The sequence below is a fragment of the Gadus morhua genome, chromosome 20 (genome assembly GCF_902167405.1).
Source record: "Gadus morhua chromosome 20, gadMor3.0, whole genome shotgun sequence".
Lineage (NCBI taxonomy): Eukaryota > Metazoa > Chordata > Actinopteri > Gadiformes > Gadidae > Gadus > Gadus morhua.
The window spans coordinates 10,517,125-10,661,303 of NC_044067.1; the positions used below are offsets into that span (position 1 = coordinate 10,517,125).

Consider the following 144,179-nt stretch of genomic DNA (forward strand, 5'->3'; position numbering starts at 1 on the left):
GGGAGCCACCAGCCCCATCAACCCTTTTAAGGACCACGTATCAGTGCTCAAGGCCTACTTTGCTATGAACACTGAGCCCAACTCAGAGGAACTTTTGAAGATTTCCATCGCTGTGGGCCTCCCTCAAGAATTTGTCAAAGAGTGGTTTGCCCAGTGGAAGAACCAAAACAACCACAATCAGAGGAAAAGGTCCCCTCCACCTGACCGCAGTGGCACCGAGGCCAACCACTACCTGAACAGGTCACCCATGTCCTTGGTACAACAGGCGATGGCACACTCTGCAGATTTACATGGGGGCTCCAACAATGGCGATGCCTTGCACAGACTTTCAAAGGCTAACCAGTTTACAGCTAACAGACATGCAGGGGAAAAACCACTAGACCCCATGGATCACTTGAGGAGCAGCACTCCATCCCCGCTCAATCTCTCCTCAACTTCTTCCAAAAACTCTCAGAGCAGCTCTTACACTCCAAACAGCCTAGCTTCTGAGGACAACCACGGTGACGCTCCCTTGGATCTGTCCCTGCCAAAACACATGACCAACTACAACAAGAGGATCTCCACGGGAGAAAAGCGTCCCAGGCCCAATGGTTACATGATTGAGCGCAACGGCGATGCTCATGTCAAAGAACAAGGGACCGGGCCTATGGATTTGGCCCACATCAAGAAGGAGTTTCTTGGCTCTGACCACAACACTGGAGGGAACGCTGGCCATCAGCTCGAGAAGAGCACCAGTCCCATTTTTGGTATAAATCCATTTACTGGAGGCCACATCTATACATCCCTGCCACCTCATGGCGCCTTCCCTCCACCATCCTTCATGTCCCAGGCCCAGGCCAGCATCCCAGGCCTCAGGCACTACCCTGGGCTGGACCATATGAGCTTCCTGCCCCACATGGCCTACACTTATGCTACTGGGGCAGCTTCATTTGCAGAAATGCAACAGAGGAGAAAGTACCAACGGAAACCAGGTCTCCAGGTAAGCAAATATCATTGTCTTTGAACATTTCCTTACATGTCATACATTAATTAGTTAACAGGATTGAGGTAAACATTGCTTAATCAATTGATCCAATCCTCAGGCACCTTGGCATTTAGACTGCCCCCCATATGTCTCCTATTTTAAGTGTATTTTGGCTGAAAGGGTCTTACCCAGGTTGGGTTTGATAAGCCCCTGTCCAGACTTGGGATCATAGAAACAGAGCAGAAGGTGTCTCTTTATGTCGAGGTAGCAGGTGCAGATTAACTAAAGCATGGAAAACAATAACAGGAAAACAAACCACCAAAACCAAATCTGCTTATCGCTCACAGGGGGAGCTAATGGACAGCACCGCCGACTATCTGTCAGGCCTAGAGGACCTGACAGACGAATCGCTCCTGTCCAGGAAGAAGATGAAGAAGACTGAAAGTGGTATGTACGCGTGTGACTTGTGCGACAAAACATTCCAGAAGACAAGTTCCCTCCTAAGACACAAATATGAGCACACAGGTATATAACATTTGGACACTTCTTTTTTTTACCCCTACCCCCTCGCCTATGCTTTGTACCCTCACGCAGCATATTTTCTGTCTCTGCACCAAAAAAATGTTATGTTTCCTGATTTCCTTTTTTTCCTTTGATTTGTAACGTAGCTCCCCTTTCTCTCCCTTCTTCTAGCTTTGATACTTGATTATGTTTTCCTTATTTACTACTTTTATGTTCTGTGTTTTCCTACCCCTGATCTTTAACATGTTCGTTCCTTTTCAACAGGGGGTAGGGTTGTGCTAATACGCTCAGGGTTACATAAACATACAATGCCCCAGAAATAAACTGCTCCGGAGGCACTCCAGTCATACTGACGGAGGGACTTATAGGAGAGGAATAGCGAGGGATGGAGATATATGCAGATGAGAAGGATAGAGAGAAAGGTGGAAGAAGGAAAGCGTGTGCCTGCTTGTCTGGCTGTGTGCTTTTTGGTTGTACTGTGAATAGATAAGAGGTTAAAAATACCTCTTTATAAAGTCAAAGCCGTCCATGATGCAAACGCTGTGGCAAAAACACTGCAAACCTTATGCTCAGGATTTTGGAAGAGAAAGCATGATATTGCCATGCCATATCTGAATTTGAAATATAAATATAAAAATATATAACCTCTTCTAGCTCTCTTTCACTGAGTTTCATCACCCCCCGCTCATATCCATCCTGTCAGTCAGTGTAGGGAAGCTTGACAAGGAATCTTGCGTCTCGTCTATTTTGGTCTTACGGTGTTAGTGTGTGTGTGTGTGTGTGTGTGTGTGTGTGTGTGTGTGTGTGTGTGTGTGTGTGTGTGTGTGTGTGTGTGTGTGTGTGTGTGTGTGTGTGTGTGTGTGTGTGTGAGTGTGTGTGTATCGGGAAGGGGGGAGGGGGAACTTTAGGTATGCCAACTATGGAAGATGTTACATGCATTTCGAAAGCTATTTGTAGCTAAGATTTGCGTGTGTGTGTGTGTGTTTGTGTGCCTGTATGGCGATGCATGCTTGTGTGTATGCACATCCTGGTGCTTGGTTGTCTGAATGTGTGTATGACTACTGCCGTTCACAGGTTCAGAAGGCGTTTGTGCATGTGTGCGTGGGAAGTGCGCTTTGGAAGAGTGTCAGTGTATGGGCCTATTAGCTTGGCAAAAGAAAAGCCCCAACCTGTTAGATACAAGTCAGATGGGACAAATATCCGGTGATAGAGATTCGTAGTAAATCCAGAAGGCTCTCTCTATGTGTGACAGTGCACGTGAAGGTGCGTGTGTCTGTGTGTGTGTGTGTGTGTGTGTGTGTCTGTTCCTCCATGGTTTGGTGTGAGCGCACACAAGGAAGACGGGGGAGGTTTACGGGTGTGAAGTTCCTTCCACAAATATACCCGTCATACTATCATGCGCAAGATGTTCTAATCCTGGTCAGTTTTAATCTGGGCCATGATGTCATGAAAACACTCCATCAGGGAGAGCCAGACTGCTTGGGTTTCACCTTGCCTCGATGCTCTAGGCATTTGATCTCTCTGGCTTAACCCGCCACGGTCGCAGACGACCAGCGCATAAAGTAATGAGTCCTCTTATAGCCCAGCACCTTCCACCTAAGCAGGAGCTGAAATTAGCCGCAGCGTTTTCATGAGACAGCAAACCGAGGCCTTAGGAGGGACTTTTCTTTGCATGCTATGTTCACCTATAATTGTGTGAAAAATGTGTGCTTCACTGTGTTGATGCTTTCTTTTCTAAAGCCACACATCTTTCTATTTATGAAATCTTTTCGCTATTGTTTGATGATGGTGGACATCTGTAGTGTGTTATATTAACGCACTATTTACATAGGTTGATAATTGAATGAATAATTTCAACAGTTGCACGTTTTGGAATAACTCACAGCAAGCTGTCTGTATTTTGTCTCTGTTCAAGATAACTCTAAGTCACCATAGTAACACCTCCTCTCCCTCCCACCTGTTTCCCGTGTCTCTGCAGGCAAGCGTCCACACCAGTGCCAGATCTGCAAGAAGGCCTTTAAACACAAGCACCATCTCATTGAGCACTCGCGACTGCACTCGGGCGAGAAGCCCTACCAGTGCGACAAGTGTGGCAAGCGCTTCTCCCACTCGGGCTCCTACTCGCAGCACATGAACCACCGCTACTCCTACTGCAAGCGGGAGGCAGAGGAGCGGGAGGCGGCCGAGAGGGAGGCCCGTGACAAGGGCAGCCTTGAGCCCACTGAGCTGCTGATGAGGAGGGCCTACCTGCAGGGCCTGGGGCCCCTGGGATACTCAGACCCAGAGGACCCACAGGAGGAGGCGGCCGGCACCATCCTAAGGGACGGAACTGAGGGAGGCATGAGAGGCCGGGAGAGGGATGTGGCCGAAGCGTACAAGGAGGTGACAGACAGACGGGAGGCAAGTTTCAGAGGGATGGAGGTGGGGGAGGAGGATGAAGGAGACAGCAGGAGCCTGGGTACGCAGATGGACTCGACGCGGGATGACGGCGAGGGCAAGGATACGACACATTTGATGGATGAGAGTTCGAGAGAAGGGAAAACAGACGGAAAGTCGGACCAGGAGGAAGCGGACTGATTCAGAGTGGAGTTACTTACAGTCGAGGAGGCAACACAAAGCAAGAGGAAAACATTTGTTTCAGCAAATATTTGTCATGTTGGTTTGTTTAATTTCCTTTTTCTCATCCTTCCAACAAACATGAAACCTGTTCCATGTCAGAAACGTAAGGCACAGGCTTGATCTTAGCAGAGCGCTTGCTTTTTTCTTCTTTTCTGTTGTGGAAGATTGTAAAGATGGACTTGAGATGCAATGTGGTGACTGCCAACATCAGAGTCGTGATAACAAGCTGGGTGGGATTGTTTAAAAATCCACGATATGCAAAAAAAAAGGGAAGTAATAATGATTATCATTATAATTAAATGAGATGAAGCTGTTTTTAATGTACAGTATTATAAAGGCCTAAAAGCTGTGTGGTGCTAAAATGTTCTTAACCTTTTCGTGTTTCATTGTGTTCATACCCCAAACCAGGAAATTGCACTCTGCCCCCCTTAATCACTACATAAACACTTTTTTGGAAAAAAAAATAAAGAAAAAAGCCTATGGATATTTATACCATGCTTGAAGACTCAGTAGCAGTCCGTCGATGTTGTATTTTGTCTGCCACTTACTGTGATGTCCTTGGGATTTACCCTCTTTTTGCAAGGCAAACTAACCACACAATTTTGGGCCTCACTATTTCTTTATGTGAAGGAACATTAAACCTGTGTGATTTTTAATATGTTGATGTGAGTCTTAAAAAAAATGGACCGGAGAGGAAAATAGTGATGGGGAGAAATAACAAAATAATATAGGCTCTGTGGAAGTGTGACAGAGTTTTTGTGTGTTTTATTTTCTCAAGAGAAAGCCTTATATGCAAACCTTTTCACCTGTGCGTTTCTGCAAGTGCCATCCTTGTACAGTGTAAATCAGAGTTGACCTGTGTTATCTTTGCTCTGGCTTCAGTATTAAATGGATATTTCACCTTGTTTTTTGAAGTACCTATGACAGTATTAGCATAGATAGACAAGCAGTTTGTTAGTTTACATATGTTTGTGCAATTTTTTCTGTATTTTTTCCATGACCTTTTGTCAGTATTACTTTTTTTGTTTTTGTTGATTTTTCCAACATAAATTTCGTTTTGTTTTTATTTTAAGATTACCATTTTATTTATGTGACTCATTTTATATTTCCTAATTTTATTTATTTCATACTGTAGTGTACAGTATTATAGTTCCTCAACAAATAGATATATTTTAGTAAAAAGATTCTGTCATTGACTATTGGAGCAAAATATGAATAGAGAGCGTCTATGGTATTTGGATTTTTTTCAATTTTTTTCTTTTTATGTTTTATTTCCTTTCAACTACTGGAAATTCAAAATTTGGGGAACTTTTGATACAATATTGTGAAAACACTGTATTTTTGAGAGTAAAAAAAATTATAAATCCACTTTATTCATCCCACTGAAGAGGTGAAGAGGGACTGTTGATGATGAAATTCCTGAAATGTCTGAAGTATTACTGAATTTTTAATTTCTCTTGGAAATGACCATGCTCAAATAAATGTAGCCAAATTAAATTTTAATAAAGCTGTGTTATTCTTCTTGTACCACTTCTACTTCTATTTTATTCACAAGCTCCCAGATATAGACGGATAGTAAGCTAATGTTACAGGCTATCCATGTTGCAGCCAATGGCTACCAGGTTACCAGGTTGTTGTTTTTTTACAAATACAATTCATATTCAAATCCAATAAAAAAAAATTCACGTTAAATCTAAGTCAATGTAACACAAATCATTGACTAGTTAACTAATTAAATGCTGGTTATTTTGTTGTGTTATTATACAGAATTCATCATGACATAATTGAATATGAAACGACTAAATCGATCATATTCCTTATCAGTATTTCCAAAACATATATCATGGTGAGAACCAATATGCATATTTTTTATTAATTCTGATTGGCAAAACGTAACAATATAATTCAACTGTAGACCTACAAAAACCTTTTACAGGCAACGCATTTTAACAGGCTTGTAAGGCTCTTGTTTAATTAGGAAAAGTTTAATTAAAGCAATGCCTCTGTAACTAGGTCTACCGTAGGCCTATTATCTCAAGTCTCACTCGAGATGTCATTTATGACAAGTCTTTGCTCTTATATAACAGTTTGCATTCAACTTTTACCTTCTGATGTGGATTCTAATTTTATGTGGGATATTTCTTGGAGCCAGTATATGATAGATTTTATAGAATTAGTTAAGACTCTTTGAAGTATAAAAAGCACCAGCTTGAGATAAAATTACCACAAGACAGCCGCCAATCTGGCCATGAATTGTTACCACAGCATCTAATAAGAATTGCCCATGACCTTGTTGATTTAACTCACTGAATTAATGCAAATAGAAGCAGGTGAAAAGTTTACACTGTGAACCACTCACACCAACTCTCAGTGTATATTTTGTATAACACACACACAGACACACACAACCACACACACAAACAAACACACACACACACACACACACACGCACGCACACACACACACACACACACACACACACACACACACACACACACACACACACACACACACACACACACGAACACGCACGCACAGGCACGCGCGGGCAAACATGAACACACGGAGGCATGAGCACGCGCACACACGCACGCACGCACGCACGCACGCACTACACACACAAACAGTCATGCAAGTCATGTCAATCGAAAACAAGATATTAAGACAAAGCATCCAATTAAAACATTGTCTCAACCATCAGGGTACAGTAACAAACATTAATGTATGCAATTTGAAACCTAATTCCTGGAGAGAAACCGACATTCATGATCACAGTTGTAGAATCCTGGAAGATAATAAATATTTGACAACGTGGTGGGCGGGGCTCGAATTCAACGTGATGACGCATGTGAGTCGGGAGCGGGACGTCGCCTTCCCTCTCGTGCCAATGCAGGAAAAGGTAAGCCCAGGCGGTTATTCCGCTGTTCATTGTCATGTGGCCGAGGAGGGTACGTTGTTAGAAGAGCCATTTGAAAGCTACACCGGTGTTGCAGAATATTGTGTTTCATAGGTTGCGAGAGCGGTCGTCAGTGATAAAGCTAAGCAGTGCGGCTAACAAATGCACCTAACTATGTATGAGAACTGCGTTTGCCTACAATGTATGCGGTCCCAATTGAGACACGTGCTTCTACTACTCTGTATATGTATACAACACACCACTCAAACACGGACTTCATTTGGGAAACGTCCTAACAATGTTATCGGTAGGTTGCTCTAAACACAGAATATTAATCGAGGACAAGTCTCCGAGTTTCCCCTCAGGCGCTGGCTTTTACAAAACACGTAGAGCGTTTTATGTCATTAATTGAAAAATAAATACTTGCATAGCCTAGTACACACCACGCTCAAATGGTCTATTTCCTAGTAGTCGTTTCTAACGACACACTACGAATAAAGTGGAATAACCTCCCGCCCCCCATATGACTTGATTAACAATTGATGATGCGCATATGACAGCGTTGTAAATCAACTACAAACGACTATTTATTTAGGCTAGATATTCATCTTGCACCGTGTAAAGGAATAATGTAGTTGTTTTGTTGTAAATATTGTACTATATTATGTTTTCATATTAATGAATGTTGTAAAACACTATTATAATAATTATAACACACAGCTGAAATCGTCCTATTAGCATGGTATTCAATCTGTACTATTTAGTGAATTACTTTATCCAGAGGAACTTTATAAGGCTTCTTGATTTAGGGGCCTGTAATGGTCAAGCCTTTTGCTCAAGAATGCTGAGGGAGTCAGGGATAGGCCCCAAGACCCTTCTGTTGACCCTTCTGAGTCAAACAACACAATCGATCAATATGACCCTTCGGGTTTCATGTAACTTTACAGTTGCTCTGTCCTTTACTAAAAATGAACACAAACGTTTGCCGAATCATTGCCAAAAATTAAGATTGCCTTAACTTGAAACAGAGATGGTTTCAATGTGTTCAATGTATCACAGGTTGGGTTTGAGTTTTTTAACGTTAGTGACCACATAGTCAAGGTTAAGGCGAGGGGGCTCAACTAATCCAAAAAGCCGTCGGAAGGTAAAGGTGTTGTGATTCATATAGTTTACACGGTGGGTCTCACAACGGCACATGGAAGTGAACGCCAAAACCTTTTTTCCTGTTAGAATTCCATCAGCGTTGATGGACCTGTTTAATTTTTTTCAGGCTATTGTACACATCCTGCCCCCCCCCACCCCCACCCACCCTCCCCTCCCTTCCAAGGAAAAAAGATTAGCACATGTCCGTGTGTCTGTAATTATAGCTGGTGTCTCTTTCAGTGGATCCTTAAACGATTAGCTTTCACATAAAGCCCCGCGCTTGTGAAGTACAAGGGCACGACTCCCTCAATTAAAAGAAGGAAAGTCACTTCTCACTCATTTCACCGCTTTGAAACCTTAATCCGTGGCAAATGTGAGCTTCCTCCCCATTTCTAATACCAGATCAAAGGAGTTATGAATAGCATTACACGTTCCTTGCCTGATGTGCGAAGCTGCTTAAATTTGCATTGTCAAAGTGAAAGGGCTGCGATGAACGATGAATTAAAAGGTTTTTAGGTCATAATATCAGACAAATGTTTCTCTCTCTGTCTCTCCTTCTCTGTCTCTCTTCATTTTTGCTCCTTGATTCTCATGTGTTTTTTTTTGGCAGTTTGGATTTTTAGGAATATCTTTATTCACCTTCATAATTCAGACTAATACAATGTGTGTGACACATGCATTCTCAATGAGTGTGTCTGCCTATTTGTGTTTTTGGGCAGGATCTCTTGATGTCCAGAGGTATTTTTAGATCGGTCCTTCTGCTCCCAAGATGTTTCAATCATAAATAATTGAGGCCTTTCAAGTAGCTTAGCACTCATCTAATGTGATAATGATGCATTTTAACTTTTTTCCTCTCAAAGTAGGCCTTAATGTGCCATCATTACCTTTATTTTTATATTGTGTCGTTTGGACTTTCATTGAAAAAAAAAAAAAGCAGCGTGCAATCATTTACCCATTTTAAAACGCATATGCCTATTTAACGATTGTTGTAATGAAACTGGGCTCATGTTCTGTAGCATGGTTTTGGTTTTAAAGCCAAGGTATGTTATTTTGGGGCAGGCTTTCCGACCGCTTGGCTAATTATAAGAAAGCAATCGAAGCACTGAACTCTGATTGGCCTTACACTCTTATCCTCCACAGATCTGGGATTGGAGTAAATATTCCATCTGATCTCATGATAAACATAAATAAGCCCTCAGTGAGAATACATCTCAGAGTTCTGTCAGGAACCGTCTAAGACGATGAAGACACCACACACACACACACACACACACACACACACACACACACACACACACACACACACACACACACACACACACACACACACACACACACACACACACACACACACACACACATCAGATGCAGTTTAGAAGCATGCGTGCTTGCAAGACTTGACATGGCCCATCGGAGCAGAGAGGGAGGTGTCAGAATCCTACGCATATGCTTGAGTATACGCCGTTTGCCGGTTGCCAATGCGGTTCCGGTCCCCTCCAGCCACCCCCTATGATCAGGTGAACCCCCATGTGGATCGATTTATGTTCTCCAAGTGACTGGGTCTCCAAGTTACTGGGTTTAATGGTCACAATTGGTCCACTCCCTGATGTCTAAATATATGCTGGGGGCACCCAATCCACATGGTTATCTGGGCCTATGTTAAGGAAATGCTGTGTGTTTGTGTGCTTGCTAGTGTAAGATGGGTGTGAGGGCTAACCACATACTTAACTTGCTGCATTGCATTTTCTAGGGAATTGTATACGTCCAATATGTTATTATGAGGATACTTTGCTCACCTATTCAAAATCCCATGCCAAAGTATCCAACTGAAATCATAACTAAATGCCCGTTGTTGAGACATAATGATGTTTATGACATAATGTTCATCATGATTGATTTATATTGCAAAATGTTTGTGTAAATATACAAATTGAACCATGCTAAAATATGAACAGTTGAAATAAGGAATTTCCCCACAGTCTTTCTAATCTCACCTGAATATTAACAATCTCAGCAACAGTACACAAAAGGTTCCAATAATGCATTACATAGTTGGGTTTTCCAGATCAAAATGGAGTTCCATCAGCGGCCAAGCCTACGCCTGGCTTTTTAAATGACTCATCACATCGTTCAGCCATTTGTCTCTCATTAAGACCGGCAGTCATATAATAACCTGGGGATTCCCTGGTACACACTGACATTAACCCTTAACTGTTTCATCTCTGACGCGAGGTGGAAAGAAAGGTTGGGCGAAAAAGGTATAGATGAGACACAGCTGTGTCGTCTGCATCAGGATGCTTTGCATCTTGCAACCGTAGGGTTAGAGTGGAATGTCCCGAGTTGACAACGTCAGGTTTTCTCATTTTTTCTGAATTACTTGCAAGCGTTTTCTTATTGCATTTCTTTTTTTGTAAAACCTGTTTCATTAACTAGGCCTCATATATATTCATGTATTTGCGCTTACCTTGAGCTTTGGCCGCACAATGTAAAGGATATAATGGGACATTCCAAGAGTTACCATAGAGAGACGTTCGGTTGGTATTTTTCAAAAAACTTTTACATTTCCATTAAGCCCTTTCCTTACCTAAGCAGTGGGAAACGCTAAAATCTACCCAAGCCATATCTACCATCCGCTTACAGTCAGCTAACAGCCTGTGCTACGGCTGAAAGCAAGATTGTACAGCTCATTTCCTACTTGAGATATGACTTGACGTTTAAGGCGCTGGAGAAAACCTCGATATTGACTGATTGAAAAGTCTGCGGGCAATTGCTGAGTGCTGCAAATACATTACTCCCCATTGTGGGCAGCTAAATGGAAGAATAAGATGGAGAACAGCATGTATGGTAGTTGTAGACTGGAAATCAGAAAGAGGAGGGAATTCACTGGAAGAGAGATTGTTCTGGAAAGCCCTGCGCCCATGTGCCTTAACTGACTGTAAAGCCTGCTGTGGCTCCTCCCTCGATTTTTTTTTTTACCTCTGTCTTTTGGAAATTGTAGTCCATCACATCGGAAACAGGCTTCATAATTGCCATGGCAGGACATACAAATGTAGTTTTATTATTCTACAAATTGAATATGGCATTTCTTTGTTCAACCAAACATTTTTTTTTTTGTAGGAAGGGCAATTCACTACCGATTGCCTCCACCAGATGTGTTTTGTATCGTCAATATCTGCTATATTTTTGCATATAACATTCTTATTATACTTTTTATTTGTTTTCTATCCACAGAACTCCACATGTGTGCTGCTTGTGGAGGCCTTTTATGGCGGCTCTCACAAACAGCTCATTGACCTTTTGAAAGAGAATGTCGTCGGCTGCGTCGCCCACACTCTGCCCGCAAAGAAATGGCACTGGCGGGCCAGAACCGCTGCCCTCCATTTCATGCAGGCCATCCCACCCAGTTCCTCATACAGGTAGTCCCACCGAGAAACAAAATGTCGGACTCGTTTTGTTATTACTTTTGAACCAAGGAAAGCAGTATGCAGGCCTAACCTCTTTTGAATATAATACACCCGGTCACTAGTTGTATTTATACTCATGGTATTTATACTCATGGTTTGCATTCAGAGCCGCGTTTCCTGCAACACTGGGAGTTTGGTGGGATTAACGTGAGTTGATTAGCAGAAGACAAGATGTTCAGGACTTTTAATTGGCACTTTAACCAGGTTGAATGTAGCATAAAACAGCCCCTTTGAAACCATTCCAAACTTTAGTTTTTCCCTTCCCTTCACGCTAGGAGTGGATGGCATGGCCCTTGGATTTTCGAGGGTAAATTCCTCAATCACACACAATCTCACACACACGCTGTGAGTCATCCTCAAACTCTCTGTTTCGGCATGTAAATGTTTGCATTCACCACAATATTTCACCATATCACCGTTATTTGTCTTTTCGTGCACTTTCAGTCTTTGGTGTTGACGTAACTGAGCACACACAAACACACCGACTGGTAATATGTCAAACCAATGTCCCTCATTATTTCTCATTTACACTAAGAAGTGACAAGTATGTTTTTTTTAGTGACGCACAACTAATACATTTGCAACATTCCCTGGTTAAATTCCTTTGCAAGCACTTCATATATTTACTTTATTTTTTTGCATATTATGCATATATGCATTATTATTTCACAATATTTAATTCATTTAGAAATCTAAATATTTAGGATACTAAGTCTCTCGCACACTAACAGACAAACAGACGCACCCACACGTCATGCAGAAACAGCACATCATGCACTCAGAGAGAGAGACTCACATCTCAAGCACATTCAAGCACAGTCAAGATTTATTCAATCCATTAAAAAGGTCAAATGTCTGCTGTCACAATTGAAGCAGTTTGTTGACTCAGATCAGTACTTTGCCACCAGATGTACGTGTATCATGGCATGTCATTGTGGCCTATATCTTTGACTTTTGGAACACTGAATGTTACTATGTACAGGCATATTCATGTCACTGGCGGGGGTGGGACTTCAAATTATAATATTAAACACGTAACGGCGTAAAGCCCACGTCTGGCCCCTCCGTCTGCCGTCTGAAGCTACAACCTAAAAGTTGAAATACACGGGATGTCCCCTCTGAATATTCATGGTTTAGGGAAAGGTAAAAATAGCGAATGCTCATCTGGATTGAGTCAGGACGGACGGCATTAACCGGCAGGAGTTTAGAGGGTGAGGGCGATTTGCCGTTTTGCGTGTCGTCCTGCAGGCCTCTTTTAGGTTAGATGGTGGGGCGGGGCAGCATGAGAGGGGCCAGGAAATCGGGCTAATCCCAGGTCTGTAAGGCACACGGGGGGGGGGGGGGGGGGGGGGGGGGGGGCAGTGGGGGAGAGCGCGGTGCACTGATCCTAGCGATGGCTCGTGGAGCAACCACATCAAAGCGTGTGGCTCGCTCGTGGGTTAAAATAAAAATACGAAGCGACGAGAGAGAGAGAGAGAGAGGGAGAGAGAGAAAAGTAGGCCTAGCTGAGCGATGAAGATGTGAGCCAAGTTTTGGAGTGGAGGAGAGAGGATGGGGGGTCATTTAGGGAGATGCAGAGCTTCAAAGCATCCCCCCACTCCCTCAGTACGGCAGGATCAGGAGCATGGTGCGGAGCTGTGTTCTCCGTGTGCGTGTGCGCATGCTTGCGAGTCAGTGTGTGTGTGTGTGTGTGTGTGTGTGTGTGTGCATGTTTGCGTGTGTGTATGCATGTCCTTTAGGGGTGGAGTGTTATTTGAAGGTCTGTAGCAGGGACTACGAGGATGAGGCCTACACATGACCTACACAGATGCTTCTACTACCAACGTTGAAACCAAACTTCATGCTGTGCCGTGGAAACAATCTCACCAAGGCTACTAACACCGGAACACTGTGTTCTAGCCTCGTGAGGTCTAGATTGGCAGAGCAAGTGTTCAAGTATCTGTGAAATGATGTCCGAGCCATTGTGAACTGTGATACTTAAGTGTGCTTCTATCACTTCCGACTGCCTCCCCTCTCCCCCCCCCCCCCACACCCACACACACACACACACACACACACACACACACACACACACACACACACACACACACACACACACACACACACTCTTCCACCACCTCCATGCAGGGTGCTGTTCACCAGCTCTGTCCTCAATCTGTGTGAGCTGGTGGCTCTGCGGCCGGACCTGGCACCCCTCAAGAAGGTTCTCTACTTCCACGAGAACCAGCTGGTCTATCCCGTGCGCAAAGACCAAGAGAGGGACTTCCAGTATGGCTACAACCAGATCCTCTCCTGGTGAGGACAGCAGAAAACAAACACACGTCACGCAGGCAGGCAATTTGGATGATCCGTTACCATAATATCACGGGTATGCTTTAAGCGGCATGAAGATAATAACAATAAAACAAGCGTATGTCAAAGCAGAGCTGTCCCAAATAACAATAAGTTAAGCAATACGACAATTAAGCACACACTTAATTACCCATTTGTTTGTACATAAGGAAAAGAAACACTAGTCAACTGTAATAGTTTGTCTTAATGAGCATGTCAGGGCGCACATGATTGGTTAATTACCGTGGCCCAACATGATGCTCTCTGGGTAATTGAAGTCACTCTTGTCGAGCGACGGCATTGTCATTAATCAGGGGACTAACAGGAAAAGAGAGGCACTCTAAAAGAAAACTGATTGTTGTTGATCTGCATAGGGCAACATGTCAATAACTCAGCTCGGCGCAACCCACTCCATCTCCTTTAATGTCGTTAAGCCAGTCAAATATGGCAGCATTAAATAATATGCTACTCAAAGCGAATGGATCATTAAGAGACATTTGATTGGATTGAAGCCAGATTGCTTGGCTAATTTGAATTATATTGTGGCCTGCATTCATAATGAAAGAGAATAGGACCCATTTTCCGAGCCCCCCGACCATGAGCTCTGCGGCGGCCCTGAATAACTCTTGCGAGAGTGGGGCACCAGGGTCGGGCCCCGTCCAGCGCCACCAGCCTCTGGTCCAGCACGCTCCTCTTCTCAGACCTCTCTCCACTCCCTCTCTCTCCCCTCCCAGCCTGGTGGCAGATGCGGTGGTGTTCAACTCCCTCTTCAACATGAACTCCTTCCTCTCGTCCGTCGGGGCCTTCTTGAAGCGGATGCCCGACCACCGGCCAAAGGACTTGGCGTCGCTCCTCCGGCCCAAGTGCTCGGTGCTCCACTTCCCCCTTCGGTTCCCCAGTGTCGCCAGGTCAGTGCCATCGGCCCCTGGTGTCCCACGGTGGACGCGCCTTCCGGGGAAATACCCCGAGAGAGGGGGTTACGATTTTTACCGTTGACATGTATTATTTCTTGTTTAAAGTGGCAATCTGAAAGATCTCTGTTTCGTTATGAGTTTGCACTGATATGGTGAAAATAAATGGTGCATGCCGCCACGCACACAAGTGAGTCAGTGCGAGTCTGTTGCAGTAGCTCCGCCATACCCTCTCTGGCAGGACGGCCATTCTTGGGTTGATGGAAATGCATCACCTACTGGGCCATTTGGGATTTGATTGAGAATGTCTCAAACGATACCCAGTTCGTAACATTCATATTTCTGCAAAAGCAAGGGGTTTCATCAGTGGGCCATAGGCTCGATCAACCTCTGTCTTTCCCTATTCGGCGCTAGATAGTGGCTGAACTGGCATTCATTAAAATATAAATGTTGGGATATCTTGGAGATTGACACTTTAATATCTGATATTGTTAATTTCAGTCTCTGAGTGATATATATAGTTATATTGATGGAGACTCAAATCATCCAAATTTAATATTAACGAGAACGTTTATTAACCTGCCTATTTTGCAAGGTTCTGCCATCGAGGTCAAAATTCACTGTTGCAATATCACATTCGTATCATGGGATCCATTGCCCTGGCGTTGCCGTGAATGCACTGATCCTTTCATGTGGCGTCTTTGCTGCTGTGTAGGGATCGGGTTTTAATCACAGGGAAACTCCACTTCATCTCAAGTGTTAATTACATGGAGAAGGCACCAAGGTCTCTAGTTATTTTAAAAGTTGCGTCGTCTTTATTTATTTATTTTATCATTTGCTTCTCCATTCCGTTCGTCTAAATAATTTATACGGAGGTAGCACTTGCTACATGGGCCTCTTGGATTCAGTATAATCCTTTACTTATTATTTTTGTTTAAACACATCTAATTAGAATGAAATACTCATGGGGACAACAAAACAACTGTCACCGTGGATCAATTGGATCCAGGTTTGCCTTCATAAACTTTAGTCTCGGATCAGTGAGAAGGGGGTGGTACATTTTCATTGCTCTGTTCCAAAACAATGCACTGTGGAAGAGCCAAAAATTCTATGCTACAGAGCGAGAGAGAGAGAGGGCTCTGTTTCCTATTAAACCCCAAATTAACAGCAGCCACTTCTTCACATGAAAGCGACAACATCGTAGCCCCGTCGTCGGGAGTTTGAATGCAAGCGTTGAAACGCTGACAATGTTTACGAAGAAACGCCAGCGTTAATATCAAAACAGGTGAGCTCGGGCCTGATTTCATGTCGTCCCTGGGATCCCGGTGTTTCCATTGAGACATTTTTGCCCTCTTAAGAAATCTAATCAAATCTGGAAAATAGGGTGGGATTCGTGGCACTAATTGAATGAAAATTCATAAACACACAATGGCGTTATTCAGCGATCCAGCCTGGTTTCTTTCAAGCCTCTCCTCTCTCAGGGGTGACCCAGCACCGAAGAAAAGATGAAAGTCTTCGCGGCTCACCCAAGTGCACATATTGTTCCGAGTGTACTCTTGTGGCGCATTATAGCTAATTATTTAGGGCCCACAACCCCCCTCCCCCCTGCGGAGACGCCTGTCCGTGAAACTGTGTGTGTGTGTGTGTGTGTGTGTGTGTGTGTGTGTGTGTGTGTGTGTGTGTGTGTGTGTGTGTGTGTGTGTGTGTGTGTGTGTGTGTGTGTGTGTGTGTGTGTGTGTGTGTGTGTGTGTGTGTGTGTGTGTGTGCGCGCGCGTGTGTGTGTGTGTGTGTGTGTGTGTGTGACCCGTGCTACAGTAATTGTGTCACACGGCCTCTATATCATGGCCTACCCCCCTTCCCCCCACTCCCTCCCCAGAGAGGAGTCTGTGGGTTACACAGAGTGGAGTCAACGGCGATCTGTGCACTGGGTTAGTTTCTTTCCCCCCCCTGCCCCCACCTCTCTCACATGTGTCATGGCTGTGCTTTCGGCACTATGGCCACAAGCTAAGCTTCCTTCTATGTTACATATACATACAAAGGCTACTTTCTGATTCTTGTTTTCAGTACGGTGCACATATCATCCGTCCCTATCCCCTAACCCTGTTATAATTAAGTTGGGCATGACAACACCAGGAACCCTCTCTCTGTGTTTCTTTGAGCATTGGCTAATGTTCGTGCAAGTTGTGTCGTGTGTGTGTGTGTGTGTGTGTGTGTGTGTGTGTGTGTGTGTGTGTGTGTGTGTGTCAGTGTGTGTGTGTGTGTCAGTGTGTGTGTGTGTGTGTGTGTGTCATTTTTTTCTTGTTGTTGTTTGCATGCACCTCGGCCTATTTTCTATGTGTACTAGCCTGGGTAAGAAATGCTGAAAAGTGAGCTGCCATGGATGGCGCAGGCGTCTTGCCCAGAGTGTTTTTCAGCTCATTTTCAGATGGTAATTTGCCTGATCCAAAGCAAACTCACAGAGTGTAAGTAAGCGATTATATGCATGGCCGACAATCCCCCGACATGCCCGCGGTCCTTTTCCAAACACAGTTAGTCCAGCTCTCTGAAAATATAAAACGCTCAGAGAAACAAATGGATGTGGCGGGATGGGGGTGGGGAGGGGGTAGGGGGGAGGTGGGGGGAACACCGGATCATGTCTCTGCATAGGTATTTTGTCGCCTACCCTTTCTAACTCTTGTCTCCCCGTTCAAAATATTCCAGTGATGTTGCTGTGATCGTGGTGTAAACGCTGCCAGTTTCAGATGAATACGCTAAAATATTCATCATTTCTTCTCTGTTCTCCTTTGCTTTCAGGGGGGGGGGGGTGGGGGGCTGGGGATGGGTGTGGGGATGGGGGGCTTTTGAACCGTGTGCCTTTTTTTTTTTATTCCTCCGTGAAGCCAGAGGTCTCTTTGTGGCGAGCGTTGTTTTGTGGTCGCCCCATCTATCAATCGGCCTTTGATAGGCGGACTTTTGTAATTTAATAGCGATTGACCTGAGCCAGCAGAAACCTGCGGTGGTACACAAAGCCATCCCATTTATCATGGCAGAGCAGCAGGGCATTGACTTCTCTTTGAGAATTGTCAATCCGTGGGTATGGTATGGAGGGCGGGGTAGCCGAGTGTAATCAAATCAATGTAAGGGGCCACCACGTGATCAGCAGGTGCCACATTCTGGCCGGCAAGGGCCCCCCCGCCGGCTTTTTGAATGGCACCCCTAGTTTCTTCTATTGCCTTTGTGTCCTTGTCATGGCCTTTATTATTGTTCACCCTCAGGAGAGGTAAATAAGCAGGTGTTGATAGAAGATGTTTATTTGATTCATCGCCTTTCGTTGCTTAACTTTCCCGTGTAAATATTTGCGTGTATTTGATGGGGAGTTGGCGGATGGAAGATATACATTTTTTATTTGTTTATTGTGAAACGCCGCGGGATAAAACATCTTGCTATGTGTTACAAGTGCCACAATTGAAAGTAGCTGAATGCAGATTTCAGTTGGGAACATGAAAAGAAAAGCGCGTTTACCTCTTCTTCTTCTTTTTTTGTTTCTAGACCTCCCCATTGATGCCCGGTTTTCATTAAGCCCCTTAACTCTCTGCAGATAACTGAAGCTACTTTTAAGTTGATTAAGAAAAGGTTCTTTGGCTACTTTTAAAAGCCATTGATGTGGCTCCTAGCAGTCAGTCAGTCCAGGTCTCCATGTGATTGACTCCTGGAACAAGGCAGCCTGGAGCAGATGGCAGGATATCCTGTTTGAAACATTCCTTTGAGAAGCTCCAACTCAAATGGACTTCTTGCCAGCAAGATGAAAATGCTTGAACAAGGAAACAAATAAAAGAAATATGGATAATTTTCTTTGTCGGTGGTATGTTCGGTACAGCTCATCATAGGACTTTTCATAGGAATTTTACAATAAATATGTAGTTCCACCAACCCAATGGATAACTTTATGGAATTAGGAAACCGCATATAAATGTGAATTTAAATTCAGCATAAGGAACCTCTGTTGCAGCCTTTTGACCGGGCGATGGCCAAGCCTTCTCTAACCTTGTGGGCCCTAAGCAAACCCTTCCAACAGTTGGTCCCCTGAGCGGCTCATCCCCAGTGCACCAGACACTCCGTTTCTGCAATCTTTTCTTGTTGTGCGATTACTTTCAAGTCGCCATTGGCCAGCGCTGAAGGCTTGATGAGAATAGGGGGTGGGGTGGGGGGGGTGAAGGCCTAATCACGCCATCCATTTCTTAAGCTTGTCGGGAGACATGATGAAAACAGCTGTCGGCCACTTTTTTTTTTTTTCTGCTTTTTTTTTTGACGTCACACCTTCTAGCCATTAATCCCTCGGTTTCTATATCTGCAGTCATCTGCCGTGTCAGTCTGAGATCTTTAGGTTCTAGGAAAGTATAAAAGCAACATGCTATAGGGGCTCGGAACGGTTTGTTGCCGCTTAGCCATTGAAACCCGAGGTATAAGCCAGTGACTCGGTTCTCAGTCGTTCGTGTGCCAGGAACAACCACAATTGGGCCCATATGCGTCTTTGAAGTGCACGGAGCTGACTGTGATGAATAGGAATGAATTAAGGATCAAACCCCGCATTGGTGATTTGTCCTTAATACCGAACTAGCTAAGAGACTGGTGTCTGACCGGTGATGACATAATCAAGAAAAACGACTGTTTTCAAACACAGGGCTAAACAATTGAATTACACCGATGCCAGGAGAGCTCTGTTTAAAGAACAGAAACAACAGAAGAACCAATGGGGCTACAATTTAGCAAAAAAATACCTCCAAACCAATGTTGTTACACTCTGCTTCACTAATTACAATATTATGTATCGTCTTTTTTTCCGCTTGGAAAGAGGAAGACAAACAGAGCATATGAGAGTGGTTTGCTTTGTATGTCAGCGTTAAGCCACCTCACTTGGACTGCAGTCTGCCCGCAAGGCATTCCAACAGCCAATGATAGACCATCCTCCCATTTCTGACCTGAGGTGGCTTTTAAGTTCCCCACCTCCCATTGTTTGAGATGTTTACCCAATGCCCTCAAAATGAGATAGGTCTCGAGTTCTGACGGAGAGACGAAACGACAAGCATGCAACCGTGGCTGCTCCATAGTCAATGACATCACAGGACACATGGGGGAATTCTTTATTTTTAATTGGAACAGAATGAGTTCTGAGGCTGCTCCCTCATGAGACTTATGGCTTTTGTGTGTACAGTGAATGAGTTATATTTATACAGTGTTTAAAGCTAGCTAAGTAATGATAATCTATTGGCCAAACATGTTCACATATTCAGTGGCTCTCGTGGATTTTTTTGAGTGTGTGACAGTGGTTGGCAGGCCTGGCTACAGTTCTTGGATGCTGGTTTCGTCTTTGTCCCAGTACTTGAGTCGCTTCCAGTACCTGTTGCGATTCGAAGTGCGATTTTTGGACACTATATCTTGGTCTGTGCACAAAAGTGCTGTTGTCAAACTCACATTTGATTGATGTGGTTCAAGAACAACGCCAGAAAACACTCCATTGGCTTGAATAAATGTTTTAATGCAGAACGCTACAAGCATGTTTTTACTTACTGTGGTTTGTGGAGGTGTTTGTATATTTTCGTATTTTCGAAATCCTACCCCAATACGACATTTGAAATTTTCACGGTTCGGCTCAACCCCGAATTTAAAAAACCCAAAAGAAAAGCCCTGTTATAGTGGGTATTTCTCAGGGTACAACCTCGACACACGGCAGTTACAGCAGATCTCTTATGTCACATTTTCGGAATCCATCCGCACATTGCGTAATTTCACCCATATCCTCCAACCAACTGCAACGACAAAAAAGTATGCAATTTCTTTTCACTTTTGACCTTCTGCGGCCTCCCCACCAGACCGAGAGGCAAAAGGGCCTCCTCACAGCCTTCCCATGTTAATCCACGGTGAAGTCTGAACACTCCTCCAGTATTTCCCCCGTAGGCGTGTGTGACCGCGGCCTGTGATGGCCTGTGATCACCAACGGGGTGAAGTACACTCAACCACCCTCTCCATCCCCCAGCCCCTGCTCCCTTCCTCCCTCCCCCATCCCCCTTCTACCCACCGCTAGCAAGTGCCGTCGCTAGTTGGACGTAGGAGAGTGGACCGCGATCATTTCTGACTACGGGGTCAGCACATAATGACTGTAATGTAGATCTTAATGTGCCTTAATGGCCTTGCTCAGCTCATGCCAATCGAGGCCGTCTCGCTCTCCCCTTGGTCCCGGCTGGACGCGCTGGCTCTCTCGACAACGAGGGAAAAGCACCATCAGCGGTGTTAAGTGGCCGTGATTCAGGGGCTTTATGCTGATGAGATTGTTTTGAAGTGATGCCTGTGGGACAGCGAACCTCACTGCTTTAAAAACCTCTCAGTGGGTTCTCTCTCTCTCTCTCTCTCTCTCTCTCTCTCTCTTCCCATACTGACCCCTAACGTGGCCAGGGCTAGGGTTAAGCCCCCTGGGGAGATCCACTGCTGGACCACCTTAGCAGGGCGCTAGATGGACACTCACAAACACTACTTCCACTCCAATTGGGTTCAGCAGCCATCATGCTTGTTGTTTGACCTGCAACGCTCCTTTTTGGTCTCGGGAAGACAAGGAACATTCCCTCTTCTTAGTGTGGTTCTTGTTAAGGAAAATGCGTCTTATGTTTTAAAGACATTCAGGAATTGTATTAGATGTTCATGTCGTAAGGTAAAATAGGAAACAAGAAGCACGAATGTTGCTGCATCTTTAGAGTCTTGAATTAATTCATTTTTGGGCAGCATCAAGCTAGTGTTATCTTTGTTGTATTAAATGGGCTCTCTTGGTATAGGAGCCCTTCCAAGTGCAAGCTTCAGATCCAGCCCGTGTTTTATAACCCGGTGGGAGAGACACTTGTGATTATTGCCAATAAAGGAAATTAGATCAAATGATTTTTGACTTTGACTCTCCCCTTCATCCTTTCACATTTAATCAAATGGACAGAGGTAAAGTCATCACAGAAATTGCTGTTGATTTATAAATAAGCTAATTGCTGGCATTTTCTCTAAGTACCTCGCTCTCTCTTTCTCTCCCCTTCCTTCCCTCCACTTCCCTCTCTCCACCCCCCCCCCCCCCCCTTCAGTAGACACAACCACGGTTTTATAGCCCATAGTCAAAACCTCTTCATCCAATTTCTAAAATGGATGTATCGAATACAATTTTCCCAGGGGCCAGCGAGCCAGCATCATTGGTCATACCTAACCACTAGCGCCTCCTTGTCAGCCCTTTTAAACAGGCATCTCATGAGAGAGATGAATTCATGTCCATATCTCTTATACAACATATCCATCCCACCCTGTCTCTCCACTTTGTCATTTTTATCAATGACTTGACGAGGTAATGTCTGGCTGCCTGGCTTTTCTGAAACTCAAGCTCTAAATTGCCTTTATGGATCTTAATAATGCAAGTGCTAGCCAGAGACGGACAGCCCGGAACATGGGCTCTGGCTGCACAGTATGTTTTGGTGTGTTTTTTTTATGCTAATTTTTAGTACACCTGAGGCAATATTAACACCCCTTTACAGTAGCCAGGAAAGTCTCTTTAGCAGGGCTTTATTAGATCAAAGGAATACGTGATTTGAGTACTGGAGATGAATAAGTAAATGGGCATTAAGTCCTTTTACCTAACCTACCATTCCAGATTAACACGTGTTTCAATTGGGTACTTATTTATGTTTTAAAGCAGAAAGGTGTGCTTATTTTACACGGCAACCCTGGAGGATGAAAGGGGGGAAAGCTAGGGAAGACGATGAAATCGAAGAATAAAACAACAAATCTTCAATTGGTTGTGTGTTTACATCTTCCAAGTGATACAATAGAAACATTTGTATTTAGAGGTCTTCGACATGCTGCTGGGTATCTTAGGGGTTGCTTGCCAGCTGAAATTGGTTATGCTGTGATGTCATCTTTACAAGAGACGACCTCTGGTGACAGTGATACGTATTAAAGTACAAGGAATCCATTTTTGGCTTGCTGTGCATCATGTGTATCAAAAGTTGAATGACTTTCAATTTGTGGAATTGTCTTTGTTTCTTTGGTTTGTTTTATGAAACCTACTTCAGTGTTTTTTGTGTCTTTGCTACCGAGTTCATCGCTAAGACAACATTCAACATAGCCTGACTGATCGTTGTCTCGACAACTGTACGTGTTTCATCTGGGACCACACAGACGGACGGACAGACAGACAGTGACAGGCTGGGCTGTCCCTCTATATGCCGACCATACCGTGCTCCCCGCCCTCGTAAACTTCCCCCTCGCCATGAAGACGGCTTGCCACGGCTGCCAGCCCTCTCAATGTGTTTCCCATTCCCCTCCTCGACGCAATGACATCAGCATCTTTTATTTCCAGCGCCCGTTCCGCCGCTCGGTCCCAGGGGAGCCAGCGGGTGAGCGGGCGCTCGGAGCCAGGGCCGGGCTACTTTCTTTCAGTAGCTTTTTGATGACGATGATGATGATGATGAGGAGGAGGTTGACATCTTATTGTTTTGGATCAGCCGCTCTGACTCCGCCTCCCTTGCGATGCACCCTCCTAGGAGGCAGGGCGCCGCGTGGTCCTCCTGGGATGAAGTGGGCGTCTCCACGCTGCAGTGAATTAAGTTTTTTTTTTTCCTCTTTCTTTTTTTAAACAGTCTTCTCCCAGAACACAAGCTCCTCCGCGGGCCTGCGGCGGCGGCGGCGTCCCCCGATGATGACATCACCGTCCCTCCGGGCCAGATGCCTGAGCCCCGCTTAGAGGATCCTGAGGCGCCAAGGTAGCGGTGTGCGGCTGCCTGCCCGGAGTGACCACCCAGTGTCGAGGCAACCCAATTCCATTGACCTTTCACCTCTTTAATGCAGCATGACGCTCCATTTGCCATGTACTGGAGTTAATGACAAACACAATGAAGTAACCTGCCATTTGGACATGTGTTAATTCCCTTTGTACAATATTTTCTCAATATTTCTATATATATATATATATATATATATATATATATAAATTACACAGCATTTCCTTGATGTGTAAAACATATGTCTTATTATCTTACGGTTAGATCTGAGGAGCTGGGCTCGCAGAGCAACAACGAGGCTCGGGGAACCCCTCCAGAGACCAGAAAGCCGGCTGTCCCGTCCGGGCCCGGGCACAGCTCCTCGCTGGGACAGGGTGAGGCACCGGGGCACTGTGGCACCTCCATCCAGGACGTCCCGGCGGGGGAAGGGGAGCAGACCGCATCGATGGGAGGATGTGGACCCGGTGACCAGACCAAACCGTTGCATATTGTCTGGCCCCACAGGTGGTGAGTTAAGACGCAAAATAGACCCTGACTTCTCAATAATTTACTCTTTTATCCAACGGCACTCACAATGAATACAGATACAGGGGCATTAACGTGGCGGGAGGGGATCATGGTTCTTGCTCAAGGGTCCTTGTAGGGAGAATGTGGATATCGGGATTCAAACCTAGAACCTGTCAACTGGAAGTCAGAAGACTCTATCCAATAAACTATATCCACCCCCCCTTTTTTAAACCAACATAAAAAAAGGGAGAACACACACACATAAACACACACAAATAAACACACACAAACATCAACACCCCAACAGCACGATTGGAGCATCTTTTGATGGATTGTCTTGTCTGCCTGTTGGCCTACTGGAGCACGTGTTTAGCGTTTACACCGAAGTCTGAAAACATGTTGAGCCAGCAGGCAGTTGTTATGTCGTTCACCTCTCCTGCTATGCTGTGTGTTAGAGCAAAGTCGTCACACAGAGAAAACCCATAATCCAGCGGTCAGATCAATCACTATAGCATCTGGGTGCCATCCTCGCGGATGATTACTCGTCTTGGATGGCAGTTTATTCTCACAACAAAAGGGCATGGTGGATTACATACAGTTTAAGTCGTACAGTAAACCCCAGATACAGATGCATCATCATGCGTGAAGCTAGGGTAGGCAATTTATTTTAGCATTTTTTGTCATATTTGTTGAAATTTTGCTTAAATCCCAACAGCAATCAATGAATTAAATGCTCTGACAGAAAATTTAATAATAAGGTATCTTTGGCTGTCGCACGCCTATCCGAAGACGCATTTTGGCAAATTGAATGATTGGATGTAGTACCTGTCTACCTGCTAACTGGCTACCTGCTCACACTCTCCTCATTCACTCGTTGCACAAGACAGGTATCTTCCACAAGGCTCGGCAGACCTATTGCTAAAGCTAGAAAGCTAGTAACCTGTTTTAAAGGAGTGGCCAAAAGTTCCTCCCTTATTTTTGTCGTCTCCATTATATTTAGTAATATTTTATAATGTTTTATAATAATCGTAATAACAATACATATGATTTATGAAGCATATTCAGAGGACCCAGGGATGCATATTATTCTTATTCGTATTATTCCCTCTAGCGCCTATCCACAAAGGCTCCTGCTTCACTCATCAGGAATCAACGTAAAGGCCACTGCTGCCCCTGCCCTCCACGGTCATTGTTGGAGGTATCACTGCAGTCCGCCCTTGCTCTGCCTCGGACTCTGCCCGCTATCTGTTTCCCACCTTCTCTTGTATCAGTGACAAAAGCACCCGTCGCCTAATCTCCTCTAAACTGAGCAAAACACAGATGGATTATTGCTCTCAACATCCATGCTGCATAAATGTTGGCTTTATTCTGGGGATAAATTAGGATTTACACAGAGAGGGAGATGTAGAATGACGGTGTAGGGATGTAAGAGCGAGAGAGAGAGTGAGAGTGAGAGAGAGAGAGAGAGAGATGCCTCGTTAATCCTCCCAGATTGAAGCCTCTCTCAGTTTGTTCCATTTCACTCCACTCATATTTCCTCTTCCGCCCTTGACTTTTTTTTCTCTCTCTCTCTCTCTCTCTCTCCCCCTGTCTCTCTCTCTCTCTCTGTCTCTCTCTCTTTCTCTCCTGGTGGTTTGGTTTGCAGATTGATAATCTGCGTGTGGCCTGGATCCTCAGATTACGAGAGCGCCTTATTGCAGGCGATGCTTTCCAGGGGGGGCTAGAGGTCTGATTTGGGGGGGGATAAGGGGGGGGGGGGGGTATAGGATCAGCGAGTGGTGCCAGCAGACAGCTGTTTACAGGTGAAGATGGCTTCGTGCCACAGTGGCGATAACCCGAAGGGACCGTTAAATCTCTCTCTCTCTCTCTCCCTCACTCTCTGTCTCTCTCTCTCTCGCTCTCGCTTGCTCTCTCTCTCTCTCTCGCTCTCGCTCTCTCGCTCTCTCTCTCTCTCTCTCTCTCTCTCTCTCTCTCCCTCACTCTCTGTCTCTCTATCTCTCTTTCTCTCTCTCTCTCTCTCTCTCCCTCACTCTCTGTCTCTCTATCTCTCTCTCTTTCTCTCTCTCTCTATGCTGTGCCAGAGATTTAGCTCTCAGAGCTCAGGACCACGAAGGTTGATCAGGATCAGCGCTTTTACCTCAAGAGGATTTCCATCTCTGTCTGCCTGCTGGTGCTGTGATTGGTTTGTGGGGGTTGGAGAGGAGGAGGGGGGGGCTGCAATAGTGTCATCATACACGATGGAGTCAGAAAACACGGTGCATTGTTAAGGAGTCATTTGAGACACAGAGACTTGGCTTAGCATACTCCTTTGAACTGAAGATGATGTCGTCCCCCTCCCCCCCCCCCCCCTCCCTGTCTTGACCTTGCTTGCTGCACACCAGCAAACTCTGAAGTAGTAGAGCCGGAGCTCTCCTTGTTTGTTCCTTTAAATTGTTAAAATGCATCCGTTTGCAACCGTCCCAGCGACCCCCTTAACAGCAGGACATCATTGTTGGAGGTTGCAGAGGATGTGTCATAAAATCACTGCATTGCAAGTTGAAACAAACACTAATGGTGTTTTATCTGGTGGATGTTAAACAGCCTCATGTAGCATCCACTGTGCAGGGGTAGGGGGGAGTTTGTTTACATTAACTGACAACACACCTATGGATTTCTCTTTCAATGGGATTTTATTGAAATATTCAGTGAGCCCTTTAATTCCATCGCTTTCCCTGTGAGCGCCATTTAAGTTGAGGCTTTGGTGTGTTTCCTTTTCTGTGAGATGAAAAAAATAAACCTAGAAAAAAAAAAAGTCCAGTACTAGAACCGTAACTACTCTCCACATTAATATACCGCATAGCCTGCATGTACCCCTTTGAAAGTGGTGCTCTCATGGATCTCAGGAGTTTCATGCAGCTCCCACTGCCGTTCCCACAAGGTGCTGTTTTTTTCTGTGAGAATGTGAAGTGTACAGCACCATCTCCCCTCCCTACCCCCTCTCCGTGCCACTGAACTATCTCCGACTGTCACAATCTCTCCGCAGTAAGCTCCTCTCTTTGTCTTTCAAGTGTCCCCTTAATTAGTGCTTCAGTCGTTTGGTTTTTTTCTGGTGATAGGGCTCATTTCACATTGTGCATTGGTGTAAATAGTATTTGAATTTTAAAATGCACCTCTTGGGTGCTACATAAAGGGGAATATTTAATCACGGATCTCTAAATGAGAGGATCTTATTTTCTTTTGGGTTGGTATGTTATGCATATTAATGAGATTCTATCCACGGAAGATATTGCTGCACTCTCTCCCCCCCCCCCCCCCCCCCCCCCCCCCCCCAGCACTCCCACCTACTTTCCCTCGTCTCTCGCTTGGCTGAATCTGCATTTGTCTTTGTGGTCAACGAGGTCGAGGAAGCACCACAAAGGGTTTGATGCGGTAACGGGTCAGGGTGGGGGGGGGGGTGGGTGGGTGGGTGTACATGTACTTTCTTGGAAGCGTGGAGAGATCAAGGTACGCATGGCAGTGGTCTCCAACGGCTATGATCGGGCTCCACAGCACCTGCCCTTACTTCGGCAACAGACAAACGTTTGCCCCCCCATCAGTATCTCGCGTAGAGCGCAGTGCTTTGCCCCCGCTTATGATAGACGTTCACCTCCACGTCACCTCGTGTACTGTAGAGACGTCTTTGGAGGAATGAGCACTGAAACTCCAACCCGCCAACACAAACACACAAACACGCTCCCTTCCCGGTCCCACGCATGGCAGCTCTGCACCACCGCTACCATCGGCACCTTACATCAGAGGCAACCTCTATTTGCTGCAATAACGGGGCAGATTAGTGGGGCATCGGTGGTGGTGGTGGTGGTTGTGGAAGGGGAAGGGGGGGGGGGGGGGGGGGGGGGGGGTTCGGGGGGAGGTGATTATGGGGAGATGATGCCACGTAGCTTTTGTTTGTCACTCAAACACCAATCAGCGGGCTGACAGCTCAGACTTCAGTTGACTGTCACTGGGGGCTAACGGTCCTCATTAAAGATCTAGGTCATCAGTGGGGAGCCGGGCCGCGCACAACTGTACAGGGAGGTGTGTGTGTGTGTGTGTGTGTGTGTGTGTGTGTGTGTGTGTGTGTGTGTGTGTGTGTGTGTGTGTGTGTGTGTGTGTGTGTGTGTGTGTGTGTGTGTGTGTGCCGGGGTACACGCATGTGAAGGTCTCTGTGAGCGTATTCATGCTTGCATGCCTGCACCAGATGTGTGTTTGTGTGTGTGTGAGTGTTTGCACCCTGTCTGTGTTTGTGTACGCATGTCTGTGTTCATGCCTATGTTTCGGTTTCCCTCTTTTCTTTTTTTCGCCTTTATTAAATATTAAAGGAGGCACACGCGGCCGAGCACGTGCACTCGGTCGATTAACGTCCGCCCTTGCAGGGGGGTGCGCCTACACAGGCGTGCGCGCCTACTCACGTGCGCGTGGCCGGGCTTCACTCGGGGAGCTCCTCTTGACACACGTTAATTAACACTCATTTTCCTTCATGGGGTGGGAGGGGGGTAGAGGGCTTGGGGGGGGGGGGGGTTGATACAGGGATGGGCGCACACCGCTATCACGCTTTCATTCACTCATTGTCCTCTCCTGTATCAGTAATGGGGGAATAGGGATTCATGCCTTGTGCACCGAGTTAAAAAGGCTAGGAAATAAGGGAATTAGCGCGGTAACCACAGGGGAAGGCAGTGAGTCTGAGCGGTGGAAATGAGAATAAATAAGCCCCGCTCTAATGCCTCACCTAAGGAAATCCCAGCGAGGTAATGCCCCTTTGTCGTTCCTCAATTTAAGAGATTTTTTAGGCGACCGCGTTGACCTTCACGCGGCCCCACTGTCTTTTGCGGTAAATATAAAGATGTATTTATTATAATCTGTTGTCGTCGGTGGTTCTGTTTTTGTTTCACAAAAAGAAATTGGGAAGACGGAGAACGTTTGGAAAATTGGCTTTTAGCTAACAAGGGAAACAATGTCCGGGACCACCAACGTGACAACAACACTACCCGGGGCAAATGTTTGGCTCATGACAGCATGAAGGACAGCGCAAGGCGTCTGGTGCTATGGGAGAAGATGGTCCAGACAGGACCCGTTCGGCTATACCGCATTCATTCACGTCTGTTTTGTTGACGGATCTTTATACTTTCAGGGCCATGTCCCTTCCATAGCCCCCGGGCTTTGGGGATTAACTAAATAGGTTGCCGTCGCGACCTCCAACGTCCCTTGATAAGAGTATGTGAACAGAGAGAAAAGCCCTTCTTTTCTCTTTGCACACTGCACCGCACGAGACCGTCTTGCGTCAGCCGGCTCCTACGGTCCTTACTCTCTCTTTTGAACCGGCGTGATGACACAGTGACTCCATGCTAACAGATGCAAACTAATGGCCGTTCAAAGCGTTGACTGTACATGAACGCACCTGCTTCCCCCGGCGACGACGATAACAACAACAAAAACAACCGACAAGGATGCGGCGTCTGATGAAAAGCCGGTTGCCGGCTGCGAGCTATTGTCGTTTTTCCTCCTCCCCGCCTTCCTCGACGTCCTCACCAGACACGGACCTGGCGCCCTGATCAGCCGCTAGCGTCCTCAGATGAATGGCGGGGCTAGTGGCGCGGCGCGACATCTGCTCCACAGCTGAGCCGCGACACCTGCACGCTAACTAGGAGCTCTCCTAGCTCTCTGGGGCAGGGGGGGGGGGGGGGTGGAGATGCGAGCACGCCAAACATCAAGGATGAGCGGCTCGGTGAACGGGGGCACAACAGAGGGGACCCCCCCCCTCTTTCAGCTTGTTAAGTCCTCCCACCTGGCTTACCGCGACCACACGTATCACAGTCAACTGCCCTCTGGGGAGCGCCATGATCGCACTCGCAGTCTGCCGCCGAGGCTTTGTGTGTACTTAACCTGCGTGCGCGTGCGCGTGTGTGTGTCTGTGTGTATGTGTGTTTGTGTTTGGTTCGAGGCAACAGGAACACAGCTGCCTGTTTGTGATGCACACTTTACGTGTATGAGTGTGTGTGTACAGACATGAAACCTCTTTGTGTGTGTATGTGTGGGGGTTTGGGCGTGTGTGTATGTGTGTGTGTGCGTTCGCGTGTGGCTGGGTGTATTCAGACCAGGAGTGAAGGCCTGTGGCCACCATCTTTCCATCTCACCCTCTCACTGGCCTTTATGTGTATTCATCTAAGGTGTGTGTGTGTGTACATGTGACATCAAACCAACACGGATTCTGTTTGTGTGTTGTGGGGTGTAAGGGAGCACGACAAAGACCCCGAGCTCTTCTTCAAGACCTTGCTGAAGCTCAAAGAGAGAAACCTGGCCTTTCAACTCTCCGTCCTGGGGGAGACCTTCACTGATGTGCCAGGTACACACACACACGCACACACACACACACACTCTGAAATGCTTCTTTAACAGGTTCTAGCGGAATCCACAGGGCTGCATGCTACATGATGATGATGATGATGATGATGATGATGATGATGATGGCTGAGGTAACAGCGCAACTTGATGACTTTTCTCTCACCTTTTCCGAAGTTATGCCATCGGCGTTTTGAGGTTGATGCGTCTAAGTGTTCTGGGTTGTTGACTTAGATGTAAGGGGTACAGGTCACCCCGCGGGCCAGTGCGTCCCACCCCGCAGGTCACATTTTAATTGATAAAACACACTCCCCACTCGCAACTGATGATGCTATAATGACTTTGGGACGCTCGTGTGTATTTACTGCTCGGTGCTAAGTTAATTAATACACACCCGCCGATCCGCGGCTCCGAGCGGGGACTGTGTAAGGAGGAAACACACTCTCTTATATTGCAACGTTAACTTTTATAGAAGCATAAACAGGGAGGAGGGGGATGGTGGGGGGGGGCGACCGTAAATTTTGTCTCATATTTTGTAATTACGTTTATGATTGCTCGGAAGGCAATTACATTAGGACAATTTTAATCTACTTTGATTTTCTTAATAGGGTCACCGTATTGATTCCTTTCACCCTCCCTCCCCAGCAATACCTGCTTTTTTTTCTCTGCTGCTTATTGCGATGTCTCTAGCCACATATCTATAAAAAACTGATGATTATCTTACTGGCTTTTGCAACCCTGTTTGTAAATTAGGATGGGAAAAACATATTTTTTCCCCTTATTTGTCCACAAACTATTTCTCATCTTACTCCCTGTCTTAACCCCAGACACACACACACACAAACACAGACAACACTTTTCATTTGCGTACAGTGTGTGTCCTCCTAAGCGCAACACTTTCCAAGCGAGGGAAGCGAATATGGAACTCATTAAAAAAATCCAAAATGTCACAGCAGATGGCCTCGCCGATGACATTAGTTTGAGTTGCATTATTTCATTGATTTTATTCTCCATTAAGCAGCGTCTCCCAGAGTGGCAACCTAATTGGCCTCAGTCGACGGGACCTGAGTCATAAAAACGCCCCCGAGAACCAAACACCGGACTCGGGTGTGAGCCTCTCCTGGCTCCTCTGGCGCTTCACTCAATCGACTGCGTATCCAATCATGTGATTAAGACCGCGATCATCAAAACGCAAAGAAACGACGAAGTCCAACCGTCGGCTGAACTGTACCCACTGGTGTGTCTCACCCTTTCTTGTGGTTCTTTGTCCCCAGAGATCTTTGCTGAGGCCCGGGGCCAGCTGGGGCCCCATGTGCTGCACTGGGGCTTCCTGCCCAGGAAAGAGGACTACCTGGCCGCCCTGTGCCAGGCCGACGTGGTGGTCTCCACCGCCAAGCACGAGTTCTTCGGCGTGGCCATGTGAGTGGCCAGTAGTTTGAAGAAGCGCCACAGGACCTCAAAGAGAGAGAGAGAGATGTTTAGTCTCGGTAACTTGAAGAGGGGTTCCTCACAGTGAAGCAGCAGCAGCAGCCTAAGAACATGATGATCGGCAGAATCACAGCCAGCCCACCGCTCCCACATCTGCTCGTCAGCTGCCGCCCGCACTCAATTGGCTACCGGTCCTGTTGTCTGTTGGTCCTGGTCCAGTGTCCCATGTCCACGTGTGCATTCCCGGGATTCAGGGGGGGACCGCCGGGACCGATCCCTGTTCCCGCCCCCGAAACCCCCCCCCCCCCCCCCCACACACACACACACACACACACCCCCGTCAAACCGACTGCAATGCTCCCCAGCCCCCGGCTGTATATCAGTCATGGCCACGGACCTCCCGTGTGCCAGGTCTGTTGGCTCTCCCCCCCCCCCCCGCCTTTATACTAGATCTCCTCAGCTATGTTTTTGTGTGTGTGTGTGTGTGTGTGTGTGTGTGTGTGTGTGTGTGTGTCTGGTGAGGGGGGGGAGGGAGGGAGGGGGTATTCAGTAGGGCCTACATGGCAGGCTGAGCCGTTAGCTTAGCCTTCTAATGTGGTATTTGTCCTTAGTTTAGTGTTCTAATGTGGTATTTTGGTCAGCTGCTTCTGCTTTAGCAGCTAACCTGTAGGCAGTGGGTATTGCTTTAGTTATTTTTGAGTGCTACTCAAAAAAACAACTTTCAGGACCGGCCAATGTCTGACTTCAGGTCCTCCCAACATCTGCGTGCTACCTGATGCGTCCTCACACTTCAATGTTGGACTCATCACTCACAGGAACCGCACTATGAGTATACCCGGTGGTGGTGCAACAACAATCACTTGAAAACATTGGCATCAATGTTTTCAGTTCCCCTGCAACTCACCAATCGGTACCCGTCGTGGATGGGAATATTTACTCACTAGTAAATAAATAAACAATGTTATTTATTTTTTTCATCTCCCAGACAAAGAAAAACACGGTGAAACCCCCCCCCCCCCCCCCCCTCCCTGTATCAGAGCGATAATTACGTCGTGTGCTCATTACGGGATGGGAAAAGACTGTCCTGAGTTAGTGTAGGAGCCTTCCCAGCGGGGCGGGAGGCTCCTACAGTGATGTTCCTCCTTCTTTTGATCCCAAACCAAGGGGGAGTGAGGCACACAGCCCACCCACCACGCTCGGCTAAGTCAACACAGGGCTTCTGCCGTGTATAATATGTGTGTGTGTGTGTGTGTGTCTCGTGTGTGTTTGTATGTTTGCATCTGTGTGTGTGTGGAAGAGCGCAAAGGATGCTCACGTGCCCCGTTCATGTAGGTGCTCCCTTTTGAAGCCACAGTGACACACAAACGCATCTAAATATTGATATTAGCAGAACAAGATAGCGACACGCCGGCGCTCCAACGTCAACACACGGCATCCCGCCATCTCAGGTGGATTGCATTATTTGTCAAAAGGAATTTCCTCAACCGGCTGGCTGCTGTCTCTCTCTCCCCCCTCCCCCCCCCCCCCCGCCCCACACTCCCCTCCACTCACACGAACGTCGCCGAACAGTCCCCCCCTCCCCCCCCTTCGCCCCGGATGTAAACATCCAAACCCCCGCCGGAGAGCAGCCGTGGCTGAGGAAGACCCCCAGCCGCCGCCGCCGCCACACTCTGCCCGCCGCGGCTGGAGTGTCACCACCGTCTCCCGTCCTCATTACGGCAGAGTTTGGCGCTAATCTGATTAATTATGTGCAAGGCAATGTGAGCGGCCCACGATTCATGCCCCACAGTGATGAAGTCATTTAGCCCCGGCGAAAATGATCAGCTAATTATATTTGAGATGAAAAGCCTGATAACCATTTGCACGCTTACACATCACGCCACTGGAATGGAGTTGACCTTAATAATCGCCCCTTTTTCGTGCATTGTGCCATTGGGGGTTTCTTGCACTCGCCCTACCTCTGATTTAGCTTGATTCGCAGCACATTGTTACTCCCCCGGGGGGGAGGGCAATACGAATGTGTTAATTTGTCGTTTGGTGAGCAACTGCCTTTGTCCGGCAAACTGTTGCGTCTCGTGTTGTGTTTGACTCGGAACGTGTTGCTGTCGGTGGCGGTTATGGCGCTGAGGTCACCGCGAGGGAGCGTGTTGTGCATCGGTTACACGCTGAGAATTCGCAATGTGAAATTGTGAAATAACGGCTGTGACGTTTTTTTTTATTTATATAGAAATAGGATTGGATGAGTGTGTGTGTGTGTGTGCGTGTAGACTGCTCTGGCGGTCAATGTGATGGGGACAACTGGAGTCCGCCCTGGACCGTAGGGGCACATGCAGAAGTTTCACATTGTTGCCTACTTACTGCTTCTTTACAATGTGTTAATACGCTATTAGGACTTTGCCCGTCTCCTCTCTGCGTGACAGCAGTAGGTTGTACAATGCAGTCGCTCTCCGTAAATGAGGTGTCTTTCTCTCCATTCGACGCGAGGACAGGACGAGAGCGCTATACGTTAAACCACATCGCCGGGGGGGGTGGGAAAAATGTTCTCCGGATGGACTCCCTTTCTCCGTCTCCGGAAGCTCATTTGTCGTAGAATAGAAGGCAATGATGAACGGCGCCACAATGGCGACAAGAACGTACGTCTCCACTGCCGCTATCAGCCGGCAGCGTTACCATTTATTTAAGCTTTTTTTTTTTATTGCAGGAAGTTCAGTACATCTTGTCCCCTATACTGACACGTTTCTCCCAATGGATTTCTCCTTCTCCTGGGCCTTGTAGGTTAGAAGCAGTCCACTGTGGATGCTATCCACTATGTCCTAACGCGTTGGTGTATCCAGAAATATTTCCAGGTACAGTGAATCATTTATCAACCCTGGTATTCCAACTGTTATACCAGGGTTGCACCTTTTTTAAAGGTGATATATTCCTCATGAGAAGCCATAGGTTGACAACTATTTGGCGGGGACGGGGTTGTCTTTCTGGTTTAGGGACAGATGAGCGAAACATCATGGCCTAATTTTACCTGATTGTTGTAAAGCCATAACTGGCTCCTTCCTTCTCTTCAATAAGATTTGCATAAAGAATGTGAATCTGAAAAAAGGATGCCGGTTCAATTATGTAAAACCTGTTCCAGTTCAGTGTGATATGTATTTTTAATTGTAAAAAGTGAGCTGTATCTCGATTTGGGCTTTGAGGTTTTGTTTCAACAAAAATGTGTGTGTGTGCGTCTGCGTGTCGCACACATTTGCATATACTTTGGTGAACTTGCGTTAACATCTGTTTTTACTTTTTCATATATATATATATATATAATATATATCCTCCTTAGCCGAGTATCTGTACTCCACACCTGAGCAGCTGTGCAAGAAGCTACAGAGACTGTGCAAGAGACCAGACCTGGCCCGCCGTCACCACGTCCAGGTAGAGCACACTGACACACACGAACACACACACACACACACACACACACACACACACACACACACACACACACACACACACACACACACACACACACACACACACACACACACACACACACACACACACACACACAAACATGCTAAACTCCCTGCCTGTGTTGGTCTCCCGGTCTAGGTGGACACCACAGCCTACTCCTGGGACGTGCTACAGCAAGGTTTTGCCGACCTACTTGCGGCACCGGCGGACCCCCAACCCTGACCAAGGCTGGAGAGGGAAGAGGTGGGCTCGGGTGGGTTTGGGGGAGATGTGCAGTTTTCTAAAGAAGCAGAAGACGAATAAGAACAAGAAAGAGCCGGCAGGTTTCTCTCATTTTTTCTTTTCTTTTCCTTTTCCTCCTTTATTTTTTTTCTACCCGGGACTCCATTAGTGGCGAGGGCGAGCTGGATTTAGAGGCTTGGCGATGGGACGCGCAGTCTGCGAGGGCACTTTGTGGCGCTGGGGTTCCACGGCGTCATGGCCTGACACGCAGCCACGGGCCGCGGCCGGCCCCCGCCGCCGCAAACCTGTGGCGGAGCCGTCGCAGACACACTGTCTCAGGCACCTCTCCCTGCTCCAAATCAAAGCCAGCCCCCCTCACACACACTCGGCGGCGGCTGGAGACATTGTGTCGGGACCTGTAGACGCACCCCACCACCGCCCTACCCTCCCCATCTTCACGTGCTCTCTTTTGGGGAGAGTCTCTTTTATGTCTGTGTGGTTTTTGGGGGAGGAGGGTTGAGGGAGGGCGAGTGGGGGACAGAGGACGTGTAAAAAGCTTTCATGTCTTCCATAGGCTGTGCCACTTCATATATCCGGTTGTGTTCGTTTTTCACCCTTTGTACTGGTGGAAGACGTCAGGCTGGGGTCCGTGTGTGTGGTGTGTGTTTTGTGTGTGGTGTGTGTGTGTGTGTGTGTGTGTGTGTGTGTGTGTTTGGAGAGACTGTAAGCGTCGGCATTGTGTGTGTATATGTTGAGAGTAAATGTGTGTTTTGTGTGTGTGTGTGTGTGTGTGTGTGTTTGGAGAGACTGTAAGCGTCGGCATTGTGTGTGTATATGTGGAGAGTAAATGTGTGTTGTGTGTGTGTGTGTGTGTGTGTGTGTGTGTGTCTATGGAGAGACTGGTAGCGTCCGTATTGTGCGTGTGTGTTTGTGTGTGTATATGTGGAGAGAGTAAGTGTGTGTATAGATTGTGTGTGAGTGTGTGTGTGTCTTTTTTCCCCCCTTCTTACCACACGGACAGAGTGGCAGCCAAGTTGTGGCCTGACATGCTATTCCATGCCTCTCCACCTGGGTTGCCAGGTCTGAGCCCGGAACATTCTGGAAGGGCGCCCGTGAGCAGACCTTAAGACCGTCTAGGGATCAGCTAATGAGCGGTTGTTTGAAGTCCCGAAGTTTTGAAGAACTCATTTTTCTGAATTTTATCATTTTTATACATTTCCTCTATGTATACCATCTGGATGGTAACTGGGCTTTTTTCTCCCCCCTTCATGTGATGAAAAAATAAACATTCTAAGCAGATCTCTTTTTTTTTATACACGGAAAAGTGAATCCGATTTCCATTTTCTTTGAGGGCACTTAAGACGAAAATGCTGAAGGGAAAGTTAATGCAATACAGCTCATTGTACATCAGTGAATCAGTGCAATGCTAGCAGGAGATACAGGCTTTGATCTCCCGTTCTGATGGGAGACGGAGGAGACATTCTCTCCTGCCCACGTTTCCACAAGCTAAGAGAGTGTGTGGATGTTCTTCCAAAATGTAAATTATCGATAGGATAGAAAGAGAAAGAAGAAAGAGAAAAAAAAGGAAAAAGAATCTTGTTGGCGGTTCTGTTCAGCACGAACACACATTTCGAGAGAGAGAGAGAGGGAGAGAGAGGAAGAAAAAGGTGTATAGGTTAGCAACACGATTGTAAACCGGATCTGTTTCCCCTGACGGATGCTCCCTCGTCCTACTCCCTAACCCCCGCACCCTCCATATTTCTAAGCAGCACTCCTTCTTGGGTTTCGCTGGCGGCGATATTAGTCCACTGTTGTCTTTATCTTTTAATGCCGCGCCGTGATCTGCCGCGGCAGCGGAGATGCGGGGCCAAGAACGCATCCGTAGCAGAATGGCAGCAGCTTAAGACGAGGGAGGGAGAGGGAGAGAGAGAGGCAGGAAGGAGATTCCTGAGGAAAGCCAGAGTCGGTGTGTTTTGAATTAGAATCCTTTCCATTATGCACATGTTTTGATGCGTGTGTGTGTGTGTGTGTGTGCGTGTGTGTGTGTTTGCAGGGCAATACTGGGTACTGGAGGGGTGCCAATCCTGGTTATTAATGGACTTTGAGGTAACGTGTGTGTGTGTGTTTGTGTGTGTGTGTGTGTGTGTGTGTGTGTGTGTGTGTGTGTGTGTGTGTGTGTGTGTGTGTGGAGGGTGGAGGGTGGTGGAGGGATAGGTACCCCTCAGGGGGGTAGTGTAGCATCAAACTGTCCACCCACACGACTGAACGCGACCTACACTCACTCACACACACACACACACTCACACAGACGCGCGCGCGTCTGTAGCCCCCGGGCGTGCTTACCCGCAAAACCCCCCACCCGCTCCCCCCTTCCTCCCTCCCTCCCCCCTCCCTCCCCCCCCTCCTTCCCAATGCGTTTGACATCCACACAGCTCATATAAGGGGGAGACGGAGAGGAAAGGGGGGGGGGTACAACGCACCCCAACACCACCCTTTTCATCACCTTTTGCTTCTAGTGTTAATTCCTCACTGCTTGTAGGCGAGCAGAGGCCCCAGTGAGGCGCCCGCTGCAGATGCCATCTACATGTCGTTGCTATTGTACCCGCAGATCGCGGGGAGGGGGACTACCTTGTTCAGCATGTGACATCTCATTTCAAATCCCCAGCCGGTTCGATTGCATTAGTTGGGGGGGGGGGGGGGGGGGGGGTTGGGTGAGGGGAGAGGGGCGGAGCAGCTACACCCGGTGTTTCCCATGCCGCCTAGCGTACTGTTGGAGCCGCCGGTACGGCCGTCGCTGAGTGCGCTCGTAGGGGGACGTCTTCATTGTTTTGGGCGGAGAAAACGGGGCAAGGGAGAGCACTCCAGTTGAACTGGAGCGCAGGAAATAATGGACAGCGATAAGTCCACAGTTAACATCAGAGAAACCACTTTGTTGTGTCTGTTTTTTCACTCCACTACACCCCAAAATGGGGGGGGGGGGGAAGAGAGTGAGCTTTCCAGCATGCGTTTATCCGGTTTATTTGATACTGTTTGGCGTTATTAACATTCAAACTCGCCGTGACTCCCCGCTGTTTGGCGAGAGCGCTAAATACTCTGTGACACTTTGATTATACAGACAGGAAACCCCAACCGATCCGAAATGAAAGGGTGCGGTTGGTCGACAGAGTACACTTTGCGAGCACGCCGCGCCAGCAGAAGGGGTATGGGGGTATTCACACTTCCTTTATGCAAATGCACGGTTTGTTTTTTTGCAGACAGTTGCCAACCCTTTTCCATAAGACCATCAGGTGTATGCTCTCTCGGGGGGGTCCCAAGCGTGCTCCCCTTGTTCCCATACAGAAGAGCTTCGACCTCGTGGTCATTGCAAAACAGAGACAGGCTCACGTTCAGCAGCAGAGCCTCCCGCGACAGCCCGCACTAGATTGGCGAAAGGAAACGCAAAAGGAAAAACGAATGGAAAATCCCTGCACAGGAAAAACGGAGCTGCGCCAAAGCGGGAGCCATCAGTGCAGTTTACCTCTAACGCGGTTACCATCTCCGGCAGTGTACCAACGGGATCCCCCGCGGCTTGAGCAAAGGGGTTGAGCAATGCTGGCCCCCCGGGTCATTCCCTTCCACCTGGTGGGCACAAGACGGCGTGCCGGCGTTAATGCAATTTTCCCCGCCTTGTGCTTAGCAAAAGTGTGTCAGGGTCCGTTGTGCTCTGAGCGGACGGCTGCGTGTCGGAGAAGGGGCCTCAAAGCAGTGTGTAGCAGTGTGTCGTGTGTGTGCGGCCTCTTGCAGCTACACATCATGTGTGCGTATCGTGGCTGACACGCCGCAGCAAACTGCGAGGCATCGCGCAGAGTGTGTGAGAGTAAGATGAAGCATTGTCTGTGGTGTGTCGGAAGCGAAATGCTGTATGTGAGCAGTGTGGGGGATTATTATTTGATCCAGCACATAACAAAAGGAAGTACTCATCTGAAATAGAAGGTATCAAAGGCTTTGGAATCGTTTTTATGGGTTTGGTGGTCGACGATGTACTTTCTATATGGTCGTTTGTAAATGTGCCCACTTATTTAATTAAGGCTTTTCATTTGTCTAAGTCTGGGCTTTATTTGGCTTTATTTAGCCTTTTTATTATTATATCTGTGAGAAAGGAACCGACCAAACTAAAGACGGCAGCTTCAGAAAGTAAAAGTAGTTTTAATTATCTGGATTTGCTCATTAGCACAGCCCAGATATATGCCTAACACATGTGATCAGATGGTTCAGTGTAAGGTTAGACCAAAGAACTCCCCACCCTTTTTCTTTGTGAAAACACTGTTTCACTGCACTGTACTCTGGCCAACGTGGAGATCTCAAAGGTCTCATTGAAAATATCATTGGAGTAAAAATTGGGAAAGGAAAACTGAACACAAGTCTATTTAAACATACACCGTATATACCGGGGGAACAAAGTAAAGGCCATAATCATGATGCAAAAGAAAAATAGCACCACAGATCCAAAATGGATGACGGTATAGAAGACGGTTGACCACAGGAAGCTCATCAGAGACGCAACCGAGAGGCCAACGTCAACCTCAGGAAAAGCCCCGAGCGGTACATTATGGCCCCACCGTACATATGAAAACCATTTCATGTTGGGGTTTTTTCTGAAGTTCTGACTGCAATGGAAACGGGGGCAACCTTTTCAGAAGATTCATACCGAAAAAGTACCTTCTAGTCCTGTTTGAATAACAAACTACAAAGGTCTATAACCACCTTTGAAAATTTCTTGGAGCGTTACGGTGAAGTAAGGTCAAAGTGATTAGTCCCAATTCCAAATCGCATGTGGATAATAAGCCAGGACAACCTTATGTTTAACCAATCCAGTGAGCGTCCTTTACAACAGAGACCAGGCATTTTCTGCGGTGGGCACTGCAGATTTCTTCTGGAAAGAGAGGAAAATTAAGGGCGCCATTTATGAAGACCGAATAAATAAATAAGTACTTTATTTAATCAAGGTTAGAATGCTGGTACAACTGGGGTCACTTTGATGAATAATTACAACAAATATGTGTTGTCAAACTTGTCTGATCATAAAAAATCTTGATCTATCTTACGTATGCAGGACACACGTCCCTTTGTTATGCACAAATGAGAGAGAATTCGGTTTATTTTAAGGATAACTTCTTCAGGCGAATCCTACTGTATTCAATATGGTCCAAAGAACATCTTGCACTATCATTCTTGCATAGTACATAATATAATAATGTTAAATCATAATGAAAGGAATAGCACAGCACATTATGCCTTTATTAGTATTAAAACAGTATACAGTGTATCAACCCATATTCAATTACAGGTAATCATTTACGTTATCACAGCTTAGACGGCAATCCATTGAAGCTATCAGCCATTAGAACAGTTAAGGATAGGCAGTAGGCTGCCTGCTCCCTGGAAGCATGGCCCTAGCTTAACCAACTGACCGTTCAGTGGACACTTTAGAGTCACCGGCGTAATAAATCAAGGTCTAATAGCTCTGTTACGTCCCTGTCATGTTGCGTGACAGCTTTAATATTACACACATTAATCTTACATTGATTCCCTTGTTTGACCGTCATCATTCAGCTCTCCCCCGTCTATCTCCGTGTTAATTCACGGAGCTCGGACCAGGAGGACATAAGTTCACATTAAACTGTGAGAACGTTCCTCCGAACACATTACCGATGAGCAGGAGCACAGTAGTCGGACTGCGCTAAATATTACAAGGGGGTTAAAGAGTTCCTGTAGAACAGTTGAATTATGCGCCGTGCATCGGGAGCATCATGAATACGTTTATTTGAATCCCTTATGAGAGGGTGGGAAGGGGGGAGGGGGGAGGGGGGGTGGTGGTGGTGGTGTGGTCGGAGGTTCTGTAGGGGTTTGAAAGCTGAGTCGCAGCCAAAGGTACACAGAAGGCTTTTACCCAGAAAGAGAAATTAACACATATGGCGAAAGTGATGTGAAACAGTGCCAATACGAGAGCCCTGCAGATGCTGCTGCACCGCCCCCTTCCCCCCCACCACGCGCACACACACACACACACACACGCACACACACCCAAGCCACCACAGATGATGTACTCAACACGCTGCCGATTTGGAGAGTGGTCATTGTTTAAGTGGGTCACACTGTGACCACATTAGCCCAGCGTCGCCAGGGTCCACCCTGGGTGTGTGTGTGTGTGTGTGTGTGTGTGTGTGTGTGTGTGTGTGTGTGTGTGTGTGTGTGTGTGTGTGTGTGTGTGTGTGTGAGAGAGAGAGTGTGTCTGTGTATTTGAGTGACACGTGCTCTAGTGAATCCTTAAGACGATCTGAGCCGCCAATACCCCCCTACCCATCACCCCCCTTCCACACACACACACACACACACATATCCCCCCCCCCACACTCCCTTAAGCTCCAGCTACCTACCTAGCGAGAGTGGAGCCAGCTGTGTGAGGCGAAGAAAAACAGTCAAAACATTGAATGTGTGCTGATCCGTACCTTAATAGTCGATGTCACCACAGATAGTCCTTTGGCCCCGGGGCCCCCCGAGCCAGGTCACGGCCCAGGGACACGGTAAACCTCCCCAACAAGAGCCTCCAGGTTTGCAGGCACATATAAAAAAGAACAGCCAGCCCCGCTCATAAAGCTTTTATTGTGAAGTCCATAAAACAGTGAATGCATTAAACAGTTTCATTGGGTTGTTAATTGATGCTGCTTTAAATAGTCCGGGTGTCGTGCAGAGCTGCCGGTGTTGACTGCAGCCTACGTGCTTGTTTGTGATCTAGGTACTAAATATGTGTGTGTGGGGGGGGGGGATTGATGTATATTGCATGTGTGCGTGTGTGTGTGTGTGTGGTATGTTCATTAGCGTTTAATATTTCATACCTTAGGGCTGTAGTGTTTGTTGACTTTGAACGTGTCACTCCGAGACGCCCTCCCCCCCACCCACCCACCACCACCCAACTGTTTGTCTAGGGTTCACTCCCAGCTGAAAAATCCCCCAGTGATTTCTTTTTCTTTCTTCCATTTTTCTTTAATTTATCTTGAAAGCTGCGAGTTAAGGTTTGTTTGCCCCACCCTCCTTTCTGTTAATTCACCGTGCAGTTGTTCTCGGTGCCTCCCAGACACTGATAAGGGGGCACACGTTCGCGGCTCGCTATCTGTGTTCTAACATTCCGCCCTGTACTGTATTGCTTCCAGGGGCCTCCCTCCTCCTCCACCTCCTCCCTCCTCCTCCTCCTCCTCTTCCTCCTGAGGAAGGTTCTAGGGCACTAGTAGCGAGTACACTGAGCAGCCGTGGCAGAACCTACGAGCGACGACCCAGCGACGCACCCGTGCGTGAACGGCTTTGCCTGTTTTGGGCGTCGCGTTCGGAGCCCGTTGTCATCCCCTATTCCGCTCCTCCTTGCAACGGAGTCGAGTGAGAATCATTTTTCTCCCCCTCCCGTAATTAAAGCTTTTCTTTTTTTTTCTCTTTTTTCCTCTGCCTTTTTTTCCTTGGTTTCGGTTCGCCCAGGGTGCAATAGGAGGCAAGGCGGTTCAGGGCTTAATGTGTGAGGTTGCTAGATGGGGCGCATCGCGGTGGTAGCTGGAGGTGGTGGATGACTAGACTGCGTAGCCTTGAGCCGCGGCCTGCTCACTCATCTCAGCCTCACAGGGAAGCACACTTCCTCAACCCCTCCCCCCCCCCAAACCCCACCTCCCCACTCCACCCATCCAAGAAAGGAACGGTTAGCCCAGTCTTTTGTTTTTTTCCTCCCGTGTCCAGGGCGAATGTCATTTTCTTTCTGCGGGGGGAAAGGGTAAACAAACAAGAGAAATGAATGCGGCAAACAAAATGATCCAGCTTCTGCTGGTTCGGCGTGTTTGTCGACCATATTGTGCATACTGAAACGGGAATTGTCTTTTGTTTCCGGGTCAACAAAAACCTCAGTCGCCGGGGCAACACACGGGGCGCGACTGTACGCAGAGAGTGAGGCGTGAGCGAAACCGCAGAAACGGGGGAAGGAGTGTAGTTTCTTTTTTAAAGTGAGGCAAAAAAATGCTGGTTTGAGGCCTTTTTGGAAACCGGTGGATTATCACCAAAGAACAGCGGCGTTAATTTCACGCATCAGGGGCGAGGCCGGTTCCATCCTCTTGGCTCTGCGGCGGTCTGATTGTAGGCTGAAACAACACCTCCAGCACCGAACCACAAACTAACAGAACGACAACAACAAAAGACACCGGTCTGGGAAATGTGTTTATGCTAATGCACATGTGCGCATGTGGATAATGGATAAGGAAGTGGTGGTGTTCTGCGTTTTTTCTTCTTTTCTATCTGATGGTTTCTTCTAGTCTGCAGGAGTACCTGTTGTGCCGCGCCAGATCCTTCTGTCACCAAACACGGCTTTATTAACACGTCCTCGCAAGGTCTCAGTGGCTCGCTTCGGCGGTTGGAATGCACGCGTGGCGATACACACCCGTCCACAAACACACACACGAAGGCATGCGGGTGTTATATGCGCATACACACATTCCCAATTAGTTTGGGCTGCAGTTTTTCTTTGTTTTACCCCATGGTGACTTGAACTGCAAACAATTGTACTATTAAACATACAAGGAATTGATGTCCATGTTTCGTTCACCCCACTTTGTAGGCAGAGAGAGAGAGACACAGAGAGAGACAGAGAGAGAGAGAAACAAACTAAATATAATATACATACAATCAAAGGCAAATACTAAAAAAGCCTTTGCAGCTGTGATAAAGGAACTGCGACACATCAAAGGCATCCCGTCCCGACTGTCACCCTGTATCTCAGGGTTGTTTAAAAATGCAGGACTTGAAAGATGCATTTTTAAATACAGGCCAGCCACATTTTTTTATTATTTTCTTGCACCACGAAGCTTCAGAGGAAGACGAAGACTCCCGGGATGAGGTGGAAGCACTGAAGGTGTCGTAATTGGACCAGCCAGATGCCGATTGCACATTAGCTTTTTTCTATTTGTATTTACTTGTTTATATCTTTTGTCTTAATTATTTATTTTACCGTCGCTCCCTGTTCCCCAGTGTTCCTGATAGGGGGGGAGAGAGAGAGGAAAAAAAACCAAACCGACAAATGAAAATACAAAAAGGGAGTTGTCCTCAAGTGACACGGTCATATGCTATCAATATGCTGCCATATTCAGCTGTGTGTTTTTAATGGGCCTGGTGGTTTAGAAGCGCAGGGACGCCGTACTGCAACGCTTTTCATTTCATACCAACACACACTCACTTTCTTCCCCCTAGATACTGTACTTTTTTTTTTCTGTTCCTATTTAGACAGGCAGGCGTCCATTGCCATGAGCGGAAGAACAAAGAGAGGGCAAAATTGGGTAAAAAGAAAGGCAAAAAGTATAAATGGGAGCTGCCGTTGCTTATTATATGAAATAATACACTCAGAGCTTGGCTTTGGCGCTTCGACCCAAAACACATCGGGCCACATTCCCATACTGCTGCACTGAGTCATGTTCGAGCACGGAGTCCTCCAAGCCGACGCTGGTTGTGTCATCTTGTATGCTCTCTCTCTCTCTCTCTCTCTCTCTCTCTCTCTCTCTCTCTCTCTCTCTCTCTCTCTCTCTCTCTCTCTCTCTCTCTCTCTCTCTCTCTCTCTCTCTCTCTCTCTCTCTCTCTCTCTCGTAGGGCCCTCAAACACTACTCCATAGGGACCCCACGCACAGGGTCTGTCTCCTTGCATTGTGCACAACAAGGCCTGTCGGTATTTATAGATATAGTCTGTCATGCTCTCATCCTCTTTACACCTCAAGATCCAACCAAACGTGTTCCGTGTGTGTGTCTGTGTCTGCACATGCGTGTGTGTGTATAAGTGTGCCGGTGTGTGTGAAGCTTCAAGCCAGGCACAAAGCAATTGTAAAAACAGTAACATTGTGCAAATAAAAAAGCGTTCCAACAAGACCCTTTAGATCCACCTTCTCTTTCAACTTCAGCTCCATTTTGTTTTCCCTCCTGGCCAGGCGTTGAAAGCTTCGGTGGCCCGTCAGTTTCTTTTCTTTTTTTTTCGGTCTTCGAATGTGACTGCCGATGCCAGCAGAAAGGGGAGGTCACCCAAAGCTGGAGCTCATTGTCGCCCCCAAACTCCCCCCACCACCACCACCACCCCCTTTTTCTCTCTCCTCTCCTCTCCTCTCTTCTTCTCTCTTCTCGCTTTCGGCTGTGGAGGTTTAGCTAAACACAGGACCACAAGAGCTAGTCTTTAAGTGTTGTCAATCCCCCCCCCCGCCAACCCCAAACGCTCGTTCCCAGTCCCATTGCTGCCAGAGCATGAGACATCTGATTTAGGGAATAATAAAACACAGAAAAATGCCTTTCCCATAATTACAGACCGCCTTATCTCCCGGCACGAGAGAGAGAGGGAGAGAGAGAGGGAGGGAGAGTAAGAGAGGGAGAGTGAGAGAGGGAGAGTGAGAGAGACTGATGAAGAAAATAAAAATAATCCATACATTTAGATCAGGTTTTTTTTTTTGTTGGTGGGTATAAAGGAAAACTGCTGTGAGCGAATATGAAAGCGTTTTTTTGGGGTGGGGGGGGGATCTTTTTTTGCTGATTCAAACCCGATGTGAACATTGTTCGTAACGGCACCACACGGACGCGATTGTACTTTTCTGTCGGGATTATTTGTACATTCGATCCATATGGACCTTTAGCGAGGGCTTTTTGACAGTATTTACACAAGTCACATTCGCTTTATGGGAATGCCCTGCTTGCATATCAGATCATGAGTCCACGCTTTTTTTATTTGTGTTTTTTTCCCCACGTGTGGGTCGTGGAGGTAAGCTCCCGTGGAAACGCCAAATGACTTAACGCTCCGCTGCATCTTCCATCATAATAATAGATCCTTTGACTCTGCGTGATGCAGCCGCGGCTGAATAAAGCGCCGTTTCATCATGCTTGATCTGGATCTGGTGTTTTGGCAGCCAAACCCATGTGCCTGTCAAGTTATTTTCACTCCAGGGTGGCCCCCTGTATTTCACAAGTCTCTAAACAACGCGGGGGCTGTGGCTAAATAACGAAGATGAGATTCCGTTAAGGCCGCGATATGAGAGGCACTGCCGCTATTTGCGTGACATCTTCCCTTCGCTTGGATCAATTTTGTGTCGTAGCGAAAGGAAGGCGAAGGAAAAGTGAAAAGCCCCAGAGTTTATTTGTGTTTACATTGGCCCTTTGTAACACATGGTACCTGGCTCTCCCGCCATGGGACTCCTGCTCCTCCTCTCTCTTTCAAGACTAAAATAAACCTTTAGAGCACAAAGCCCCGGTCGCAGGGCAGGAAATTCAATGAACACATTCTCTGTGCGTTTCATGTGGTTCGAGGCGCACTGGTGGTGCCAAGGCAGAGAGAGAGAGAGAGAGAGAGAGAGAGAGAGAGAGAGAGAGAGAGAGAGAGAGAGAGAGAGAGAGAGAGAGAGAGAGAGAGAGAGAGAGAGAGAGAGAGAGAGAGAGAGAGCAGCTGTGCTGATACGAGTGATGGAGAACACCTGTGTGTGTATTTATGTGTGAGTGTGCGTGCGTGTATGTGTGTGTGTGTTTCTGTGTGTGTGTGGGGGAGGGTGGGGGGAGGCCTGTTTCTGTGAGTTTCTCTGCATATGTGTGTGCATGTCAAATGTGGGCGTGAGCCAGTGCGAGCGTGAGTAGATGACAGAATGAATGAAGAAGTCTATACCCTAACTCTCCCTCACCAGCAGAGGGAGCTGTCACTCACACAGGCAATTAAAAAGCCCCACAAAAAATACATTTACTGCCAGAGGATTTTTTTTTCCGGGTGATTGATGATTAACCATTGATTAAAACAGAACAAAGTATCCACACACTTACAACCCTGGTGTACTTGTATCATGTATCCAGTGGTCGTGGTACAAAGAGGGACTCTGGTGCACGTTGAGGCTGACTCGGTGCACTTCATCCTTCTTGAGCCTATGCGGCCCCTTGTCGAATCAGAATTAGACGTACGTCCTTCTCACTCCCCCCCCCCTCCTCTTCCCTCACAAGCGTTAGAAGAACAGCGTGCAGGATATGCCCGGTAGCATATCTGCATATCCTCCCCCCCCCCCTAACCTCATCTAGATAAGACAGACATTCCGTTTCTTTTTAATTGCGACCCGCGTTATTGGCGTAAAAAAGCGTGTGTGTGTAACAGGAGCTGACATACATGCCTGATCCTAGTCCTGTGATTACCATTAGACTACAAAGAGCTTGGCAGACCACCACCATGCCCCCCCTCCCCCCTCTCCTCCCCCCTGCAGTTTTGCACCCTGATTGACTGTTTTATTTCAGGAAGGACTACCATTAGTAAACCTTCCGCAAAGAGCAGTCTGCCATTGAAAATGATTGAAGGTAATCGTCTTGCATTGGGTGTGTGTGTGTGTGTGTGTGTGTGTGTGTCTGTGTGTGTGCACCAAGTAGGATCATGCTACAAGCAGAACGTCTGGTTAAAGATAGTTGAGGTTAGGATCGCTGTTCAAAAGAGAAAGAGTTAGTTGGATCTGAAAGTGTATTTCTTTGTTTTTACGCCAACAGAATGTTGCAGTCCAATGCATCAAAAGTGTATTTATTCAGATATTGAAATCAATGGGACATCATGTTGTGTTGAATGACTCCATATGACTGTCCAGGTTATATGAACATTGATAGTGTTTCACTGGCATATACGGTTCCAAAAAGCTATTTATAAGCTCTTGCTGGATTCAAGACAGTCTTGAATTTTAACCAATATCATATTCAACATTATTACATTAAGCTAAATCTATTCTAAACAGCCTCCCCCTCCCCCATACATAGACACAATCATTTATCCCTCTTGATGAGAGAGATACATCTCTTGATTTACATTGCATGTAAAACACATGATTTAATTATCTAGATTTAGCTGCTGTTCAACAAGAATCCAGTGCAGAAGTAAATTATATTCTTAATAACCAACACCAAGTGTCAAATAATGATTGGATTCCTTCATATAAACAATGTTTTTATTATAGAAAGATCAACATTTCCTTTGATTTCTGCCTTAATTGTTGGCACTGGAAAATATATAATGACCTATTATTAAGGCATTTTAAAGAAAATATACAAACGTTATAAAAGGGCATTATTTATGGTACTCATTATTTATTCATTAATTTCATTCATCCAAATAATTCAAATTACTTCACTATCCAAATGATATGACCTCATTATATGTATGCTTTGTTTAATTTAATTTTGGTAGAAGTATCCTGCACAACACAGGATCACTACTACATCACCGACATGTGACCGAGAGTAATGTTGACCAATAACACGGCGGCATTAATGAAAGAGCTGCGTTGAGATAACACAATTCAAACTCAATAACATGAGCTGTACACCCCTAATATGCAGCAATACACAATTAGTCGCGGAACTATAGAAGCATTTCGTAAGCACATATCATTCAAATGATAACGCGGTGACTTGGATTGAGATTTGTGGACACGACATTACTGTGTGGTGGGGCATCTCTTGAGGAAGTGCCTCACCATAATGTCTACTGGTTATAAGTTATACCTGAGTTACTTTGGGATTGAGATTTGGCAGGTGTGGAATTTGTGCAAATGCAGCTGATGGTGTAGAAATAATTCAAGCCAAATACACAAGGCATTGCAATGTCATTGCATTGCAAGATAATTAAAAAAAAGGTGCAGTTAAAATTGTACTGCCGTTTTAGAGCGCAGTCATTTCCCTCACAGACCTCGCTAACATTTATCTAAGAAAGCAGTATGTCAGTACATTCCATTTCTTTCAATTCTGCACACATTGACCAACATACAGATCTATGGAGCTTTACCCCTTCAAAGGACCAGACCTCACGGTCAGCCACAGGGTGGGGGGGGTGGGGGGTTTGGGCGGGCTACTACATGCCGAGGTCAAAGATGTCGCGGCTCTCCATGAGGATGAACTCCACTATCTGGTTCTGGTAGAGCATGTTGAAGGCCATGTTGCCACAGTCCATCTCGGGCCACATGAGGGTGGGGCCGAACACGATGCTGACTCCTTGGCTGGACATCAGGTTCTTCGTTGAGCAGGCGAGGACTCTGTCGAAATGAAGACCAAACCGAGATTAAACAAACCCATTGACGCATCTTTAGAAACCAAACGTCATACTTCGCTACAAATCAATCTGGTAATCGACCAAACCCATCCCTCCACCGCGCCACTCCAAAAAAAACGGAATCCATTGGCATACGCCGTTCAAATGGAGGTCCACATGCGAGCCCGGTTTCCTCTGGTCGAACGGCAGTACACATATACTTAACACAAGGCTCTGTGCACCTCTTGGCACGCGTCCCCCTCGTGTCTTCTTCCAGTGTAAACCAAAGTACCTTCAAGTTATGTCTTCACAGCCGTCAGTTCAGTAGGTTCTACCCCTGGAGTGGCCCCCGTGCCTGAAGGGTATCTCGTTTCTCAACTGGCAGCGGTACCATGTTATTTAGTGAAGCCGGCTTTAGGTGCTCCGAGATCCAGGTTTCAGCCACGGCTCAAACCTCACTCACTCCCTCCCTCCACGGCCACAAGTTTCGGCAACGGCGGTGCGCCTTGCAGAACATCCATCCAGCCGAAAGGGGGGGGGGGGGGAAGGAGTTCTAAAAGTAATGCGGGTCGAGGTTTAGCAGCGCCGGCGTCTGGGTAAGCGGGGAAACCAGACAAAACTTGGCTTTGGGGGGAAAGTGCAGATCCGCATTCGACTCGTGTAAGACTTGAAACTTTCTGCGGTCAGGAGGAAAAACTGGTTGTGAAGCAGAAAAAGAAAACGACACTGTGTTCACCTCGGTTGGACTTTGGTGGAAATAAAAAGAGTGGCGCTCGGGGGGCGAACCATCTTTCCCCTTACAAGCAGATTCTATGAAAAGGTGTTCCATTAAACAAGGGACACCCTGGGACTTCTACTGGGAGTATCTGAGGACTCATGGGCGTTGTGGTTCTGGGTATATGTGTGTATATTCCTTTCTATGTGTGGGTGAACTGCAAAGGGATTTGTAATGAGAAAGAGACACAAAAGGCAGAGAGAGAGAGGGAGAGCGAGAGAGAGAAGCTTGGGACTACGGCTAGTGCTTGCATTCTCCTTGGGCTGAGGCTTGGCTTGGGGACAGGAACAGGCCGAGCCATTTTTGGTGGAGGACCAGCAGCTCCACGGAGGACGCCGCCCGCAGGCCTCGGGGCCCGTTATGGAGTGAGGCCTGGAAGGGGATGGAAGGACTGTGGCGCGGGGCCCCTCTCCAAGCTGTCAGTGGGCGCTTGACGAAGCGTTCTGAGGTGGGGATCCTAGTCCCCTCCTTGCCCCTAAACGAGGGGGGGGGGGGGGGGGGGGTGCGCGCCTCGAAGCGTAATTGCATCCAAAAGGTATTGTCAGCGTGCCAGGCATGTTCATGTTTGCGATGCAGTGGCGTGTCTCAAACTGCTGTTTGGACGAGCTGAGCGCCATGTTATCTAGGCCCTTGCAAGTCGTAAAACACAAAGCGAAAACATGCGTTGTGAATTGTCCGCCCAGGATAGCACGCGCTGCCATCGCATGCATTCACTGTACGCATGCACACACACACACACACACACACACACGTTCATTAAGTGTGTGTTCACTTTGTTCTAGTTGAATGTGTTCTCAATCTCTCCGAAGGCAATACTTATATTAAGGTCAGAGTGGGGATATCTCCGTATCATAATGCATCTATCACCTCTTAAAACTTGGCCAGCGATGTTTAATTGCATGTGATGGCCAACATCTTGGCCTGCCATATGTCATTAGACTATGGACCAAGTATGTGCGTGCTCTGCATAGCCCTTAACCTCATTAATGAACTCAAGTCCCGACCATCATCTTCATTGGCATAATCATTACGAATAATTATTCTCATCTCACGCTCGGCAAAGACGTTTTCCTTGGAATATGTCTTTAATCTGCCATGCCTCAAAACATCTGCTCGGAGGTAACAACAGCAACAAAAGAACAAAAGCCAAACATGATACTGTATTGTCTGTCCGTGGGTGATGAAGACCAACGTGAGAAGACAATAATATAAAACGCTTGTTATTATATAGTTTTATACGAGCATACGGTGAGGTATGCGCACGAGACACAAGCTTGGAACTAAAACGGCCAGGCAGCAAAAGAAGCCGCGTAAAGTTAACCTAACGAAATCCAGATTTAAGGCTCAGTTTTCCAGGTGGGCGTTAAATTGCAGGAAGTAAATTCATTGCTATTCAATTACCTCTGCTACTAAAAGCACAATTACCGAGTTTTACAATATCACGGCTCCTTTACAGTTTCCACGTGAAGGAAGGACCAGAGCATCTGCCACACAGTTCTTGGCTCTGCCAGGGTCCACTCTTTTGATTTTGTTGAGTTGTAAACGTAAAAATAATAGAAAACAAAAAAACAAAGGGGGACAGATACCTTGCTACTAAGCCTGAACAAATAAAAGTGACCTTGGTTTACTTTTGAGCGACAATATATTAGAATAAGTCAGAAGTTTACCGCAGAGTACAAACAACAAAACGACCAATTGGGGTTTGAACATGGTAAATGTTGGATGACCTTTTGGTCCTTTTACGGCCTCCATGTGAGTTTCCGAGATTTGTCTGTTAACTGTTTGATGCTGATATATACGAAGGGAACGACTTTCTTTGCCAAGGCTCTGCGCCATGCGTACTGCATAGTATTTATTGTGCATTTCTGTGACTAAGTGTTTCGGGGTGTGTCCCTGAGTGCAGTGTAAGTGAAACCCGATTAGAAACATGTACACGCTATAATTTCCCATTTATGTCTGCAATTAACCTCAGCCCCGTGCGTGTACACAGTACATCACTGTTCCATGCCTGTCCTGGCATCAGCATTTTAACTTAATTAGAATCGTACAATGATCTAAGGGTCTGGATTGCCATGCCTAATGGCCCACTAATGATCTCGAATAAGGAGACTCAATTATTAAAGTAATTCTGCTGTATATTCACAGGAGGAATACATCACCTTGTACCAAGGCTCCCCTGTCCTGATTCTTCAGCTCTCTGGCAATCAGATGCTAGTGTTAATACAACAGCTGCCCCCTCCTCAGCCTCCACACCGACCCTTTGGATCCTCTCGTTGTCCCCCTGGACGGATCCATGACACGGATCCATCCCCATAGCGCGTCGGGCACCCATCGCCGTCCCCTCCGCCTACACCTCCTCGCTCTCTGGGGGTTTTGACGTCAACCACTTTAGCTGTCTTTCACTTTCTTTTGACGGATCACGGGGCGGTAGCTCCGACCGCTAATGCAGGCATACTTCCTCTATCTCCCCCCCCAACCCCAAACAGTAATTCAAGGGGTGTGGTGAGGAGGGGGTGATGGTGCCATGCACAATAGCAAGTGCCTGGCGTGCCTAGGAGGTGACCATAGGGCTCTTGATGTGAACTGACGAACCACTGATATCCCGCTCCGTGCCCCCGACATGGGCTGACGTGCACGACTCAAGATGCCAATGCTAATTAATTAGCATCTAATTTTCCTTGAACGCGTGCAGTGTGTGTCTGTGTGTGTGTGTGTGTGTGTGTGTGTGTGTGGGGGGGGGGGGGGGGGTGCGGAACAGGAAATGGTAGCTGGACCATGTTGGCGTCCCCTCTCCCCACTCGCCTGGAAGGCTCCTGCTAATTGGGTCAGCGTCATTGGCTCCTTCAGGATCACGGGGCAGATAATACATTGAGGTGGGGAGGAGGAGGATGTGGAGATGAAGGCAGGAAGGGAGGGCCCCGCCAAGCCAGAGGAAGACGAGAGAGAGAGGGAGGGGGAGGGAGAGAGAGGGAGGGAGAGGGGACGGTTGTTGATGATGATGGTGGTGGTGTTGCCGCGGGTGGGTGGTGCATCTGGGGTAATGGCCCCAGTGGCTCAGAACTATAAGTGTCAAGAGTCGTGAAGTGAACCGACAGCGCCCCCACGTCTGCTCTTAACGCAATGTTAAGACAAACGGAGGAGGAGAGAGAGAGTGTATTTCTGCTACCGTTCAGGAGGTAAATGTTTACGGTTGGATTGCACTGATTGGTAAATGCACCCCAGAGAGCCCACCTCCGGCGTACCACATCCCCCGCAACCCCACCCCTACTTTACCAAAGTCCAAAAGGACGCAATGAAAAAAAGCGACATCCCGAGACGGGTGATTTGAGCGTGCGTCGGGGCCACGCCCGTACGTGGTGGTTTCCATCACGAGGGCCTCCCTGCCACTGTTCTCTGAGGGGTCAGCAAGAAGCGAGGCACGGAAAAACTTCTGCCCCGCCGTAGATGCCTTAGAAAAATAAAACAAACTTCCACCCTCAGCGGTAAATGGCAACCCATGACCGGCGGTGACAAAAACACCCACAAAGAGAAGGAAGAAATAGAACGGCTAAGTGAAGGTATACTTCAGAGAATCTGGTTTCCTTGACCACATCATCACAATGCGAGTACACAGCTCCATATTGAAGCCAGACCCCATGAATTGGTGTGGGGGGGGGGGGGGGGGGGGGGGGGGGGGGGAGAAGCCGTGGTTCAACACAGGCAGAGGATGAAGCCACAACAAAGGATATGAAAACTTCATAGACTCCTGCGTTACTAAAGGGGGCGGCCCCAGCCAGGACCGAAATAAAACCTCTTCGCCGGAGCCCTGGATCGTAAAAAACACTCTTCGTTTTCAGAGTAAACCTCACTTTATGTGCGAGATGAGGACACACACACGGACGCACGCACCCACACACACACACACACCCACAAGGACAGACTTGCATGTGTATATTAACACACCAACACGCAACCCGTAACCACTCTCTTCAATTCCATCTTGTAATATCATCTGACATTTCTGATAAGCATTTCGGTCAGCTGATGCAGCCATGGAACTTTTCTAATTATTTTCCCCAGTGCCCCCTTTTTTCCTACCCTTTAGGAAACAGAGAGGCGGTGCTCTCGGTACACAGGGTGCCCTTTACTCTATCTCTCGTGTGCCTCAATAAGGACTCAAATAAAATAAATCACACATGATCCGCATTTAGTGTGGTGTGCCGTGCAATTAGGCTTAACGTGCAACGAAAGAGACGGAGACAAAGAAGAAGAAAGAGAGCGAACCAAGGAAGGGCTGAGAGTGAGAGTGCGAGACACATCACTAGAACAAAATGAGAGAAAAAGAGAGAGAGAGGGAAAGGGAGGGAGGGGGGGGGGATATGGACTAGCCCACATCACTAGGTGTGGGTGTGGCAGCCTAAGTTCTGGCGTGACTCCCTTGGGCCCTGTTCTCCTGCCATTCTGTCACATGAGACGATCTTGGGTTGATTATTTGCATGGCTAGAGGGCTGGGGGGATTTCTGTGGCCCGGGAACAGACACGGAGGCATTGGTCGGGATTCAACTCCTTTTCCCACATCTCCTGGTCACACTTAAATAGTGTGAGCCAGGCGACGTAGCAGCGAGGCTTGCGTGTGTGTGTGTGTGTGTGTTGTGTGTTTCTTTGAAAGAGTCTCTCTTTAGTTTGTGAGCTTTTTCAAGCTACAGGTAGGCTGAACAGACAAGGGAACGTGAAAAATCGGAGGTAGAAATAAGCGCTCGTCGCTTCGTTCCTGATTTCATTAGGGTTCTGCCGAGCCATTTGTTTCTTTGGCACAAAGTGACACAGAGTAAAAGGTAGCGAGGGAAAAAAGAGAGACAGAGGGAAGATAATCATTTCCAGAATGCGGGAGGGAGAAAGGAGGGAAGGAGTGCGCCGGCAGCCATCCTCCAAGGGCGATTGTGCAGGAATATGAATAGGGAGCCTTTGGACTAATTGAGGAACCTGGCATGCAAAACCAAACAGACAAACACATTTTCCCACCGCAGCCAAGGGGTATGTTCCAGTTAGGGAGGGGCTCATAAATCTGAGATGAGCCGCTTGGCCCCTCTCTCGCTCTCGGTCTGTCTGTCTGTCTGTGCGAGGCTGGTAAATATGGAGAGGAGATGGGGATAGAACACCTCTCAGGGGACGCGGGGCTGCGGCCATATGGCCCCCTCGGTTGGGCCAGGACAGGCAGAGTGGACAGGGGCCAGTCTTCTTGCTCATGCAGCACCGAGGTCACCTCCCCCCCCCCGACCCCCTCCAGCCCCTACACACACACACAATATCCTCATCTCTCTCCCCCCCCCCCCCCCCCGCCATCTCATGTGGGACCTGGAGAGTGCTGAGGAAGGCCAGGAGAATGTGTGACCTCCCGTGTCCCCTCAAAACTGCTAGTTTGACCCTCCTGTCAATCTGCTCTTCTCTGGTAAAGGGGATAACACGATGCACGACAGCCCTGACTCAGGGATTATACTGTGACAGTTGGTGTGTGTGTGTGTGTGTGTGTTTGTGTTTGTGTGTGTGTGTGTGTATGTCTGTCAAGCAACTGTGTTAATTCTAAATAAATGTGCAGTATTATTTACTGTTTGGCAAATTACAACTTTTTCCAGAAATTGTTTGACACTAATATTCGAAGCAATTTACAGTGTCTACATGTCATTATTCATTTGGGCAACTTGCTCAAGGATGCCTGCAGAGGCTGAATCGGGGGATCAAACCCAGAACCTTTCTGCAAGGAGTCAAGCATCCTGTCCACTACATTATCCTGTCCCCCAGTACGTAAATACGGCATTCAATAAGTATTTTTCAAAACTTAACGATGTTAATGTGGACATTTTCGGATGTGATGAAGATTACCTCTGGAGGTGACCAAACAGGAGCTTCATGGTGTCAAGGTTGGGCTTTGGAAGCTGCTGGATCAACTTCTTCACAGCCTGCACCTTCTGCCTCCGATCCTTGGTCTCTGTGCAGACAGAAGAGGAGCAGGTGCACGCATGACATTACATGTTAGTTCATCAACTGTGTGTGTTGGAAAGTGATTCATTGACACACTTTGAGTACTCTAATTGCTTTGGTAATTAAAAGTCACTCCAAAAGTACGGCATGACATAGTTATCACAAGTAATCAATCAAATCAAATAGAAAAAAAGATTCACACCCAGCGTATTACCAGGAAAAGCAGTCTTTGCCTTGTGTAGACGGATCAATATGAGAGACACGCTACTTGTGCACTTGCATGAAAGCCGCAACGATAGTGACTTTCTGTAGAAGTTGTTGATTACAGGAAGCCATTAGTTGCATATTCTTTCACAGTGTAACACGAGCCTTGATTACTGACCAATTAGAGACCATGTGGGGATGAACACTATCACACTCTTCCTCGCGGGACTGTGGATATTGGCACTAATGCAGATGTTGGGAGTGTAAAGGAAATGACCCACATCCTCCCTTTTGCTCCAGCTTTTGGAATCTTGATCTTTGACCCAAAGGGACACAGGAAGCATCGAGACAACAATCAGGTAAAGAGCCACGAAATGCCAGTGAACCGCCCGGACCCCAGGCGGCCCCTGACGAGTCTCCTGAGACGACTCTCGCCAGCAATCAAGAGGAGAAGAAAAAAAATAAACCTTGAGCACATGGGTCAGATGAGTTAGATTATCTGAGTGGAGAAAATCCTCAATTAAGTCCTCAAAGACCCAGGGACATCAATGGCACCCGCGACTCAAGCTCCTTTTTCTCCCCAAATTTCGGAACAGCTTTGCTCGCTAATCCAAACAGATGTTTGCCCTTGTGCAAAATCTATTCTATTTAGGAACAGTCGGGCCCACATGTGCATGTGCCTTTACTGTATCATTCGTCAACTTGCCCCAAATCAGGAAAAAAGTTAGAAAAACGAGGAAGGCATCCTTTTAAGTGAAAACCGGATCCCTCCGCTTAAAAGCGGAAACAAAGTCAACACGTGAGCCGCTGTTACTAAGCTCCACATGTCGCCGTATCCAAGCTACCGCTACAGCTTTGCCGCAGTTCATCTGTTGAATAAGCAACCTGTTTATTTCATTACATATTTTCACGCTTCGACTCTTTTTCAAAGTGGAACACATTCCCACCGTACATCTGTCGTACGCGGCAAACTGCTCTCACTCTAGGATGTCTCCAAGCGGTCCGAAAAACAACAAACCCCGGATAACCCACCCACGAGAGAGCTTGTTAGTCCCCCTGTCCCCGCCGTGCCCGGCGAGAGCCCTATTTAGGTTAAGCGGGTAACCTGGAGAGCCGTAATGGCGTCTGCCCCCGTGTGTTCTCATTAGGGCCAGGTTGTTAGCAGACGCATTCAGGACAATGTTTGGCCCCGCTGTCTGTTGCAACGCTGAGGCGCCCCTTGAGCACGGCGACAGCAGATGTCGGCGTGTACACCGAGCTGGCACAGGCACAGGTGGCAGATGCCCGCGTCGGGTGCCAACCCCCGCCAGTTGGGCACAGATGGACAAGCACGTTCAGGGAGAGGGAGTAGGGGCCCTGACCTTCTGCCGTACTGTAGGTGAGCTCCTCGGTGGAATGCGCAGCAGCACTTTTTATTTTATTTTATACCCCGTCCCCGTCCCCTTGAGGGATGGGAAAAAATAGAGTGTTTAAGGATCGTCCCTCCCCGGGATCGACGCTGTCGTTGTCGAGAACGGATACAGTTCAAATACGGATTCTTTAAATACGAAAGGGATGGAGCGCCAGCGCCACTGCTTTTCCGATTCCGATGGCGGAAAAAAAACGAAAATTTTCCCAGCATCTGTTGTTGTGCGCAAACTATCAGCAGTTTCCCTAGTAGGCTTTGAAATATTTAATCTAGTCTCTATTGCTGGCACAATGGACATGATTCATTAATTACTTTGCCGTTGGTGGCAGACATATTGGAGATGCCCCTCAGCCTACCATTGCGGACAGATGGTGCGGACGACGTCATTAATTTAAAGCAGGCAGAAATGCTAAGATTGAGCCATCTAAATGTGCTGAATCACCCGGGCTAACGACGCGCATCGGGAGAGGACAGGAGCGAGGGGAGACGCCCCGCCATGCAAACCTAGCCAACACGCGACAGAGTCCAGTTACAGCCACTGCATCAACCGGCTCCTCAATCTCTTTGTGGTGAAATAATATTATCGTAGATCACTCACGATCACCATCAACAAACACTAAAGGTAACGAGGGTTTGGGAACATGATTGGGGAAAATATTGTGGGCGAGTGACTTTTTAAGTCGCAGAAGTCTTAGTGGTCATTAGTCATGTCGGGTCCCTCAGAAAGGCCCCTGGCCCCGGCATTAGGCTGCTTTTTCGGGCACCTTGAGGGACTAAAGTGATTTATGGCCTGTTATGACAGGAGACCATTAAAACTCCCAGATGAGCTCTGCTTACAACAACACAAACAAATATGACACAGTGGAAATGAAATTCAATATAGTGACAAGAGGGGTGGGGAGGATGTAACGAGCTGCAACAGGCCCTTGTTCAACAGCTCGACAGACCTGGAAATTAACAAGGTACAATTTGTTTGTCCTGCTTGTATTGATTTCAAATAATCAGCAAGCGTCAAGGATCATTCCTATTTTGTATTTGTTTAAAGGACCATTCCATCTGAATTGTCCTGAAAAAATAATAGACTATTTATACCCTGAACGTGCATATATATATATATATATATATATATATATATATATATATATGTATATTCTGTTAATTAATTATCTCAGTAAAATATATGATTAACCAGACAATAGCCTCAAGTTTTTCAATGTATTTAATTATTATTTTTGTTCATCCCCTAGATAAGTGTTTCAATCGGTGACACAGTGACTGGATACACATTCGGTTCCTAAAACTGCTGTGTATCTAATCCCATTACAAATAGAGGGACCTAGTTTGTTTCAAGACTGCCTGCTGCACAAGGCTGTCTCCAGGCTCGCTGTACTGGCTTACCCCGGCCCCGTCAAGGCAAATATTAGCAGAAAGCAAATAATCCTGCAGGTTGTGATTAAGATTTTAAATGGATCCCAATTGTGTGCTTTTGGTTAATGAATAACAAAGTCTTAGAGGATGGCGCTTGTAATTTATTAAACATGAAAAGCTCCTTGATGAAATATAGAAACTAGATATATTTTTGCATTTCAAACGATTTGCGTGGCCAGCTTACTTGCATGCAAATGAGGTGGAGTTTCAAAGAGTTGTGAAAAGAATTCCTCTAATAAGTAAGATTGAATTTCTCTGTTTCACCGTAATAGGTGTCATCTCGATCAGAGGTAAATAATTGAAGGGCAGCACGACATGCACACAAGCACAATTGTGCAGCCTGGAATTTATTTATTCCGTCGTTGCATATTTATGCAAGGGCTTCGCTCCGAACCCCACAACAGAGTAACACACAAACATAATTAATACTCATTAAGAATAAGTGAATAATCAATCTGACTGATAATGGCTCTGCTGCGCTCAATAAGTCTGTCGGCATCAACGAAAAATAAATTTCTGAGGAACAGAACATAGCCTTTGTTGGCTTATGTGTGTATTGTGCAGCAGAGGTAACAAAGGCTGGGTTACATCTGAGACTTTCAGATGTTTTTCTTTCTGTTATCTTGATGATTAATTTAAACTAAGCCGCACCATAAAAATGTACAATAATTCCTATGTAAATGGGGTTTCTTTGAAGCGGTGTGCTACTGCGGATGACCTGGAACTAGAAGTGGACTTTACCCTTTTTCCAAGACAGATCCATATTAAATATGCATCTCATGGGCTGACCCAATTGTGGCCAACCTTGCGTTATATAGAATATAGCCGTGTGATGCTGTAATACAGATCCTTGGCGGGCATCAGAGTTGTGATTATGAATATGAATATGGATATCCAAAGTTAGGATATCCATCTGTCAGTTTGTGAACATGTGAGTCCCGTGTTCAAAAGCGGATTGCGCCGGTAGTGAGTAACTCACACCTACAGGTATACCAACACTTTCGCTTTGCAAAACCCAACAGATGTCATTGGCTCTCTTCAAACACGACCATATTCTGAGCTTTTTTTCCATTTTTTTACCCTTCTGTGTTAGTAGTGTGAATACATTTGAAGGAAGTAAATTCAGCTAGTTTGATGAGTGTGTTTGTGTGTCTGTGTGTGTGTGTGTGTGTGTGTGTGTGTGTGTGTGTGTGTTTGAGGGGAGGGGTGAGGGGGTGGGACGGGGGTGTAGTCCCTGGCATAGCTAAGATTGTGAAGCGGTATTCATACTATCTGTTCTCGCCTGGGTGGCCCAGTTACAAACTCACATGACTCCATTTCCATGGTTACTCAGGGCACAGACAAGGACCATACAACTAGGGAAAATATGCCTTTACCTAATTAGCATTTTCAAAACGGAATAACATTACATTTTTCTCGACTTCTCGCCAATTTTATTATTTCCGTGCGACTTAAAGGGGAAACATTTTTTTAATAGAGGTCAACTCAAAACGGTAAAAGCAAACCACCACGTATGCATAGATATGCACACATGTACACACACACAAACAAGGCAGCCGTGCATTCAGACTAACACATTGATATCAGTGTCACTGACAATACTGAACAACCCAAAGCCTTGCAGAAATCCTTACTTCTCTACCCGTTTACACATTCATTAATAGTAATACTTAAAAAACACATTTACATATCCCCCCCCCCCCCCCCCCCGCCTCTACCTCCCACCTCCAACCATTAAAAAAAACTGAAACAAGCAAACCAAAAACAGCCCCATCCCCAACAGCTTTACTCCTCAAAACGACATGTATGTCACCGCTCGACGAAGATAAAACTCAATTCAGCGGGGCTGCATTGATTTTGCCGGAGAACAAAAAGGCACGCTTGTCTGTGGGACAGGTGGCTGGAGATTCCAGATCCCCCGCTCTGATACTGGGGCCACATGAATAATAGATCTGGCTACGCCGGTGCCAGGATCGTGGCCTGCAAACACAGCTGCTCCTCTCCTCCATCCAAGAATGAACAGCTCACAGGGTGGGGGAGGGGGGGGGGGAGGGGGGTGGGGTGCATGGATAGGGGGGGCGGGGAATGGGCCCCACCTGAGCACCACGGCTCAGGGGTGTGTGTGTGTGTGCGCGTGTGTCTGTTGGTGAGGGGGGGGGGGGGGGTTGGGGGGGGGGAGAGGGGTGATAGAAATAATAGATAATGACTTGTGAATAACCACTTCTGCTAAAGAGGGAGAGAAACAGGAAAGAATGAGATGAAGATGGGAGAAGGAAAGGTAGCGAATACATTAAAGCAACAAGAAACGTTGCGTCGACCCGAAACGTACAAACCGTGACTACAATTAGTTTAAAATGTAGATGCAAGACAAAAAACATTGCGTCATCTGTTTTCTAATCTGTAAAAAACAGTTATAGAAACATTTTCAGACGACTGCAGTCTCAGACGGGCCCCATGAGGGCCCACACTCATGTTAGGATTTGAGCGCCGGATTCCAACGTGAGTCTGAGTACACAGATACGCTCGGGCTTCAGGGTCCCGTTCGGTTGAAAACTCACTAATCTGGCAGCTGGGGGATATCAATTAGGAGGGCTGGTGATGTGAGCCCACTGTAATGATCCCACCTCTCTTTTCAACACGGCCCATCCAGAACCTCAGAGGATCTCCCCCTTAGCAAGGCAACCCCATTAAGGGTTGAGCCAAGATGGCTGCCGAGGTGCTAATGATGTCGACCCGTCTTCTAAATCAGCACCAGGAGACCGCTTCCCCGCGCCCTTAAATAGAGGCTGATGGATGGCCACAGGGCCGAGAGTCACACGCATATCAATATATGTGTCTTGTGACACGGCCGCTGCGCAGAAACCGCAGAAAACGGTACTTGCCGCAGCGTCTTAGCTGCGGCAAGTACCGTTTTCTGTGTGTTTGGAGGAAACACGGATGCTTATCTGACTGAAAGATGCAAATCAAGTCATTCCCCAGTGGGCTAATATCACGTAGATCTAGGTTATTCATTTTTTTCATAATTTCCTTAGAAGACGTATAAAGGGTTAAGTGGATGGCAAGCGAACGATTCCCTCAGAAGTGAGCAGCTCAAATCACCGGCAGGATTGTTTAATCTGCGAGCGAGCGGAGAAACGCCGTCGAGGCTGTCACACTCTTTAAAAAAAAAAAAAAAAAGTACAAAGCGTTCGTTTGAAATGTAAACGAAGGTGCTCGGGCAAAACATCTGCTAACATCTCTCTCTCTCGCTCGCTCACTCTCTCTTCTCTCTCTTTTTACCGGTCCCTCGTATTACCCACATCACGTTTAGTCTCCTGAATCGCGGTGTGCGAGTCTCCTCCCATGGCCGTTTGATCTGGCGGGGGAGGCTGGAGCGTGGGGGGGGGGGGGGGGGGGGGGGGGGGGGGTGCAGGGAAACGTGTAGCAGGTTAGGATAATTACTCACCTCCTGCTATGAGGGGTTTGCTCCGCCGCTAATTAGTTGTCTAAACGCTGTCTGTGACTCATCAACAACGCACACGCTTATCTGATTAAACGGCTGGAACCACCTTGAGTGCCACTGGGTATTCTGGCCTACATATTCTTGAAGGCATGTAAATATTTATTGCCAAATTATGCCCCCACCTTGGGATTGTTGGCAATCTTGCTTTCAGGGGGTTTATATATTTTTTTCTTGTCTTTCGGGTAGAGCGAAAGAGATGAAAGATGGGCTAAAGATTCGATCAAAGCAAGACCGATTATGAATTATTTATAGGACGGACTATCTGAAATCAGTAGCCTCCACAATTTTGTCGTCAATTGAGCAGATGATATACAATATATCCATGATAGACATACGTAATACCGAGCCAAGCACTGCGCCCTTATCTCAAGGCTATGTGAGCAACTGAATATGTTAAATAAACACGCCTCAGGTTTGGAGGTATCATGTGTTCGAGTCACACACTAAACCCCCCCCTCCGTCCCAGAGTTCAACCCCCCCACCCGAGGACAGGAACACATGGCTCAGGTAGCGTTTCAGCGCCAGACACAGACCTTTAATGGCATTGTTTATACAAGGTTACCGCGACGGCGGCGACATCCTGCCGCCTGATAGGCCCGGCGTCTCGGGGCCTAATTGAGAGGTGAGACGGTGGTGGGGGTGACACATGAGTGGCTGGAGGATCTGGTGACAGCTCGCGTCTGAACCCTGGACGGAGGGGAGCGGGGCTTGGTAGTGGGGCGCTGAGGCACCAGAATTCCCATTCCGGTTCGGGGGAATTAATAGGTGGGACGATGGTGTGGATGTTTTGGAAGTGTTGTATCAAAAGGAATGGATGGAAATTAAAGTGGAATGATTAGGGATTTTGAGGAAAACATGAAACATTCAAAATTGTTTTTGTAAAGTTAGCTATAAGAAATATTAGCGAGTTATCTTGGCAGTTTCATTGAGTTTATGTATCTGGTTCTATTTGTTTATTATGTTTATATTATGGGGCTTTTTGGAAAGAAAAACCCTTTCCTCTTGAAAATAGGCTGCCAATCTTTTGTACCTTCATAGATTGCCTCATCTCATCCGCCGTGACGAGCATAATTGCGTTTCATTTTCACACTCTTAGGATTGAAATTGCGATCCCAATTCATCTGAAGTGAAACATCACGGCTAACTCCGGACTGACCAGCGTCGAGGCAGGCATGCTATTGATTGCGCCTCTGTTGCTAGGGCACGTAGCGGAAACATCCACTTTGCTTATCAGCCCAATCCCCAGTGGTCGCCCTCTCCAGCTTGCAGAGTGAGAAATAGTTTAGTCTATAACTGAGCTGCCTCAAGGGACAGGAATTCTAGAGGCAAACAGCGGCACATACTGTAAACAGGATTAAGGCTAATACGCCGCTGGGCCAAATGAATTTTTCCCTATGTAAAACCTCCGAAATGCATAAAATATAGTCTACTAAGAATGCCGAGCGCTACTCTTGACACAGTACAACCCGACGGTCGTGATCCGGGCTGAGACGGGGTGATCGGATGTCGACGGCAGGATCATGACATTTAAGGGGGCGACACTTTGACAAACAAATATAAAAAGTGAAGTATGCGCACCCGGCCCCGGCCAGGATGGCAGGGTTTGGCCTGACACATGTGGTGTTGACAGCCACACGCATCTGGCCCCTACTCACTTATTGCCTCGACGAACAGCTCGAAGAATCGGAAGGGAAACAGCGGCTCCGGCAGCTCGCGGAAAAACATCTTGAGCGCGCCGGTGACGACGTGGATGTCTTCCCACTGGCTGGCGTCCAAGTCGAGTTCCTCCTCTGGGAGGAGAACACCAGGCAGGCCGGGGACAGGAGGGAAGACAGAGGGAACAACACCGCTTTAATTGGGAGAATTAGCCGGGGCTAATTACTATGCTAATGTTTACCTGCTAACAGCAGTGCACGCTAACAGCCAGGCCCTCCCCGGCTACCCAGAGCTCTGGCGCCACATGTTTTTTTTTTCTCTCTCTCTCTCTCTCTCTCTCTCTCTCTCTCTCTCTCTCTCTCTCTCTCTCTCTCTCTCTCGTTTGAGGCAATATAAGCCTCTGCTGAAATCATTCCGTTTTTAATAGGGCTGAGACCAAAAAGTACCCCTTTGGTAGTGACACAGGCCATCAGGTAGACAAGCAATTCAGAGGAAAGCGGCTTCGCGTTGCCACGGGAGAGAGGGCTAGCTGCGCGTGAGCCACAGCCAAGATGACAGGCCTGGAGGTCTGAGAATGCTGCTTTTTTTGAATGGCATAAAAGTCACATTAGGGTTGTACACTGTGCTGGAAATGTGCCATCCTTCACCTACTGAGACAATTACCCTTTATGAGATGGTAATCATACGGCATCAGGGGACGCGCTGAACAGTCCAAACAGGGAAGGAAGACATTCTGTGGGCAGGCAGGGTTTCAGAATAAAACTGCTGTGCCCTCACTGGGATAAGCTCAAAGCCCACGTTTGTGTTTGGAGCTCATGGCACGCACCTCCACATAAAACGGTAGGCTTGTGTAATGGAATCAGGGAGGTCTTTTTTTGTGTGTGTGTGCAAACTTTGAGGCAGCCTCCTCGACAGCTGACCCACTTGACACCTCTAAGCTTCTCACTTTGAGGATCTGCATTATTATGTCTACCCCGGTATGTATCAACTTGAGCTAAGCACGGAGTAGGGGGGAAAAGGGGGGGGGGGGGGGGAATTACTGTCACTACAAAACTGCCGCTGACAGTAGAATGGGTTGAGTGTAAAGGTGGAATAGGTTGAGCAAACGCGTATTAAAAGACTTGTCGTCTTGTGACACGCGCGTCTACGGGATTCGGAGGTGGGTGGGGGGGGGGTAAAACGGACGACAGCCGTCTCAAGCTGTCTGTTCGCCGCGACCATATTGAGCTTTTGTTTTTTTTGCGAAACAGAAATATAGCCAGAGTCGGAGCAACAACAACACGATGCTAGGAACAAATGGGGGGAACAGAATGGAGGCACATGGTGTGACCATGACAGAATGCAGGGAATGCTGGAAATGTCAGTGATGTCACTCTCTCCGCCGCCGCCGCCGCCTCGCGCGGTGCGAGCAGCCCTCCGACACGAGAGCTGCTGATCTCGGAGCAGTAGAGGGTGACGCTCGCTTCCAAGACTGCTTCTTCAGGGGTGGGGGGGATCATGCCGTTTCTTTGGCGTCATTGCTGAGGTCAATGTTCAATTTGTATCTGCATGTATTTATTTATATATTTCACTCCGGACCCCACTGAACAGATGCCCGTTTGTTTCCCGGGGAGAAGTGCCCGTGGACATGCCATCTCACATGGAAACGGTGAAGCAATGGGGGATGATGCGATGGATCAATTGCTCTTTTTTGGCTCGGGAACGCATTAACATCAAGCTCTTTCCACCTATGTGTCTGCGTTTATAATAACATAACGAATATCAAATACTTCATATTATACAAAGAAATACGTTTATATCATTTAATGACATTAATACAGCAACCAGAAAACCACTCAGGATTAAACTAAAGTAAGTGAACTATGACAGAAATAACCTCAAACAGTCAAAGCAATCCATAAAATAGAGCTAATGAAGTTAAAGGGGGGGGGGGAATGAATATAGTGGACCAACCTTGATCCACCATGAAGCGCAGCTTCTGGACGGTAGAGAGATTACCACTCACTCTGTAAATGCCATCAACTGTGAGTCCTGGAAAGAGAGAGAGAGAGAGCGATAGATGGAGTTACAGCGCCAAAGAGGGAGAGGGTAATGCCATGAGTTCAAATGTTAGAGGAAATTGAAGTCGAAATCATCGTGGCGGCGGCGGTGGTGGTGGTGGTGCTGTACTCCTCCATACCCACTCCTCACAAAGTAGTGCATACTAGTAGTTACAATTTGCCTCGAATAAAGAATAGCAATAGCAAAACACTCGCAGATAAGCCAGGAAGAATTAAAATTCAAGAACAAACAAAGCAAAAAAAAAAAAAGGACAGGCATCGATTGAGTGGCGTCGTTCTCGGTCTCCAGTTTCCATTGTTGATTGGGAATGCGGCAGAATCAAGCGTTGGTGAGCCTCGTCAGGCTCCTGGCTAGCGCCATATGGCTCCATTTCACTGGGAGATTTTCAGGACTACTTTGATTACAGAGTATGCCTGCCATGCTGCGATGCATCCAAGGACGTGGCGGTGGTCTGCCAAACCAGCAGTCACAGCACTGACAGCCTGTCCTGCTTTCATTGTTCCGACTTTAAAAAACGAACAATGTTGTTTTTTTTGTTTTTTTTGTTTTTTTTCACGGCGCCCATCTAAGTAAAACAATGTTCAAATCACAAGCATTTTTGTTCAACGTGATTCTTTGGACGTTTAAGTCAACATTGCGTAGATGAGAGGTGCTGTGAGCCCAATAGCACACACAAGCAAGCACAGCCTGAAGGGATGTATAACGGGACATAACCTGCAGGTATGAATGCATGAGCGGGAAGGCGAGGAAACCAGAGAAAACAAAACATGAGTACATTCCATGAGATGGCCTATCAAGCGGCCTTGTCGCCTGAGGCATGGAATCAGGCCACCGTCATTTTGGGGACACTGTTGTCACAGCTAGCTCGCTGGGCAGAGGTAGCCCGGGTGACATTTTCCTCTGCCCTTTATATTGATTGCACTAATGACGGTCCACATTCCGAGCATTTTGACAGCGCCACTAAATGTTGTCACTGTTGGGCTAACTTGAGGATGTTGTTGGCCTGGAAAACCCAAGGAGACAGTGGGAGTCCTGTTCCAAAGGGCCCCGTTCATTGTGTCCTACTAGTGTAATGTGACCAAATGTCAAAACGGGCCCTGACAAGAGGTGAGCCTACGATTCAGCTCGCCGCTTTGATTGTGCTCATGGGTAGATAAAGGAAGGTTTTGTGTTTTAAGTTTGTGTGTGTGTGTGTGTGTGTGTGTGTGTGTGTGTGTGTGTGTGTGTGTGTGTGTGTGTGTGTGTGTGTGTGTGTGTGTGATTAATGTCTTGTTGCCTTCTCTTTCAAAGCACTCTCTCACTGACGCCTCCGCTTGAGTTTTACTTGCCTTGAAAAGTTTATTTTCTTCCTGAATCAGGTCCATCATGGATCAATAAACATAACTGAGCTTTAAATCATAATTGCCCTAGTGTAAAGAGACTTATAATCAGTATTATTTTCTCAGCAAGTTCATCAGGCCACCACAATCTTACCCCAAGATAACTAATAGTCCCGAACCAATGTTCTAGCCAAAACCACAAACAGAACCCATTACACAAACACATAATTCACTCTCAATTTTCGGGGCGTTGTAAACACTGTGAAGTAGACTTCATTTTGGATGGGAACCAAAGTGGAGCGATTTTGGGTTGCTGGGGAGCGCTTTCCCTTCAAGGGTTCAGCCCCCTTTTGCCTCAGCAAGTATGCGAGAGAGCCTGGGAAACTGGAAAATCCGACACACTGTGCTCCAGAGCGCTAAACGGCGATGACCCAGACGCTGTTCTGGTGGAGCTCGGCACTTCAGACCATGGGTTTTTCAACTGAGTCATTGAAAATGTCAACAGTATGGAAATAAAGTATAAACACGCGCATAAAGACGGCTAAATTAAGTAAAACGGTGTATAGGGTGTGTTTGTGTCTGAGGTTTGTTTATCTGTGTTGTGTGTGTGGGGGGGGGGGTGGGGGGGTGAACATGGGTCTTTCCCCGGTAAAGGATCTGGAGCTGAGAGAGAAGATGCCAGACTCCTGAATAATGGGAAGTGCATTCTTGTAAAGCCCCTTTTCCCACACAGATATCATGGCTTCAAATCTCCCTTCCCATACACAAAGCAGGAATAGCAAACTGCAAGCTGTCAACGGGCACCGAACATGAGAACGTACCTCGTCGCTCCACGGTCTCCAAACAGAGCTTAACGAAACTTGGCACAGTGGTCCCTTCGCGTTCACAAAGTGTCAACAAGTGGCACCCAAACACACGGTCTGCAGGGGGAAAGGGTTGAAACAAGAGCAACGTGTTGAACTGGGAGGACACTGCATTCGTAACGCAATACATCACAGGCCTGAAACCTATCTTTGGCTCCACCATCTTGAACTTGTATTACTTTTATTTGAACGCGAACCCCCAGTCTCCCCGTTAACTCCAGTCCCAGTCGAAAGGCAAGGCGGTGTCTCGTTTTTGCAACTCCTTGCATTATGCTGCAAACATTTCCATTGCTTCATTGACTTTGCAGTTTTTTCCAAAATGACACGACTTCAAAACACTCAACGTGTTTTGAAGTCGTGTTCCCCTGCAGACACGGCGTGGCTCCATGAGGCTCCCGCCACCACTACCGGGGCGGCCCGCCTGCCTGCCTGCCTGCCACGGCCTTTCTAGCAGATCCGGCGTCGCGGAAGAGCGCCGTGTGCCGGAACATGGGCGTGTGTTTTTGAGTGTTTTTTTTTTTAACATGCCAGCCAATGAGATCCTCCCGTCGACGCTCCGTCATGGCGCCTCTGCCGCCGACGCCGACGCCGTAGCTCCTCCAGCCCCTCGGAAACATCAAAGATCGCCCCCGCGTCCCCCCTGCTCCCCCACCCTCTCTTGTTTATACACTAGAGGGGTGGGGAGGGTGAGCCAAATACATAAATGACTCCAAGCGAAGGCACCTTTGCATACAAAATGCACTTTCCCTCAACGGTTGGCAGATAAGCTAGGCAGGGAAGAGAAGGGGAGTGGAGGAGGAGGGGGGGGAGTGGGTAGGGGTGGGAGGTGGGGTGCGGAGCGGAGAAATGGAGCGAAATTACCCCTCCTAAAGGAATTCAAATAACCCTCCCGTCGCATGGATTTAATTTGCATTCTGAAGAACGATAGGGAGGGGAAAGAGCCGAGTGGAGAGAGAGAGGCAAAGAGAGAGAGAGAAGGAGGAAGGGGGGGGGGGGGGGGGGGGGGAAGGTATGGCGGGGTGCGTGATTTGAGGAAGCGCACACACACTCTCTGAAGTGGCTTTTGCCCACCAGCTCTGCCAAAAAGGACAGTCTGGGGGCCACCTGCCCCACTCCTTAATCCACAAGTATTTCATTTATTCTGTCAATAACGTCCTCCCTCTTTGATCTGCCGTTTGTCCCGTGGACACAACATTAAAGGGTCTCCTTGAAGCTGAGGGGGGAAAGATTCCAAATACCGTTACCTTCTTCTAAGGATTGCAAATGTGCTTAAATATGCCCTTTAATGGTGTATTTTTCCTCCGACCGTGAGCTCAATAAATTAGTTCCCCCCTTTGAGGAGCGGCGGCTGTGTGTAGCCGCCTGCAATCGACGAGGTTTGCTGGAGTGAAATGCATTCGGTGCGTCTATCTGTCGCCCGTTGTTCTTTGACTCGAATGCGTGGGGAGGAGAGACGATTTAGGAATCACAGCAAGAGCTATTAGAAGTCATTCACCGGTAACGGTCAATTAGGGGAGAAAAGCAGGGTACGTTGATATGTGTCTTTGTAACGTTAAAACTCTGGGAAATTACCGGGACGTGGTGAGTGTGGTAAGACAGTGCATCAAGTGGAAAACAATGAGCCCTTAAATGCATGCTGACTTACAGCCCATCCACGTTATTAATCACAGTCCCTGTGGGATATTCAAAGGTGAGTTGAGCTGGGTCAGCCAAGCCGAGGGATTTCAGGTCGCCTCTGGTTTACCTTTAATGATGCCTTTCTCCTGCAGCGTCTTCATGGAAGGTCGCCTGATGATGAACTTCTTGAGCCGGTTCTTCACTCCGCTCTTGTCCGCGCTGTCCGAGGTGCTGTGCTTCAGCTTGGAGCTGGTGAACATGTCTGAAAGAAAATAATAAATCGTCAATGTCCAATACATGTTGGACCGTCCGCGATTAAGGTAAGATCTCATAACTTATTTTATTTATATTGCAATGCGCACAAGTGGACACGGACATGACACTGTTCAACCTTAATTAGATGGGATTGAACTGCAGAAACTGCAGCAATCCTTAAGCTGATCAATATACAAACTCTATACAAAATAACTGACTGACTGGTCGATTTTATATTAAAAGCAGAAGCATCATTATTTAGTATTATTCACCGTTGTGGTAAAGTTCTCAAATAACATTGTAATCCTTTGCATATTTGAGTTAGACAGAGCGGCAGATTTTATCCCCCCCCCGAAATATGAAACCTCAATATTAGTCAGAACCTTTGCTATTGCTAAGCATTTCTGAATTAAAAAACACATGCTCACTAAATCCCCATGTGTGGAGTGTATCGGTGATGTTACAACACAACGTCATACGCGATGGATCCATCTTAAACAATTGTCCTTAATGGCTGGTATTATTGGTCTGGGTATAGTTTTTTTTAGTCACCTGTCAAGTTATTGTTACACAAAGATAAGGTGCAGTAAAGTATAAAGGTTCAAGTGGTATGCAAATTGTTGCGCACCAATAACTAGAAATGTGGGAGATTTGATTTCACAAGCAATAACTGAATGAAATACACATCAGTTATTGGAATGCCTTGAAGCAAAACGAGTTTGAATGCTTTTAATTGCTGAATAATTCCTTATTAATTAAGCAACTGCATTGTTGATATTTCTGGAAAGTCATAAACTTCTAGTCAATGAAGCAACACACTTGCCATTAACATAAATTAAGATTACACATTCAAGTCTTTCTGTGGAGAGAGCAGATGCACATTATAGATTTGATGTTTTTATGGCGGTTATCACTACCTGATGCAGATTCATGGCATCCTTACTTATTTTTATACGTACAGTCTATATTAATCTGGAGGTCTTCTAGGCACCTCTCCCAAAGCTGACTTTTCCTATTACGCATTCCAATTGAACTTTTTCTGTTTCGTCGGGAACTCCCAACAGATTTTGTAAAGGCTGGGCCTGCTTGTCATTTTAATAAAAATGAACATCGCTCCTCCCAAATGTACAGGGATGACCTATTTTGTATATTGTAGCTTTTAATGAAATCCAAGTAATGCTGTTTTATTTCCCCCTTTTACTAGGGAATGCCAGTTTCCAGCAGAGTGAGCCATAAATAGCAAAGATCAGGTAACATTACTCCAACAGTCCAACTGCTGTCAGTTTGAAGAGCGCCACCAATAGGAACTCATTCCATTGTACTGTACGATACCCGTTTATCACTGCGTTTTGGTGTCATAATGCTAATAATGTCACGATTTTATGTGATAGGTACTCGCTGAGCAGAAATACAAAACGCTAAATAGTCTTAGTATGAATATTGCATGGGGTTTCCAGCATTCAAGTGTGGAAGATTAATCGCTGGGAATCAAAAGGCTAAAAGCTAAAGATAACAATAAGATACAGGGCTTTGTTGTGCATGTCCCTCGTCTCTAATTACGATTTTAATTTGATCATCAACCTACATCAATAATATTCTTTGCACAATGCCAAAGGTGACAAGATTGATTTGAACCATTGACAGGGATTAACATAATTGCTACTTGACATATGCTGACATAATGCTAATTAGCATGTTCTCGTGTCAAAGCGCCTGTGCATGCTATGTAATTGAAAGCAACATTTACCACATGTTTTGGCCATGCACTTGGAAAAGCACGTAAGTGATATAAAATATCAAGATAAGCCATCAAAAGGATGACTTAAATAGAAGCATCAAGCCTTCGGAGTCATTATTTTCCATACTAAACTTAAATGTGGGACACAACTTCTTAATTTGCTAAGGGCACACAGATACACTGCAGATTAGGTAGATGACTAGAGTGCCTTTTTATGTGAATCGGGCTGTGTTGGCAAGAATCAGTGATGATTGTATCTGATGACAGGCCCCACGATTCATTGCATTACATAATACTATTAATACAGGGAATTATTGCCATTTTGTTGCCAGTTTAGAAGATGGAAATTGGAATTAAAATACCTCTAACCCTAACCATGAAATGTAATATATACAATACCGTCCATGACACACTAATACAGCATTTAAAAACAGCACTGATATATGTAATTCATAACCTAGAGCACAAAAAATAAAGAGTGTTGAATTCAACTTAAGCCTTTAAAAAATCTATTGTCGTTATTATTGTTAGATAGATGCAGTAAAATTGAATACATCAAATTAAATACAAAAATCCTGTATTTTTCATAGAGTGTAGCAATATATTTCGAGTTAGGATAGGTAAACCAAGTCATCAAAACTTGATCACGTATCTCTGCCCTGACTCCATGATCAAACGCGGCAGCTCAGATGAGTTATCCGCTAGGGTACAGCGCTGGTGGAGACCAGAGCTCTACTTACTAATAGAGCGGCGGTACACCATGCTGCGCTGCTTTGTGCTGGGGGAGGCTGATCCATATGCGGGCAGGGAGCTGTGTCTGGGGATGCTCTCCGTGCTGGCTGACCTCCGCAGTCCCGTCTTGCCGGGACGTAAGCCCCCGCTCCCGTTGGACTGAGAGGGGGAAAGGCAGCATGTGAAACGTCTTCGGTCACAGAGGTTTCACTGGTTGTTAACAACTGCTGTGGATTTATACCTATATGCATTTTCACAATTACTTATGCAACTTTGAAAAAAAAAAGAATTAATACAGGGTTGCATTTTATTTAAAGATTTTTTTTCTGCCCCTTAACCAATTGCCTTCTTAACCAATCTTTTAATTTAATCATATTGCTTATTTAATAACCCCCCCCCCCCCACACACAAAGGAATCAATACTATGTAATAACAAGTAAGTGCTTACCAAGGAATTGACTGTCTTTTTAATAGCGTCATACCATTTGCAAATGGTGGTGTAACAGTCAGCCTGAAGAAGATACTCGCTTCCGGTATGTGTCGTTATCTATATTAAGAGCATAATAACAGAACTGGTAAGGTCATATACAGAACAGCACATTCCTCCACGTCATGCTTCACACACATTCTATGATCATTTGTTGACGATAGTGAACAATGGCACTGGGAACGCTGAACACGGTCATAGTGATCAACATGTTGTGTTTTTTTATATATATTCTTTTTCCGACTCTGCATCTCTTTTAAGAATTGGGGAAATCTTATCCTGCTGAATTCGGCTGCCTGTGACATGAAGCTCACGTTTTGGCAGACTCTGTGCCAAGAGGGAAGAGACAAACACAGACTGTCTGCTCACAGGGGAAAACACAATTAGCGTGATACTTGTCATCTTAATATTGGGCCCGTTCTGCATCTCTCCAATGGCGCCGTAACTGCGTTTGGCGCCGTCAAATACAATAACCGTAGTTGGAGGAAGTCTTTGAGAAAGCATGACATCAAGGTCAGCATTGTCAAGTGTGCTTGAAATTATACTGATAAAAGCCCACATTGCACCCGGGTATAAAAAAAAAAGGGAAGAAAAAAAAAAGATGCAGAAATAACATCAGAGCCGGTGAATAATATTCCATGTGGAACACAACCAGTAGCACTTCCAGCGCGCCGCTCAAACACGACCAAACGACAACCCCTCTTTCTTCCCTTCAGGAAGGTAATTTCTTTGTAGTAGTGTGGCGAGTGTTGGGATCCACATAACCTTTTCCCTTTTATACGGAGGGTAAAATCAACCTAATCCACCATGAAAACCTGGACCAGAGCGTAATTCTTTATGTCACACAAAACCTTTTAACGAATTCTGAGGAGGAAATTTCATATTTTATCAACCCTGCGTGCTAAGAGAGTCAGCCGTAGCCCTAGGGAGTGGCATCCCACAACCCACCCACCCCCTGGTCCACCACCCCCTCCAAAACCAACCCCCACTCACCCACCCCCCAAAACACATTCCTCCATGCATCCTCCAATAGTTTCCCCACTCACGCAGTCTGGTTACCCGGCGTAGACCTACAAACTTTCTTTCCCCCCTCCTTGTTTACTTTGCTGACTTCATTTCAAAGCGTCAGGAGCAGTTAGGCAGAGGCTCCTCGTGACGGCCCATCTCAGAAGAAACGGCGGCGGCGGTGGTGGTGGTGGTGGTGGGGGAATGGTTACGGGCGCAATCCTTGTCAGAGTGTGTTTGTGATCCCTCTCTTCTTGGGTTACGAGCATCTGAACAAGCATGTTTGCCGTGGAACAATGTTTCATTTTTTTCTTTTTTCCCCCTTCTTTCCTGGAGGCTGCCCCAGGACGTGTCAGTAACGGGGATCCGCACCCTGGCCCTGCATCGTCGGGGACAGGGCTTTCCGCCCCCGAGACCCCGTTGGGGTGTTCAGAGAGGAGCCCCCGTTCATCGGCTCATACGCGGTGGACCTTTAGCGGCGCCAAAACTCATTTTACCGCCAGTTTGCCAGGGAAACACGCTAATCGTGCTACTGCAGAAAAAATAAAATGGAGAACAAATGCAGCAAATTCAATAAAAGCTGGAACAGGACGTTGTAATAAAAGGTTGAAAAATATGTGTTTAATGTCTGCATGCTGAAGCTTGTATGCATTACGTCTTCCTCCGTGCTGATTAGCAGGGTGGTGACAGGCCAGGTTGTTTCGTAACCTCGCCGAGATGTCTTCACATGAATGTTGCATTAGTTACAGTCTGTTCCTTTATGAATCTTGCATGGTGGACAGTGAGCTCCTTCTCGACTCTCCCACAGGATCCCTGACTGAGCTACCTTCAAGTGGAACGGATCCATCTTCTCTGTTTCACAAACTGTCATTCTTGGGCATCTGTCCCATTCAACTGCATCACTCGAATTACTGTTCTTCGATCCATTTCATGTTGTGCATGCTGGATTAATGTGAGTGACTAACAGGTGATGGTAGGGTCAAGGAACGATACAATATTGACACAAGCTTTAGTAATGCATACGATATAGGATATATATCCTATAGACATGGGATATATATGTAGAGATTTATGTAATTTAACAACTCCTTTGTGCAAATGGAACATTTGCCAGGCTACTTGTATTAGTTATAAGTCCCAATTATCTGGCATCATATTTCTTGAACATATCTCAACACATTGATAAAATCCAGCATTCCAGGCAACATCGGGGTAAATCCTCATCTCTGTCATGAGGATAGCGGATTTTATAAGCATTCTGCAGGATAGCCACGCAGAATTTGCATCCAACGTTTGCAATGCCTTTTCTCCTCTCCTCGTCATCTCGGAAACAGAAGCCCTCCATTGCAATGGCAGGCTTATGTGGCACAGTATATCCAACTCACAGATAAGGGAAATGGTCCCTTCTGAAGTTTAATCAAAAAGAGAGAGGAGGAGAGAACGAGAGAGAGAGAGAGAGAGAGAGAGAGAGAGAGAGAGAGAGAGAGAGAGAGAGAGAGAGAGAGAGAGAGAGAGAGAGAGCAAACTACTTAAAAAATATATCAAACATTTTTCTTTAGGAGCAGTATGGTCAAAGATGCATTAAAGATTATCAGAGGAAGCCAGAAGACATGACAGCAGACGCTTCGTGTCTATTCACTCGGTTAATGAAAAATAGAGATAAGCTCTTTCAACTAAATGCAGCCACATACAGCCTAGAGTCCCGGTGTCAGCTGTCCTAATCTGGCCACGCACAAAGGTACAGTGTGCAGCACGCCGCCTCTCATGTCAAGATCATATATTGAGCTGTAGGTTTGCGTTGAAAACTCGGTAATTCGTCTTGATGCTAATCCTGACACGCGAAGGCGCCTCTTGAACCCCGGTTTGTTATTTTAATTAGCACGGTCACTGCTTTTTCTTAGGCAAATGTTGGCTGGAGAGAGATACTAATGCACTTGAAAGCAGCCATCTCCCCTGCAGGCCTCTAGATTGCCGGGTTCCCAATGGGGTGTCACTATATTGGAATGACTAGCAGTCATGGGATCGCTTAGTCTTTAACAACAACAACAACAACAACCACAAAAGACACCCCTTCTCACACACAAGGTTGTTTGCAAACTCAAGGTCTTTTCGTGAAATGTCATTGGATAGACGCCTAATAGAGAGTAATATTTAATCAATTATGAACAGCCAGGTCTTGATCAAGCAAACCAATAATGAACACATGCATATTGTTTTAATGGGCTTAGATGCCAGATATCAGTACTCCTAAATTGCCTCCACAAAATCAAGACAGAAAAAGGGACTCCCAGTGACTAAAATACCTCAATCTAGTAATGGGATGTATGGTATGGTTTTCATTCTATCCCCCCCCCCCCCACACACACACACACAATGAGAAGATTCAACTAAATTGCACTCAAAAGTTTCTTATGTATCAGTGCGAACTCAATTGAAGTTACAGTAACCAGCACAAAGTGCTGTTTTTGCATTCAGAGAATGAAAAAGAATATGAAATACATCACTTTTTTTCATCACATTTCTTAATAAAGGCAGTGTTGAATGTCTGGGCCTTATTTTGACTGGAGCCATTAATATTTAAATATGCACAGTGGTGCAGGGAGGAGAGTGCCATTTGTGGCTTTATACATTTGCATTTGGCTCTTAAATTAAACATTAATTATGGTTCTTCATAAAGGAACAATACAAAACTGAGGCATTCTACTTTGCCAAGTTAATTATTTCCAATTTGCAACAAAATATCTGTGAATGTGTCAAAACGTGGATGAAATGGTTCAGAGATGAGGGGGAAAAGTTCTACGAGTGAAAACAGAGAAAAGTAGTATCTATGGTTTCTTCCAAGAGTGCCATGTCCATTCTAATCATTTTCACGTTGGTTATCATTTAAACAATAAAGGGACCCCTTTAATTGAAAATTCCTAAACGTCCTTATTTTTATTCTCTGCCTGCGCTATCATCATTAATATATATATACATATATATATATATATTAATAATTATGTAGATAATATTTATATATTTGAATTCTCAGGGTTAGGGTTAGGGTTAGAAAAAAGGGTTCCAGATAAAGGAAGGGAGACGGTGTAATGCAGCTTTGTGCACGCTTGTCCGGAATAAAAGCCAGGGCAGTTGATCAGGAGAAGTTCATTTCTAAGTTGTAATCTCCAAGGCAATCGGCTGCGGAGGCTCTAAATCCATCCACCGTTTTAGCGATTAACACACTGTGGCTTTCACTGTTCCTCTCAAGTAACGAATCAAGGCCCTCTTCAGTGTAAGCAGCTTTGAAGAGGAGCAGGGCTCCGCACGGCAAAATACCTTTTCTCAGCTCTTTGGACTGATCATGCACATGTCATTTTCCAAGAGATAATCCTGGCTCTGGCTCTCCCGAGAGGCTTGCATCACTCCGAACATGGTGCCCAAAGGTGACTTCAGCCGTTACGCAGAAGGGAATCTCAACAGCGCTGTTGCCGCTCGTTCAACACTATGTGCTATGATGCTGTCCCCCCCCCCCCCCCATTCCACATACACACTCCCACAGCCCCTGCAGGGAGAGCTGCAATCCAGAAGCACAGGACATGATTAAACGGATAAAGCCTTTTTTACTCTAACAATCTAGACGGCTGGGGGATTGTGTGCGTGTGTGTGTGTGTCTGTGTGTGTGTGTGTGTGTGTGTGTGTGTGTGTGTGTGTGTGTGTGTGTGTGTGTGTGTGTGTGTGTGTGTGTGTGTGTGTGTGTGTGTGTGTGTGTGTGTGCGAAATGCAAGACCAATCGGATGGGACGTAACAGGCACAACCTGCCTTTTTCATTATGTGGTTTGGTGGGTGGAAGGGTGATCATGGCTCTGTTGACCTACAGCAGATCAAAAGGTATCGTTTTATGGTAATCCTGGCCTGTTGCCAGCTGTTCTGCGCCATTGTTGTCATTCAATCTCAAAGGGCGAACCCTCCGTTACTCCTCCTGGCGTGTGAAACACATTTCAACAGAACGGAAGGGAATGTGCACAGTTTGATCCATTTCAAGCGTCCAGAGTTCTCTGGATCTACTTCGGAAACAGAAGTCCTTGCAAACATTAAAACAGACCCGCCACCACCACCCCTTGCATCGTTTTCCGCCTAAACAACAAGCTGCAACATATTAGTGTGATAATCCAGCACAGATTGATGCGCTGTAATGCAGGGCTAACCCCTGCTTTCAAAATGATTTGTTCGAGCCTCCTGGGCCAATTAGCCATTACCCCTGCGTCACTGCAGAACATATCAATCTGAGGCACATGCCCAGTAGGTACAGCGTGTAAGGGCTTCGGTTACGAGAGCGCCGTGACAGGGCCTGCTTCTCTGACACCACCGAGCTTCATGTCGCCTCAATACCATGCAACGTCAACGTGATACGCTGCGTGCGCATGTGTGTGTGTTTGTGTATGTGTGTCTGCGTGTGAAAGTAAAGCAATATCAACTTCAGAAGAATAAAATCCAATCCCGAAGGGTGACCGATCGAGGAAATACAGTGTGATCAGGAGAAATTATACATGGGAACATTGAGCATGCTGCAGATAAGTGGATGGTTTCATTTTTCATTTTAACGAGTATGGTTATGCGGACACACAATGAGTTATTTTGAGGTCAGTGGACGGGGGGGCTTGTGCGTGTGTTTTGGAACGAAGCCACTCTTATTCACAACTGTAATCACGGCGAGTCATCAGGAAGCAATCATGCACCGTTAGCTTAAGACGGATAGCATTAAAGTACGCAGGTCAGCGGCTTTGGGTGATTACGTAGGATCAGGGTGGCAGGGTGGCCAGTTCACACAGGACACTTACTGCACCCACTCCCCCGCCGCAATCTAGGCCCCGCTCTCCTCCGCCACAGGCGTCAACAACCTTTCAAGTCATCCTGAATAGTGTTTGGGGATTTTCATTTCAACCCTCTGATAAGAACTGAATACCACCTTTTTGCGATTTACAGTATGGATAACTGTATATATATTTAAATAAAGAGAATATGGGTCCTCTTGGGGCTGCTGTGGGCGTTTGTGGGTGTGTGTTGCTGTTGTTGAGGAGGAACATCACAAACTAAATTTAATTGTGTTTGATCCTTCTCGTCAGCGACCTTCCCAGAAAACCTTGAGGTCCGCCTTGAGAAGGAAGTAATAAAGCGTTATATATAAATATATAAAGTGTCTGGTGCTGAAGACCTCCTCCGACAAGCTTTGTGATGCCATTAGGATAATTCACCTTTAACTCATGCAAAGAGATGTACGCCTATGAGATTGCTCATAGGTCTTTTGGAAGAATCCTATAAAAACTTTTTTTTAACTGGTGATTAGTCAACACAAAGCAATGTTTTCAGAGTGGTGGCAGGTTAAGGAGATCCTACACACAGAGTGGACTCATTATTTTCTAGCCTCGGGGCTGGATTTCATCATCTTTGCTTGTTACGGTCTTCTTGCTCCTTGTTGTTTTCGAATCTGTGTTTTTATTATTTATCTCTCTACACAGTGTGACTTGTAAGGAAGAACTGTGTTTGTCAGAGAAAAGGGCTACAAGGAGCTCACAGCGAGAGTCGCGAAGAACTCAGAGGAATCCATTAATGATGAGAGGCCCGTGTCTGTCTCGGTGGCCGGTTCACAATAACACACGCCTTTGACACGGAATCACTTCTGTCTTCCCTTTTCTACCAGGAAGGAGGTTTCATGCAATGTGGACATTTTCTCTTCCTTTTGTTATTTGCTTTAAACTCACTCACGCCAGACACACATACACACGCAGACACACACACACACACACACACACACACACACTCACTCACCCACCCGCTTACATATTCAGAAATGCATAAAAAAAACATGACCACTTATTCAAAGTTGTGCTTCTTTTGATTATCCCCGCAATGTCAAGGAACTTTCATGTTCTATTAGCCTCAAGGGAACCTTTTTGAGTCCTTAGTCTGTCTCAGGGGACATCTCCTTTAATCAATGCTGAGGACGGTTAAGAAAATGAAATGAAAATATTATCTATCGCTTTCCTGCTTATACATGCTATCGCGACTGTCTGCCATTTCGTTTGAAGTTTCCCCAAAACAAATATACTGTGTCGTATGTAGAGCATATTTTTGTGTAGCCGTCAACCAGTTCTGCTGTGTTGCTCTGACGGAGGGGGGGGCTGGGAGAAGGGGGGGAAGGATAAAAAGGAAAAAAAATTGAGTTTCAAGTAACACTGGACACACGATGCGTTGCTCTGTGTAACGACGGCCGACTCTTACCCATGGGGTGACCCCGATTGAATCGCCCAGTGTCTCAGCGGGCTGCTCTTGTTATCAGTGTTTGTTTCCGCCACGGTCGGTGTGTATGCGTGTGTTCTAGGGGTCCCCCAGGTGTCAAGGGGTAGGTTACAGGCTAGGAAAAGAGGCTCTCCTCACTTCTCTCTCTCGCTAGGTATGCATTTCACATGCGTCAGCCTCGGGCCGTTACTGATAGCTTCATAAAGGGCACCCCGCACAGGAACCACCATTGTTTTCCTGAGGAGCTCTCTGGCCGCAGCGCCACGGGGTTTTATCTTTAAAGCACAGATTAACCTTGAAGGAGGGAAAAAAACACCAGGCTCAGGCATCACGCTCCTCTGTAAGAACAACAGAGGGACCTCCGTCGTGGACCTCGGTGTTGAGTTGTCCCAGTTGAAGGGGACGCCGCAGCTGAATAAATAGTGCGTGGAAGTGACAAACCGCCGCCGCGGCACAACACAATACTCATCATCCTCGCTCTCGAACTCCCCGTCCACCCCTGCCTGTGGAAAATCTCGAGGGCCGTGAGTCACTGGCGTGTGTGTCCAATAACAGCAGGTGACTAGATTGACTTAGGTCCATAACTGTCGCATACACCGTTAATTGCTAATGGAGAAATTCCCAACAGCTTGACGAGCAGGCTGTCATACACGTCAGCCAACACCAAACCAAACTTGTTGTTTTTTTTCCCCCAGTCCCCGTTTCAAACATTTCGTTGTCACAACCCCTTGAGCGGGCTATGCTAATCGCTACTGAACGGACCCTATAAATGGATAGAAACGAACGGTTCTGATAGATATGACCCCCCCCCCCCCCCACACACACACACACACACACACACACACACACACACAACACTTACACACACAGGCATCACCGAAAGCAACACTTTGGTGGATTTGCAGAGGAAGAGCTCGCTTTCTTTCCAGGGCTCCAAGCCCTGAGGAGGTTTGGTTTCAGCAAGAGCTTCTATCCCCTTTAGCCGTAACTTCCTGTAGGAAGGGCAGACCTTCCCGCCGTTTTCTACTGCGGCTGGTACCGCTGACCCCCCCTCTCCCACCCTGCCCAAGAATAAATAACTGGAAAGAAAAAAAAAACAGTAGCAGCTGTTGGCCGAGCACTAAAATGTAAAGGGAAAAACTGATAGGGGTCAACGTTGGTTGTACCCCAGAACTTTTTTCTTTTTCTTTGGCTGACCAATGTGTCGATGACAACGTTGTTCGGGAAGCTCGCCGCCCCCATCCCATCCCTTCCTCTCATACCCATCATTTACTGGAATAGAGGAGTGGGAATAACACCATGTGAGGAGTGATGGACGGAAGAATTAAAAAAATACAATGGTTATTAGCTATCATTATTTGCCCGGATGAATAATGAAGTGAAGAGGCATTCTTCATAGCGCTGAATGGAATCAACACTCTGTGTCCCTTTGGATGTGAACGTTCTCCAATGACAACAAATTGCTATTTAATAAAAAGGAATTAAAATGTAAACTCTCCCTCTATCATCAAAAAAGTTATATGTTTTAACAATGCTGTAAAAACACTACATAAAATTATGTTTAAATTATGAAATATATATATAAAAAAATCATAATCATTGCCTAATTATTGTTATCGGTTCATGACATATAGTAATATAAGTGGGCATGAGTATAATCTTCCTTATTCAACTATCTGGACACTCTATCTGAGGTAGTTGTATGATTAAAAACCTTACTTCTGAGACAGGGCGATATATTAACAGTAACCCCTACGTACTAATTTTAACTTTAATCCCAGTGTTGATTGACAATGTTGTCAGGCCCTAGAATAGCCTCTGCGTTGACATTACAAGCACTCTTCTGTCCGTGGTACTTGGATTATTTAAAGATTATGTTGTAATTCCCGTTTTAATCTTTCCTGCATTAAGATTTCAGGGCTGGAATGCTGTGCGGAAGAGTAGCACTCTGCTGCGATGAAGTGTCTTAAGCGCTTGATGAGATTGGAAAATCTCACTCTCATCTTTTTACTTTGTCCCCTTTCTCTCGCATATCATTGCGGTTTCCCGTGAAAAACCCAGCTACGGCCGATGAATTGATCATCAGTTGGCTTTTTCCCGCCTTCAGGCCTTTATCAAAAGCTTATCTTCAAAAGAAATTCCGCCACTGTGTCATTTCCCAAGTCTTATTCCCTGATCTGCTAACTACATGAGTACATACAGTATATTCAGTATATTTCCGTCCGTGCAAAATAAGCTACATTTTTTCATATACTCAGAACAGGTGACTCACACCAATTTATGAGAGAAAAGACCCAAGCACAATACCAAGAAGAGAACCCGGTGACATGTATGCAAATATCCCGTCTTCCAATGCACTCTGTTCCTGCATCTATTAGTGCATACACAGCACTATGTGTTACAGGGCTGTAGCTAAAACATGACACAAGCTCACATTAATGGAGAGTTTTTTCTAACCTGAAGCACATTCCTTCTGCTTGACTTCTCTGTGGTCCAGTCGATCAAGGCTCCACACAGGGCCACTCCGTCCGGCTTACATCCTGGTTTCTACGGCAGAGGTCAAAAGTCAGTGAGATACGTTAACATAGCCGGTTTCAAGTCCAACCCTATCACCCTATCATCACCTTTCATGTTAAAAAAATACCGACACATAAATATTGAGCACTAGCTATGAACATACACTTGTACACAGTCCGTGCGTCTTTCTCTTTCTCTCAGACACACACAATTCAACACACACATTTCACAAAATGACATCTATGTTCTTGGCTGACTTTTTATATTTTTTTAATCATATGGTTTTTGTTCTAATTATTGTTTATCAATAAGACAGACCAATTTATTTTTGCTGTGGTCTTATAGTTTCCAATGCAGTATATATTTTATTGCCATCTTTTGGTGAACAAGAACTAGAGTTTACTGCTTTTGCAATATCACTACAATCTCATTCATGTTCTCTCGTAATTAAAACTACCGGCTGCAACCTCTGCATAAAGATAATTTTCTTTTCAGTCAGACAGAGATGTAAAAAACGAATGCTGCTTTTCAAGCTAAAACTAATCAAAGTAAAAGGCAAGGAAAGCCCATTTAGATATTATTTATTTTTTACACTGAAAATGTAAAAGGAAATGTTAGCCTTTTCGAGACCTCTAACTTGCCTCGGAAAATATAAAGTGTAACTAAAATTGAGATAATGTATGCGTGCTGATTCATTTAGGAAGATCTTTTGAAACAACATAATTGTACTGTTCAAAAGGTTTTCTTTTCAACCTAAGATGCTTTACTCATGTATCTGTCATCACCATTGCCCATAAAAAACACATGATAAAATGACTTTTGATGAGGTCTTTGTTTTGTTTGCGTTTTGTTCAGGGTCTGTTAAAGTCTCATATGAAAAGCCATACTTATTACTGTAAATAGGATGTGCATATAGTGTAAATTGTGTAACCCGCTTATACACCAGAGAAGAGAAAGATTTATTTGACTAATGCCACATAATCTCCGCTTGCCAAAAAGATATACGTGCTTTTGGCTTTACACTCTGTGGTGAAATCGTAGCCCAAAGTGCATCCAGTTCATCGTAACATTGTATATTTAGTCTGGAAAATAAACATGGTCTAAAATAACCAGCTACGGACCATATACCAGTCCAAACATGTTTCGGAAGCCAAATTCTAATTAAAAACCAATCATCGCAAAAACACAGAGGGGTGACATTTCAGAGAAGCCTGTGTATAGTGGCCGTGTGGCCATGAGTAGTCCCTCTCTTTAAAAAATAACTAGAAGTCAATGATTTTTATCAAGAGGGGGGAGGAGGGAAGAGTGAAGAGGAGGATATTTAAAATATCGGTAACCTAGCCGCAAAATGTCGTCAATGGAATAATGAACTATGCTGGACGGAGCCTCTCTGACAGAGCCTGCACTCGTGGGGCCCGGCGAGGGAGAGAGCTTTGATTAAGTCCTCGGAGCTTCATTAAAAACCATGGCAAGCTCATTTTAGAGACACCCCTCCCTTATCCAATACTCGCTCCTTCTCCCTCCCTTCCCCTCTCTCTACCAGTCACCAGTGTCTGTCTTTCCTGTGTTTGTCCGTCTCTCTCTCTCTCTCTCTCTCTCTCTCTCTCTCTCTCTCTCTCTCTCTCTCTCTCTCTCTCTCTCTCTCTCTCTCTCACTGCCTTACTTTATGCACGTCACACACATCAGGGCAGGGTGGATTAAAGTTGGATGCACACCAACTCCCACACACACACCCACACACACACACCCATACACACACACACACACACACACACACACACACACACACACACACACGTGTACGTTTAGATACAGTGTGCAAACAGATACAAAGTACGTGCACATGTCATCTACACACAGAGGAGCTTGTATACGTGTGTACGTGTCTGTGTGTGAGAGTGGGTGTGTGTGTTTGTACAAACACACACAGCAGTCTCCATGAGGGGTAAACAGTTCCTCATTGCTTTCTGATGGGGTGAGCTACAGTCCTTGGGATCAAAGCCAAAGTTAATTTGCCAGTTTGAAAAATATGAAAATGAAAAGAATACGCTTCATTTCTGGCATCAAATTAAAATGCACAGAGTGTGCGTTCACTCAACATTTGCACTCTTAATGCTAATAGGCAAGCTCTCTGAAGGTTGATATGAGGCCATAATTGAACGCTGGCTCTCTTATAGGGCTGCTGGTAATAGTGTCCAACTCAGCTCCACCATTGGTGTCACTTCTGACTTACAGTCATTTTCCATTTCACCCCAGACGCACACACACACTCACACACACACATACACACAGGAATTTATGATACTGTATGTGCATGAGTTTGTGTCAGTTCGGGATAGTGTTTTTTTGTGTGTTTAATTATGTGTGTACTGTTGTGTGTACTTTGTGTGTATGTCTAAATATACAGAGGGAGAGAGAGAGAGAGAGAGAGAGAGAGAGAGAGAGGCGTCTATGTCATGTGCACTGCTTTTGTGCTAGACAGGAAGAAGAAGTCGTGGGGGATGTGGGTTGATAGCAATGAAAACAATAAGAGGAGTTACAGAATGACATGTACATACCAAATTGGCTAAGGCCTCTTGCTTGCTTTCTTTGTAAAAAGTCAGCTGATCTGCATCCAGGACGACCCACGTGGAAGTCCAGTTTTTCCTATGCTTTTTTCCGCCGTCTGATATTTTGGCCTTATTTAAATATTCCCCTTGCAGTTCAACCTGAGACTGTAAAAAATACAAAGCAAAATACACAAAGGGTCATCATATTTAATATGAGCCGCAAATGAAGTGTCAAGGACAATAACATTGAATTACAGCGTGAGACTACATAACATTCCAACGACTAACAATAAGCATGTCAAGTCATTACCAATTACTTAATAATATGAATTAGAAGAGGCCTGCATGGTTATACATGTATAATTTATTCGTTAGTTTATTCATGTAAATGTGGAACATTTTAACCATATTCTGAAGACTTGTTGGCCCTTCAGATTTTGGATTGTGTGCGTGTGCATTTGTGTCTGTGTGCATGCCTGTGTGTGTGTTAGGCAATGTGTTTGGACGCCTGTGTGTTTGTGTGTGTGTATGTGTATGCAAGCCTGTGTGTGTGTGTGTGTGTGTGCATGTGTATGCAAGCCTGTGTGTGTGTGTGTGTGTGTGTGTGTGTGTGTGTGTGTGTGTGTGTGTGTGTGTGTGTGTGTGTGTGTGTGTGTGTGTGTGTGTGTGTATGTGTGTGTGTGTATGTGTGTGCATGTTTGTGTGTGTGTATGTGTGTGTTTGTGTGTGTCTGTGTGCGTACATGTGTGCGTGGGTTGGCGGTGGGGTTGTCACACTCACTGAGGTCCCCATTGCCCCGGCTCCAGCAATGCCGTGCTGAGACTGGTTCCTCCGGTGGCGAGAGATCTGCGGTGTTCAGACCGTCACCACTGTTACTGCTTGCCCCCTGCGTTTGTTTCTTTCATGGTTTGTCTTTGGGTATTTTGGCATAATGACGTCATTAAATGATACGCTAAAGAAGTACTCACATCAATATACATCAGTTATACTGTTTATATCATCGTTATTGTTCGGAGTAGATATGTGTGTTGATGAACCAGTTGTAATGCAATATGCACTTGTGTAGACGCATAAGACAAATGATCCTTCCACATCAGTACAGAGTATATTCGAATGATTTAATATACTTTTATTTTAGTTGTAGGCATATTAAATAACAATCTATGGTTGTCTTAATATTGTGTATAATGTATCTGTGTGTATGTGTGTCTGTGTGTGAATGAGCCCGTGTAGAAACAAAACAGTGGCTAGAAGAGTTAGACGTTGTCGAGAGTAATTGGAAGAGTCAAAAATATATATCCTATAATTATATTCTTCATGAAAACAACATTACAGCTGTTCAATACATTTGGCAATGTTTCTCATTTCTATTCTATCTTCTGTAAAAAATAAATAATAATCATTTATAAATGAATAGCTGCGACACAACTGATACTTTTGTTGTGGTCTATTTATTAGCAACGCCATTTTCAGCAAACGGACAAGTAAGAATATGAAGAAAAATAGAGATTAAATTCACTCAATTTTTCTGAGACAGCAGAGCTCTCTCAACTACTCCTCTAGCATAGTGCTGGTCTGCCCTCTCCTGGTCACCCGTTGCCTTTCAACGGCTGGGGGGTGCAAAACAATGACCAAAGAACGTTCTCTATTTCTATCTCTCGCTCTCTTTTGTTTGTCTTTCATGCCGGTTGTTTCAGTCTATTTTAATGAAACAAAATGCTTCTTCTTCATAAGAGATCTTGACTTGATCCTGAGCGGGATGTCATCATTCTCACGAGCCCTTCTCCTATAATGCAATGTGGTTGTCAACATGCAGGCCAATGACAACAGCAGCAGTTGTTTGTGAGTTAAGATAACCCTTTTGTTATTGTAGTATGCTGCATTGCAACACAATGGAACCTATGGCGATAATATTAATAAAAAAAACGTGGCACACTGATGCAACGGTAGAGCAACCCTTCTATGGTGCAGCCAATGATAACGACCACGTTTCCAGTCTGTATTGGACTACCCTGGTTAATTAAACACGGTAGCCACTGCCTTTCACTGCCCACGGGTAAAACTCCTTATTCCCGGACGGAGCATCTTCCCAACAAGCGGCGGGTATTATTGCGTAATTATGAAAATATGAACCCAAACACGAAAATAAAAACAAGAGGGGGTTTCAAAATTGACGCTCAGCACTAATTGTACCCAACCACCCCTTTTGTAACCGTGTGCACTTGCTGTGAAGTGTTGCACTGTCAAATGTGAGGCCGGGATTGTCTCTTTGCTGCAATCCTTAATTGTGCATTTGAAATAGAACAAGAATGTTTCTGCACAGGTTTATCTACGGCTTATATGATTTGCGAGAGAAGGCTTTACAGTGAACAGGTGTCATCGACCATGAGGCCGCCCCATATCAAATAGATTGGACAAGGTGCTTCGGATAATCACGGTCACAGATATACATTATACCAAATATGCCGAAGCAGATTGCTCATTTTGTAAATGCATCATCTGTTGTATCTGTGTTACCCCGTGTTATTCCCACAGGGACCATCTATGAGTCAAACTGAGATCAACACAATTAAGCTAATGATCATTACCTAATGTGCAACCATTTTTAGGCAGAAAATGATTTTATAATCACTGTTGGAATGCATTCAAAGTATTTGCTTAACAACTGTTAATAAATCTCCCCTAAAATCGAACCATACGTTATCTTACTACTTTAGCTAACCTAATTGTTCATTATGTCCCATGTTTAGTTGGCCTTTAAATTGTATTTGTTAGTTCAACTTATACAACACTTAATAACTGCACAATAATAGTAAAATATTAGCCTTTTCTTGATTAACTTAATTGACATGCAGGAACCACAGATCAATACAACCATATACTTTGTGTAGCTTACTTATTCCGGAGCTAGCTTACTTAGTAAGTTAATCATTTTCTAGGTAACTTGGGCAGTTTACGTAGTCCTATTAAGTAAAGTGTACAACTCTAAAATAACTGTCACAATGCCATAATAAACAGCATTGCAACCACATAAGACTACACAAGAGGACCATCATAATGACACAAATTGGTATAGCTGTTTGCTAATAATAAAATATTTAAGATATTTTATTAGCAAACAGCTAGCCGTATTATTGTGCATCACTTCGTTAGCGTAACAGGGTTGCACATATTCATGTTGTATTAACAGACATCCAGGGAGTTTGAGGTGCTTGCTTGCTCACTGGTTTCTGATGCAGGTCAGAGTCCTGCAGCACCATGGATTTGGACTGACTCAGCCGCTCCCCGGGGCTGGAAGAGGTCTTCGTCCGCAGCTGCACGCTGACTGGCGGTGCCACTGTCAGCTGTTGGGGCAGGGGTCTCACAGCCTTTTGGAGATTGGTGATTCTGAGGGCACTTCGGTGCATTAAAATCAAATAGTATTATTCAAAAATATATATGATTTGTTATTGAAAAATAATAACCAATACAAATGTTGTTTTAATTGTCCTTTTTTTAAATTGTTGTGTGTACTACCCACTAGCAACCACACTGTCGCTAACTTGCGATTTTTTTTATTGAATTTGAAACACTTCTGCTAGAGGAAATGTGTTTTCTTCTGTACTTATACAATGAGACACTCAAATGTTCTATTAATTTATCCATTTCATTACTTATTTGGATCATGTTTGTTTCATTCTGTTCTGCATTACTGCGCAGTTATCCTCAAAAGGCTATGATGGTCGTTGTTCTCCCCCAAAGGATATGGTGTCTTTAGGTTCCTGTTAAGTGTGATTGCTTCATCGATGCTATTATCTTGCAACATGTCTTTGTGAAACCCGTCTATGTCTACCCAAAATAAAGCCGACTTATCGATGACCAAGCAAGCACTATTGATGTGCCTCATGCATCTGCCGGCTGATTACACTGATTGAATAGCAAATGACAATTCTTTGTTCGTAGGGAATTCATTGTACAAACATATAATATAATTCATAATGGAGAAAACTAATTGACTAGGCCTAATGATTATAAGCCCACTCAAATTAACCAAACTAAACCACATTGAAAGCGCATTGGCCCAGCATCCAGTACAGAATAGCAACATTTTTAGTAACATTTCAGTAACAAAATAATGAATGTTGTTTTTTGAACAAGGAGTTACATTCTTGTGTAATATCAATCTGCCAGTTATATACCACACATCAATTTCTTTTTTTCGGTGCCATGTTTGACCAAGCTTTTTGCATACCTTAATACTATGACTGTTCATGTTCAATATAAATTCTATAACAAAACATAATATTCACAAGTCCATGCATTCCATTGCAGTTCAAACTACAAAGATATAGCTGTGAACTTTTACAAGCCATAAAACCAGACGGAAAATGTTGCACAAAAGTTAATTTCAAGGGGGGTTGTGATGCGCCATGTCGTATATTTAGATGCGTTTACAGGAAACAAATTGATCCACTTAAACAGCGGAAGCAACCAATGCCATGCATGCATGTCCCTCTCACTACAATCTGCAAAGCTCACCCATCTGTGTATGGCATTGGAGAGAGCCTGTTCAAGAGTTTGATAGTACGGTAACTTCAAGGTCTTTCTTCCCTCAGAGGATAACTTATGTATTTGTTCTTATTATTTGTTAAGCTGAAAGGTAATTCAAAGTTCTCCACAGCCGACACATTTTCTTAATACCACAAAAATAACTTATTTCAGCGTTCTAACTCTTCATGCTCATTTGTCTGTAAAAAGCCAAAAAATGCAGCCTAATCAGGGAGCAACCGACAAGAAGCTCATCATACCTCATTCAAAAACAAGCATTGGAACCCATTATGATTCATGTACCACACACACACACACACACACACACACACACACACACACACACACACACACACACACACACACACACACACACACACACACACACACACACACACACACACACAAATCCCCCCCCCCCAACAAACACACAGACACTTAAACCAGCATGTGTCTAGAAGGAAAGTGCTCCCCTACATCCATCCACCAACCTGATACCTCCAATGATTTCCAAAATAAATGTAATGTAAAACAAATTGGATGATCTGAAGGGTCATTTAGCAGCTTCTTACCTTGTCCCTGCCATCCCCTCTGCCAGTGAAAGATTACATTAGAATACGGAACGACTTGAGGGCCCATCAATTTAGAGGAAGTAGCGTTGGTCACGTGGGCCCCTTCTAACCACCAGAACAACAGTTGTGACGTGAATTTGGTGACTTCTGTGGCCATGTCAGTTTCCTGAATGTTTTGACTCATTTTATTCATGTTCATTACACAGTTTGAATATATAACAGGATGCTGTTCGCAATACACCTCCTTAAACCATGGATGACTTTTTATCAGACAGGTTTGCATTCTGATTCTTCTCAGTCCTCGTCCAAGATTAATATATATGGGCACAAAAAACCTGCACACACACACACACACACATACATTTGCATAGACAAAGAAATACACTTACTAACATACAAACATACATACAAACTATACATGCATACATACATGCATACATACATACATACATACATACATACATACATACATACATACATACATACATACATACATACACACACACACGCACGCACGCACGCACGCACGTGTATGCATACATACATACATACATGCATACATACATACATACATACATACATACATACATACATACATACATACATACATACATACATACATACATACATACATACATACATACATACATACATACATGCATGCATACATACATGCATACATACATACAATATGCATCTCCACTTGTGTGGAGATGCATATTGTTGTTTAGGTCAGGTTTAGGTTTATTCTTAATTCTCGGACCAACAACTACGTTTATTTATTTTTTATTACTGATTGTTTTCACCAGGGGGAGCCAACTCCAGTTTCAGCGTGGTAATGCGATTTTCCAAACGTAGACCTTATTTTAGATTAATTAATCATACATCCATTACAAACAGCCTCTAATTTGTAGCAATATGTTGTCATTGTAGCACGTTTCAGTTCGTTGGAACAGGTTATGAACTTTCGCGCTAACAATTTTGTTAGCGCGAAACCAAAATCTGGCCCTTCTTTGTTGCCATAACCCCTCCTTTCGAATAGATGAAGGGAATGTACCTGCAGGAAGTTATAAAAACCTGAATTACAGGATCAATTTTTGTTAGACGAGACACAAAATCAATGCTTATGACAGTGGACGGTTGCTGGTCTCTGTGATCTATCTGGTCAATATTAGCTGCGGTTTCCTACTGGGAAGAGGGTTACTTGTCTCGGCTCTCCATTGGTAAAATGTAAGTTTGAACCCGTTTGTCAAAACAACTTTCAACTTTAGACAAGTACCATCAATGTAGATTGTCGATTCGCAATTTAAGGAAAGGAATGATTGTATTCGAGGTTTGCCCGATAAAAGCATGATTGAAAAGTAGTTTGCGATGACGTTATCCATGAGATAAAGTCCACAGCCAATGACATCAATAACAATATATACAAATATAAATGAAACTATTACTTGCAACATTTATATCATAGAAATAAAATAGACATTTCCTTACAGTAAACAATATAAAACCCTTAAACAATATTCAAATACGCAATTCCCACTATTGTCGATCGGAGAAGAAAACAAGGAAGTAAGTGTGTCGTCATCCCGATTTATTTACTTTAGTCGGTTTGTAGTACCATGTATTTAGATGTAGGCCTACATCAAATATGAAGATGTACATAAAAGAAAAACATAGCAATACACTTGTATTAGTAGTAATCGTAATGTGTGGCGTTATGTAAGTAATGTATGATGGATTGAAGTGTTAAGTGTCAATATGGATACAGTGTTACAGTGAAATGAAAACTGCAGTATAATGATGACATTGTAACAAATACCCCCTGGTGCGTATAAACGGGTTTATACGCTTGTCAGTAGCGGTGACGTCACATCCCAATCCATGATAGTTTTCAATGTTTACAACATATTTAGAGTCATTGGTGTTGTCTTGTATTCTCCTGATAAATATTGGTTACTAGGCCTAGGACACAAAGTGTATTTTCAATTGGTGTCAAAGTGCAGGCTATTTGATGACCATGTTATTGGACCATTGTCCGACATAACTGGGAGTGGCTTAATCGCAACTTTAATAAAAATAGTGCATTGGATATTATCAAGTTGGTTTTTAATAATTGTGTTTTTTGTGTGTCGCACCCATTCAATATAGCCCGATGGCGACCCCCGTGGTTTCCCTGCAGGAGCGCTACGAGGCCAGCATGGTTCTGAGCGGAGCCGGCGACGCCCTGGCCTACAATCACGGACACTGGGAGTTTCAGAGAGACGGCGAGCTCATCCACCAGGAAGTGGCCAAGAGGGGGGGCTTGGCCTCACTGGACGCCAAGGACTTCCCGGTCAGCGACGACACGGTGATGCACCTGGCCACGGCGGAGGCCATGATGGAGGTGGGGAAGAAGGGCAAGCAGACGCTGGCGCGCCTGGTGAAGCACCTGGTGAAGGAGTACATCCGCTGCATGCGGGACATGGACGGGAGGGCCCCAGGTAGAAGGCGGAACTCTGGGATCCTTTGTGTGTTCTGTTTTATGTTTGTTGTCCACCCTGTAGTCCACATTGTAGTGTATAAAAATGGGTCTATAATTGTCTGTTTTTAAACTAAAAGATAGAACAAAATGTAAACAACATGGGAATTTATTTAGAGTATCAAAAGAGCCTGACTCTGGGCCAGCCCGGTGGCCATATCGGCGCTCTATAAGTCCTGATCGCATCGACCCGGGTTAGATTCCTGCCTGTGGTCCTTTGCTGCATGTCCTCCCCTCTTTCTCCCATACCTTCCTCTCTATCTCATTCTATAAAAAAGGAAAAAATGTATGGGAAAAAAAAAGCCTGACACTAATATCAAAAGTAACTGACCTACCCCGCCCACCTCGATGCTGCTGCTAAACTCCCTGGTCCCGCCCCTCCCCCAGGCCTCACGTGCATATCCAACGTGGAATTGCACGAGCGGCGCAAGGGCGGGGACCACAGGATCCCCTTCAACCGCTGGGGCGGGGGCTGCGGCGCGGCCATGCGGGCCATGTGCATCGGCCTGCGCTTCCCCAGCCCCGAGCAGGAAGGCCACCTGATCGCCGTGAGCGTGGAGAGCGGCCGGCTGACCCACCACCACCCCACGGGCTACCTGGGAAGCCTGGCGGCGGCGCTGTTCACGGCCTACGCCGTCAGAGGCTCCCCGCCCGTGGAGGCGTGGGGCCAGGGCCTGATGGAGGTCCTGCCGAAGGCCAAGCAGTACGTGGTCGAGGCGGGCCACTGCGTGGAGCAGAACGTGGAGAGCTGGTAATCAGGCCGCCGTTTTTCCCTTACTTTATTAGGAAGTGGGAATAATGAGGGGCTAGTAAACGGCGCTACGCTCGCTGTAGAATGACTGTGAGCAGAGCAGCGACAGAAATACATTTCGAAATGGTCTCATTTTGCTGAAATGTTCAGAATATTTAAATGACATAACAATATAAAACTATAATTTACAATATTAAGTGTTTCGGCACCTTATTTTTCACTGAATGACTGAAAAAATGTGTGAGGTAACTTATCATTTTAAACATTATTCTAGTATTAAGGTGATGCTTAATCTTCACTTTCACATTGAATTCTGTTCATGGTTAATTATGGACATCACACAACAACTCACACAAACTGTGAAACTTCCACTTTAACACAAACATGACAACTTATCTAAATTATGAATGGTGACGATGACTTTAACCAGAGTTTGTCTTATTAATCCCTTTTTTCGCAGGGACTACTTTGAGAACGCTTGGCGGGCTTACCTGAGCCAGCGGGGCATCTTGGAGGGGACGGGGAAGGCTCGCTTTCCGGAGAGCTACGGAGTGAAGGAGCGGGAGAAGTTCTACACCTCGTTGGCCTTCGCCAACTGGGCGGGCTCCAGCGGGCATGACGCCCCCATGATCGCCTACGACGCCCTGCTCTGCGCCGGAGACTCGTGGGAGGAGCTGGCCAATCACGGTCTCTTCCACGGCGGAGACAGCGACTCCACGGGCGTCATCGGGGCCGCCTGGTGGGGGGCGACGTACGGCTTCAAGGGGGTCCCACAGTGCAACTACAAGCACCTGGAGTACCGGAAGAGGTTGAGCAAGGCAGCGGTGCAGCTGCTGGAGCTCAGCTCCAAGCCTTTCACCCAAGAAGCGTGAGGGGAGACTCAACGCTCATATTCAAGCAATGTGGTTTTCAAACAAAGGACTACATTTGAATGTAGGGTAAATTATACAATTGATATTGACAATAGAATGGATAGGAGATTTTAGACAAACTGCAATATTTAGCACTGTAAAACTAAAGTTTAACACATTACTCTAATTCTCAAATTGCTGCACTGGCAGAGGATTTGAACTCAAAACAATACTTCTCACCTACATATCACTAAACGGTTAAGGGCCAAAGTATATCACTGAAATGCTTCTGTTACATGAACCCTCTAGACCTTTAAGATCAGCTAATGGTTCTCAGTCAAAAGCAGTAACTTTCAGCTACTTTGCAACAAATAGCTGAAATACTCTTCCAGAAGATCCGAGACTTGGTCCGACCAACCCTGACTACATTTAAATGAAGGTTAAAAACGTTCATTTTCACCTTTGCCTTCTGCTAAACTATATGCCACTTTAACTTAATCTAATGTTGTAATGAGAAATGTATGTTTTGACGTTCTGTTTCTTTAACTGCCATTTGTTGATTATGCCTTTTCGCTGACACCCTTGGGGTACTAAAGGGTCCAACTGAGAAGTCAGCACTATGAGTCCCCCACATTACAATACAAAATCAAATAATGTTTACCTGGACAAGGGTCTCCTACATTCTCATCAAGGAGAAGAATGCATAAGGGGATCTCTGCTCCCTCGTGACCGGTATATCCCAGACACAAAGGTTAACGTTGGATAAGGTTAGGAACAGTTAGAGTGATTAGACAGTGCAAGGAATAGGGGACAGCGCTAACATGATGAAGGGGAAACAACATGATAGATTTTTCCATCACACATGTGTGGAGCAGAGCTGATCTCAGCATTTCTGAGACCTGTGCCACAATATTAGAAGTCCTTGCATTAGACAATGCGTCAGACTTCAGCTTGCGCACCTCTTTGAGGGGAACAGGTTGATTTCCCATGCAGGGACTTCAGCTTGCGCAACTCTTGGAGGGACACAGGTTGATTTCCCATCCATTGGATCATTGTTTGTTGTGTTTTATTGTTTGTTGTATGATTTTTTGTATGTAAGTGTACTGTTATTACCCAAATATATTACCATAATTGTTCTAAATTCGGATTACTCTTAATTCTACCCAGTTTGGTCAGTTTATGATTGACGTGGTTCCGGAATTCCCACCACAATGTCTTCCATGTATTCTTCTAAATCCTGTTTTCATGTATATTATTGATTCTTTTTTTTATTTTATTATCAAGTTGTTAAAGGTCTTACACGCACACTCAGTCTTCCTTTTGTATTAAATGGTCTATATAAATTAAGTTGACTTGCCTTGGCTCATTTATGCCTTTTCTGCAAAAAGAATAATAATAAAATCAATTTTTTTTTTGGATTAAATGTTACTCGCTAACTGTTATTATTGAATAGGCGAACTTCACCAATGATGTAGCAATTGCATACAATTGTAGCAATGTACTTCACCAGAAGATGGCAGTATATCCCTAAAAGACAATCCAGGCAGAGCAGACTTCCCTTATGAGTTCACCTCATATGAATAACTTTGGCCTAATCAGTACCCTATGCTATTTATATCAATAGAAAACATGAATGAATGTACTTAGTATAACCTTCGATATTTTAGGAATTCACATGACACATTTACATTTTTGAGATTTTATATTTTTAACCTCATGAATATGTCACGTAACTATCTGTGTGACCCTAGAGCTAAAGTGCTAGGTTTTTTTTAGTTCAAGTGATGCAATCCTATTGATATAAAGGTTGACTTTTACCTTAGTGGAAATCCGTTAAACAAACACATTTGAAAAGTAAACAGGGGTTAGGGGCTTTTTTTTTTTTTTTGCTGTGACATCTGTGGTGGTAGGAAGCCAGGGGGCGCTAAAGATAATATGAGTCTGGCACCTTCCTTAGTAGTCGCCTTGAGATATGCTTTAGGGAAAGTGTCACGTGAAACATGAGGATGGATTCTGCTGAGTAAGGCAGACATGACGATTTGTCGACTGTGTGCAAGAGACGGAGAAAATGTCCCAAATCATTATTACTGTTGTTAACGGCAATTCAAAACCAAGAATGTCCCCAGCCTTGTCCTGAAAATATTAAGAAATAACCGTTAAATAGAAGGTCATATTGTTGAAAGGCTTATATTTTTATGTTTCATTTTGATAATATTATATTTCAGTGCCATTTTTAACATTGATTCCAGTCGAGGTCGGCCTTTGTAAACCTAAATCCAACTGTGTTATCAACACAACCGTTGCATTCAACCCCACGTTCAGAGGGCAGGCATCTGTCTCCCCAGCAGAAATGTTCACTTTGTTTACACCTGCCCTCGGTTTTTGCACACAGTTTGCTTAGTGACCTTTAGCATGAAGCAAGGCCCTCATACTTGACACAAAGTGAGGAACTGAGGACCAGGTCAAAGACGCTGTGTGTGTGTGTCTAGGGGATCAATGTCTCAAAGTATGGGTGTGGAAACAGACAGAAATTCTGAAATCTATTTAGGATGAATAAACTCAACTGAAGGTTCTGTGATCTAATAGACTTAACCATAAACATATTGTGATCAATCCCCATCCCCAAACAAACTAAGTTTTGAACAAAAGGACATATGATGTGCAGTCACGGATGCATGCCCCAACACATACACTGCGTGGCCCCACTTTAGCCAACAGGTTGGGAGCTGCCAGTACACATTCCTGTGTGTGTGTTGTATGCCTGTGTGTGTGTGTGACGTGTATGAGTGTGTTTATGTATTGTCTGTGTGTGTGTGTGTGTGTGTGTGTGTGTGTGTGTGTGTGTGTGTGTGTGTGTGTGTGTGTGTGTGTGTGTGTGTGTGTGTGTGTGTGTAAGCATGTGTAGTACGTGGTGTGTGCATGTGCGTGTTTGACTCCTGCTGCCATTGTAATTGGAAGAAGCTCAATCTGTCTTGTGCCGCTGGCTAATAGGCTGAACACACGAGAGACACACGCTCTGCGTCGCTCAAACATGTGATCACAAGCCCCCGCCAAAGAGGTGAGGAGGCTTACGAAGATGATGTTGGTTCAAACCGATTATATTGCTTACTGTGTCATTAAATAGCAGCTTTTCTATACTTGCCCATCTTGATTGGGTCACAATGTCTTTCCAGTGGCTGCTTTGACCGCCACTGCACTCTTTTTACGATTTTGCAGGTCATATAGTGAGCTGGAAATACAGCACACTGCAAATAGAAGACATTTGGCATTCCCAGAAAACCCTATCAAATAAATAAATACAACTAATTAGAAAAGCAAAACAAATTGTTAGAGCACATGGACCAAACTGACAACACATGGCTATTTGCTACATGACATTCTAAAACAGCATAAAAAAAATTAAAAAAACACAAACAGTCTGGCGACACAGTGTTTATGCAAGCTCACAATCACATTTACCCTTTCACAACTAATTGGGTCAAATTACAAACCAGAATACAATTGAACAGTTTAAACAATACAAAACAATGGAAACGTTAATGTACCATTGAAAGAGCATTATGTTTGGATACATAAAGCTAAATGTTTGTTACCACACATTTAAAAATGGACAGATGGATAGATAGATGTCAATGTATCTGGTGTAAATGTATTTTTATCTTATCTTGTATCCCCAACATAGGTGCACTGGTATGATGATATTATAATACATCGTAAGTGCACTAAGTTGTTCTCTGCAGCAGCTGCTATTTAAAGGTGTTGTGAAAGAAAGAATGCACATTAAGAAGGAAAAATAACAAGGAGAGGCAGAAGTGAGTCTTCGAATCATGCACTTGCATGATGGAAGGCTCTTCAAAATATTGTTACGGACACCAACACATGCTCATGGAGTTGGGGCACAGGGTTTCTCCGGAGGACCCAAGGGACTAGGTGAAATGTAGGCCCTATGCTTCTCAATATCGCCCTAAAGCAGTCAAGGAATGCCCAGTTGGCAACTCTGTGTGACTATGTGTAAATACTATTCACATTCGCCTCAAAGAGGGAGGGCTCATTTCCGTTAAAAAATGTCGAACAAACCACTGGAGACGCCTTCTCCTTTTAAATGTTGCCCTCCCAGTAAATCATGTGGAAACCCGCTCATTGGACTCTGGGATGTAGGTGTATGATGTGGCGACGCAGGCTAGTCAGATGTGAAGCTTAGGCAGGGGAGCCAGAAAGGCCTCTAGCAGAGAATGTCAACAGTGTAATCACATGCCGCTCCCCCTCTGCGTTATCCTGTCACCGCAGCGCAACACATGGGGCTGGCTTTGGCGCTGCTTTCCGGCAGGCTAGTATGTATCACAAATTAATGCACTCGCCATAGTCACGGCAGTACGTATTGAGCAGCTCCTTCCCCATTGTTGGAGTCATGTTGTGTCGCTTTGCAGAAAGGGTTTGTGGGTAGCTGGGGGGAGGGTTGGCGGGAATTCTTCAGGCTCAGTGGTTTACCATGCACAAAACGTAAAATGACACGGTGTGGTGATAACTGCCTGGTATTTCTCCTTCCCAAACAAAATGGTGGTTTTAAAACCACTGCAACACAAATTACAGGTCCCAGACTTTCTGCTCAGACCTTCACAGTAATGGAAGCCTGAGCAGAAGGTCTGTAATCCATGCAAAGGAAGGGTTCAGACCGGACCCAATGACAGAACTGTATCCGTATCTATCATGAGTTCATTGTTGGAAGCATGAATGGTTTGGTGTGTCATCGACCTTTAATGAACACAGTCTTAAGGGTAAACAAGCACATCTGGCAGAAGGCTTGTGCCATCTTTGTGACACTCTACATGCAGATGTTTAGTACATTTTGAGTGTTACTATCAAGCTGAACACCTTCGTCATGTAAGATTGCGACGGCATGTGTGTGTGTGCTGAATGGCACGTCTGCTGAACATATGAAGAAAACATCTTGATGAAGTCGATTTCAGGTCCTCACCCCCACACATCTTACTCATCAGCTCCCTTTAGTCATCCTGCTGTCATCCCCCAACACCCCTCGCTTCCAGTAACCGTGATGACACGGACACAACGCGTCCCGACCAGTGAACAGTGTAAGCCCAGCATTCATATTTAATTTGGGGCTTGTGAGTGAGCGAGAGAGCTTGATAAAGAGTGAGAGAGCGAGACAGCAAAGCAGGGCTTAACAGAGGGTGGGGGGGGACGGGACTGTAATGCCATTTTGACAGCTTGGCAAAGGAGCGGCGTGTTTTATTCATGCCAAGGGGTATTCTCTAGAGGAGTGGTGACTGACACACACACTCAAACACATACAGACACACAGGTACACACACACAGACACACCTAGCACACATACACACACATCTAGCACACAAACACACACACACACAGGCAAACATGTGCACACACACACACACACACACACACACACACACACACACACACACACACACACACACACACACACACACACACACACACACACACACCTAGCACACATGCACACACACACACACCCTCACACACAATAATACACACTGACATCCCTCTCGGGGAATGACACAACTGTCCATGACCTTGGATTGCTCACCGGAGGCAGGAAGTCCATTTTTTAAGCATGCAGCACGTGCAGCAGTGCTCTGGACCTTATTACTTATTAAGTCATATTTGTTGCATTCTGTCATCATCTTCAAAGACTTTGCGGCAACAGCTGGGAGATTTGCTGCCCAGCTGGAAAAGAGTGGAACAATTTGAGCTTTCTTTGTAGTTTCAACCATTACTTACCGCCCCTATTGCAAGGGAAAGGGAATCTGTGAACCCAAGTGTGAAACTTTTTTGCGTTGTTAACCCAGCCCAGCAGCCTATAAAACGGAGAGGGAGAGAGTGAGACAGAACGAGAGAAAGTGTGTGTCAGAATTCGTCAGAGGTCTTAATGGGATGAATATATTTTATGAATAATATGTATTTCCCAGCATGGATACATTTAATCAGGTCTTATATATTCTCCCTTTGTGGGCCAATTTTTATGCACTACCTGCTAACCAGGCCTATATGAGACCCAATACCAGATTTGAATCACTTTATTTTGTCTCTCTCACTCCATGCATTGAAATATTTATTGGACACTGTGGCTTTGTTAACATCACTGATAGTAACATTGTCTACTAATGCCTGCTACTAAATGTATGCCTTCATTCAAACCCAGTTTTAAGGATACCCAATGTTTAACGCTACAATAAGAAAAATAAGAGCTAGGCATGCAACTGATATTAAGCTTATTTATCACGTATAGTTTACGGATAATCCTGTGAGGAGCTGGTTTTCCTCCGGCAGCAAGTTCGATTATAGTGAGTCATGGTTGTCAAATTGATCAATGACTCAATGGTCAAAGATGTCAGGCCTTTGACCACCAGATGTAGGCCTCAAATGCCTAGCGGTAGAAGGGGATGATCATGGGGTTTGGGGTCGTTGTCACCATCTGGTTGTGCTGGTCTACTGTGGCATTAGCGTGTGATATGCAAATGTAGTGGAGGTTCCTCTTACCATGTTAAGTAAAGCTATCTGCTGATGTCACTATTTTAACCCTGGAGAAAAACGATAATTCAAAAGTTAAAGTTCACACTGTGACCCACGTCATGAAAGAGATTGCTAGCAGCCAAACCATGAGCCGGTTGGTACAAGCCTGGGGGCGCAACGTGTTGCTGAGTCAAAGAAGGCCCCAGCTTAGCTGATAAGATGTACATATTTTCAGCAGCTTTGAACGCCCTCTTTGATGGTTTGTTTTCATGACACAAGGACTTCCCTGCCATGACGTCTCTATAAGGGAGATATCAAATATAGAAAGAGTGGAAAGAGCTTATTCATACATTTTTCTGTGTTTCTGTTTGTGTCACGGTAGTGTTGCCATAGCCTACACATGTTTGAAGGTAAGATTTATGCCCCTTAAAAAGAGTGAATGGTTGCTGGCCAATCACAAACCAGCATGGCTCTCCAATTAAAAACGGATCCTGCTGAGCTGGCGGAAATTTAAAAACCTTTCTGTCCACGCTATGCCCCTTTCAGATGAGCCCAGGTTTAATACCCATGTACGTATTTGGGCAAACACTTAAACCTCCCCCTCAAACTTCCTGATGAGTGCCCTAAGCTAAAGTTGAGCCAGCTGGTAGCTGGTCTTAATTTGGTTTGGTTTCATGTGTTTTAGTGGGAAAGTTTGGGCGATATATGTTTTAAAATGGAGTCCACATTTTAAACTGCCGATGGACATTGTATACCGTAGGAGTGAAGTATCATAACTTGGTTAAGGACTTTGAGATTTCTAGCGCTTAGTTCCCAGAGCTCTAAGAAAGCAAATATTGTCCTTGAAGGAAAGATTATGAAGGACCTCATTAACTTTAGAAGAGATTCAGTTAATTTAGATTTATTTGGCATTCCCAGACCATTATGCCACTGCAGGGCACAGCCATCTTCTCGACAGGAAATGCTAAGTAGGAGGAAAGTTTACAAATTGATATAGTGTGATATGTGACTTCCTGTCAGAACACTAGATGTGATTGCAGTGAAAGACACAAAATCAGGCACAACTGAGGCAGATATTTTGATAAGCTCTGACAACCCACTTTTTAAAGAGGGTTGTGTGGAGAAAAGTAGGTTCAGATTCTCAGTCTCTAGTTGCAGCTGTTATGATGTAGCAAGCCATGTAGATGGCCTGATGGTTAATATCACATCTCTGATGTTCAAGAAAGAGAGATAGAATAAATGAATAAATAAATAAAATACAGGGAAGAGTACAGTTAAGAGTAATTGTACAAATATGAACATAATGTACACTGAAAATATTACTGAATTATTATTGAAGTGTTATGGTTTAAACTTTAATGGTCTCTGTCGGGCACCTGTTGAATGTTTTTGTCTTAGCAGACCTAATTTATGTCATAGAACGTATTTTACTTGATTCTTGAATGGGTTTTTGGGATGTTTGCGGTTAAACTTTAGTGGAATTTAGGTCTGGTATCCAGACCTACACGTCGTTTTTCTCCTCAGGAGAAAGGAAAAGGTTGGCATCTTGTGGTACTAATTGCTTATGCAGACACACCAGAGGTGGATTTACTTTACTTTTGAATTACCCAATTACTTTTTAAAACCAAAATAGTAAGCACACAGATGAAGGAGATCTGTCTGATGAAACATTTAAATTGTAGAATAAGAACAAGCAGAATAAGAAGTCGAAGCAGTAAATATGAGCCCTGCTGCGAAGACAAAATAGAGCTGTTGCCCCACTAACCTAGCGGTTAATGAGGAATCCTCTCAGCCGGCTGTTAGGTTATATTTGTACACTCTTCATCAAGCCCAAACAAAGAGGGTGTATAAAGATGACAACCCTCAGGTGGCAGATATAGCCCGCCTCTGTTTGCTCTGTAACATTTTCTGCTCCAGTTCCACCTCTCCCCCCATTGGGCACAAACAACCCTGGCAACAAGCGGTTCCGCGGAAAGGGGACTGGATGGCTGCCTCAGTGACACGGCACTGTGCGGCACGAGCGATTGGCCGGCCGGCGTTGGCATGATAATATGCGCCACCACTTGAGATCATGAACCAAAGGCTCAACTCCACCTTCCACCCAAGCCTCTGACTGGAGTGAATGGAAATCTCAAAACTGCTCCTGTGGCAGCGTATGTGTAGATGTGTTTGTATGAGTGTGAACATGCGTGTGCAGCTGTGTGTGTGTGTGTGTGTGTGTGTGTGTGTGTGTGTTTGTGTGTGTGTGAGTGTGTGTGTGTGTATCTCTTTGCATGTGTGTTTCCAGGTGTGTTTGTGTGTGTGTGTGTGTGTGTGTGTGTGTGTGTGTGTGTGTGTGTGTGTGTGTGCGTGCGCGTGCGTGCGTGCGTCTGTGTGTGTGTGTGTGTCTGTGTGTGTGTGTGAATGTGTGTGTGTGTGATTTGTGTGTGTCTCCTTTTTGTAACCTCGTGGTACTCCAAATTACTGTGTGACTTATGAATGACTTAAAAAAAAGAAGCTGAGGAACTCACTAAACTTTTCAAACTCTTTGACCCCTACTGATCCCGGTGGCCCCATAATCAGAAGCAGGGGAGCGAACGGTCTTCTGCATCAAGTGTTTTCACTCTTAACTCTGCACACCTCAGTGTCGAAGCCTTTGAACACCTACCTGAGTCTCCTGAAAAGCCTTCCACCGCCCCCACACACACACACACACACACACACACACACACACACACACACACACACACACACACACACACACACACACACACACACACAAAAAAAAATATTCCTCCAAAACATAGGAAAGCCAATTTGATACATTCTTTGTGATGGCTGGATGTGGGCCGTCATCTTCGCGCTTCTTTCATTTCCGCGCCTCAAAGAATCCCAATGTGACTTGGCAGGGGAGCTAGTGCCTTCCTGAAGCATGCAGCCCTAGGAGCCTTTGATCACTCTGAGTGGGGGCGAGAGAGAGAGAGAGAGAGAGAGAGAGAGAGAGAGAGAGAGAGAGACAAAGCACGAAAGAGAGAGAAAGACAGAGAGAGGCAGGGGAGAGATAGAGAGAGAGAGACAAAGCACGAGAGAAAGAGAGAGAGAGACAGAGTGAGAGAGAGACAGAGAGAGAGAGAGAGACAAGAAGCACGAGAGAGAGAGAGAGAGAGAGAGAGAGAGAGAGAGAGAGAGAGAGAGAGAGAGAGAGAGAGAGAGAGAGGCAGGGGAGAGAGAGAGAGAGAGAACGAGAGAGAGAGGGAATAAAGAGTGACCGAGAAGGGGAGACCCTGCAATCTCAGTATACTCACTACACATTCGAAAATAAGGGAAGTTTCCTAGAGCTCATGAAGGTATCAGAAGTTATAAAGGAATTGTTAAACACACTAAAGTTCTGTTTTGTGTTTGTGTGGTTTGGTTGATCTTGGGAACCAACTTGCTAATTGCTGAATTTTCCTCTCTGGGAGATACAAAGTGGGTGGGAGAGCTCTGTCTGTAGGGGAGAGATGGTAGGGGGCGTGGCTCTCGGGACCTGATTAGAAGACCGGTGAGTTTGTGGCAGGTGTTGTCAATATACTAATTACCATCGTCTTCTCTTTAAACAATGCTGTCGCCAGTCCTGCGAGAGAAAATTAGAGTTTGAATGCAGGCTGGACGGCAGACTTTGAGTCTTCCATTTGAAGGCTTGAAGGTTTTGAACCATAGGTCTGTCTCCTCATTTACACTAATATTAAACATACCGACATCGCTCCTGCCCAGGGAATAGCCATGTGACAATTAGTATAATGCACTGTTGTAGTACTTTGTTTGCAGTATAAATAGAGCAGAATCAGAACAAAGCATATCATCACGATGGTTCTAAAAGTGTTGGAAAGGCAGCAGCCGGGATGAGACGGCGGTGTGTTTCAGCGGAAAGCCTCGGCCTCCCAGCCTCATTAAAACCCTGACCTGCCGGGCGGAACCCCTCTAATTAGTGGGGGGCCCTGCCAGTAGGCACGGTCGGAGAGCCCCTTAATACCAGGGCAATGAGGCTGGGTCAGGGGGCCCTGAACTGGGAGGTAAAACCCCCCCACCACACACATCAAACAGCTCTTTGATGCCCGTGACACTGCATTAGAGCTGTGCAAGTTAGCATGGGTCACCATCCAGAGTTGTTCTCTTTATTGGAACCACATGCGACACATTGAGAAGAAGTCAAGTCATTAAATCAAAGCGGTGAAACACCTACTGTTGCTAAGAGGGTTTGTGCTGTGGAAGTGTGTTATATTTTTCTGGTTGAGTGAATGAGGAATGTCGATTGGAGGAATCGGAAAAGAGTAAATCAATAGACCTTAAGATCTAGAGATAGATAATATAGATTGTACATTTTTGTCCTCAAAGGGGAAATTCATTTTCATATACAATGAGGTGCATGTTTGAACACAGTTTATAGACACAGTACACAAGACGACACAAGACACCTCAATACTTTCAGACACATTAAAACTGTGTGATTGTATGTATGTTTGTATATATTTATGTGTAGCGGTTTGCAGCTGTGAAAATACGTTAGAAATGAGCAAAAACGTCAAAAAGTGGAAAAGTGAATTAATCTTCATTTAATAAACTCTAGAACTCATCTTATTTAAAATGAAGGAAATTGAATTGATTAATAACATGATACAAATGACTCACAGTTACAGTAACAAGGGACATATATTTGCTGTGGATGTATTCCCCACTTGGATTTCCACGGTGAAACAGAGTTTCTAAACGTATTACCGGTGACCGGTGACCTAGTCTCCACAGGACTTATTATTTATCTTCTTCACATGTCTTCTGTCCAAGAAGACACATGTGGACCACTTGAAGATTAATCATGCAGTCTGACGACCTGGTTTCCCTCTGTACACTGGGTACCACTGGGTACCGAAGAACAAAATAAATACGAAATAGGCAATGCATATTAAACACATCTCTGACATCTGGGTGAACTTTTGCCCTGCATCTTCTCATTGAATTTTCATAATTCATCCGAGACAGAATACTGCTGCGATTACTGGCTTTAAGCAATGAAACAATGTTTTATTGTGCAATTCTACATATACAAATACATGAGAACATCTTTTGAACTACGCAAGCATTGTTCCAAACTGAAACCCCATGACGTTGAAAAAAGAAAAAAGGCCCCAGCTCGCAAGGCAATTAAAACTGCATTACGGCACCATCCGTGTCCAAGTGCTATTCCTTTCCCCTTTTGATCTTGTTCCGCAGGTGTTCCCCCTGATACATCTCATGTGTTTAAATCCAAAAGCAGAAATGAGTAAATGAAGATGGGGGGGGGGGAGTGGAATGGGGGAAGGAACTGTGTTACCAAAACACCTCTAAGGCAACAGAAGAAACCCATATCGCCGACTTGACCGGACAATGATCTTTGAAAAAAAACTATGGAAAATTGCTCTACTGCGGGGTATACTGTGGCTCCAAACCTTAGGTTGGGGAACCCACTTGGGGTCCCCTTATATGCATGTGGAGTCGCAGGAGATGCTGCCATAAGCTTTACACATTTGATGATCTATTTCAAGCAAACTATTTTTCGTTTTAATGCTCGGAGACAGCTTGTATATACAAACTGTCTGACTTATGATTCACAGCAACGAGCAAATCCCTGAGTGTGTAGTAGAGTGACGAGGGTGAGTGTTGGAACCCCTGCTATAGGCGCCCTGTACCTCTCCCTGTGTGCCGGAGGGATCCAGGCAGTATGGCAGTCAAACGGGTGGCGCATCGGTGCCGAGGTCTCAGCAGCCGCACAGAGACCCTGGGCTGTATTTCTAGCTTGATGGGCTAATTAAATGCATGCAGGTGGGGTGGTAGGGGGGCCGAGGCTGAGCCGTTGATGGGACCGTCCCAAGGTTACACGGAGAAGGGGCCTCCGGGGACGTTCGTCTAGCGTTATAGATGGCTTCCTTTTCATTATATTTTTGCATATAAACTGATTGATGGAAACTGCAGTGGGACGTTTTAGGATGTGATGAATCCTGTCTTCTTGAAAATTGTTTCAACCTTTGTGATAAGGATTTACAGCGGAGCGTGTATTTAGTGAATTTTACCCTGCATGTTTTTTTTATTTGTATTATTGTCTTGCATCTTGTAGATGCCCAGCCCCAATATTCTAACAAGACTTGCTTATCAAGATCATAAACATTATATCTACATCATCGGAGGGGGGTGGGGGTAACCTTCATGCTCTATTACTCAAGTCAGTCAATCTAGATGAAGTACCTGAATTAGCTAAAAGAGAATAATAACTCAGATCCAAAGTCAATAGAAAAGCCTGACATGCACAAAACACGCGACATCAGTTATATGGCATGACGGGTCCACAGCTGAGATATTAGCTTTTGATCGAACCTTTGTTTTATGTCACCCTTCTTATTGGAACTCAATGTGGCTTTCTAGTGCAGGTTAAAGATCCCAATGTCTTAATTATAGTCTGCAGTATAACACAACTCCCTACACTCCAACCTATTTAGTATCTAGTAGGTATAGTTGATAGCCCTAAAATCACGTTTTGAATTTCATATATTAAGTATTTTCAAAATGCAAGGACCAATCACCAATATCATTTATGATTATTTTCAGGAAAATAATCCTGAAAATAATCATTTTCTCTGCTCAGAGCATCATAGTTATTGTAGTAAAGAACTTGAGCTGGGGAATATGCTGGTGTTTCGCACAATAAGTCTACCAGTACTCCACTGCAGGGTCAGAGCGAGAGACATATGGAATGGTTTGGAACAGTACAACCCGGGAGAATCAGCCTATGATCGAAACAAAGTTACACTTTAGATTAATATCTAAAGTCTGATGGCGGACGAGCTCCCGTCTGGATGAGCAGGGTGTTTAACATTCTATCGCTTCATATATGTTTTGACCAATCATGTCACTGGAGGTGGGGATCTGTGAGCGCTTAGTACCGACTGGCAAACACGAACTCGGCCCACAGTTTTAGATTTAAAATGCTTTCAAACCGACAATCATACACACCCGCTTAATCAACTACATTTTGGCAAGTATCGGTGTGCACCAAGCCTGATCCTGCCTTACAACTGTGGTTCAGCTGTTGAGCAGATTGCCATCATGTCAACACAGCTTAGCCCTACATAGCACGGCACATTTGCCCTTGTATTAACACAACATGAATCTGTCTGTCTGGCTGCAGACCAGCGTCATATTCATAAACAACCACACCCCCTCCTCTACCCCATATTCAATCTGGAAGTGAAGGGTCGTCTGTTTGGATGAACCATTTATACATATTTTTCAGATGGGATTCTACACAGAGATAAAGAGAATAACAGGCAAGTTTCCCCCTCTCTTTGCAAGCTGAAAATGAAACGACACTGCTAAGATCTGAGCTGCACTGTGTATCTAGTCCTGTCAGTGCAACACAGCCTCAAATCAGCTGTCACGCTCTTTACTAAGAGGTGTTTTGCAATTTTTTGCTACCCTGTCTCGAGCAAAGTCCCCTCTCTTAACAGCAACACTGCTGACATCTTTATAATACTCAGGGCATAGCTAGGTAGGAGCATGTGTTGTTTACATGTAGTCTAGCATACCTACAGCACATGTGGGCTTTTTAAAGGGTAAGTAACAAAACCCAAGTCAAACTCGCTCAAGCTAAGGTGCAGAGCCAATATAAAACTACCGCCCTGGAAAGGCTGTATACTTTTAATAAGCAGTCTCCTTATTATTTAACGTAGAATTTTATTGTTTACTGTTTTAAGACTATAAAAATGTTTGCCAAAAAATGACACAGAAATGTGCACCAACCCTTTGTGAGACTAAACAGAGCTGCTCTCAACTGCAAAAAGGGATTTGGGCGTTTACTTACCCTTTAAATCTTAATTGGTTAATAAAAATGCAATGGCTAGTAGTCGGGTAGTCTTCAAGCAGCTGTTGTTCGGTCTCCTGCCCTTCCAGGGTGACTGACTGAGAGACACACTTATGGTGCCGCTCACGTCCATCTTCAACCCCCAAGGATTCCTCAACGCAGGGCGGCCACCTTAGCAAACTTGGCGACGACGTACAATGTAGCACCAGGCTACACTGGCCGCTAAATCATAAAATGGAAGGGAGTGGCTCAGCTGGTTGCTATGGTAGGCTAAATGTATGAGCAAGAGGTATTGTTCGGTTTTTGTGAATGCGCAGGACGGGCCTTTCAAAAGATAAGGTGTTTTAATGAGTGGGAGGACATAAGAAGAATAGGTGTTGTTTATCCAGGTTTGTCGGTTTGGTAGTCGATCGTGTTGTGTTAACGATGGTCTGGGGCAGTCATCAGCAGTCACACACACATAAGAGTCTTAACTTTCCTGACAAGGCGAAGAAGTTGGTATTCACAGCAGCAATACAGCGGCCACTAAGATGTTTACATCAGCAGACAGGAGCTGCTACGGCGATGCCATTCTGATTCACGGTCGGCCACTGCAGGGATCTTCTGCACGGCAACCAGCCAGCTCGCTGCTGACACAGTTAATTTTGATTGGTGGAGCGTTAAATGACACGGAAAACAGGCCACAGTGAAACAGAACACAAATGCACCCGACCGCTTTTCACCCAGAGGTCACATAAAGCATGCAGGAGGCAGGTGTGACCAATCATAGCATTCCTCGGTTTTATTTTTTTTAAAAAATTTTTTTACAGTTGTCGTCTAGATGCCAACTCAGAATAACTCCAGAACCAACATCATGTGAGTAAGAACACGCAAAAGAAAACACACCGAAGAATGTCCTCCCATGGCTGTACACTCTAGTAACACTGTAGTCTGACTTCAGGGAGAGGCCAGGATTAAGTGAGAAACAATAGCATGACTGTCGTTTGACATGAACGCCAACATGGACAGCCCGCCCACCTCCCCCAACAACACCACCACCCCCTCCCCTCAGAGGGAAGAGTGATGGATGAGTGTCACGCAAAGCTGGCTAACGATCAACCTCATGTCACCCCAATGTCATCCATGTCAATGGAATCGCAAACAAGCCATGTGGTAAAGATGCTAAACATGTTCACTTGTCTTTCATGTCCATACGTCACACTGTAGATATGAAGACCTGTTGTGAGTTTGTTGTGCGTGTGTAGGAGGAATTGTAGGTCGAGGCTATGTGTAAGATCATTGTGCTTCATATGATATGCAAAAAGATCAACGATCTAAAGTGTTCTAAGGGCTGTCCTAAGGGTTGTTGTGTTATAATGGTTTGGTTTCCATGGTAACTGTTGACGGTCTGGAACATGAGCAACGCTGCAGCTTGTGACCGGTGGATACTGCAGCTGTGAGCCATAAAGCTCAACCAAGTGGCGGGAGGTATAAGCGATGAGCTAGACGACAGCCTAACCCCTGTCTCGAATATTTCCTCTGCACTTTATGGACTGTGAGGCCTTGATGTGAGCCTTGTGATAAATGTTATTACGGGAACAAGGGAAAAAACATTGTAGGAGGACAAATGGAATTTGTGAAATAAAAACACAGCACGTCATAACAGCGCTTTGATCCCTGCACTTGTGCCAGACGAACTGTGCGTGTGTTATTGTCTGAGAGGTTTTCCACAATAGGCCAGTGCATTCTTACATCCCAGAGTTTAAACTGTTTAATCAATGCCCTCTTAAACACTTTGGTGCAGTGTGATTCCTTCACCCATATGGACCTTAATCCCGTTTCAACCGGTCCAGTGAACGGGCTGGCCAGCAGTATGTGGAGGATCGGCCCTTCACTTGGTGCTCGTCTCGCTGCAGTCATCACATAGATGGATTTGCCGAGCACGTAGATGTTTTAATCAAGGCTAACGTGCTGTGGGGAGCCAGGAGTGGGGGGGGGGGGGTCGTATCGACCCTGTGTGTGTGCACGGGGCGCGCTCCTCTGCTTCTGCCCCTCCGTACACTCAACAGTGGAAATGAAGCTAATATCTATGCCGGGCTCGCTTCAAATTGATTATTCTAGCTGTTGCAATGTGCTGCAATGCAACTCAGTTGGAAAAAAGACAAACACCAAATTGAAATGGCCTACTGCTGCTCTGAGATTGGGAGCAATATTAAGTGGGAGCTTCTCTGGTATTCAGGGGACAATAGTTGATGCTTGAATGAAGGGGGATCATTCTCTTCATCGTTCAATGGGCATTACACCTGATATATTTAACCTTTAAATTCAAAGATTTATTTCTCAAGAGAACAAATTGATTTATATATATATATATATATATATATATATATATATATATATATATATATATATATATATATATATATAAGGTTGAGTCATGGGTGGATGGATTGTATTCTGTAGACACTCATATGAAACAACTTGAACTGATTGAGGGCTGGAGTGATAAAAAGTGACCAGTCAGTGTAAGAATGATTTGAGGACATCTCATGTGCATGAGAGTGTCCTTACATTGTGTTTCCTCTTCTCTCGCCTCGGCTGAATGTAGGTCAGGGACCACTCAATAGTTGTTATCATGTTTGGCTCAACCTAGCCCCTTCAGTTATAACTATGACCACAGTTTTGGACATATTTCCATCATCTAGTGCCCACAGAGTATAGGCTTCCAGTATTTTAATCTTGTAAACAAAGCCATGGTAAGAAAAGATAATAGAGGATTGATGACACAGGGGGAAAACATGAAGCAAGACAAAGGCAAGATAATGACTTAGAACACAACCCTTTTGACCACCAAATTACAGAGTGGTAGTGACACTGTCTGAGACAGGGGATAAATACTATTGTTAGGGACCTCCAAATGTGTAACAACAACAGATTAAGCAGCAGATACCACAGTGAAGATGGGTACTCAGCCTCGCGTGCAATGGTTAACAATGACTTAATGAATAAGGTTGTTGGAATTTAGAGAGAATCAAACAGACTCTGAAGCACATGCCTCTCTTTGTTAAAATGATTGCATGGATGCACTTGTTGATAGAGATCAAGCTATTTTAAGGAAGGCTTTCATATGTTCACGCCTCTTTACTTGGATAATTCCAGAATTGGAGCATTCCATAAGGTGATATCTGAATCCCAGAATCCAAGAACAGAAGCATTCAGTGAATAAAACACCCAGTTTGAACCTGCTAGCCCAGCAGACAGAAACACAACCGAAAGACAAACAATCAATCAACCAAAGCAATCTCCTGCAATTAAACCCATGTTGTTCTAAGGGTAACAAATGAAAAGCTCATTACGGCACCATTCCACCCCCTCTCCTTCATCGGACCCAATAGTCAACCCTGGTCAGAGGCTTTCGTCGGGCCTTAGACATGCCTCCCGTTCCTCCCCCCATCTCCTGGCTGCTCCAAGCGCAATGAGGTTTGCAGATGGTAGAGGTCAACAGCAACCCCATCTGTTTGGGCCCGGCTGGTAAGTGGATACGACCGGCGTAATTGGTTGCCAGCGGTCCGCTCAGATGTTCATCGTTGTGCAGCAAGGTCAACCGTGTCACGAGATTATGTGTACCCTCAGTGTAGTGTATCCCCATTACGGGGACATGCGCCAGTGGCAGTCATGTTTGGGAGAGGAAAATGGACGACAGAGGGTGTGTTTCTTAATTTATTACGTAAGCGGCAGACATCTTTGTTTGTTTTGTTTAGTAGGTGCAGCATGAATGCTTTTTGGGGGAATGGAAAAATACAATCCAGACTTATTTCTCTATATTGGATTAAAACATGGTGTCATTTTACACATATAACTTGAACCTCTCCTTCCTGTAATTGCAATATTTCCTAAAAGCTTTCGGCCCTAATATCGATCGTCTACGTCATGTGTGTGGTGGACGTAGAGCTCCAGTTACTGGGGACGGATGCTGTCATTCTGGTATCGCTTTCACCTCCTCTACAGATCCCATATGTTGGAGAGCCATATTGATTATAGATTACTACCGTTATTCTTGACAGGTCAGCAGAGATACAACAGCTAAAGTAATAATACAAGTTAAATTAAATCATACGTTTGGAACATCAAAACGCATACCTCGGAAAATAAACTGGTTTTCTTTTGTGCATAAAGCAGATATATTCTTTGTATGCACATGATTTAACAATTAGCAATCTATGGCTCACTCTTCACAGCATTCACACCTAAGACGATCCCGGAAACAGACCAGTAATATCACAATGTTTGCCTAGATTAGTTGTTAAAAAAATAATTTATGTCTTCACACCCATTGTCATTTCTAAACATAGAAATGCAGTCCATGCAACAAATTGAAAGGGTGTAGCTTTTTAGTTTGATGACTGGAAGGGTGTCGTCATCATTATGCTATGCTGCATATTCCCAAATAGAGTTTTTTGTTTGTGAATACTAGCCAATCAATCCAGTCCAACTAGTTCTGTATCTATACAGTGGCATTCCGCTCCATAAGCTCCTCTTTGTTCACAGGAGACCAGTCAGCTAGGAAAAATATATAGTCTCCAAGTATCGACGTCTTGCTGTACCTGACGTCACAAAACTGTTTCACAGCTGGTTACTTGGTCTATTGTAGATAGATAGATGGATAGGCAGGATAGGCAGGTAGATATGTCACCGTGTTGGCACAGTTTTCCTTTATTAAACAATTTCTCCATAAAATTGTTATAAACCTTTTTTGGACTAGTTTCTTACATTTATTTCCAGACAGATCCTCAGTGCCATCCGGATGCGTTTTAGATATAAGTACGTTTCCATATGTTTCAGAACCGATGTCTCCCGAAGCAGCTTACCTCCGATAAAGTACTCCAACGGGTCGGCTGATGCTTTGGCCTGGCTCAGCTGATGCTCTGGCCTGCCTCAGTAGGCCTGTGTCTGCTCATCATGTGGTGGACGTCTCGCTGGGAAACACTGCATACTATGGGTCGATGCGTTGGTGCAGAATAGAACTGAAACTATTGATTCAGGCCCTCTCGATAAACCTGCCAGCCGACAATTATTAGGTACGACAATATATTGTAAATATGAAAAGAGAACTTTGTTTCTATTCTATTCTTACTTCGTCTTTCATTCTGTCAACCCAATTTGGTTTTAATATGCAACCAGTGTTGGACGCGTGAAGGCGCTTCCTGTGGCTTTCTGCCGTGTACAGGAAGCGCCATGCTACATACCGTTAATGCTAAGCGACACAGCGTAAAATGTATTCCGATTCATGTACCTTGAGATGAACACCTGGGTCTCCACATCAACAATGCTGATCTCCCAGGTGTCGCAAAGGGGAAATATATATGTATACAAATATCTGTATGTGCTATATGTATGTATATATATACCCACCACATTCCGTGGTTATATTCATGTCTACGAGGAAAATACTATAGGGATGGAATAGCATAATGAACATGTTCAATTATAATCATGACACACACACACACACACACACACACACACACACACACACACACACACACACACACACACACACACACACACACACACACACACACACACACACACAGTGTTGGCCTGTCTGTCTGTTGGGCTCAGTCGGATTCCCCAGCCCTGTGGGGTGACCAGACACGGTTGCCTAGCAACCTCCTGTCTGAAAATGACGTGCTGACTGATGGGATCGCAGCGCATTCCCTCAAGGCCAACAAGTTTGGCTGGAGACACAGAGAGAGAGGGAGAGAGAGGGAGAGTGACACACAATGATAGAGACAAATAGAGAGAGAGAGAGACATACACACAGATATATATACGAGAGAGAGAGAGAGAGAGAGAGAGAGAGAGAGAGAGAGAGAGAGAGAGAGAGAGAGAGAGAGAGAGAGAGAGAGAGAGAGAGAGAGAGAGAGAGAGAGAGAGAGAGAGAGAGAGAGAGACAGAGAGAGAGAGAGAGAGAGAGAGAGAGAGCAAGGGTGTATATTTTGTCATTGATGGGGAGACATAAAAATGGCAGGACTGGAGTAAGTTAGTTATCATACAAAAATTGGCTTAGAGACTATATGTATTTTATATTAAAATAAAATAAAATTATAATAATTATTTTGTAAAACAATGAAAGAAAACAAGATGAATAAAGTAAAATAATAGTGGTGCTATTGAGGGATGTGTTCGTAACAAAATCAGCCAAAACATTAGCATGAGTATGGCTATAATAAAATAAGATAAGAATAGGTTCTTATTTTCTGTGGAACCATATCAGGGAGGATTAACGGTGATTCACCTGATGCGCAGTGAGGGTCTGTGGCCAAGCGGTGGAGCAGTTGAGTTGCAAATTTTGTGTTTCTTGCAAGATTATGCAAATCAAATTGTGGGAGTGCTAGAATTGAGAAAAAGTATTGAAGAGGTTCATAGGGTGACTTGTGACACGTACCCCTGTCACTATCTCTTGAGGAAACGGGAATACTTGAGATGGTGTTAATCCCAGAGTGAAAATGTGTTGTCTTCTTGTTAACATTTCACCTTTAAACCAACCACTGGATACTAGCTTACCTTTTCCTTCTTCAGGTTTATACTTCTTTAAGGGTTCACCATAATAACAGTCCACCACAGCCAAACCAAAACCAAAAAAGTGCATAGCAGTGTGCTAAGAAACGCGTGAGGAGTGTGTCCAAAAGGATATGGAGAGTTGCTGCTGTATACACTGCAGTTAGCACATTGTTATGCTAATAGAAGAGCCTGGGAAAGCATTAACAGGGGGTCACAAAGCTCGTTAATGAGGAGGGACCCTTGCTATGTCCATTACTACGGCGACTTCACACACATGCACGTGCCCACACCCACATGCACATGCAAGCGCACGCACACAGACATGCACTTGCACACCATAACGCACACAAATACACGGTTTGACCCAGTTCACTCTCGTAAATGCATCCATGAAATCCATGACAGCAGAGAAAGGATTAAATGTAGTTTACAAAAGAAAAGGGGAAACTTGATCATGGGCAACACCCATTGGACAACAACAACCACAACAGGTTGGGCAAAAATTCCCTGGGGGGATTTTGGTTTCAGTCCATTATTGCAGTTCACCCTTAATACAATGTGTGCTGTACAAACCCCACAGCAGTAAATGTATCCAACAACAGCTTTGATGTCCATGTTAAGCTCTGAGAAGCTTTGCAATTCTTCACCACTTGGTTTTCTTTGCTGAGTTTTTTCTTCTAAGGGCCCAGCTGGTATTATTAGGCTTGAACTCTCAAACCCTGTGTTTGCACACCTGGAAACCTTGTTCCCTTTGAGCTGAACTTGTATGCACATGCTGAGAGGACTCCCCGCCTTCCCTGTGAGACAGACGGCCATATATCGACCTGCTGGAAGTGCTTAAACCCTGCGCGGGTACCGGTACAAAAAAACCTAAATTTACCACCCATCTGTATTTTGTTTGTTGAAGTTGACCACAGAGAATAAATCATGGAATGCCAATGAGCAATACCAAAAGGCCTCGTCATGGTCGACGGCGGTTGAAAACATTCTTGGCGGCTCTGTTCCGGTGCAGGTCTCTACATGTCTCTGGGATACAGGTTGCCACTACTTCTAAAAGTGGTCTGTGGCAGGCAGTGTGTGTGTGCGCTGCTCTGCTGATGCAAGCAGACGGAGAACCAATGGACGTAAATCACCTACCCATCCACCCACACACACTTACACGCACACGCGCGCGCGCTCGCACGCACGCACACACACAAAACACGTCACAGATATCAAGTCATAACAGCCAGCAATAGCACCGGCGTTGCTTTCACGCGGCTGACGTGCCAAACGCCAGCAATAGGATTTCTACCCCAGCAGCTGCTCTGTGCTCCTGGGAGACTGCAGCGTTTGGAGCAAAATCAAACATCCCCACCGCCAGTGATTCATTTGGATACACACACACACACACACACACACACTGGTGCACGCAAGCACACACACACACACACACACACACACACACACACACACACACACACACACACACACACACACACACACACACACACACACACACACACACACTGTTGCACACAAGCACATGCACCATCACACTTGCATGCAGCATGCACACACACAAATACACATGCACACACACAAACACACAAACTAATACACACAGATAAATTCCTATATGCATACAAACAGACACACAGACACATGCATACATATGTGTATGCACACATACTTACATAAACGCACAGATACGGACATACATGCATACATACATAAGTATACATACTGTACATACTGATGTATGTATGTGTGTCTGTATCTGTGCATGCATGCACACATACAGACATGCATACATACAAACAGACATGCATGCACGCTTGCATATAGACAGAGACAGACAGACAGACTATACAATCAGACATACAGACATACATGCATCCTCTTCATACACCTTCAACCTCTGAGCTCTGTCAATTCTAACCTCTGTTTCTTTCTCTTCTTCTTTTCATTTTCGGCCGTCTATAGATTTTCTCCCTCTGCTTTTCCGCTCCTTCTCCACCGTTCCCCTCTTGACCTCACCACGCCCACGCACCAGCCCCCTTCTCTCTATCCCTCCATCTCCTTTTCACCCTCCTGTCCCCTCCTTTCTTCTGTGCTCTCACGTCTTACTCTACAGCCCTGTGCAGGCCATCGTTTTAGGTTACCACATGGCCTTATCTTACATCTCCAATTGAATTATTAGACTCCGGTGCTTGGCCCCTGTGTGTGTGTGTGTGTGTGTGTGTGTGTGTGTGTGTGTGTGTGTGTGTGTGTGTGTGTGTGTGTGTGTGTGTGTGTGTGTGTGTGTGTGTGTGTGTGTGTGTGTGTGTGTGTGTGGTGCGTGAAAGGCGCTTTTCTAAAGGAGCTGTGTACTTCTCAGGTTCCTTCTGTTGAGTCTCCTCACCCACCCTCTCTGTATACCTTCACACCCGCTACCATGCCGTGTGTTGTCATGCCGATCACCCTCCCCCCCAAACCCCCCACCCCCACGTCTCGACCAGAGCCATCAAAAGCCACTTGCAACGTCTGATGCAAGGGTGGTGCGGAGGGTTCGATCGGTGGTTGCCGTACTCATTAACCCCTTCTCATGTCTGCGTACGGCACAGAGCCACAGTGCATTGACTGAGCGGAATGTTTAACAGGGATGTCTGGACACCCCTCTCCCCCCCCCCCCCCCCCTCCATCTATCCAGCTCCACTCTGGAGGCTGGGGGAGACGGCGCTCTCAGTGGCGGGGAGAAAATGAGGGTTGGCAGCGCTTAGCGGTCTGCTTTTTCATCTCGCTCTCTCTCCCCGCGTTGCTGCGATGAATGCTTATTACACAGACCGGGCCCTTCCCCTCGTGTGTACCACAGATTCACTCGCACGCACGCACGCGCACACACGCAGGCACCCACACACACACACACAGGCACGCACACACACATTCGCACACAGACACACGCACACACATGCATACACTCAAGCGCAGACACACACAAACACACACTTACACACACCCCGCCCAGCTTCTAAGGCTGTCTGCTGCCACTGACTTATATGGGTTATGTTAGCTTGTTTTTTAACCCCCCCTCCCTTCTCCCCCACACCTAGTTTATCAGCGGGGTTTCATTCTCAGCTCGTGAGCGCGTGTTGCACTACTAGATAAAATAACAAAGTAGGCCTACTGCTTCTGGTTGTGTATGGTATATGGAGAACGTTACGATACAGCGTGTAGCGAATCTGTAGCCTACTTCCCCCCAACTACACCAAGTCATCAGCCCTGTCCAGAAAGATCCATCATGTGCTTCTGTGTGGTCATTAGCAATGCAATCTCATCTTTTATGTTTCCGGAGATTGGAGCTTGCTCGTCTGTTTTTTCTCTTCCTCCAAGGCTCTAAATTAGAGGGTTTTATGGGTGCCATGGTAACTACAAAACCACAACCAACCAACTCCCCCACTGTGGTGAAAGCCATTGTCCACATTCCATTGCCCCTAATAGTGCTGGCTAGCAGAATGCTTCCTTTGCGTCCTGAGGGTGCTAGAACATTTAGCAGACCTAGCCTTGGGTCAGGGAGCACTGGGGCTCCTGCAGTGAAGGTAAACAGCTCCGGGTTCAGCCTATAAAGCCAGTATCCTTAGGGGAATCACAGCCTGTAATTTTAGGGGGGGGGGGGGGGGGGGGGGGCCTTATTCGTTCAAATTCAAACAGCAGCTGTGGTGGCGCTGTTTCAAAACAAGCAAATCCCTCTCGGCTTTGCCCTGCTGCTGCTTGAGGAACCAACTAGAGAGATGACCAGAAGCTGCCTGCAGTCGCATGTTTAAAGACTGACTAGAGGCTTGAGTTAAACAAATTGAACAGAGCGAACAGGCAAATGGCCGCCCTGTGTTTAAAAGTGGTGAGAAAATGTATGACAAAAAAACATTGTTGACCAAAAACCCAATTATATGTCAGTCAATGTTCCAGTGAGACATATAACTACCGCTGTCGACCCTTCAATCATTGTCGTGAATAGGCCAGATGAATCTGAAGAACACAAATTGAAACTTGGTTCTGAGACTCAGGGAGAGAGTGAACGGGATGTTTATTTTGGGTTGCACTAAAGATAGTACAAAAAATAGAAAAAAATAAGGGCAGGCCTACATGAATTTACCATTAAATAATATTCCTGAATTGAGTGATAAGCATTAATTAACAATTAACTAAGAGCTTACTTATGGTAAAGGAATGGTCTAATAATTACTGATTAATACATTGTATGTATTAAATGTATTAAACTGATGGTCTAATACATTGTTAATGTATTCTTATTGTGTTAACTAACATATATCCCCTTACTCCTATGCTATTGCTATATAATAATAAAGTGTATAAACTAGTGTTAATTAAGGGTTGATTAATCAACTCTTATTGTAAAGCGTTACTGTCTCATATTGTCCAATTCATTTAGTTATAATAGAATTTGTGTGTAGTGTAAAACTGCTTTAATTTAAGGCCTTTGGAAATGTGGCAGCAAATTATCATATTGAGTGCAACAACAAAGCAGCCAATGCATTGCCAATTTAAACATCCTTCCAAATCATCAGTGCGTCATTTTGTCCCCAGAATCGGAATCCCATACATATTCCCAAACATACAACCACATTCCCTGTGTTCTTCAGCCGGCTAACCTCGCACCGGATCAACCAATCGTGACATTTGGCAAATCCTAATAACGTGTGTCGGGCAGTATTTCAGTAAGCCAAGCTTTTTTGACCTTATTATGCATCTATTTAAAGTGGGCTCTGTAATGAAATACCGGCACAACATTCCCCCCCCAGCATGCCCAAGCCCGCCATATCCATCTATGTATAGGATAAGAAGAACACGACTGGCACGGAGGGCCGGGGTCTGTTATTCTATGGAAGCCCCCAACGCCCGACCATATCCACAACATCACACAGCGGAGAAAAAACATAAACAGCTGGCACCGGCTGCTCTCCACATGTCTGTCAAAGCTTTGCACTTGGGAACAGCTTGAGGCTGTTGAAACAGTCATGTTTTGAAGGCTTCATTTTTGCGCAGATTCTCTTCTTACGGATGTGTGTGTGTGTGTGTGCATTTGTGTGTGTGTGTGTGTGTGTGTGTGTGTGTGTGTGTGTGTGTGTGTGTGTGTGTGTGTGTGTGTGTGTGGACGGGATACGGGGGCAAGGGGGGTATGTATGTATGGGGGTGCAACACCCCACTGAAAACATACAGAGAGCTTGGGTTGCATTTTTGGCTCTCATCGCTCCGATCAATGCTTTGTTTTGGAAATTAAAATGATGGTGTTGAACCATGGGTGAATTCCCTGGCCTGGAGGTTGGTCAGGGATATAGTATTCTGATTGGTGGGGATCCCCATATTGAATGTGATGCATGATTATCTACCCGAGTAATGATGCCGTCTTATCTTTGATGATTTCCTCAGCAACAGAGTGAGCCGATATCTCCTTTTACACCATGGAATCTATCATGGGAGATACTTTTAATGAGCATATTGACACTTTGTTTCCATTTCACACTTTAAGAACTCTCACATGAACGTTCGTATCCTAACCTCTTCAATATGAGCCCAGTGGATAAGAGGTCATGAATAATTCTCAACTGAGTTTTAAGATGTATAGATGGATTCATACTACTTTATTCACCCTGAAGATACAGTTAATTAAAGTTAATTACAGTTAAACAGTTAATAATGTAGTGGTGTATATTATACAATAATACAAGAAGATAAGCAAATAATAAATAAGCTTTTACAATATTTTAACACATACACTTGCACAACAAGCAAGGGCTTGTCTTCCTCAATCTTTGTCTGACACACATACCCACACCCTATCTGTTTAGTTTTCTCTGGACAGGGTCCATTTGGCTTCCACACTAAGGCTTTTTCTGACCCTGAATAAAAACTGTGTCACCCATCGCCGTGGTTCCAAACAGCCGCGCAACAACACATCACTTTGTATTCATTGCACTATTTTGGTCATTAATAGGATACACATTCTTTAAACACAATTTTGTTCGAGAAACAAAAGTATGAACACAAACTTTGTGTTACAGGCATTTTCAAGGCAGCCAGACGTTATATATATATATATTTGTATGTCACAAAGTACATCTCAATACTGTTAAATGACTAAGCTTGTGTCCTCTAGCCATGCCAGTGCTTCACTGTTCAGGGTAGACAGTGCCTGGAGACCAGGGCACTGGTACTTGGTGCAGTCGTTTATGATGTGATCAGATCAGCCAGACGTTGATTTTGGATGAAAAACAGGCACAATGAAAAACAGGCACAACGAGACAAATCTGTCTCGTTGACTTTATTAGAATTTAATCTGTTTTGTTCGGTAACGACAAAAACACAACCAGGAAATAAGGCTGTCTCAGGGTTGTTGAGACATCTCCCCTTCTAAGGCCCAATATTTGATAGATTTACACTGCCTGACAGTAATGGCCTAGGAATGAGAGCGATCCAGGCGGAAACCTAACTCTATTGTTAGCACCTATCCTTAGACGTGGGACGTAACACCCCTTAATGAATGGACTTGTGGTTGTAAATGTTTATTTGACATCTGTAGCAACAGTGGATGGGCTGAGTCACAACGCATCCAACAGCTGGGCTGGCCATCCATTGGTTGATGCAGCCTTGCGCCATTCCAATGCAATTCCATTGAGTCAAAGAGTCCCCCATTAAAACTTTTTTTTTAATTACACTGTTTTCAGAATAAATGTGTGATAATCAAATCCTTCTAAAAATATATATTTATATATATATTTTAAAAAATATGAAAATCTCGAAATATCCAAGATTTCCAAACAGTAAAAGTTACTCAATGAGGTTGAGCAGTTACTCTGTGTCACTTTGGCCAATCACCAGTTTTGTATCTTCAAACTCATACTTTCTCTATCCTAGACATTAAACTAATAAAGTGCTACTTTGTGAAAAATATCTATAAAATAAAAAAAGAAGGTCTTTGACCTTAAAGGGTAATTCCGGTGTAAAATGGATTTGGGATATGTTTTGTATGATAATGAGTTGAAACGTTCGTTTTGGAGCACAAAAAACGCATCTAGACGCTTTCTTCAGTTGGCTGTCTTTAGCCGGTTCTATCAAAACGCTATAACCTTGGAACGATGGGGGCACTGGTTATGGTAAAAACTAAATCGCTATTTTAGTAGATTGTGAAGTAGATCGGCGAACAGTTTGCGTGTTGCTGACGGATGTCACAATCTCTGTGTTCGTCAATCTACCTATCGAGTCTTAAAAACAAAATGAAAATACTGAAGGTATTGTGTGTATAAAATGTCCTTTTTAATAAACAATATGTACACTTACAAAGTTCTCAATACCTCGTTTTATATGTTAAGACCCTTATTATACTACCAAAGAAGTGTCAGGCTACTTTTAGCCTTTAAGTGGTTTAAAATAGAGATTTCGTTTTTACCATAACCATCGTTCCAAGTTTATAGCGTTTTGATAGAATTGGCTAAAAACAGCCAACTGAAGAATGCGTCTATATGCGCTCCAAAACGAAAGTTTCAACTCGTTATCATGCATAACGTATCCCAAATCCATTTTACACCAGAATTACCCTTTAAGAAGAAGTGAAACAGAAAATAAAGAACTTCAAGGTAATTCTTAGTATGGGTGTTAACAGGAAGAGAATGTGGGCCGCATGATCGATTACTCAGCAGCACAGAATTTCCATCAGAGCGTCATAAGGCCTTTTTAAACGCTTTCCCTTCCCTATGTGTGACGCTTTAATGTGCATCGTCAACTGTTACCAATGGCAACAAACAACTTCAGCTAACTACAATATTCATAGTCAGCCCTGTTCAATCCAGAGTAGAAGAGGTCAGTCCTCTACTTGTACCGTTGACTAACATTAAGGAAAGCCTCCCTAGAAACCACACACACACACACACACACACACACACGCACACACACACACACACACACACACACACGCACACACGCACACACGCACACACGCACACACAGCGTCCATTTATTTACAGCTGGCTTGCTTTGGTAGGGTCTGGCAAGGGTGCCTTGACGGTGGTGGTGATGACGGTGGGTTTATGTGTCCCAGCTGGGTACCCCCACCCTACCGGACCTCCCCTGACCCCTTGCGACGGCACAAAGGGATGGGATGTGTGGTGGGGGTCGGTGGGGGTCGCTCCCTGATAGTGGGCCTGCGCTGAATAGCTTAATGCTGGCCTGGGAAACCCTCGCCATGGTGGGAAAGTACAATTCCCCTTTTGTGTTGAAGCTGCACTTTCCCCCTTAACCCCACCCCCAAAACCCTCAAACTTACTCCAAAACCCCTCACCCACTCTCACCATCCTCCCACCCACAGACTTCACTCCATGGCTGCCTAGCCGGCCTGGCTCGGCCTCTCCCTTCTCCCCTTTCTCTCTGTCTCATATCCAACTCTCAGCCTCTCTCTCAGTCTCTTGTGAAGCTAGAAACAGGTTGTGCAAGCCATTGTGATGAACTTTACCAGGGAGCCGCAGTAATACTCCCAAACAGTTGAGGTTGAAACTGTATGAGGGGCGGACTTTAGTTATGCCCCACACAAACTCAACGTTGTATCACTCTCATTTTCCTTCTCCATCTGTACCGAAAAAGTGGGAATAATGATATAACACTGCATCACTTGGGCAATGATCTCCGAGCTCTTACTACCATCCTTACTGTAAGTGACAGTGACAGTACCCCCATAATACCCCAGTAGTTATCACTGTAGCTCGGCTGGTTTCCAGGCCATCCAAACCTGTAGGAGGCGTGTGCCCAATGGTTTGGTGATAGCAGGGCCGCACACGGTGTGCTGGATACCTAGAGTTCATCCCTCCCCCTGTTGTGTGGCAAAACAATGGCCGTTTCCACCTGTTCCATTTCACACAGTCGGCTCCGGGACATGCCCTCCTTAGTACAAAATGTTTGTTCAGGGGGTCCTGCTGTTAATGTGTAGCGAGCGCTCTTCCTCCTGAGTGCTCCCGATTTAGCCAAGCACTAAACAAGCTCAGTGTAGCGAGGTTGAGGATTGGGCTTTTTCTCTGCGAGACGTTTGCTAAGGGGGAGAAGCTTTGGGCAGCTTTGAAGTACGGTTTGACAAGTACATTGTTGTCCCTGCTCGACTGTTTAGAGTTCCATGTTGATCAAACCTTCAAGATTCCCGAATGCTCAAACCTTTACCTTAAATATCCCCCGTACAGACAGATAAAGACGTATAAGGTCTGTCCTTCAGGTTTGATAAAAAATATATTTATAATTAAAGAAAGCTTATTTTTCCAGGAGCAAACTACGAAAAAGAGAACATAGTGAGGTACAGAAATAAAAAAGGTAACATTATTCAAGTATTCCTAACTTCTTCTTACCGATGGTGTCGGTAGCGATGTCTTTTGGGTTTGACAATTTGAGAGAATTGTATTGGTCACTTTGGATGAAAGCTTAATGATAATATAAGATTTGATGAAATCAATTAAATGGTACCCAACATAGACTACTTTCCAATTAATGATCATAAATATGTTCATCCCATCAAATAAGAGTTCAGGTTACTTTCAGAAAAATACAGTGGAATATTTGACGGCCTCTGTGTCTATCCCACTAATATTTTATGAACATTGGTCGCTTCCGTTCCATTCAGTTTTATATTTAGCTCCTAGGGAATTTGTCCATTTAATTTGCTACTGACTCCAAGTGCATCTGCGATGGCACTTTATTGTACTAAAATTGACATTCTGGCTAGTGGCTTTGAGAAAGTACTCCATTTGCTTAATGGCTGCACTATAGTTGCTATGAAGCTGCTGGCATGGAGGCCACCACACCTCGCTGGGAGACAATCCTCTTTGTAGGAAGTAGATCTCTGTTTCCTCCCCAAGGCTTAGAGCAGGAGTAAAAATAGAAGCTTTCGATATTCTGTAGTGGCCACATTTTGTCATTCTATGTCAATATGACGATGATTTGGGTCATAGTGGTTTTATGAATATTTCCTCAATATTAAGAACGATTCCACATACTAGCTGGCTTTATCTCTCTTAGTGTCTCTGTCTATGTCTTTGGTCTCTAATCATAGAACTTAAAAGCAGTGGCTTTGCGATTTTTTTTTAAGTTGCATATAAATTATTCTTGCACTTTCTGGGAATTTATCTTTATAGTTGTACTCTCACTTTTGACAAAAGTGACTACTAAATATATGTTATGTTATGTAATTTAAAGTTAAAGTTAGTATTTGGCTAATCTGTTTCATAATGCCTTCAGTTCCTAGTTCCTATTGCTTATGCAACTTGTGTGAACATCTCATGTATAAAAGCCAACACTCTACCATTGCTTAGGAGAATGTCAAGATTAGACGGCTAAATACCTTCAATGTCTATAGTCCAATTTATCTCATCATCTTCCACCACGAGTGTGTGTTATTTTCACAGACACTAATAACTACAAAATTCCTCATCTGTCGATTCGAAGAAGTGGACGTGGTGACTGTAATTTCAAAGGTATAAACGTACATCCTCAACAATGACAACAACAACGTAATAAGCAAGTGGAGAATTAGTCAGTGTTTGACATAGAGCTTCCCTGTGTCTGTCACTCTGTCTGGGTTCAGAGCAAAGCATGCTATTGTTTGTTGAACCAGCAAGCACACAATGCTAGTAAGTAGAGCAGGAACAACACAGAAAACAAAGATGCAACAGCAATAACAACAACAATTGGGAGACAAACTAAAATTTAGCCAGATAGCCTTCAGGACCTTTCCAGTGAAGTCATGGCAATCACGAAAGTCAAATTGTTCTCTCTGATGATGGAGATAGGGGCTTATCATCTCTGAGAGTGAAAGACAATGCCAAATCCATCGATTAAAAAAAAACATTTTATCTGGCTGCCCTCTCTCTTCTTTATCAACAGAAAACAAACACACAACTGTAACCAGATATTTGGGATTACAAACGATATATGATCAAACATGTTTGGAGCATTATTTGGGAGCAACTAATGGAACCCCATAAACCATTTGTTGTTGTTGTGTAATCAAGCGCAAACATATTACATTTAACTCTACAAACACATACAAACAGGCACACACACACACACACACAGACACACACCTAATCCAATTTTTACTGTGAAATGTAAGTCTCAATTGTCAAATGAGGCTTCTTCCTCATCCCTTTAAAGAGGCTGGTTTCCCTTGCCGTACTCGGAGTGGACTAAGTCTCCATTTAAATGATTGATGCTTAAATGATTGAAGCTTCACGCAGCGGTCCAATGGAAGAGCCGTGGACATTGTTGGGTGCGTGAGGGGACCTTCTGCTAGACTGCTTTCCACGGAGGGAAAAGTGATCCTCTCCATATTTCTCAATGATTCATGCGGGGGAGTGTGCATGAGCAGTTTATTCAATAATTCAGCGTTCGACTTTAGGAATGTCTTCTCGCTGCTGTTAAATCCAAGCGACCTTCGCCTGACCTCTGTTTGATCCAAACTGCCTGTTCCTGCTTGAGAGAACATATGATTATGGATTTATGAAAGACAACTGCGGTTAGATATGAAGAACGCCCAATAAACCGTCAACTGAATAATTGCAATCTGGGAGTCATTTGTCTTTGTCATGTGGATGTTTGCATGGCGCCTTCCTATTTTCACGGTCATTCCCACAAATATATCCTTTTTTACCGCCAAACACAATCAAAAACATCCAATGACACCCAGATGTTAAAAATGTGCAAGAAAGTAGTGTGCGGATGCTTGTTGAAAGGCAGGAGGGAGTTAAATCACCACCAAACAGTCAAAGCCTCCCTTGAATGCACACATTTAGCGGTCATAAATAATGCAGCTCCTGAATGAGATCATGCGTTCTTTGTGTGTCAGAGCAACGGTGGAGTCTGCCCAGAGGAGCTCGGGAGCTCCACCATACCATAACCTTGCTTCAAAACCAGGAGATACGTAACATCCGTTGCGTATCTCCTGGTTTTTACTGCCGACTAGACATTATGGGGCACAATGAAGGGATTATTTCGCCTAATGTGTGGGGTTTGAAAACACGGTAGTGTATGCTGTATGTGTGTGTGGCCATAAACCAATGATCACCATTGAAACGCAGAGGAACATTTAGAAGTAGAAAATGCATTTTTGAAAATATGTTTTAGTAAAGCCACATAGTTTATGACGTAAAGAAATGTTAAATTATTTAATGTAGAATATCTTAAAAAGCTAAAAATATTTCAAGAATTTGAATTCAAGCGCGCAATTCCAAGCTAATCTGAATATTTGAAAATTGGAATGGAGTCCCTAGGTGAACAATTGTGGAAGGAGTAGGGTCCCAAAGTTTGTAGAGAATAAGAAAGAAAGAAAGAAAGAAAGAAAGAAAGCCTAAGAAGAACAATAGTTGGGCGCTGCTTGCAGCACTCACCTAACAAGAAAAAATCAGCTAAATAATTTCACACTCATGCGAAAGAAGCCCTAAAACATGCTCACCAAATGTATTCATGTTCATCATTAAAGTTTTAAATCGTATATTATCTCTTCACCTATAATTAATTAATGCAGAAATGTTCCTCAATGGGAAAGTGGCCGTGCATAAAATAACTTCAGCCAATGAGCCGGAAAAAACAAGCAGAAGACTTGACACTGACCATGCAGCTAAGAATATCATCACTCAAAGTTAAAAGGCAGAACTAATCCCAATTTAAGGTAAATCCACATGTTTCTTGACCCCTTCTCAACTAGCTTTTGGTAATATGAGCCATTAAATATGATCCCCCAACCCCCCCTAAATGTTGAGTCTGAACTCCGTCATTCAAGATGCGTTCACAGTCGTCCAGATGAAACGTGTTTTAATACAAGATTCAACCTAATGATTGAATTTTTTTTTTTTATTGACAATCACTTTTTTATTGACAATCACTTTTATTGACAATCACTTCCCATTTCCAAAACAAGCAACTGTGACCGCTACCTAGCCCAACAATCTCAGGCTGGAAGGCTAACTATAAACACCCGTGACGTCCCGGCTGCATCATGTCTGTAATTCTGTCTCACAGCAGAGAGAGGATGTTGAATCATGATAACACAAAGCCCTGCGGCGGCAGTTTCTTTAGGGGAAAGATGATGACGCCGTTGGTGGGGCTGGTGGGTGTATTGGGGGTGGTGGGTGTTGTGGGGGTGCGGTGATGGCTCGGGAAAAAGACTCAAAGGCCGATTGACTAAGCAACACGAGTTCACTCACGCCAGACAGAAGGTTAGCAAAACAGTGTGTACTACTCTGACAGGAGGCACTTTGGTCGAGACGCAGACTCCAGTGGGGTGCTGTAGTGGGTCGCAACCCCCCCCCCCCCTGCCGAGGGCCCCCCACCTACCAACATACACCACCGACACCGAACCAACGCCACTAAAGTTGGCGACCTGGCAGTGACCCCTCACACCTCACACACCCATCTGTGCTCACCCCAGAGCCCCTTTAAAAGAGGGTTGAGTCAGCAGGACAGGGTTTTGACTGCCTCTCTTCCAGGTTCGACTATGTTGCATATGCTCTCTCTGCTCGGTCCTGGCCCCGCTTGTGGCCTCTGGGCTACACCTCACAGTCACACAGCCTAACCAGGTCACTGAGTTACAGTAGGCCATCATTCAAGATAACTCATATCATTATGATCAGGCAATCAGGGTTTGTAGAATGATTAAAAAACAATCAGTTTGACGATCAACCAATAACAGGGTTTTTGTAAACCCAGGCATGACCTCAATGGGGTGTTATTGTTTCAACTTGTTCCCAGTAATGTAATTTTCTTATCTGATCTGCGGTCAGCCGTTCTGAGCAAGGCTCTGTGAAATGCTCAGCTTCCCCCTTGTGTCTTAACTTTATGGTTCACTTCCTGACAGATCCTTAACTCAAATGAGTTACATCATGAGACCTTGAGTCCTGAGTGAAAGCTGAACAGAACAACAATCATAATATATCATTGCTGATCATTATTCAAGGACTATTTCTGTAATATTCACATTTACATTTACATTTAGGGCATTTAGCAGATGCTTTTATCCAAAGCGACTTACAATCAGTCAGTACATTTGTCATAAGAAGTGCAACAATATATCGCTGTCAGTACAGAAAGGATGTTCATAGAACCAAGTGCAAGTACAACAATCGCTAGGCTAACCAATTCCTCGTCTTACAGCAATGATAGCAGCTACTGCAGTTGCTACACAGTTAAGTGCTATAATACAATACAACACAATACAATACAGTATACAATGGTGGCCAGAAGGGGGAGGGTGGCTATGCAGAGTCGAGGTGGACTCTGCCAAAAAGTTGTCCATTAATTTGAAACTAATTGTATGGCAGTCTCTTCCAGCCTCTGTAATGTTAATGTCCACATCCCCGTTTCAAGAAAGAAGAAATGTATGCTGTACTAAGGCCTGATAAGTCTTTCAGAGTTACCTAAGGTATCTTACCTCAGAACACACAATGGCAGCTGCCTCGACCATCTCTGTACAGCGACGCGGTTGAACTTTGCTAAAGACAAGGGGAATGTCCAACACATTGAAGTTGATTATTGATCATTTTTGCCTCATTATGGAACAATCGCAGATAAGGACTTTGCAAATTGGTTATTTAACATTATTAAACGTTGTTTAACAAAGTTAACCATAGTCTAAATCTAGCACATTGGGACCTTAAAACAGCAGATTTTTCAGCAAGAGAAAAATGTTGCTGCTCCAACACAAATAGTTGTGTAGCTTTAAAATATTTTGCACCCGGTTGCTGTTTTGGTGGTCGGTCTTTGTCCATTCACTGAATGACTGAACGCAGTGTGGGGGTTGGCTGTCTGCTAAACAAGTCATATCACCACAGTGTGCATGTGTGTGTGTGTGTGTGTGTATATATGTATGTGTATGTGTGTGTTTGTGTGTGTGTGTGTGTGTGTGTGTGTGTGTGTGTGTGTGTGTGTGTGTGTGTGTGTGTGTGTGTGTGTGAGTGTTTCTGTGTGTGTGTGTTGGCATGCATATGTGTGTGCCGGAGTATGTGTGTGCATGTGTACGTCCATGCAAACATGCCCGGATGTATGTGAGTGTGTGTGTGTGGGACCGGGGGGGCTCTGGTAAGCCAAAGCATTCCTATAGCCTGGCGGTCTCCATGAAACAGTCCAACAGCTCGCAGACAGCTGGACGGGGACCAGCTGACTGGTTGCCATGTCGACCCCATGCTCCCTTTCATCCTCTAACAATTGGCTGATTGGCTGACTGGCGCAATTTCCCCCTGAACTAAGTCCACCTCTATTGATGTGTTGTTGGTGTTGAAGCCCGGAGAGAGCAACTGGGTTATGGTTCTGCTTTCGTATTTATGAAAACTGCATACATTTTTATTTTAACCCCCATAATGCATAGAAAAAATAAACCTACAAATATGTAAATTTCACAATAACGATGACTTTACCTAAAGTAAGCTGCGGGACACATAAAAGCAAATTGTCAGTGTCAACGATTCCTTGGTTATTCTTTAAGAAACCATCCTTGTTCGGTTAAATAGTAGTTTAGTTTAATATGTCGTTGAGACTTTTCTACCTTCAAACACCAACGTTTGAAGAGTACACATTCTGGCCATGCTTGAACCCACTCATCTTATCCGTCTTCCTCATCCCCCTCATCCCCCTCATCTCCTCTCTCTATCTGTCCTATGAACTCCGGGCTTATGCCGTGCCTCCCAATGATGATGACCTTGAGGTAATTGAAGATAAACAAGAGATGAATGGTTAACCGTATCAGCCTCGGGTGGGGAAAAGGCATCAGGGCCTGAACGGCTTGCCACTCCTGCCTCCTCCTCCATGCTGAGAGGTGATAATGACTTCTTGATATCATCGGCGAAGTGTGAAGCCTGGAATCACACATTTGAACAGTTAATGTGCAGCTCCTTTACACGTCTGCTCCCCTCTGCATGCACACTCTTGGGTTGCCATGGCGACGGCCAACTGTCAGCATGCACACGCGTTCACACACTCCAACACACACGGAAAAAACATAAAAAATATACTACTCAGACTCTCACACACACACACACACACACACACACACACACACACACACACACACACACACACACACACACACACACACACACACACAGACACACAGACGCACACACAAATGTACATGCACACACACACAAAATATATAAATATACTACTCAGCCACACACACACACAAATACACACGCGCACACAGGGTAAAGAAGATTAGGGAAAGGCAGATACACACTACATGGAAATAGAACGTTGAGTCAGTGAGCCAATAGATTAGGATCAACTTGTTTGGATGGTTGACCTTAGCGCTCCCACAAGTACAGAAAATCATTTTGATTTATGGAGGAGGTCCTGCCCTGAGCGGCCATATTCCAGTCACGTCTGGCTTGTTTTTAAAATACCTATTTTAGTCACATCAGCGCTCCATGAGGATCTAACATAATGAGAATAGAATATCATAAGACTACAATGTAATGATAATGCTATATAAAATAAGAGCAATATAATATAATGAGAAGACATTATAAGGGCAATACACTAAAATGTTATTACTACTACTATTACTACTCAGTACTTTGATCAGTGCTTTTACTACTACTACTATTAAATACTGTTGCTTGTATTAGGCCTACTTCTAATACTACACTAGTACTTCAGTACAAATACTGTGATTACTTCTGCAAATGATCCTACTCTGCTGATACCTCAAATAATAATAATCACCTGCTGTATGGCCAAGTGCTGTCTTTCTTCGAAACAAGTATTCAACATGTTACATGTTAGCAACATGGATATCTATGTAATCATTCAGGCAAAGGGATTTCAACCTTTCAAACACTTTCCGCAACTGAAACTCTGAAACTCTGTTCCCAGCCCTAGCAGACCAAACAAACCACCAGACATCGATTCATTTCAGTGACACGCTAATGTGTTCCGTTGTCCCACACTCAACAGTGCGGCTGGCTCTCTATTGGCGAGGCCTGAGCCTGCTTCTGGGAACTCACGGTCTGTCATGGCAGAACGTAAGCAGCACAGCGTCTCCGGCTGTGGATAAAGAGAACTAACGGGAAGCCAGCCCTTCTGTATACAAAGAAGTCCGTCATCATTTAGGAGGAGCAGTGTACTTTACGAAGAAGTCTTAAGAAATAATATCATAATTAATAATGTGGCAGAAGCGATGAAAGTGTTTAGTTGCATGCACTTCTTCATGGTTTTAAAAGAAAGAAAACTTATTTAGTTGAGCAATTATCTCATGTTTCCTGAAACGATAAAGGTAGAACTGTGGGCTGCTGACTAAGCCACTATTGATAGGAAGGAATTACTACTTTCCTTACTTGGATGCGCTGGCAGTTCTAGGCAGCCGGCCAATGTGCTATAGTCACTGTAATCACTGAAATAATAATAGCGCTGGTGGTTGCAGAATGACTAGGATGTACTGCAGGAGCCATGCAGTCTGAGAGAAGCAAGACAGGTCTTGTGGGTCCTTGTGTCATGTCCTGGGTGGGCCACACGGATTAACCAATCATTGGACTGGGTGGGCGGGTGTGCGGGGGGATTGGGTGGATTGGGAAACAGGTGACTGGCTGTGTTGGCTCATGCAACTACAAAGGAAACGCTCCTTTGCTCATCAGGTTAAAGTGCTCTGGTGATTCACATCAATGATAGCATGGATACGATGATGGTGCCAAGTGATAACACTCCACCACTGCCATGCCCTGTCACTGGTAAAAAATGGTACTTAGCATTGTGTAGAATCTTATCCTAGCTAGCGTTGTTGCATACAAATTGTTAGCGCTTTGCACTTGGTTCTATGAACATCTTTACTGTGCCGACAGAGATATATTGTTTATCTTCTTCTGACAAATATACCTAGCGTAAATCGCTTTGGATTGAAGCCTCTGCTAAATGCTCTAAATGTAAATGATACAGGTATGGCTTCTGCTAAGATGTGGGGTGTTTTATTGCTATGGTGGTGGAGCCACTGTGGCTCTATAAGTGCATGGGTTAGTGTGTACAGATGGACTCCAGGGGCTACTAGGGTTAGATTGCCTCCCCAAAGAAGCTTAGGCTGCTAAAAAATCAACACAATGTAACCCATCAAGAGTGTACACCTTATTTATTACCGAGATGATATCAAACATCCTGTTTGCTGGTCTGGTTGTTCCATGTAATGTGGTTTGATGCAAATCAACAATGACACAGAGATTATTTGAGGACCATTTTTCCAAATCCGAGCCACACCATCAAGCGTAATCTTCATTGATTCCTTCACAACAGTAGTTTTATGGTATACATACAATAAGAAAAGCAGTATTTTTATTTTTTGTAAGGTCAGATTGCACTGCAGTACCAACCCATTACCTTGTGACTAATCCAAACTGTGTTTTTTTTGGGCCCCCTTCAAGCCTGTGTATACAAGGGCAGGGTTAAAGAGGATGACTAACATAATGAACAGAAATGCCGTCTCCGTGTGGAACTCCAATAACAAAACGTTAATTTTGATAATAAGATCGTGTTTTGCGTGAAACAACCCAATAAAGATCCAAATCAGCCACACGTGTTGAACTTGCTAATGAAAGCCAACCCAACGTTTATGAGAAGGCATATGACGTGGGTTCTTAACTGGATCAAACCCCACCCGAGCCTATGTTCATCTTGTTCAAACCGTTAATTGTTAATATTCAACAAACAAAGATCGTGAATGTTGTTCTGGTATCGAATCCGACTACCTTATGTCAAAACATTTTTAGGCCAGATTTAACCTTTGAAACCAAAAAACTGCAATTGGTTGAAGGAGTTCAGTGTGTGATTGTTGGCAGCACAAGCGGGTTCCTGTATTTTCTCTGCTAGACGGAGACTCGTGGAACTTTGATCTTTGACCTCTGCTGATCCCTTGACCTCTCAGATAAATTCTTCGGGAAGTTCTTCGCAAACCTCCTGTTACGCGGCTCAGACGTAACAAAGAAACGGGGCTGGAGACTATCCACAATCCACCTTTCTTGTTTTAATTGCGTGAAAAGCATGAATCAAAACTGGTCTTGACAATCAGAGCAAAACGCAAATCAAATCTCCCGCCGCGTCTCTCGGAGGCCAGGCCCACCTTTATCCAGTTCACGGGGACACGCCCCGTGCGCGGGCACACCCCCATCCTGGAACATGCGGGACCAGGCTTATGAGAGCAAAGGCAGACAAAACGAGTTGCACACACACTATGACAACAGAAAGGCCAATGTGGCCGTAACATCTCCCGCTTCACACTGCAACTCACAAGCTGCTGCGGCCTCAGAATATACAATCAACACACAACATAACATAACACTGTGTCAGATTTAGACATCTATATCAATCAGCAACATTAGTTAATAATTCATAATAATAAGTTATCCATTCTATGCAGAATGTCCATGCATTATGCATTGAAATGTATATTCATGTGAATGCAATGCACTACCACGTTCAGTACACAAAATAAATGAATGCCTTCCCTTTGTTTAAACTAGGTTTTGCAGCAAAACATTTTTTGATTGACTCATTTTGAATTATTGCTTTGATTGTTCCAAGCCTCACTTTTTAGTCAGGTAAAGCAAAAGTGTCAAAACAAAGACAAAATGTAAATAAAATACCTGGCAGAGCAGTTCCACCATCGAGTTGAGCCCTCGGTAACCTGTTTCCAGGGTAATGACGAGCTCTGGGCTTGTTTCTGAAAGACTTTCAGCACATGGTTCACTGACACAGAGCAACAATGAATCGAGTCAGATAGTGAATGCGTCAGTTTGTGTGTGTGTGTGTGTGTGTGTGCATGGGTGTGTGTATGTGTGAGTTGAATCTGAAAGTCTTGCAGAGGGTCAGAAGATAGGACTTTCCATCATGGCCCCTGTGTTGCGTAACAGGTTAATGGATGTGGTAAGAGCAAGGGCCATTAACCAACCTTCTGCGGGGCTAAAGATAGAGAGGTCAATTCATTGTGGGGAAGCCTTTCAGAAAACAGACACACACACACATGCTCACACACATGCTCACACACACACACACACACACACACACACACACACACACACACACACACAGCCAAAGTACAAACACAAAGATGTTCTTCCGATGTTGGTTTATAGATGGTCTGTCCATGGGGTCAATGCATGCAAGAGCTCTTGCTACAGGCAGAGTCAGAAGACGATCTGTAACAGAAATATCTTTGTTATCAAGCGGTCAAACGGTTTCAACATATGAATTGACGCTTCTCATCACATGTTGCTCCAACAGAGGAACCTCTCATTGCGTTATTGAACAGCCTTGGTGTTAAATAAGGTTGCGGACCATGTAGGGTAAATTGCAGCATCAAATGTTATGTCGGCAAAAGACTACACCCATCGAGAGACTAAAACATCTCAGCCCTCTGTGTGTGTTTGTGCGCACGCGTGCGTGTGTGTGTGTGTATTGACCATTGGGTGCTCTAGACAACCTAATCCAGCTGTGACTGGCTCAGACAGCGTCGCTAAACAAACACAAGGCAAACCCAGAACTCAGAACTGGTAGTGCAACCTTTCCAATTGGAGGGAGGTTGAAAATGCACTGCAGTGATTTGTTATTGCAAAACCCTTCACACTCCTCTTAAGCACAGTAAAAAAAGAAGAAGAGGCCAGTGGTTTAAGAGTTCAGAAGAGAACAGTGTTGCTTGTTCAAGCCCACTTGCAAACAAACCTATTTATCGCTATTTACCCTCTGGTTTCCTAACGAGAGGAAGCCAGGCAATGGTTCCCACCTGCAGTCTCATCAGAGATCAAAGGCCTTGTAAATTGGCAGGTGTGCCCCAATAAGGGCAATAAATGCATAACTTGAATGCACATAGGGAAACACTGCATGCTGCGTCAGCCAATGGGGTGGGACTTTAACTAAAAACAACCCAGCAGAAACACAAACACCTTAAGGGATTGTGTGTATGTGTGTGTGCGTGTGTGCGTGTGTGTGTGTGTGTGTGCGTGTGTGTGTGTGTGTGTGTGTGTGTGAGATGAAAGATGGTGAATGTGGGAGTGTTAGACTTTAGTAGTTGGCAGATATTCTCCAGCAATAGACAGCTTGACTGCTCTTCCTAAAAAAACACTATGATCACTCCCACTCCAGTAATTGTCAACCATTTGCCAACAATATAGTCTCTGAATATAGAATCTGTTCAAGTTTCATATTTGATCTTTTTCTTGAGGTTGATTTGAATAACACCAACAACAAGAAAAACATAAAAATCATGGCTAGCACCTGGAAGTACAACGGGAGGTTGTTGTTTCTATGGACTACAAACAGCCGTATCCATTTATTCATCACTATAGACTGCATTAATAAAACAAGATGGCGGACTGACGTTGGGTTACGGTTAAGACAAATGAACAGACTGTGGTTCCTGGTCCAAGGAAGTCATTAAAATTTGAGTTAGCTTTGAAACTGTTCAAGGCACTCTGCTGTGAAAGGGGAGTGTGTGTGTCTGTGCGTTTGTGCGTGCGTGCGTACGTGCTTGTGGGGGCTCTGTAGAACCTTTCAGCAGGAAAGCCGCTTCCAACACGATCAGACGGCCCCGGCATCGACTATCCTTCGCTAGGTGGGCGTGCGTGTGTGTGTGTGTGTGTGTGTGTGTGTGTGTGTGTGTGTGTGTGTGTGTGTGTGTGTGTGTGTGTCTGTGTCTGTGTCTGTGTGTGTGTGTGTGTGTGTGTGTGTGTGTGTGTGTGTGTGTCTGTGTCTGTGTCTGTGTGTGTGTGTTTTTTTTATTTCCCACCAGGAGAAAAGGAAGCCGGGGTGAATCCGAACCAGCTGAGTATTCTCTTTGTGAGCAGAGGAGGTGCGTGTGATTGTGCTGTCTCTGGCAAAAAAATATATAAGAGAATTTGCAAAGGAAAACAGTATAAGGTGGCTCCTGTGTGCATCCCCGCAAAGCGGCTTAGAGGGGGGCGGGGGATTGACAGAGACAGAAACAAGAGCAGAAAGAGACGAGGGGAAGAATAAACAGTGGGAAGTAGGGCGACAACAACAAAAATAACAAAAATGTCCAATTCCATGGGACTGTTTTCCCAAGTTGGGCTGGTGAAAAAATAGCATTGCAGAATTATTCTCTGATTTCATGTGCATTTTTGGTTTGTGTGTGTGTTTGTTTGTTTGTTTCTTGTTTCTCTGTTTGGAAGGAGGGAGTGAAGGAGGGAGATGAGGAGGCGAGGGCTGGGGAGAGGGGGAGAGGAAGGGATGTTGGGAGGGGAGTTGAATGAGGGTGGGAGGGAGGGGAGGGGAGATTGTCAGCTGGTTGCTGGTAAGATGCCTCTCCACGCCTTTGCACTTAACACCGCCCTACCTTCCTTTATCTACTACACACACAGTCCACAGATAACTCTGTCTTACTTGTGCTCACACACAAACACACACTTTCTCTCAAAGACGCACACACACATAATTTCTCAAATGCACACACACATACACAAGCCCTACCAAACACACACACACAAGCACACTATTTTTCAGATACGCACATACAAATACACACACATCAATACACACACACAAGCATGCACCACACTCAAACGCACACACACACACACACACACACACACACACACACACACACACACACACACACACACACACACACACACACACACACACACACACACACATTCATATGAATCCCCCTCCCCACACAAACACACTCCATCATCCGCAGCTCTTCCCTCAAAGCAATGGCAACTGTTGATAAACCAAACACAGCATCCTCTGCCATCCATCATGGCCGTCCTCTTGCTCTGTTGGAGTGTGTGTGTGTGTGTGTGTGGGGGGGGGGGGGGCAGGGCAGGAGGGGTGTGTGTGTGTGTGTGTGTGTGTGTGTGGGAGGGGGAGTCGAATATGAATAGCTTCATGTGTGACATAATTAGGATCGGTTTATCGCTTACTTATTTGGAAAATATGTGCTAACATTTATTAAGGGTGTGAGTGGGTATGTTTCAATTTATCTGCATGCGTGAATGATTAGGAAACAACAGAAAATACCTCTAGAAGTATATAGGCAGTCATAACCTCCCCAGGAACAAAAGATTCATAGGGATAAATCGTTATTAATAAGAATAATAATGTACATAAGTATAATCCACAGCCATGGGAAATCTCAAAAGGCATTTCAGTGGTCTGGTTTGCTAGAAATCAGTTTCGATCTCCAGCAAAGCCACGATGTGCAGAGCACATTCGCCATCCCTCACGATTTTCATTTCCAATTTTTTTTTCACTGTTCTGTCCTTGTGGTCACTCACACTACATTCTCTCGCAGTTCCCCCGAATATCCGTATTATCATTATTTTTTAATCTGCTGCTTGCTTCTATGTGGCTGGTGAACGGAGATTGTTTCTAATAGTTTGACGTGAAGTTACCGCCGAATTCTGACATTACGCGATGAGACAGGAAGGGGTTCTTTAGGAAGGCTCTTGAAAGGAATGTAAAACAGAAAGGTATAACGTCAAGGTAGCGCAGCTAGAGAAAGCTGAGCTGGTCATTACAATGTATCGGCGAATGAATCAATGAAGAAAAGCATGCAAAAGAATGCAAGACAAACAAACACAAACAAGAAAGAAATAGGAACAAATGTAAAGTCATTGTCTCGAGTTTCTTGTCTCTTGTGTGTTGATGTGCTAGGTGTGGGCCTAGCTGAGTGGTCATTGGTTCGGAGTACAGGGAAATGTCGGGGGTAAATTGGGGCGGGGGCTATTTTTGTCTTGGCAAATGATGGATGTTGACCGGCTTTACTGCGGAGCTCCAGCCTGTTTATGCTGCGTGTGACAGACCTCCTTTGTCATCCCATGAAATACATAATTCATCTGCATATTAATGCTCCTGAAGCACCAATAGAATGGGGTCTGTGCATGTTTATGCGGACACGTATGTTTTGAAAGTGTACGTGTGTGTTTGGTGGTCCTTGGGCAGTTTTATTTGAAAATGAATTTGAATACAAATGTGTGTGTGTGTGTTTGCAAGTGTGTGTGTGTGAGAGAGAGAGAGAGAGAGAGAGAGAGAGAGAGAGAGAGAGAGAGAGAGAGAGAGAGAGAGAGAGAGAGAGAGAGAGAGAGAGAGAGAGAGAGAGAGAGAGAGATTATATAAATAGGCTTGATGCGTAGGCAGGTATACTGTATCAAAAATATTCCCTCAGACAGGATACAGTACACACAATATAAGCTACATTTCACATGCACAAAATATAAAATGAATGTCGACAATATAATATGCACAATAACACACACGCACGCACACACACACGCGCACACACACACACACACACACACACACACACACACACACACACACACACACACACACACACACACACACACACACACACACACACACACACACACACACACACACACACACACACACACACGAAAGCACACACTTGAAGAGGAAGACAAATGTTCTCCTGAAATTTTAAGAAACACAGGAAATGAGTTAATCCCAAGAATTGGCATGAGGATTAAAGGCAAATGCTCTCTGTGTAAGTGCCCGTGTGTGTTTGTGTGTTTGTGTGTGTGTGACAGATAGAGATAGGGGGCTGTGTGGGTGGTTGAGGACGGAGGATGATGGAGAGAGTGTGTTTAGCACATGCTGTGCTACTTGATGAAGTATGAGCGAGAGGCAACATGCTTCAGCTGCATTTTCGAAAAAAATAACTGGTTTTAATGCCACCATTTTCATTTCACAATCATCTACTGAATAATTTCCTATAGGACTTCACATGTGAATGACATCTGCATGATGATGCATTTAGGTAAAAAATCTTCCTTTTCTTTTATTAAGGCTACATGTTTTGTTCATAACAACAAAAAAAAGAGCCACATAAAACGAGTCATGAGAAATAATAGGCTATAATGTTTACATGAAGTAAAAATATAATTGTTAATTATATCAAATGCTGTGTATTGACCACAAATGAGGATGAAAAAGCAGCAACTAAAAAGAAGCTGTGTCTGTGTTTGTGTGTCTTGTTCAGTGTTTTGTACAATGGCTACAGCTAGCTGTTGTTAGGGGAGGGAAAACGATGCAGTGGAAGAGTTGCTCTTGTTTAGCTATGTGTGGCGGTTCTGTTGTGTTGTGGCGAGAGGGGGCTGATTAATGCCCGCACTAACCGCCGTCTTACAGTTTAGTCTGCGAGGGAGACGGCACTCGGGGAACATGACTCTATATGGAGACAAGGGCCTGCTGGGACCGGCTGGGACACTAGCTACACGCTACTTCCACCCCACCACCAGCACCAACCCACATTGAGTTTTACTGCCCCATTCATCTTGGCAGCGAGACTGTCCTCTCCTCCTGCCCGCATCACTGCCATGCGCTCTCTCTCTCTCTCTCTCTCTCTCTCTCTCTCTCTCTCTCTCTCTCTCTCTCTCTCTCTCTCTCTCTCTCTCTCTCTCTCTCTCTCTCTCTCTCGCTCTCTCTCTCTCGCTCTCTCTCTCTCGCTCTCTCTCTCCCAGAGAATTTCTGATCAGACAAAAAAAAGACCCCAAAGCCCATAACACCAAAACCCCAGCCTAGAGGGCCCCAGGGGGCCCAGCAACCCAGGAGCTCAAGGAGACCCCCTATACATTACAGTAAAGCTGTCTCTCAACTACCTAGGGACCAACGGACCATCACAGCCCTCCCTGGAAATACGGGCCAATGAAAGCCGTCCCTGGACCAACGGAACAATGACAGAGCTCCCTGGACTAACGGACCAATGAAAGCCCTCCCTGGACCAACGGACCAATGACAGAGCTCCCTGGCCCAGGTTGAAGGTGCTCTTTACACCAATATCTTCCCACTGACGTTTCAGTTCAGGCATTCCTTCAGGAAGTGCATGCATCAGTTGAATGTTTTCTACTGTGTCTCATTGTGTATTTATTGCATTATATAGTATTTTTGAGCGTTGGGGTGCCCATTTTTTTCCCTCCTTTTTCTCCTGTTCTTAGCGTGGGCTGGTAATTGATGTTGTGTTTTCCAGAGTTAGACGTCCTGTGTGTTTGTCTGCCACAATGTCGGTCAGAGTGAATTATCAATTACCCCAGTGTGACCACCAATTAAAACAATCAAGTCAAATTTGTCCATCTATACGTTGTGTAGCTGGCCAGTAAAACTGAGGCCATTCACATCAACAACCGACAACTATTTTGGGAAACCCTTATGCTCTCAATGGTTTGATTGGAGCTTTTTTGTTTTCCTTTAAATACCATTTTCATCTTGTCTTAATTTGTTTCAAATCACATTGTAATTGAATGTTTCCCAGTAACCATTGTAATCTGCATTACCTTTACAAGTCATAAAAATGCATTGTGCTATTTCATTCTTGTATTTTCTTTTTCTTTTTTTTTGTTCATAAGAAACACACACACACACACACACACACACACACACACACACACACACACACACACACACACACACACACACACACACACACACACACACACACACACACACAGTTCCCATACCCTACAACACTAGCTGCACACCAACTACCCCTCAAACTCCCCTTACCCCATCTAAACATTCAGCCCCACACAGACTCACCAAGTGACTATCATTTTCACCCACAAGCTCTTAAAACTAGGCATACAATCCACATCTTAATTATTCTAAAAAATAAAAGCCCTTCGGCACCCAATAAACAGTGCTGAAAACACTCATTAAAACGTTGTTGTTGTTGTCATTAAACGCTATAGCCCTAGAATCTGTTCAGTATAGTATTGTTGACTGAATGTGATGCGTGTGGACACATTGTGCGCACCCAGAATACCTTACATACATACATACATTCATATACAAACACACACACACACACACACACACACACACACACACACACACACACACACACACACACACACACACACACACACACACACACACACACACACACACACTGGCTGCCATGGAAATACCTCTGTGGGTGAAAGCAGACCAAGATGAAGAAAATAAGACGAGGGATAGAAGGGAATGACCTATATGTCAAAACAACAAAAAAAAATCTTTGCTTAGCACACATAGCACATACTGTAAAAGGACATGCAGGATCCAAGCAGGCGTTCCTGTTGTTTTGTTGCCATTACAAGGCCTAAACGAGAACACTGGACATTATATACATCATGATGTGCGTTGAATTTCTTGAACACATCTCATAAAGGCAAATAATTTCAGGATAAATTACTAAACAATGACCAAAACCCCATTGCTACCAATAACCTTCACATGCTCCAATAACTCCGAAATGGAGGCATCATGTGATATGATGTTACAAGATCTATACACGGCAGATGGACAGATTCCAAACACCAAGATAAATCACCCAGTAAATGCTGCTGGAAAAGGTTGTGTGATCCTCTAAATGTTTGTCAAAGCATGTTGGTTTCATGTTGGTCTGCTGACTGCAGATTTGTCTAACTCATGAAAGCGTTGTCCCTGATGTGAGGCAATTAAGGAGACAACAAACTTTTTGATCCACACACTTTTTTTGTTTTTTCACATCTCCAATGTCAGGTTATTATCTTTTAATTTGCAGTGATTTAACAAGCTTGAAAGCGCACCCACGCACGCATGCACATGCGCATGTCCACACGCACACACACACACACACCCGTGCCCAGGCACACACACGCACACACACTATCTCTCTCACACACACACTTATTGTACGCACTTAATCTACATTGCACTTATTCATAGTACTTAATTGTGTAGCATCTGCAGTAGCTGCTATCATTGCTGTACACGGGGAAAGGGCTAGCCTAGCGATTGCTAGTACTTGCACTTGGTTCTATGAACATCTTTACTGTACTGACAGCAATATATTGTTTCACTTCTTATGACAAACATACTTATTGTAAGTTGCTTTGCTAAATGCCCTAAATGTAAATGTAAATGTACACACACACACCTCCAAGAAACCTCCATTAAAAAAGAAAAAAAGAAAACGCAAACAATGTTCCTTGTTTCTCCTTGATAAGCACTTTGCATTGGCTGTCACCAATGTAGCAGTCTGGCTTAAGTAATTAATTAAAGCACTG

General features: G+C 45.0%; 4 protein-coding genes and 1 long non-coding RNA gene across 13 annotated transcripts in view; 3 read left to right on the plus strand and 2 right to left on the minus strand.

Moving 5' to 3' along the window:
• zeb2a (zinc finger E-box binding homeobox 2a) overlaps positions 1 to 5,632 on the plus strand; it is a 59,899-nt gene extending 54,267 nt beyond the window's left edge. For 4 of the 6 annotated variants that reach the window (XM_030344161.1, XM_030344160.1, XM_030344162.1 and 1 more), the window contains 3 exons: positions 1 to 979; positions 1,312 to 1,489; positions 3,465 to 5,632. The exon at positions 1 to 979 is cut by the window's left edge and continues 1,009 nt beyond it. In XM_030344161.1, coding sequence (XP_030200021.1) covers positions 1 to 979; positions 1,312 to 1,489; positions 3,465 to 4,063 — 1,756 coding nt within the window. In that variant the 3' untranslated portion in view covers positions 4,064 to 5,632. The remainder of the gene's footprint in view (positions 980 to 1,311; positions 1,490 to 3,464) is intronic. The other 2 variants (XM_030344163.1, XM_030344166.1) reach the window with 1 other exon arrangement.
• A 1,281-nt stretch (positions 5,633 to 6,913) lies between these two features.
• Positions 6,914 to 36,356, plus strand: gtdc1 (glycosyltransferase-like domain containing 1). Its single transcript, XM_030343969.1, has 11 exons — positions 6,914 to 7,004; positions 11,376 to 11,560; positions 13,736 to 13,903; positions 14,674 to 14,847; positions 23,490 to 23,612; positions 23,895 to 24,137; positions 30,386 to 30,495; positions 31,766 to 31,910; positions 34,695 to 34,765; positions 35,245 to 35,336; positions 35,514 to 36,356. Exons 1-11 carry the CDS (start codon positions 6,945 to 6,947, stop codon positions 35,595 to 35,597), a joined length of 1,455 nt encoding a protein of 484 aa, XP_030199829.1. The 5' UTR covers positions 6,914 to 6,944; the 3' UTR covers positions 35,598 to 36,356.
• Positions 36,357 to 48,152: 11,796 nt separating this feature from the next.
• On the minus strand, positions 48,153 to 91,208 carry arhgap15 (Rho GTPase activating protein 15). 2 transcript variants are annotated; one of them, XM_030342694.1, is made up of 13 exons: positions 91,115 to 91,208; positions 89,240 to 89,402; positions 86,796 to 86,861; positions 86,025 to 86,180; positions 83,407 to 83,496; positions 73,630 to 73,728; positions 73,190 to 73,340; positions 70,584 to 70,718; positions 68,798 to 68,896; positions 66,550 to 66,627; positions 64,596 to 64,730; positions 56,300 to 56,405; positions 48,153 to 49,669 (listed from the first exon to the last, which is right to left on the minus strand). In XM_030342694.1, exons 1-13 carry the CDS (start codon positions 91,126 to 91,128, stop codon positions 49,489 to 49,491), a joined length of 1,473 nt encoding a protein of 490 aa, XP_030198554.1. In that variant the 5' UTR covers positions 91,129 to 91,208; the 3' UTR covers positions 48,153 to 49,488. The 2 variants fall into 2 exon arrangements, with proteins under 2 accessions (XP_030198554.1, XP_030198553.1); XM_030342693.1 differs by having other exon boundaries at positions 89,240 to 89,411; positions 91,115 to 91,202.
• Positions 91,209 to 92,127: 919 nt separating this feature from the next.
• Positions 92,128 to 96,581, plus strand: LOC115532802 (protein ADP-ribosylarginine hydrolase). 3 transcript variants are annotated; one of them, XM_030342696.1, is made up of 5 exons: positions 92,128 to 92,292; positions 92,325 to 92,344; positions 93,263 to 93,594; positions 94,020 to 94,383; positions 94,844 to 96,581. In XM_030342696.1, exons 3-5 carry the CDS (start codon positions 93,267 to 93,269, stop codon positions 95,253 to 95,255), a joined length of 1,104 nt encoding a protein of 367 aa, XP_030198556.1. In that variant the 5' UTR covers positions 92,128 to 92,292; positions 92,325 to 92,344; positions 93,263 to 93,266; the 3' UTR covers positions 95,256 to 96,581. The 3 variants fall into 3 exon arrangements, with proteins under 3 accessions (XP_030198556.1, XP_030198555.1, XP_030198557.1); XM_030342695.1 differs by having other exon boundaries at positions 92,130 to 92,344; XM_030342697.1 differs by lacking the exons at positions 92,128 to 92,292; positions 92,325 to 92,344 and adding an exon at positions 92,353 to 92,683.
• A 38,535-nt stretch (positions 96,582 to 135,116) lies between these two features.
• LOC115532737 (uncharacterized) lies at positions 135,117 to 138,595 on the minus strand. The gene is made up of 2 exons (XR_003974110.1): positions 135,756 to 138,595; positions 135,117 to 135,281 (listed from the first exon to the last, which is right to left on the minus strand). It is a non-coding gene; the product is annotated as an uncharacterized LOC115532737 (long non-coding RNA).
• Positions 138,596 to 144,179: the final 5,584 nt, after the last annotated feature.

What these genes read in the sequence shown, in the direction of transcription:
- arhgap15 (XM_030342693.1), bottom strand. An exon ending in CTGACCTGCATCAGAAACCA is followed by an intron (nt 86,862 to 89,239) that starts GTGAGCAAGCAA and finishes TGAACACCGCAG; the next exon opens with ATCTCTCGCCACCGGAGGAA. An exon ending in GGAGACCGTGGAGCGACGAG is followed by an intron (nt 66,628 to 68,797) that starts GTACGTTCTCAT and finishes CTCTCTTTCCAG; the next exon opens with GACTCACAGTTGATGGCATT.
- LOC115532802 (XM_030342696.1), top strand. Translation starts at nt 93,267, where the DNA reads ATGGCGACCCCCGTGGTTTCCCTGCAGGAGCGCTACGAGGCCAGCATG. An exon ending in CATGGACGGGAGGGCCCCAG is followed by an intron (nt 93,595 to 94,019) that starts GTAGAAGGCGGA and finishes CCCCTCCCCCAG; the next exon opens with GCCTCACGTGCATATCCAAC. An exon ending in GAGCAGAACGTGGAGAGCTG is followed by an intron (nt 94,384 to 94,843) that starts GTAATCAGGCCG and finishes CTTTTTTCGCAG; the next exon opens with GGACTACTTTGAGAACGCTT.
- gtdc1 (XM_030343969.1), top strand. Translation starts at nt 6,945, where the DNA reads ATGACGCATGTGAGTCGGGAGCGGGACGTCGCCTTCCCTCTCGTGCCA. An exon ending in CCACCCAGTTCCTCATACAG is followed by an intron (nt 11,561 to 13,735) that starts GTAGTCCCACCG and finishes ACCTCCATGCAG; the next exon opens with GGTGCTGTTCACCAGCTCTG. An exon ending in GAGGATCCTGAGGCGCCAAG is followed by an intron (nt 23,613 to 23,894) that starts GTAGCGGTGTGC and finishes TCTTACGGTTAG; the next exon opens with ATCTGAGGAGCTGGGCTCGC.